The 144179-nt window shown below is 40.6% G+C and overlaps 3 protein-coding genes across 9 annotated transcripts in view; all 3 read right to left on the reverse strand.

Moving 5' to 3' along the window:
- Positions 1-11502: 11502 nt before the first annotated feature.
- Positions 11503-69580, reverse strand: Letm1 (Leucine zipper and EF-hand containing transmembrane protein 1). Of its 3 annotated transcripts, none has more exons than XM_080270922.1 (12): positions 69515-69580; positions 67134-67825; positions 33594-33737; positions 31957-32094; positions 27366-27569; positions 25687-25935; positions 24279-24458; positions 20988-21164; positions 18931-19044; positions 18013-18159; positions 15325-15503; positions 11503-13105 (listed from the first exon to the last, which is right to left on the reverse strand). In XM_080270922.1, the coding sequence occupies exons 1-12, from the start codon at positions 69573-69575 to the stop codon at positions 12637-12639; spliced, it is 2754 nt and encodes a 917-aa protein (XP_080127048.1). In that variant the 5' UTR covers positions 69576-69580; the 3' UTR covers positions 11503-12636. The 3 variants fall into 3 exon arrangements, with proteins under 3 accessions (XP_080127048.1, XP_080127040.1, XP_080127051.1); XM_080270914.1 differs by having other exon boundaries at positions 18931-19047; XM_080270925.1 differs by lacking the exons at positions 27366-27569; positions 31957-32094; positions 33594-33737 and having other exon boundaries at positions 18931-19047.
- A 4153-nt stretch (positions 69581-73733) lies between these two features.
- Positions 73734-94881, reverse strand: Caper (RNA-binding protein 39-like protein Caper). Of its 5 annotated transcripts, none has more exons than XM_080270372.1 (11): positions 94802-94881; positions 92710-92771; positions 90398-90442; positions 89727-89797; positions 86260-86703; positions 83308-83506; positions 82880-83146; positions 82414-82525; positions 77783-77951; positions 76979-77163; positions 73734-75011 (listed from the first exon to the last, which is right to left on the reverse strand). In XM_080270372.1, the coding sequence occupies exons 1-11, from the start codon at positions 94803-94805 to the stop codon at positions 74917-74919; spliced, it is 1653 nt and encodes a 550-aa protein (XP_080126498.1). In that variant the 5' UTR covers positions 94806-94881; the 3' UTR covers positions 73734-74916. The 5 variants fall into 5 exon arrangements, with proteins under 5 accessions (XP_080126498.1, XP_080126485.1, XP_080126492.1 ...); XM_080270359.1 differs by having other exon boundaries at positions 82363-82525; XM_080270366.1 differs by lacking the exon at positions 90398-90442 and having other exon boundaries at positions 82363-82525.
- Positions 94882-104703: 9822 nt separating this feature from the next.
- Tip60 (Histone acetyltransferase Tip60) overlaps positions 104704-144179 on the reverse strand; it is a 49445-nt gene continuing 9969 nt past the window's right edge. Inside the window, exons 3-11 of the mRNA XM_080270926.1 lie at positions 142421-142489; positions 141215-141381; positions 138648-138731; positions 122436-122699; positions 120800-120883; positions 117650-117880; positions 114226-114319; positions 105372-105534; positions 104704-104920 (exon numbers count right to left, since the gene is read on the reverse strand). Coding sequence (XP_080127052.1) covers positions 104704-104920; positions 105372-105534; positions 114226-114319; positions 117650-117880; positions 120800-120883; positions 122436-122699; positions 138648-138731; positions 141215-141381; positions 142421-142489 — 1373 coding nt within the window. The remainder of the gene's footprint in view (positions 104921-105371; positions 105535-114225; positions 114320-117649; positions 117881-120799; positions 120884-122435; positions 122700-138647; positions 138732-141214; positions 141382-142420; positions 142490-144179) is intronic.

The raw sequence follows: 144179 nt of genomic DNA on the forward strand, positions 1-144179 counted from the left end.
AAGAAATTAACAAAAGGATTGAAGAGAACGGATTGAGCAGATGGAAAGCGGGATTAACAGGAAAGACAACTTTGAAATGGTATAAAAGAAAGCAAAAACCAGAAGGACTAAACTGGCATGTAGGAGACTGGGGAAGAAAGCTGTTACTTAAAGCAAGGACAGGTTCTCTGGAAGTGAATGGCAGAAACAGAGAGGAACAGGACAAGAACTGCAAATTTTGAGGGGATAAAAGAAACAACAGAGCACCCAATTATTGAATGCAACAACTATGAAGAGCAAAGGTAGAAGTTAATAGCATCGGTAGTAGCAGGAATGGAGTAATGGCAGAGAAGACTTGTGGAAGAAGATGGGGGATTAGTACAGTACTGGGACTATTATGGGGATAAGGAATAAACACGGCGAATAATGAAGTTTACAAAAATATTCTTAACACAATGTTGGAAGAAAAGACAACACCAAGGCAGTATATAAACATATAAAAAAGGCAAAGTAAGAGAGTAAGAAAAGAGAAGAGGATAAGGAGCAAGAGGAGGAGGACCTACGAAGCGATACAGAGACAGAGGTCACGAGAAGCGAATGGGTTACGGAACTTTGAGTGCAGATCGACAATAAATCGCAGAGGTGTAAACTGTACAACGATGGTTTACTTCTTCAAACACACATCAGATATCACACGTCTTATGTACTACATGTCCATTTTTTTTTATTTTTTTAAGGTATCGTAATTGATGTACCGGTACGGTAAATAAAGTCAAATGAAGGATATTATTGGATGCTGAGTATGAAATCAATTAAATGCAGAAAGACAATGATAATGCCAAAATAATAAGTAAAATGTCAGAAGCAAGGCTAAATCGCTTACCGAGCTGACAATCTAGTAAACTGATAGGTGGCATCAATAGCATTCGGGAGTACAATCTCATACCCATGACCTTACCTCACTGCTGTAGGACGGGGGAAGTGTGAGCCGTTTCTGTTCATCTGGGCAGTTACTGGGCATCCTGGTACCGTAGCGTTGTCTGATAACCACATGAGCACTAACTATTCCAAGCAAACTTTGGTAAAACTTCAAGACTTAGGGGCATCTGATGGCACAAGTTTATGTTTATCAACCGTCTTTCACACTTAACCACAAGTACCTATTGTTTTCAGTATCAGGAACAAAAATCAGTTTCACATCGACAGGATTTCCTTGCTGCTGCTAACTAGCCGTACGCAAATGGCATGAAGCAACAAAGTTGTTAGTCTACTGTACGGTAGGGCTGGTGGAGGTAATCGGCAGTCTGTGCATTCCTCACTTTTCGGCCGCAAACCATCACTTCACTAATGCAGCCTATATTCTCTATGTCCTCTTCTCCAACTCAGGCTACTGCTGCTGTTCTTAAAACTGCACATTTGCAATATGAAATGGTTACAAGGTTGAAAATTTAAGGACCCCGCGACCCCACGTGTACACAGTACAAAGTAACTTGGAGTCGGTTCGCTGGGTCCAATCTTGGTCAGGTGCAGCTATCATGCCGAATGTTAAAAATCAAATGAAGACATCATTTACTTTAAATATATCTTTTTCTTATTTCCCTAAATATCCCTAATAGCATTTGTCTGTCGAATACAGTTAGTAAGCAAATATATGCAAGTTGATGAGGCTAAAGAATTGTCAGATGATCGAGTTTGTGAGAGTTGTTTAGACTGACTGGTTGGTTCTTACCTGACATTTATATTTTTACAGAACTGAGGCTAATAATATCCTTTCTCCTGATACAAATTTTTCACATTTCCTCAAAATTTAGTTGATGATTTTGGGATCTTTGGCACACCTTCATCTGGTAACTGGTTCCTCACTGGAAACTATACTTCCTTAAACCTTTTATTCTTATGTTTTCGGATTGTGTCCTCTTGCCCCGTTTGCATGCCATGGTATGTAATTCCTCTTATCAGTTTTGTCCCTGTTACACATATTATGACATTTCAATATTATGCACAGTTTTCCCATATCATTATATATATATATATCCATCATCTAATCCTATGTTGCCCCATGAGGAGCGTAGGAGCCCGGGGCTAGGCAGTTGGTCCTGGCATTTAAGATGAGAGTGACCAGCATCACTCATCCCAGAGTGGCATTACGTGAGCAATAAACCCCAACCATCACTTGGATATAAACCTTCACCGGCTCAATCCGATTGGAGCACCGATATTACCCACTAAACCACCAGGCGCCAAAATTTGGTTATATCGTTATCACCCAGCGTAGTAAATGGTTTCCTGGTGTACACGAAACCATTTGGCTTGTCACTCAGTGCAGAGTCACTCACAGGCAGAAGGAAGAGGAAAGAATGAAGGAAAGAAAGACAAGAGGGAGTGCAAAGTCACCCGCAAGCAAAAGGAGGAAAGAATGAAGGAAAGAAAGACAGAAGAGGATGGATGGAAAGAAGGATGGAGGAGAGGAAAGGGCAGACACCCGAGAGCAGCACTACATCGAGTGGATGGTGAGCGCCCTCCATCCATCCACCATCCACTGCCAGACGCCATGTATCCCAAATGGGGTGGCCAAGGGCTTAGAGTTAATTGTTTTACAGGGAGGGGCACTAATCCTCCACCAACCCCACTTGACACCTACCACAATTTATTATATACCGTATATATAGATAGATAGATAGATATAGATATATAGATAGATATATATATATAGATAGATAGATAGATATATGTATTTTTCCAACCCTCCCAGATGTGAAGTCATGGAAGTATTATTGTGAAGTGCATCTATGAAGAAAAATACTAAAAATAATAATACTGTATGTGCTGATGGTTAGACTCTTGAAGGAAACGCTGTTGATGGTTCTCCAGCTTGCACTTTCTCTTTCCTTGTTACTAAATCCTACCTCATCCCATATTTAAGTGGGAAAAAGGACTAGAATGATGATGAAGATGAAAATATAATCTAAAGGAAGATATTTAACTGAGCAGTAAAAATGAATGAATGATTGAGAATCCTACAGCCAAGCCACAAGGCTATTTGGCGACAAGGTAGAGGAAGAAAGGAGCGACATCAAAGGGCAACTTAAACAACTGCAAAAGAACAGACAGAAATAAACTACAAATTGGAGAGGATGTTAGTGTGACGAATAAAGGTCATAAGACGGGAAATAGAAAAGCAGGGAGATTCACATAAAACATCACTAACTGTAGGGGACCTATGATGACAAGCTAGGTGATGAAAGGTGTGGTGAACATCACCAAGTGAAAGGCAGTGTACAAAGATGTGGGAGACACTGAGACGTAACTGACAAAGTGAACAAATAGGAGGCTGATCGTTAGACTTGAGGTAACCATGGGTACGACAAGTACAGCCGCTCTGAAGACGAGCAAGCACAGTTTCTCACCATCTGCACATATGACCAGGTGAAGACCATGGAGAGGCAAATGGTTCCACAGGATAAAGTTTATTTCATGTGTCTTTGTGACCAGAGGGATTGTAAACTTGAAACGATACGGTTTTAACGCAGGCAAAAGATCCAGAGAGGAAGGCAGGTAAGAGACAGAAAAAGAAAGGGAAACAGCTGACTGGAGAATGTGATCCACTTCTCCATTACCTGGGATGCCCTATGACCACGAACCCAGCAAAACTACATATTTACGATGGACTGAGAGGCAAAACAGCCACTTTTGGATCTTAAGAACTAAAGGATGTGTGTAAGGGCAGTAAAAAAAAAAAAAAAAATCACTGCCCATAACATATACAGCACTACCCAGCTGCAGTATTACATACAGTACCATTATGTACAATACTTTATGGCCATAAATACTGTGTACTGTACTGGAATATACGCACATAACACCCATATATCACACGCTATTTCCCACTAAGCAAAAATGGTGGGAAGATTCAGAAACAGGAAAAGCATACTGAAATGTGCTGTTGTCAGCTGACACAAGTCCCACATCTATGCACTCTCATCAATCCGGTCTTCAAAATTCTCAGTTTCACCTTAATCAAAACCATTCACACATTTCAAAGATGTGCCTAACAATTACCTGTAGTATACTGCCACTTTGTCATATAATGAAAGTGCAATTTGTCATGTACATAACCATTTACTGTACTTTGTATTTCATCCATCCATTTCTATGGTTTGTCGGTTGATTCCTCAACTTCCATATCTCACCCTCTAACCCTCACATCTGTTCTTCAGCAAAACTTGAAGCACTATGGAGTAATTTGGCTCTCTTTTGTAGTTTTTGCTTTTTCTTGGAGGAAACGGTTTGCGGGCTCCTGGCCTTTGGTTCCTTCTTGCATTAAAAAATAATAAAAAATAAAAATAAGTACACTAGGGTACTGCAATATCATCAATACATTACAGACCACCTTTTGTAGAACTGATAACATAGATAGCTAAGATGCTGAAGTAGCAACAAAGACATTGAGTATGATCACAAGTTTGGTAGAACCAGGTGACGAGAGAAAAATCTAAACACTGTATTTGCTGGGGTGAAAATGCAAACTGTTGATAGATTAACCTCTTCACAGCAAAGCTCTAATTCTGATTTTACTCAGGTTACCACTAGTCTTTAAATGAAGTTAGAATGCACCTGTAATGGTTGTTCTTGCTGAGTAACCCCAGCCTGCCTGGCCAAGCAGATACAGTACATCAACCACAGACAAGCAACCAGTCCAGCAGGGTCGTCCCATGCAGTGAACTGATGTTCCCTTGCAGTTGACAGAACGCGGAAGTTTGGTTCCCGGAAGGACATCGCATTTGTATTTCTCCACCAAGTTAAGAGGGGCACCATAGTAGGTTGCACATCATCCAGTTTTTGGTTACATGGTTACCACTCAGCACTGTAAATGGTCTACTCGGCTACAGAAAACCATTAGGCTTGTCATTCAGTGTAGAGCCACCTGAAATGGAATGAATAGTAATAAAAAGTACAGGAAGGATAGGAGAAATAGGAAGTGAAGAGGGATGGCATAGAAAAAGAATGATAAAGGTAAAGGAAGTAGTAGGTGGCACTACATCAAATGAGTGGATGATGGCTGCCACCACCTACCACAACCTGTAATAGTGAATGAGTTAATGACAGCTGAAACTAACCCCTCCCATTCAAAATTATTCCCTAAACTGAATAAAAGTGTCTGATGATAGCAAGAATAAAACAAAATTGAAAATCACCAGTTGGAAGAAGTTAAAATGGAAACTGGGATGAGGCCTTTGTTTTCCAGTTGAATAGCACAGGCTGATGATGCAAGGTAATGAATACAACACACACTTCTTTTACTATATACTAAAAGCACAGCCATGTACAGTACTGCATATCTTTTGAGCATACTGGTCAAAAGACATCATCATCATCATCATCATCATCACCATCATTGAGATCTCCTTTCCCACCCCAAGATGGAATGAGGTAGGGTCCAGAGGGGGTGGGTGGGGAATATATATACTGTATACATATAGATAGATAGATAGGTAGATAGATATAATGTACATATATACAGAATGAGATACTAACTCAAATGAAAAGAAACACTTAAGAAAAGAACTGGATTCTTCAAACTGTATTTTCATAATGCCAAAGGACACATAAAATTAATAAATGTCTGTTACCTGAGGTTCAATTGCCATATCTTTAAAACTGAGTGGTTTTCATAGGTAAGCAAATACACATGCAGGGCACAGAAAGCTAATATTTTACTACAGTACTTCCTTCTGTAAAAATACAATTACTTAGCATATATCAAACAATAAACTGATTTCTCTTAAATTTTCTTTTTTATGCTGGTTGGGTAGGAGGCTATTCAAACTATGTCCCAACTGCACTGCACAAAATTCCTCAATCTGCTGGCCATCAGCATAACCAAGTTCATCCATTTTCATAAAACGATTCATACTACAGATCCTCACTCACACGAAAAAAATACGAACACAATTTTATCCAAACTTTAAATATCACACATACATGCTGGACCTCCGCTTAACTAAAGTTCATATAAATAAGTAGGAAAATACAGTAGGAAGAAATTTACAAACACTGTACATGATGCAGATACATATGGTTGTGTTCAACACCAGCTCCCACACCACTGTTAAAAACCTATAAACAAATAACAGACAATGTTTCCTACAGAAAAATGCTGAAATATTATAGATACCATTAAGATTGCTACCTGATGTGATAAATTCTAAATCTAGGCTGATCTCAGATGACAATGGTTGCACAGACCCATCATATGACCTTTGCTGTCTTAAGTCACAGGTCACTATCAGGAATTTCTGAAATGCTAACAATCTGTAGTATACTAATTAAATCTTTTGGGCTTCAGAAACAACAATAAAATACAGATTCCTCAGTTATTATTGGAAATACTTCATTGTTTAATGACTGATAGTGAGACCTGCAAAAAATGGATGTGTAATACAGTGCACTCGCTAGTTTTCCGAAATATACTTTCGTGAATAGCAGTTTCGCGAAACAAAGGAATGTTCCTCTGCAAGGAGTCTCGTGATTTTACTGAGAGTTTCGTGAGCCCCGGCAACGAGTGATCACACACATAAACATCTCCTCAGTCACTTGTTCACAACATTAGTGAGCTTGATGAGGTCCCATTGGATTTTGAAGGCTTTGATGATGACACATCAGGAAGTGGTGCTGTGGGGGGCTCAACAGTCGTGGTGGGGAACAGTGAGGGGGCAGATGGTAACTAACCACTGCTCCCAGCCTCAGAACTCATCTGCAGGTCTCATCAAGCAGTTCAGTCGATGTGTCAATGATAGTATTACAGTTCAGTAATATATCTGATTAACTGAATGTAATTTATAGTAGGGGTACTGTGTCAGTACTGGATCGCTAAGGGGAATGCGGTGGCTGATCCCAGAACATGTAAAGTATACGCATAAGTTTCGCGAGTTTTAGTTTTGCGACACGATTGTGGTACCAATTATGCAAGAATCTAGTGAGTCCACTGTATTTGTCTGTTACTGCGTTATCACTGACATACATGTATTTCCATGCTAATGTATGACTACAAAATGTTGTATTATATATATATATATATATACACTGTGGCAAGTGGGAGCACTCACCATCCACTCACTCGATATAGTGCTGCTTTGGGTGTCTGCCCTTTCCTTGCTTCCTTCTTTCCTCCTCCTGTCTTTCTTTTCATTCTTTCCTCTTCCTTCTGCCTATAGGTGACTTTACTTTCCCTCTTCTGTCTTTCTTTCCTTTATTCTTTCCTCTTCCTTCTGCCTATGGGTGACCTCACTGAGTGACATGCCAAATGGTTTCCTGTACACCAGGAAACCATTTACCATGATGGGTGGTAACCATATAAGCAAATTATGGCAACCGGTGGCTTAGTGTGAACTTAAGGTGCTCCAACTGGATTGAGCCAGTGTAGGTTTAGAGCCAAGAGGCAATTGGGGTTTATTGCTCATACAATGTCACTTAGGGATGAGTGAGGCTGGTCACTCAAATGTCAGGACCAACTATCCTAGCCCAGGGCTCCTATGCTCCTCATGGGGCAACACAGGACTGGAAGATGGATGGATATATATATATATGTAACACTGTGGTAGTCATCCAGTCACTTTATGCAGTGCTACCTACTTTTTCCTTCTGTTTCTCATTCTACTTCCGCGTCCATCCCCATCTCTTCCTACTTCTCCCTTTCCTTCCTGTCACTTTTTACTCTTCTTCTTTCCACTTCAGGTTGCTCTACACTAACTGATAAGCTTAACCCGTGGATTGCGAGCCACAGCTCAGGCTGGGTGGCATCGCACTGCGAGCCACAGCTCAGGCTGTGCTGGCTGTGCATCACCGCAAACAACTCAACCCCTATGAAAACTTACGCATGGTGCTATGCAAAGATGGAGAGAGAGAGAGACCCTTTTTTCTTTTCACCAGATGATGCCCTGGATGTTTATCTTCAAGTTTATAGCAAACAAAAACAATTTTTTTTTTTTTTTTTTTTTTTCACTAGTCCCGTACCTAAACTTATGCATGGCCCTACGCAAAGACTGAGAGAGATTTTTTTTCTTTTCACCAGATGATGCCCTGGATGTTTATCTTCAAGTTTATAATAAATAAAAACTAAGAAAAAAAAAAAAAAACTTTTATAGGGTGAAGTGGAGTCTGCTATGGTGCCCCTGTTAACTGGGTTGAGAAGGACAAATGCAGCATCTATTCACGAGCTAAACCCCAACACTTTTCCCCGTGCCTTGCTGTGGCCAGGCACTGTCAGCTGCACGAGAACACTGGCTCACTACACGGGATGGCCCTGCAGGGGGAGTTGCTTGCCTGTGGATGATGGGTATTCTTGGCCAATCAGACTTGGGTTGATCAACAACAACAATAACATCAGTAATGTTTCTATTTTTCTGTTGCTGTTACTGCCAGATATTATTTAGTTCAAGTGAGGCTTTTTGAATTGGAGGGGTAACATGCATCCATCATTACACAAAGTCTCCCCAATATTTGATAAAGCTGGCAGTGGCAAGACTATAATAAAAAAAACATCACAGTAATGGGACTGATTCACCTGGCACTGAAAAATACAATGACAAATGATACCAACTTGTAGTTTGAATAGCCTCTCTTACACAACATTCTCAGGCCTACACTACTTAACACTGCAAAACTAATACAGAATCCAAAAATACCCTGTACAGTATATCATAATCCAGCAAACTTTTTACTGAATGTACTTACAAAGTGGGACTCCAAACCTGTCCAACAAAATGGGGAAACTTTTCAATCATTTTACATCACAAAAATAATAAATGCATTGTGACATCTCTCTCCTTGCATGCATATTAGCCCTGTATACGTATTTCTTTACAGGTATTTATTTAAGCACCAATATGGCCAGTCATCTATTGTGTAATAATCCATACTACAGTAGCCTAGCCTCCGGTCCCTACATCTCACAAGAGGTAATGTGGGACTGACTGTTATCATTACCACTTTACCAATATGGTTTACCATTCAAGACACATCATCAAATAACAATGGTCTTCTCTTTCTTCTTTTCCACCACTGCAACTCCATCAGTATAAATATGATACCACAGTAAAGGATGTGATTTATCTCATATGATTTTTGTTGACTCTAAGTACAGGAACCAAGTGAATGGGAAGATCTGAGGGGTGGGGAATCTCCAAGAACTCAATGAAATCTATTAGTCTGTAATTATTAATAGCAGTGCTTGATATTTACTAATAGTTACACTACTACGCCTTTTCTCAATTATAGTGTTAATGGCTGTGCAGTCATGTTAAGAACCATTTGTATATTACCTGTAATGTTCTACTGTATTTACTAATACTGTACTACTGAAAATGTACAGAGGGGCAATAATGTCAGCATTAACCAAGTCTAATGGGAAATTGAATAAAATATGGAAAAGTCTACAAATGTTTTAAGCAACCATTACTTCAGTGAGCCAAAATTTATAAAATAACAAACACTTTCAGCGTTCCGAATACACTTATGCACAGAATTTTTGTCTGCCATAAGAGCAAAATTCACAGTGCTTGCAGCATTGCAACTCCGAATTTTCAGCTGTTTCCAAGGTCTGTCCATGATGATAACACTGTGTAGGCTATGCTAGTATGAAACCTGTAAAGTATGCTTTGAGTGTAGGATGTAAGTCCCTTCACCTCCCTGGTACAGTTTGTCGTGGAATTTGTGTCCTCGTGGGAATCTGCGAGATTTGACTGGCTGAGTATGAAAAGGCCAACTGTACCCAATACTAAGAGTATTTTTCCAGATAAAAATGTATTGGGGGTTTCTATTCCACAGTAACTTGCAGATATATTCAATGAGGTCATGGCAAGCAGCACTCAAACTATAATGATTATGACAGAATATTTGACTGTGTATGCTTATTCAGTATTCCAAAGCAGCAACAGTCATAAATGATAACACATCTACACAATATTTAATACTGGACAATATCAGCAATGTGAAGATATAAATTCAGAGGGCTGCTGCTGTTGTTCATTCATTCGTTCATTTTTTAAGGCTTCAACATGCTTGTATGCATCAGCCTTGGTCACCTAACAGCAGCTCTCCATGCTGCTTGATCTCAGGCAGCTTCCCTATTCAGTCCCTTATCCCTCAGGTCACATTCAGTGATCTTGTCCAAGGTCTTTTTCGGGTTACCTCTCACAACCCTACCCCGAACATTAACATTTCTCACTTTCTGCACCCAATTATCATCCCCCTGCCTCTCCATATGCCCAAACCATCTCAATCTACCTCTCCTTATCAAAACACCAATACACTCCAGTCCCATCCTACCCCTCAACTCTTCCAACAAAAGCTTGAACCGGATGAAATGCAGAAATACAGCCACTTCAGTCACATGTTCCTCGAGATGTTGAGGTTATGTGAAAGGACTCTAGTGTTGTTGAAATAACGTTTATGAGGTGAGGAAATGTATTGTGTGTCTTACTTCCACAGTGTCTTGTACAACTGATAAAAGTAAATTATACTTATGTACTAAAATTGTGTTTATTGTGAAGATGCAACAGTTCTGGCCTACCCTGAACCCTCTCAACTCTCTTCAGGTAAAAAGGTCCAAGCCAGGTGAAAACTACTATATACTCACAAAAAACATTATTTCAGTATATGAGTATATTACATCATCTATATGTGCTGTGTGAGAGTACATGGGAAGTGGTGATGTGTTGTGGTAAGCAGTGCCATTAGTGAGCAGGGACAGAAATGCATGGAGATTTGCCTGACACATCCACCCCTCACAAGATGTGGTGAGAGCCTGAGAGGCAATAAAAAAGCAAACAAGGTCAGCTGGCCACACCCAAGTTACTTCACCTCCCATGTCTATTAATCTATTTAATGCCATCTGCCTGAACCCACACTCCATTCAAGGAGTCTAAGTCCTTCTACCATCACTTCTCTTCACTCCATTCAGCAAACTGGAGTTACCCTTCCTTTAGTAACAGTCCATTTATGGTCCATTGTAGGACTGGATCTTCCCTCTAAATAAAGACTGATGGGCAGAATCAGCTCTTGCTCATGATGGCAAAGTATAAATAGGATATGGGTGTCTGTAGTTAAGGTGAAGTATGCACAAGCAAAAATTGTATAATGACTAGACTGTATGTGTCAGAGTCAGTTTTGAAGTATGAACTCACAAAGTGTGAACTTACAGTACACAAACATATGAAAAAGTGTATACACTATGATTAATCCAACATGCACATTTAATGCACACCATGGCTTAAGTTCTTAACACTAAACCTAAGGACATACCTAGTCTGAAAGAAATGCACTACTAACAAAGGCATTATGGCTACTTTGTCAAAAAGTTACCCATTTCATCTTATTTTTAGTCATCTTATATTCCCATTATACTTTTCAAAGTATAGTACAAAAAGTTGTTCTTTGTCCACCTCATGAACCACTCTGCTTTCACTTGGCATCAACATGAAACTACCTGATAAAACTTAGTGCTCTTACAATTAGTTTCCCTAACAAAATTTTGATCTTGTATTGTATCTCTAATGAATGAGGTTAATGCAGACACAAATTATTATTACCAGTGCATAAATGTACAAGCATTGGAGAAAAGGCAATGAATGTGTCTGTGTGGATTTACCACTTAGGCAAAGTCCTTTGAATATTACGTATTTTATAGAAAGACTAATACCAATACAGTATACAGTATATATTATATTATATATAACTTTCTCCTTTCTACAAACATCACAGCACATATATACAGCTAAAAACAGTATTTTTAATAATAAATATTTGCTAAGATAGAAAAAAGTAAATTGCAATATATATATATTTATATATAACATAGCATGTACACTTAAAAACAGAAGAAAACAAAGAAGGAATTTTATGTTCATTGTTCCCTATATACACCAACCTTACTTTAACTCACATACATAATCAAGGAAATGGTAAGACAAAATTTCATACATCCATATACACTTTTTCCTAGTTCCTGAACTGTACAAAGACTAAAATGTACAATAACATTACAATAAAAATGCATTTACTTCCTCATAAAGCATAGTATATAAAAACTCACTCCTTTTGTCTACCTACTGCATAGAAAAATGCAATACTCACACAAATGCTGGCATCTACAGTACACAGCCATGGTTCTTTCCAAGGCTGTATGGGCCTCTGAAGAAACCATAAGCAATAAATGTTACTATGTTAAATCAGCAACAAAAGGTCTGTCATCTGTTGCTTTTCTCTCCACTGTCTATAGATATATTACTCTGCTGAATTCGCAGCTAATGACACAGATGACGATGATCTGTGATCTGCACCGGTACTCTGATAAGGTCATCAGTGTTAGCTGCTGTGAATTCATGAGGATGGTTACCAAAATCTATGGAGAAAGATGCAGGCAAGGTGACAAGACTTTTGTTGCCAACAGTACATATGAAGGCCAATAATTTTTTATTTAAAAAAAAAAAAAAAAAAAAAATCACCTACACTAATAATAACCTATGCTCTTAGTACATATCATACATCATCAATATGTCACTGCAGTCCCATATTAAATCTGAAGGGCCTTAGGGAAATATCTATACCTGTAACATGATCAGTTTGAATTATCTATATCTAGTCTTGGTGTGAAGAATGTCATTGGCTGTGTTTGGCTTGTTTCTCCCCCTCTGAACTAACTGCCTCCCTTCTGGCCCCTTCCCCTCCTTCCTCTGCTTGATCACTTATATCTGAACCTTTTGCTCCCTGCACAATTTTTGCTGAAGAATTCCCTTCTGCTAAGTTATCCTTAGATATATCACCTGATTTTGAAGCCCACTCTGGCAATGTTGTCTTTAAAGCTCGCTGGATAAGCTGTGCAGACTCAAGCTTTTCCTCCTTGGCCATCATTTGTACAACCTCCTCAAAGAGCTTCGGTGAGACTCCCCCTGGTTCATGAAGGAGCAGGTTGAGAACATGCAGAACATGGTCCACCTCCACAGCACCATCATGATCAAAGTCTATCTTGGCCAGCACGTCAGCAATCATGGTCACCTTTGATGTGTCTGGTGCATGGCAGATCAGGCTTAAGTGACGTGACAGTTCCTCCAGTGACACCAGCTCAGCTCTGCGGGGCGTAATTAAATTTTACTGTCAAAATAAAAACTGAATTGAAAGATGGGGTGATGGCAGATAAGACAAAGACATGACAACTCCTCAAGTGACATATGCTCAGCTCTGAGGAGGTTATTTAAGCTGTATCCGTTCACAGTATGATCACCCACCACCCAATCCTTTTCTGCCTCAACAGAAGCATAAAAGACCCAGGACAGGCTAACTGTTCCAACATTTAAGGTGAGAGTGACCAGATTTACACACTCCTGAGTGGCACTATGTGAGCACTTTACCCCAACCACCCCTCAGATATAAATGATTGCCAGCCCCATCCAGCTGGACTGAGTTAACCCACAAGACCACCAGGCATCATATGGCTATATGGTTACCACCCAGCACAGTACTCTGTAAATGGTTTCATGGGTCAGGGTAAACCATTTGGATTGACACTAAGTGTAGTCGCCTGAAGGCAGCACCATATCTAGTGAATTGATGGAGAGTGCCCTCACCTGCAACATCTCATTGAGTAAATGGATGGTGAGTGTTACCACCTACCACAAGCTGTACCATCATAATAAACATCATACTGTTCAATGGAATGACTTCAAACAAATTAAGAGAACTAACAGTTCACAAACCAATACAGCATGGAAAGCGCTGAGTACAACTGGTACTTAACCCTTCAAGTATGTAATTTATGTCATTGGGTGTATTTGCCTAGTTTACTTAGCTGTTATAGTATGCAGTGTGTGTGTGTGTGCATATGTGTTCATGTGTGTATGCAGGCATTTGCACACATGCGATGGTGGTATGTATGACCATGGGTGTTACACATGAAGACGGGTGGCTTATCAATCAAATGACATCATGCTTCCTCTTAATGGAATCCCCACATGAGGCTGGCCATGGTATAGGTAATTATTTCTCTGGACTGGAACCTATGTTAAAATCAGCTTATTACTTCCTAACATTTGCTTGAAGTTGCTGGGAAAAAAGGAATCTGGAATGTGTAATCAAGATGTGCAACACTGTTAGAGTCCTCAACGTACTTCTGGTTGAATGCTTCCTGCCAGAGACTGACAACTGCAAAGGTTCTTTCCAGGCTTGTTGCTACATCTCATTAGAAGTACAGGTACCTTGTTGGGTTGATGGTACCCACCCACCTACTATTAACTCCTTCATTATCATTACCAGATCATATCTGAGTATGACATATGATAATGCTTGTGGGACACCAAAATCAGGACCGTCACACAGGAGTATAACACGAACATAATGGAGCAAAGAAGAATCAAAGACACTCGGTTTGCTTTTCTGGCTGTCACACATGGTAGCTTATTAGCCTTTGTTGTGGCAGCAATGCCTTGTGATGACATAATTCATGATGATGATGTAATGAAATGTCAAGGAAACATCATATAATGTGACAAATGGCTTGCTCCAATCCTTATGAAAATTTCCCATTCACCATTCATTATTTTTTACCTCACTGATTTATGACTACTCTTACAACTGCCAGTCATAAGAATGATAATCAGTTGGTCATCTGTGCATTTAGAGGGACAGTGCAGGGCCTTTAGCTATCTCTCATGAAATGATATCATATACCCCATCAGCCAGTGATAAGTATTATTTCCCTCATACAGATGATATAGATACAGCAAATCATTGTTTTACAAAGAACCGGCATGCGATGAATCACTGATGTGATGGCTAAAAAGGTAAGACATTTTTTGAGTACATAATCACATATTCACTTACAGGAGCATTACGTCCCCTATGAAGCTTCACTGGTTGATCTAAGATCACTGTTCTCATTTATATAATCACCAACATGCAAGCTTTTTTTATGGTAAGCAGCATGTGAAGTGCAGTGAAGTGAAGTAACTACCAGTCTAAGTGAATGGGAAATTTGCTTTTTTACTCTGTAGGGTGGGTGAACCTAAACAAAAAATATATCCCCACCGCGCCCATGTTATAACTGACGATGTATGGTAAATCATCATGCTATGGATTTATTCAAATACTTCCTCACTGTAAGACATAAACAAGTTAATACAGTGTGGTGAATGTTGACTTAGCAATAATTATAATCACCCTGCTAAGAAAGGGAGATCAATTTGGTATGGCTTCAAAATGGTATGTTTACATTCAGTGGGCAACTCAGTAAAGAAGGGGTTAATAACCAGGGCTTATGGATTATATTTCAAAAGTACAATAATAAATCCTTACTCATCCTTGGCTTGAGCCTTGCCAGCATCCACTAGTTTCTGCCGATGGTCTTTCTCTTGACTTAGACGAGTGAGAACTGGCTCCATGCGGTTCACCATCTTGTTGACACGGGAGAAGAGGCGACGTGCAGCCTTGCTTTCATGCAGTTCCTTCTGGTTGATGCCAGCCTCAGCCAGTGCCTTCATGAAGAAAATGGTTATACAATTAAAAATAATAAGATGGTGCACTCAGACAATGCAACACCTGCAACCACCAACTGATCTACAGGAAGAGTATTTAAATATGCCCTGTGACCTGGCTTTTAACAGATTACAGTACTCTATATCAAAATGCTTCATTCTTGCCTAACTCTTAACCCATCCACCATCTTTGGTTCAAAACTGATCAAAGCTGTTTGAGATAACCTTGCCCACTGACACTGACCTTTGACTTCTCCATGACCTTGATCTTTGGCTGATTGTTTTCAAAATTAAAACTCTGGTTTTAACCTGAACCCTTCTGCAATATTATGTTGACATTAGATAAAAACTGTTTAAGATGACACTGCCAAGTGAACTCTGACACTCTGAATCACTTCAAAAAGAAAAATAATCCAACCTTTTGGGTAATCCTCAACTCACCCAGTAAGTCAGACCCAAATTAGATCAAAACTGTTTTAGTTATTTTCTTAAAACAGTCCAACAGGTAAAACTCTGATCTTGCCTTATGACCTAGACCTTTGATGGACTGTTCTCAAAACTGAATCCCTCCACTTTTGTCTGTACCTTAATCCTTCCACCAAGTTTGGTTCAAATCAGACTTTAACTGACTTTAACTCTGTGACCCTGTCACACTGTAATTTCACTTTTCCCTGTGGCCTTGATCTTAACTGATTAATATCCAAGTCAAATCTCTTTATGCGGTCTAAAATGGATAAAAACTTAAGCTGACCCTGCCCTGTGACCTACTGCTCTTTAAAAAGTTTCCTCCTTGGCTAACCTTAAAGCCTTCCACCAAGTTGGCTAAAATCAGATCATTACTGTTTTTGAGTTTTGTACTCACACACACACTCTGGTCAAACTTTGACTTTGCCCTTTGACCCTGACCTTTGATTGTTCTCAAAATATAATCACTTCATTCTTGCCTTGCTGTCAACCTCTCCTCCAAATTGGGTGAAAGCTGGGTAAAAATATTTTTGCTACATTAAACTTTGACCTAGCTCTCAACCTGGTGTTTTCAAAAACATTAGGTTTACTCATTGGCTAATTCTTAAGCCTAACAAGTTTGCCTAAAATCACGTAAAAACTTAGTTACCAAAATTCTCTCATACACACATGCCTTCCCTGTCCCTCGACCCCCACTCACAAATTACTGGTACCCTGGTAATCAAAACATAAACACCCTGCTCTTGCTTTGTGAGTCTCTGGTGTAATAATGATAATGAAAATCCATTCATACTCGTTCGAAGTGTACAGGGACCTGAGGGTATGCTACACAGTCCAGACCATTTCAGCCACAGGGAGTCACCCTACGTCCCAGACAGCAACTGTCTTAAGTGCATTTCACTAATGGCAATTCTGTTATCTGGTGTTTCTGTTTGAAGACAACTTATAATACTCTTAATCAGCATCATCATCAGCATCCGGACCTCCTTTCCCACCTTAGGGCTGGGTGAGGAGTAGCAATGTCCAGACAGCCCAAATTTGCCCAATCCAACGGGCAACGTTTCCATTCGCTCACCATTCAAGCCCCCGGACTCATGGCTCTATCTGATACACCAGAAACATTCACCACGTTCTGTAGCTTCACATAAATGTACCCGATAGAGTCAATCCGGATGCTGTCACATTAAAAAGGGGTGCCATATCCCTAATCATGCTCACAATATTCATCCAGCCAGCACAATCTCTTGTCAGTCCCCTAGCCTCACTGACTTCCAAACCTCCTTTCCCCACGCACCCATTCACCATATCCCTCCACTTTCATGGCCTACCTCACCTCCTCCCTCCTTCAAATTCACGCAAATATACCTTTTTCAACACTCTGTTGTTATCCACTCTCTCCACACGACAATACCATCTCAGTACACTCTCTTCGATTCTGGTGTCCACTGACTTCCTCACTCCACATCTTTCATGAATCACATTATTTCATATCCTATCCACTCTCTGTACTTCACATACACTCCTCAGCAGTCCCGTCTCCACTGCTCTCACTCCTGACTTTTCATTTTCATGCCACACCATAGTCTCACATCCACATGTTAAAGCTGGCACTAACACTCCTTCATATAAGCCTCGGGCAGCTGCAACACTCAAGCCTCTGTTTCATATCAAGGTCCTCATTGCACCAGCTACTTTCCTTCCTAGTGTTACTCTACTTTCCACTTCTTTTGCACATTTTCCTCTGTTTTCTATCACTGCACCCAGGTATTTGAACTCTCTCACCAATTCCAGTCTCTCTCCATGGAACTGGTGAGAGAGTTCAAATACCTGGGTAGTGATAGAAAAGAGAGGAAAATGTGCAAAAGAAGTGGAAAGTAGAGTGACACTAAGAAGGAAAGTAGCTGGTGCAATGAAGGCCTAATGTTCTTTAATACTCTTAAAAGTTACAATTACAGGTATACACCTTTACAAACAACTGCATCACAAACTCTCATATGAAATATATGAACTCACCAACAGCTATCTTCAAAACACCACAACAAACCTTTCTGAAGTCTTCAATGTCTTGCTGGTAGTCAGCCATCTCACTCTTGAGCAAGGAAAGTTCCTTCTCCTCAATTATCAACTTGCGCTTTTCCACACCAATATTCTCCAAAGCCTCCTCCACATCTCGCAGGTCAGCACTCGTCAACTATGGAGGTAAGAGATCGTAAGGAACAGATGCAAAGGCAAGGACACTTGCAATGATGAAACAAACAGTTGCAGTGGTAGAATGAGTCATGTTGGTGAAAATAATAAACAGCATGTAGCAGCAGTGGCAGAGTTACCCTCATCAACCACATGCAAGCAACTGCACCTGAGGGGCTGTCCCGTACAGTGAACTGATGTTCACTTGTGTGGACAGTGACTTGCCACAGCATGGTGATGGGAATCGTGTAGAGGTTTGGTTCCTGGATGGATGCTGCATATGCATTTCTCATCGAGTTAATGGACACCATAGTAGTTTCTGCACCACTGTTACTTGGCTATTTGCCTCGTCATCTAATGTAAAACCACCTGTTAGGTAACACTAAACTGAGTGAGTGGATGATGGCCAAACCCTCCATACATGATGGAAGCACAACTAAAATGAAAAACAAGATGTTTCTGCAGAGAAAATATTGAGGAAGATCCATCATAATGACTGTGTTAACCTTCTGAATCTGGTGATGAATTTTACTGATAAAATTTTGCAACCTAACATAATTATAAACAAATTGGAGGAGGCCTCTCGCTGTGAAGGGGTAAAGGAAGACTATATCTAACCCCTCAAATTTAACGGTCCCACCTAAGCTGAATATAATCTGGTGTGGGTTGCAAGAGTATATTACAAAATAGGGGGATGAAGTTTAATATAGCACTGTACAGGTAGAATAAAATTATATAACAGACAATGAAAATTCAATCTACAGTATGTACTTACCACAGCCAGCTCTCGGACAGGGTCTGGTAGTGGGCGTGGCATTTCCTCAGATAGCACCTCTGCCTTGTCCTGCAGGGTTGGGGTGCGGTCCACAAGCTCATCAACCTCTGCTTTCTGCTTTGGGGAAGGGAAAAACATGTCCACAGATAAAACTGTGAGTAGAAATAATGCCCATCCATCCAGTGTCCTAATTCTTTTTCCCATTCATAAAACTAAGATACTGTAGTGATAAGTGCAATTACTTTCCAAAAGCAGTTTTAGGATGATGCTTTAGTGTTAATACTGTTAATTAAAACACAAAAGCACACTTGGCAAAAAATCTTTTGGGAAAAAAAAATCAGAACCAAAGCACAACATACAAAAAATACTATCATTGAATCAAGGAAAAACTTATATTTTGAGATGATGTTTAATAAGGAAAGGGCAGACACCTGAGAAGAGCACTAGATCATCATCATCATCTAGTCCTGAATTGCCCCACGAGGAGCGTAGGAGCCTGGGGCTAGGCAAGTCGGTCCTGACATTTAAGGTGAAAGTGACCAATCTCACTCACCCCTGAGTGGCATTGCGTGAGCAATAAACCCCAACCACCCCTTGGATATAAACCTGCACAGGCTCAATCCGATTGGAGCGTCTTAATTACCCACTAAACCACCAGATGCCATAATTTGGTTATATGGTTACCACCCAGAGTAGTAAATGGTTTCCTGGTGTACAGGAAACCATTTGACTTGTCACTCAGTGTAGAATAACCCATAGGCAGAAGAAAGAGGAAAGAATGAAGGAAACACAAACAGAAGAGGGAGTGTAGAGTCACTTGCTGGCATAAAGAGGAAAGAATGAAGGAAAAAAGACAGAAGAGGATGGAGGGAAAGAATGAAGGAAGAGAGGAAAGGGCATTCACTCAAGAGCAGTGCTAATCCGTGTGAGTGGATGATGAGCACCCCCACCTACCACTTTTCTTTTTAAAATAATGAAAAACTGGGTAAGGATGATGATGCCCATACTGAAGAAATTTTTATTCTTCATCAGTGTATAAATGTATTTTACCTATTCTCAAAATTTCCCTATAATGTGCCTGACATCATTTCCTAGTCTCTCATTAAGGATGGCTACAGAAAGTCTGCACATTCTTAACATCATCCATCCATTCATCAAATCATTTACTGCTCCATCAAATATGTAAAGGTCCAGAGTTAGACTATTCAGTTTGGCCATTTAAGGTTAGAATGACCAATTTCTCCCACCTGAATAGCATTATGTGTGCAATTCACTGCAACCAAACCTAGGAATTAAACCCCTATGGGTCACATTTGATCAGAGTGCCTTAACCCACTCAAACAGGTTGCATATATTCAAATATAATCCTTCATTTTATCCTACTGGACCATCCTGAATTCATCAAATAATTTTATCTTTCAAATGAACGTAGCTGCCTCTCTTCTTCACATTTACATGACTGCTATAATCTCATTCAGTAATTATCCAGTTTTCCTTGGATGCCACAGAACCAAACCACTGCAATAGTCTTCCTTCAACACATCCCACAGGATTCATTTCATATTGCATATCCTCCCCCCCCCACACACACACACAGAATTTACTTATTAAGGTTTCTTTGTTACTTATAAAGCTGATAGGCTAGCACCACAATTCATTATACCAACTGTATGGAAAAAGTTGTGATAATTTGGGGCACATCCCTTACTAGAAATGAAGAGGACTGTCAGTACCTACATTATTACCAATCATCCAGGCCTTCGTAGCCACAAAAGGAACAAAGACATCCAAGACTAGGCTACTTGATCCTGACATTGACACTAAACCCAACCAACTACTTTATCCACAGTGGTATTATATGAGCAATAAACTCCAACCATCCCTTCGTGCAAACCCTTACAGGCATATCCAGCTGGACTACCTTCACCAGCTAGATCATAAGTATCCACTAAAAAAAATGGTTTCCCAGGCTATAAAAATCCATCTGGCTTGTCACTCAGTGCAAAGTAATCACACGAGCAAAATATCCCCAGTTGGCATCCATGAGTGCAGCTTACCTGTATTTCCCCTGACGGAGAGACAGTGGCCTTGGTAACCTGGACCCCTTCAGAGACGATCTGATTGGCTGACGGCAGCACCTGGGCCAACTCTGGATCTCTCTTAGTTCCCAGTATCTCTGCCTGTGTCTCCTCCACTGCACGCTTCATGGCCTCCTGCTCCTGACGCAGAGACTCCTATGGATGATTAATATGAGAGTTGAAGAGGGTGGCATTCATTACCATCATCCTGATCTTTTTCTCCACCTAAGGATAGGGTAAGGTAGGAGACATCCATCCATCCATCCATCATCTAATCCTACGTTGCCCCATGAGGAGCGTAGGAGCCCAGGGCTAGGCAAGTTGGTCCTGGCATTTAAGATGAAAGTGACCAGCATCACTCATTCCTGAGTGGCATTAAGTGAGCAATAAACCCCAACCACCCCTTGGATATAAATTTTCACCAGCTCAATCCGATTGGAGCACCGTTACTACCCACAAAACCACCAGGCACCAAAATCTGGTTATATGGTTACCACCCAGTGTAGTAAATGGTTTCCTGGTGTACAGGAAACCATTTGGCTTGTCACTCAGTGTTGAGTCACCCACATGCAGAAGGAAGAGGAAAGAATGAAGGAAAGCAAGAAAAATAAAAAATAATGAATGAACTCTTAACAGCATATCCAGTGAAATGGGCCATACAATAATGCATAAATCATTCAAACCCCTAAAATCCTTCTTGGTTCTTTCAGTTTGAAAGTTTTTTTTTTTCTAGCTATTATACATATCATCTGGTGGTATCACAACTACATAATAAGTGATGTGCTGATAAATGGAGAAATGAATAAATGAAGGAGTTTAATTACCTTCATCCAGTAATAAAAAGAAGGGGTATATGTGCAATGTAGAAAGTACAGTGAAGTGAGAGAGAGAGAGAGAGAGAGAGAGAGAGAGAGAGAGAGAGAGAGAGAGAGAGAGAGAGAGAGAGAGGCTGATACTATGAGGGCCCTGATATCAAGAGAGATCTGAATGTGGAAGCTACTGAAAAAATTGCATGATGTTGTGTAAGTGCCCACATTAATAGATGGGTGTGGAACCTTGGTGTGGTACATAAACGAAAAGTCATAAGACCAGTGTCAGCAAGATTATTTAGGACTAAGTGTGGAGTGCAGAGTGGACATGATAAGAAATATTATGGTTTGTTAAGATGTGCAGTAAAGAAGTCTGATGACATGGCTGAGAAGGGTGTGCACAGATGGCATGGTGATACAGACATAATAAACGTAAACAGGGTACCATATTGCAAAGGGAATACATGAATATGAAAAGGGTATATGTGACTGGAGGTGATGGGAAGTACAGTCACAAAAAATATAAAAGGTAAAAATGTTTGTAACAAAGCAAGATAAAGAAGTTAAGGAGGATAAGGAACTGACAGGTGATCAAATTATGTTCCATTTAATATCATTTTTTTCAAATATCAGAATGTTTTCAAATTACACAAGAAAACACAGCTTAAAGTGTGCTGCCTTAACTAAACAGTTCTCAGGCATCTAAAGAACCATGTATTAGGCCAAACTGAGGCCAATATTCATTGTTCTGTTCGGGATGTGCTAAAAAAAATATTGCCACTCTCCCTTACAACCAGTGCTGAAATTTGCGGGAAACTAGCTAATCAAATTTATAAGTAGTACTGGAATTTTAAGACATTTGTTTTGAATACTACTGTTGACTTAACGGCAGAGAGAGAGAGAGAGAGAGAGAGAGAGAGGAAATCTACAAGCAATGGAACTTTAACAGGAAATCTTTTTGTAACTGTTGATTTAACAGCAAAAAGTAGATAAAATGGGTATTGCACAACAAAACCTTGCTATACAGGCTCCAACAACTCCAAACTAAAAGGATGGTCTCCTACAATGAACAGTGGTGGACAGCGCAAACGAAAAAGGACCTTGCACAAGCACAATGCGCAATCCACAGTTCACTACTTAGCGCAAGCGCAAGTGCACAATCTGACTAATATTTAGCTTGCGCAATGTCGCAAAGCACAAGCGCAAACCATTTGCATATATTTGTGGGAATTACTGTAAAATATTGAGATATTTAAATATATTAGCATAATTACTTACTTTTATTTGTTATTATTATTTTCTATTATTTGTAATTTGCACAAGTGCGCAATCTAATATTTAGCTAGCGCAATGTTGCAAAGCGCTAGCGCAAACCATTTGCATAAATTTGTGGGAATTACTGTAAAATATTGAGATATTTAAATAAATCAGCATAGTTACTTTATTTATTATTATTCTATCTATCTATTGCCAGATATCTTAATCCCATAAGGGGGGGCCACTGGCCACAAACAACAAATTGCCTCCATGGGCAATTAAATTGGAATTATTTACTGTGAAATAACATGATTCACTTGACACAATAAGTGACTAAGACGGTAGGACTGGAGCAAGACGTTGTTAACTCGTGGAAGTTCAAACAGAGGAGTGAGAGGAGCGGAGAGACAGGGAAACAAAGGCTGTGATGTTGCCAGTTTTACTTTCATCTGCATTTTCACAAGACGTTTTATTTAATAACTCAATATAGATATACAACAGCATATGCAATTCCTTACAAAAATCATCAAAACATATTATTTAAATTAAATATCGACAGCCTAATAAATTATTAGGCTGTGGATACTTGATTTAAATAATATGTTTTAATGATTTTTGTAAGGAACTGCATATGCTACTCTTAATAAATAATGTATTTTTCATTTATTATTATTTACTAATAATAATAATATTAAAAATATTAAAATACATTATCACTGTTGTAGCATTTTAAGGAATGCTACTACCCTCCTGCCTCCCCCCAACAATCCAGAACCCTCATGACCCGCCCAAGCTTCCCCCATCCCTTGTCCAGCAATACGGGCAGCTCCCAAGACCACGTGTCCCGTGTGCGCAGTGCGCAATCCACAGGACAGGTGCACAAGGCAGGTGTGCATGTGCAAATTTAGTTGTGCAAGCACAACTAAATTTGCACTTGTGCACCTGCCTTTTCATGTGCAAAAGCACAATATTGCGCAAGGTCTCATGAAGTGCGCAATGCGCAAATGATATTCACCAGAGCGCAACGATGCACAATTGCACATTGCGCAAGTCTTTGCGCACCTGCCCAGCACTGACAATGAATCATATCATATATGATGGCAGCAAGGATGAATATAATTACTGTAATAAAAATGAAGTCTTACGGATGCAAGGTGGATGACCAACCCCTATTAGAAATCTGTTTTTGACTCTTGCACTTTACCTCCTCTGCTGCCTTCTTCTTGGCCCTTTCTTCCTTAGCTTTCCTCTCCTCCTCCACCTTCTGCAGCTCCTCCTTATCTTCTGCGATCTTCTTCTCTTCTGCTCGGATCACCTCCAGGCGGGTCAGGTTGTCAATCTTGCCCTCACGCTTCCCAATGGCAGCTTTGGTGCGTGTGGCAACCTGGCAGCAGAAAATGAAGTTGGTTAGTTATAACCAAGTTATGGGATGATACATGAATATATAATTTCAACCTGAATCTGATTAACCTGTGCACTACAAGATGTTTCCTGTTATTAAAAAAAAAAGGAGGGGGGTGGACAGGCTTAATCTCCTTATGCTGCAGTTTATATGACAATGTTTCGGATGGAACAAGGAATGCACAGTGGTGATAGATTAGATATGCCTGAGATGGAGGTCAAGAAAATGCACACACAACTAACTATAAAAGCTGTAACATCCAAATTTCTGAACTTCAATTAACACTGAATCTGCAGATGTATTTTTCCTAAATTATTCTTCTTAAGACAAGTTTGTTCACATTGGTAGAATTATCCATAGTGATGGCAGTATATTCCAGTGATCCCTTCACTCCTTTCCATCCTAAGATAAATAAAACTGTTTTAGAAAAAAAAAAAAAAAAAAAAAAAAAAAGGTCACTGTACTGATGGAGTTAAGAACTGCATTACATGGACCCAGCGATTTAACAGGAACTAGTAACTTGGGGCACACTGATATAAAGTACCATGTTTAAAACTTCCTGTAAATCTGCAATGGAGTTCAGCCAAAATATCTCATATGCCAGTCATATTTTACATTTTATCCATACATCAGTACTGACTGGAATCTATTAGGGATGAAGCAAATTTCATCACTTAACTAATGCCAATATTTGTCAGCTTTCACATACTTTGATTTGCCAGTATACTAATCACACTATCTTTCTGTTCTCTCCAAGCAACCAACTGACAAGGTACTGCCATGAAATATGGATTTCCATGCTGTATTATCCTAATAAACCTTTCTTACTTTCTCAAGCACTTCTCTCTCTCTTTATTCTGTCTCACCAATGTACTATTCCACTCACCTTCTTCACACAACACAAGGCCTTTCTCTTTAACTGCTACTTTCAAAAGCATTCTTAGGCACCAACAATGTGTATTCCTATATCAATAATGCCCCATAGCTTTTCCTTCTTTTTTCCCATTATATCACATTTCACTTTGACAGATATTTTGTCAATACAAATCAGTTGCTAACATCAGCTATTGTGCTCATTCACTATGATCAGAAATCACTCACACTCCAAATACTAATAAACTCAACTTTATACAGATGATTAGGGAAAAAAAAACAGTTTCACTTACCAATGAGACCAAACCTTTCTTACTTCTTTCCAATCTCCACATACCTCCTCAGAAAGTGATGAGATGGTGGCAGCCAGTGTGTCTGTTGGTTTGACAGTCTCTGGGAGATACAGGGTACGTGAAAGCAGGAGCAATGAGGGTGGAACCTTTTCCTTGAGACTCAGCTCTAGCCACTGTGTCAGTTGGAGTTGCAGGCGTTCTTCAGAAAGACCATAGGCTCGCATACCTCTTGCACGACAAGCTTGCTGCAACTCCCACACAGCTAAAGAGTCCACACCCTCACCCTGAATGATCTGACAGAGAGAAGGTAGAACTGTAAGTAAAAATAAATTGAATATGAACCTATTAACAATAATGATAAAATGGTACTAGTAGTAGTAGTAATAGTAGTAGTACAGTAGTAGCTGTTACCTAGGCAGTCTGGCCAAACAGCCCCGAGTCCCTAAGGAAGGCCATGGTCGAGACCAGGCTTTCCCACAGTGCTCTGAACAGTACAGTAGCTGTTGTAACACATTAATAATGATAATAATAATAATAATAATAATAATAATCATCATCATCATCATCATAAAAATAATAATAATAATAATTCATCCATCCACCCATCATCCAATCCTACGTTGCCCCATGAGATGCGTAGAAGCCCGGGGCTAGGCAAGTTGGTCCTGACATTTAAGATGAGGGTGATCAGGCTCAATCATCCCTGAGTGGCATTACGTGAGCAATAAATCCCAACCAACCCTTGGATATAAACCTTCACTGGCTCAATCCAATTGGAGCACTGTAATTACCCACTAAATCACCAGGCAGCAAAATTTGGTTATATGGTTATCACCCAGCATAGTAAATGGTTTCCTGGTGTACAGGAAACCATTTGGCTTGTCGCTCAGAGTAGAGTCACCCACAGGCAGAAGGAAGAGGAAAGAATGAAGGAACGAAAGACACAAGAGGGAGTGTAATGTCACCCGTAAGCAGAAGGACGAGGAAAGAATGAAGGAAATAATAATAATAATAACAATAATAATAATAATAATTCATCATGGGGGAGGCGGTGGCTCAATCGGTGGAGAGGTGGCCTGCAGTCCTGCTGGACCCAGGTTCAAATCCTCGCTGGGGCAGGGAACAGTTTAAGGATTTGAATTTCATTAATCAGACTTTCCTGATCTACCAGAAGACCCGCCAACATGTCATAAAAATACCCCTGCTAATACCAATACACCAGTCCTGTATGAGACAGCCCTAGCATGTATTCAGTATGGATGGTGGGTGTTAACGCCAAAGTGGTGACATGTAGAGGTGTATGGTACGTAGGAGGACTACTGGGCCTTGGTAGCAAGCTGTGAAGCCTATGCCCAGAGTTGGACACACACACACACACACACACACACACACACACACACATACAAATCATCATCATTTGGACCTCCTTTCCCACCCAAGGGCAGGATGAGGAGCAGTAATGTCCAGACAGTCCAAATTTGCCCAATCCAATGGGCCACACTTCCATTCATTCATCATTCAAGACCCCGGAATCCTGGATCTATCGGATACGCCAAAAACATTCAACACATTCTGTAGCTTTACATATTCGCATACGATAGTCAATAATAATAATAATAATAATACTGTAATAATAGCAAAGATTCTCTTATTTTAGTGGATTTAAGGAATACACATGACATGAGGTTCCATTAAAGAAGTGAAAACAAATCAATTGGTTCACCTTATCATCAGCAGCCAGTGACCGCAGCTTCATGCGGAGTTGGAAGCGAAGGAAGTTGTTGGTTCCAAAGGGTTGCATCTCCAAAAGGCGGCAAAGTGCAGTTAATTGTGGTCGTGACATGGAGTCCAAAGTTATTTCATCCTCGAACAGTTTGCTGAACTTTAGAATTTCCTCATTGCTCACCTCACCTCCGGTTTTTGTAATCTGAGGAGTGGAGATGTAGTAGTTAGACCCTTAAGGGATAAAAGGAAGAAACTTATACTAACTTATTAATCTATCCATCTACTGCCAGACACTGTTATCCTGGAAGAGAGGGACATAAAAAAACTGCCTCATTCTCACCCTGTCCCTGGCAATCAGGCTGCCCTTCCTTCAACTCACTGTATCCTCATTCACCTATAAACCCCACCCCATCCTTCCATCTCACCCTCAGACTCCTCCTCCATCCTATTGATATACTCTTAAGGTCAATTTCTCACTCTCTATTCTCTGCACATAGTCAAACCATAACAGACTGCTTCTCCTAACAAATCCTTATGAACACCATAACATTTCCAAACTTTCTCAATGTTCTGTCTGCCTCTTCATGAAACTCCATACAAATGGGGTTTTGTATGAACTAGGAGCTTAACCCAGTGCCAAATTAGTTAATTACTTCCCAATAATTTCTACAATCTGTTGGCAAGGAATAAATCTCTACTGTGTTGGAAGACTTGCAACAGTTTAACAATCTCAGCTTGAACTTTGCCTCATTTGTTATTATTGTAGCTGAGTTTCCTCCCCAAGAGTGAAAACTGCATGGCTACTTACCAAGTCTGTTGCCTCACTTGATACTAAAGATAAAACCTCCCACAGATGATGGTCTCAAACCTCCCACTACCTACCTACCTACCAACTCTCATATGTTTTGGACAATGGTAGCCTAGCTTCAGGCCCCTTAAAATAAAGAAATGGGACTGGCTGCTACTTTATTATTATTATTATTTTTTTTTTTCTGATTTGGAACATTATCCTTAAGGAGAGGGGAAATTAAGACACAACCCAAACATTCCATGTGTCATAAAAGGTTACTAAGATTTACCCTTCCCTCTAACTCCACATTCTTTCTGTTTTTTCACCATTCCTTACATGCCTGCTTCTTCACCTCCACTGATAATCACATTCCCTAACTTCACCAATTGTCCCTTTAGCTTCCCAAACTCTTCGCTACACACTATATACAATTCCTAGCATAATGCTGATATTAATTCCTTTTATATTCTCCAAATATCCTCTACTTCATCATCTTTATTTCCATCATACTTCCCTTACTTCTCGGTAATTATTTTACTAAACATCATCCATTCACTCCTTTTACCTGGTGGTTCTGTCTAATTTGCCATCTATCCTTACCCCTCTTCACTCTGATAACAATTTTTAGTTTGTCCTTGCTATCTCCAGTTACTTTACTCAACTCAGGAGAGACTTTCTGAACTGGAAGGGTTTGATGCAGCCTCTGGTAACCCCTTTACTCTAACAATGTCCTCCTAGGCTAAATCAAATCATTTGGTATGGTACTGCTGCGGTAAGAATGAAAATATGGTAAATGATGTACTTGAGAGTGCTTTTTAGAAACGTAAGGCCATATCACTGTTACCACTATCAACTCTAATCTCATTTGAAACTTAATAATCTGGTGCAGTACTGCTGCAGCACGAATGGAAATACAGTACATGATGTACTTGGAGTGCTTTTTAGAAACTTAAGACCAAATCACTATTATCACTGTTAACTCCAATTTCATATGAATCTTAACAAGAGGTCTGATTGTCCTTTCCCCATTCCTCTAACAGACTGACTATAAACACATCTACTGTAAAACCTCTCTTCCATCACTCCACACAGTTTGTTATCACTACCATCTGCTCTACCACTCTGTTTTGCAATCTCTCACTGTCCACATATACTGTACATTAGCTGTTGTGCTACCCGTCTGATCATGCAAAGCCATCAACAGCAGATATGCAACTGCCCCTGCAGGACTGTCCGATGCAGTGAACTATGTTCCCAGGCGGCTGACAGTGCCTTGCCACAGCAAGAAGTGGGGATTAGGGTGGAGTTTGGTTCCTGAGTGGATGCCACCTTTGCATCTCTCTACCCAGTTAACAGGGGCACCACATAACCCCATTACAATATTTGGTTATAAGGTTACCACCCTGCACTGGAAATCGTTTCCTTAGTTACAGGAAACCATTTTGCTTGTCACTCAGCACAGCCACCTGAAGTGGAAAGAGGAGTAATAAATACAGTACAGCACAGTAATCCCTCATTTATCCAGGCGTGCAGCATCCGGACCTGTTCATTATCCAGATACTGGACCTTGGCTCTATTAAACTATTATCCAAATTTACTTACAATTACCCAGACGTAAAAGTCCCCAAGAACGTTGGCCAACCTGCCGACATGTTCAAACAATCAGTATCATGGCCCCTGAGCTCTAGCCCTGTGTGGGAAATAGGCCGCAACCCACAACCTGAGCTAAAATGTTCTTCCACCCCTGTACTGAATGGTCACATTTGCAAGCTGGCCTGTTCACTCTCTACGAACCTCCAGCATCCGAGTAATACTTACTGTAACCCACGAGCGGTGTCAAAACGCCTGTACGCATCCCCATCGAATGACCAAAGTCACACGGCCACCGGGGGTTAGTCTTTCCCAACTGCTACCGCATGTTTAACATAGACAGCAGGACACAAGTCAGGTGAACGCGCCCGTCTGCCTCTACACTGAACATCCAAAGTTGCCCGGCCACCAGGAGTTGCATTTCCCAAGGACCAACGATTGTGTAAGACAGACCACAAGCCACAAGTCAGGTGAAAGCACCCATCCGCCTTGTGACAGAAGGGTGAAAATCCTTGTCCACAGCCTTGTTTCTCCCTCACTCCTCCATACCCTCCCAAGCTCTCCGACTTGCTTGCCCTGCCTCTCGGCTTCCTCCTCATCCCGTAAGTCCCTCTCCTCCTTCGTGCCGAAAGCACTGACCCATGAGATTTTAAAGTTTTTGGTGATGTATTGAATACTACTGGTCGTGTCAAAATTCTGCGAAATCCACAAGAAAGCTTGTGAAATTTTGCATCTTGACATGCTTAACTCTTGCAAGGCGTGGCCAAAATTTTGCACCAAGATGGTGGGATGTTATATGAAGGTAGGTTTTACTCCTGAACACCATTTATTCTCAATGCAGTTTTGTCATTTTACTCATCAGTCTTGTGTGTTTTTATAGTTTATCTTAGAGAATAAACACCAGTTAAGATGATGGTATACCACTTATACCAATATAGCCAAATTCCGGTGGCATATTTGGCAGTGGAATTTTATTGTGTGTGCCCTGGGAGCAGTTATCACTCGTGTCACAGAAAGATAACTGATTTTCCAACCATCTTCAGGTTTTTTGTGGATTTTTGTTGTTTATGCATTGTTTTCTTGATGTTTTGCAGTAATATGGATATTCCTATGTGTTTTCATGTCTCAATAAGGGAGAATTACCGGAAAACACTGCCAATATTTACAGGGGTACGGTATATATAGGTAGGGTTTTTTTTAGGGGGGTTTCTTAAGTTTTTTTACATGGTTTTCTTGGTGTTCAGCATTACTTTGGATATTCCTATGTGTGTTTTGATCTCTAAATATGGCAGACTGACCTGAAAAAAGTGCCAAAATTAGGAAGGGTACTGTACATACAATAGTGTATAGGTCGGGTGTTTTTTGGTTTTCAATGTTTTTTTTTTTCTGCATGTTTTTTTTGTTGTTTAAAATTATTTTGGACATTCCTATGTGTGTTCTGATATCTAAATATGCTTGAATGACCGGAAAACACTGCCAAAATAAGCAGAGGTACTGTACAAGAAGGTTAGGTATAGTTTGGAGGTTGGGTATTGGTAGGGGCTGGGAATAGTAGGGAGAATATTGTTTGTTATCCAGTTATTGCCAATACCCGGACATGCTTTTGGCTCTATATCGTCAAATAATTGAGGGAGAACTGTAGTGACAGGAAGGATGGGAGAAACAGGATGAGAGGAAGACTGACAGAAAATGAATGATAAACATGAAGGAAGAAATAGTCAGCACTACATCAAGTGAGTAGATGATGGGCGCCCCCATCTACCACCCACTGTACAGTTGTATACTGTACTTGCATATTAGCTTAGGCAGAATTTTTTCTTATAATACAGCCCCTTGCAATGCTCATGTCCATCAAAGTATTCCCCTTTCTATTCACTCTTGAACCTTCTAAGTCACTTAACATCCCTTCAAATTTCTCATTACCTACTTTTGAATTCAAATCACCAACCACAATCAACATTTCACTTACGCTAAAATTACGAACACGCACATTCAACACCTGGTCAAAACTTCAAAATTCATCCAGCCAGGGGCCATAAGCTTCAAGAAACCCCTCCAATTCAAGAGGCCTCACCTAGACTGATTTAAATCAAATGTTAGTAGCACAAATAAATGGAACTATAAAGGAGGTCATCTGGATTTAAGAGGTTTATGATGAAGGGCTTAGTATCTAAATCTGATTTATTCTCTCCTTCTCCAAGCCCCATACCTTATCATAGAACATAACGAAGGCTTTGGCACTGTCTGAATGTCGTCCCTTTGCTTCGACAGCCATGTTGTCCAGAGTTTGTTGCAGAAACTTGGCCATCTCCAGCTTCACCTTCAATTTCTTCTTCATCTTGGCTTCCTGGTGGTGGGAAGATATGCAGGTCTAGTAGGTCATTATCATTATCATAAACATCATCACTCTCATGACTCATTATCCCATTCACCATCATTACCAATCACTATCATCATCATAACACAAGCAAACAGCATGAAGGCTCACCCTTGATTTCCTACTGATGCATGAAGGGATATCAAAGGTGATCTTTGTGCTGGGTACTGGTGCAGTGCACTACCCTGTTGCCCTCATACAATTTTTAGGTACAGTACCTGGTGGTTTAATGAGTTCAGGTGCCCCAACTGGATATGGCCCATAAAGGTATATTTCCATGGGGTGGTTAGGGTTTCTGACTTCCATGATGTTGCTCTGGGGATAAGCAACTTGTCCCTCTAACTTTAAATAACTACCAACAACCTTGTGACTAGGGAGCATGGCTATTGATAGACAGATATAGATAGACTGAGTAGCTTAGCTCCAGGCCACTATGCTCCTCTTGGGGCAATAATGTATTGAATACCAGAGGGATTATCATCAGTCTGAATTCATTATCATCATCCTCATCATCACCGTTGTTGTTATTGTTCCTTAACTCAAGTCGGTCTTGCTGGGAAGATCTGTCAACTACAGATAAGCTACTGATTCAGTGTTGTCGTTCTACAGGTAGGCTACAGTATGGTGCATACTGTTTACGGAGCTAATACTCCCTTATGGTAGACAGCACCTCACAGGGTCAGACCAGCATGCATGGAAATGTGAAATGGTTTGGCTCCTGGGTGGATGCCACAGCAGTTTCACCCCACCCAAGGTACACAGTGCCACTGTATGTAGGCTCCTTGCTAGTGCCACATTATTATAGTTACCATCACCAACATCACTGTCCAAACTTACTACCATATTACAGTATTATAATACAATGGAATGGATTCTTTAGATTCTGGACAGGAATATTTATCATCATCATCATCATCCCTCATTATACTTTTACTACAACAGGGCTGGGAAAACTCAGGATCATGAAAAGAAAAATCCAAATAGTCACTGTTGTTATCATCATCCTCAATAGTTTTCCCATCAAAAAGCAAGTTTAATTAATATCAGTACATTATTGTCAATATTATCATCATCATTATTATTATTATTATTATTATTATTACAATTATTGTTATTATTACTATCCTATTTTAAGATTCCTTGATTTGTTTTGAGTCTTACCCAACCAGTTGTACTAATGGATGAGTTGGGATGCTGATAATAATCCTGAAGGAAAAAAAATATATAATACAGAGAAAGGTGCCAGACTCTGGTTTTTATTTTTTTACTAAATACTTTCCCATCAAATTTTAGTCTATTGTCCCTTCTGCAAGGATGATGTCCTTAGGTGAGATGGCTTCCCAGTGGCACTGAATTCTGGCTAATGTAAAATTATTTTATTCTGCTGAGGGCAACTCCTGAAGTCTAATATGCTGACTTCCATTTTATGTCAAAATTAAAGTAATCTATTTTGTGCTTTCTTCTCTCACCTTTTCATTGGCAGTTTCGAAGGTTGATGGCAGCATGCCTGGGAAGAGCTTGAGTGCAACTGGCAGCAGAAGCTCCATGAAGGGAATAATGATGAACACGGAGAAGGGTAATAATCGAAAGAGATCACTTGTTGTCCGCACCAGCTGTTAAGAGAAAAAGATGGAATATGCAATCTTTGCATATTAAACAGTAAGCATCTATAATACATCTTCACTTTTATTCTCACTCTGACCCTGTCTCACATTAATAAATGGGGTGAATATACAATTTCCTGATTAAAAATAAACATATAAAGATAAGGAAAGAAATGAAACTGCCATAGGCAGAGCACTTGCTGGATGGATCCGATTGTGTCTGACATTAGACATTGCCATGCTCTATGTGTCTATAAAATTTCATAAAGATTCAATGAGCACTGATGGATATAAATTTGTGAAAACTAGCCCACATCAAAGATAAGAATTCATACCCCCTCCCAGCCCAGGGCCTTTGACCCATTCTGATGGAAGCACTAGGTTTCCATGCTTTATGGATACTGTACAGTATTTACTTTCTGAATTTTTTTCAGAGCGATTGGTGCAAAATTGTGACCTGACGAACGCAGACAAACAGACAGACAAACATACCGAACTGACCAACATGCTTGCCGAATCGAAAGATTCTGGCAAGCAACACCAATTATACTGTACTGTACACTAATAATAAAAAGCTGGATGAATTAGATCCGGCATGCTGAGAAAGTTGTTGCTGCTTAACCTTGATCTGTCTGATCAAGCAGACCCGTCAACCAAAGGCAAGCAATTGGATTCTGCATCTACTTCAGGGAACATTGGCTCACTGCATAGGGTGGCCCTGCAGGAGCAGTTGCTTGCTTGCAGGAGATGGGTCTGCTAGGCTAAACAGATCAGTGCTGCTCAAAAACAACTATAACCCAAATAACAGCTCTCTTATAGCATGGGTATTATTGTGCCATCATATTTCCTGTACCTGAATTCAACCTATCTAATCTATTGTGAAGCCAGCATGCCATACCCAAACAGGGATACATTACAAACTTACCTATGAATGGTAAAAATCTGCAAATAATTAGCAGACCCCTCAAACTATTACATGGTCCTTTCAGTCATAATTCAACAATTGCCTAAAAAAACTTTCAGTGCCCCCCAAAATCCTTAGACAATAGAATTTACTTGTTTAAAGTGTTTTAAAATGGTTTACTATGTTAGTCTACAAATAACCAAACCAACATACCTAGCCCAGGAATAAAGTTTTATGAGTACCGGTAGTTAATTAAAATGACAATGGCAATGACAACAATGAGTATGATGATATATTTCAAATGGAGAAAACCACATATCAGGATCTAGGCAACAGTATATTTCACTGACCAATAAAGAGGTGGAGGTGTGGGGTTTGGAGAAACACTTCTCACCCTCCCACCCTTTCTTTCTTCTTTTAGGTCAAGTTACTGACCCTCCACAAACCCACTTTGTCACTTACATGACACACAGGGAACATGTGAGGTTGATTATATGGTTGCCACCCAGCATAGGAAATGGTTTCCTGGTTTACATGAAAACATCTGGGTTGTCACTCAGTTTAGTCATCAGAGGCGACCTGATGATGATAGAGTGGAGTGTATGGGAGGTGAAGGGGGTGAGGAGGGGGAGAATGAGGATGATATGGAAGGCTGGGGTATACAGACACTAACTAGTATACGAGTGAGCATGGTGGGATATGGAGGGAAGCCTGATGGCAGAGATGAGTGATATGGAGAGAGTTATCTGAGGCCACCTTTTCTGGAAATGGCTAAAGCATCAGGATACAGACAGACAAATCTCTCTCTCTCTCTCTCTATTCAAGGTGAGTAACCAGTTGTTTTCTCTTAAGTGGTGTTATCAAACGTGAGCAACAAATCTCAACCAAACTACAAAGGTAATCTTTACAGACTACATCCTGGTTGAAACATCTTATCTCACTAGACCACCAGGCATCAATCTAGGCATATGGCTTCCTCAGCTACAAGGAACTGTTGGTTTGTCATTCAATGTAGGATCACATGAAGACTGCACCATGATCAAGCTGAGTGGATGGTGGGAAAAGTAAATTACATATATACTGATTTGTAAATATGCAAGTATGCTGGTACCTATATATAAATAGGCCTATATTTATAAATACATATATGTAAGTTGTAATTCATTCACACTTTCCAATGCTATATATTGAGTGAGTTTTTACCTTCACTCCATGTTACCACGAGGATACACTCTCACTAGTTACAAGTTCAACTCTCATACACACACAATACTGTACATACATACATAATACAAACATGAGGTACATCATACACACCGATAATCATGCTACACAGACTACATGCTGTGAATACACATCAACCAAAAAATGAACACATTTAGTGAAACACAAAATGAAAGCTATGTACCCCCTGCAAAGAAGGAAAAAGAAATCTTGAAATGAATTTATTAGCGTGTGTTAAGCGCTGACCTGGATCTCTGCTTTTTACAACTCTCTCTCTCTCTCTCTCTCTCTCACACACACACACACACACACACACTTATCCGCAATCAGAAACACACACACACTTATCCGCAATCAGAAACCTCCCCCACCCCCACCTCTGTCTCTCTCTCTCTCTCTCTCTCTCTCTCTCTCTCTCTCTCTCTCTCTCTCTCTCTCTCTCTCTCTCGAGGGGGACGTCTGTTAATAACTAAGCAATGAAACATCCCAGTTATATCGGTGCCACCAAATAAAGGCGTCAGTCTCCATCACCTTTCCTACGGGTGCTGAAAAGGGACGCCTTCATGTGGTGGCACCGATACAACCAGGCGGCTCCTTACTGGTTAAATAAATGTCCCTCGACTCCCCTCCCTATCCCGTTGAAAGGCTGGTAAAATGCACGAGGGGGAAACTTTAGCCTGCAGTCCACCGGGTTCACGTTTCAGATGAACCTAGGGCAACAACAATGAAACTACTACTACCATTATTATTGGTACTACTACTACTACTATTACTACGATTTCTGGTACTACTATATTACTATTTCTACTACTACTATCACCACTAGACAATTTTACTAAGCCTTGTGGAAACCTCTGACAGAGGAGGGGTGAATCAAGACCCAGCGTGTTGCAAGGTCACTGAACTTTTTGAAATTTTTCATACCACGCCACACAGCATCGATCGCACAAAGGGTACAACGAAAACGGGCCAGGATAACACCACTGGAGGGGGGCCTCGGATAAAACGCAAAAGTATTTTCTTCCTCTCTCTCTCTCTCTCTCTCGCAAAATTACAACGTCCGTAACAATGTTCAGTCCTACAACATGATAGACGAATTTCGGATATATCACCGTTAAATGAACCTTTATAAATACCGACAAAATATTACAGCTTATGTTTCTGATTTAGGCTACCTTTACAACACTATATCTCATCTCTGCCCCCGCAAACTAGATCATCATCATCACCATCCAAACCTTTCTTCTTAGGTTCACAAAGGGGTGGGGAGAACCAACGCAGAGGCTCTTTGATCTCACTGGAAATACGTAACAAAAGAAATTCTCTCTCTCTCTCTCTCTCTCTCTCTCTCTCTCCATGACGCAATGCTACCTCTAAAACACGTGCTGCGAAATATTCATACCAAAGCAAAAGGAGGGCGTTGCGGCACCAGTGCGATGGGAATACACGGGGTCATTTTATCTCCTAGCCTCAAGAATATAACATAAAAAGTAAATAAGTTAATAAATAAATGAATAAAGACATAAGCAGACATGAATGGACGAATAAATAGATTTAGTGAAGGACTGGCGGTGTAACTAGGGCGCGTAGCTACAGAACATCACAACAGCTGTATGCAGTCACCATTCTCTCGCTCTCTCTCTCTCTCTCTCTCTCTCTCTCTTGGCTAGGGTGCAAGGTCATGAAGCAAAAACTAACAGAAACCTTTCATACGTTCCACTTTTCAGCATTTACTGATTTATTTCACACTTTTGTACTGAAGGCCATTATGAAAGTACTTTGTTTCTAGGAATGTACTAGCGCTCAAAAAAAAAAAAAAAAAAAAAAATCAAGATATATTACAAGCCTTCCATACTGCCTCATAACTAGATTTACCACTACGTATTTCACTTTATTATTCATTTCAAGTAACGGACAAGATGTTAATTTACTAACAAAAACCGTAGTAGTGTTGAGGAAAAATTAACAGCGACATCTTGCAGCTACAACTAGGTTACCAAGAAATGTTACAACCGGTTTCTAGTTCCTCTTATCTTGATTTTCTAAGAATTATTTCCCCTTCACAACGACTGAAGTGTTAATCTGAATACTGAAAATGTGTCAGTGTCGAAAAACAAACAGCTACATCTTGCAACTCTGTCACCTTTTAACCCCCCCTCCCTCCTCGTCCAAGCATCCCACGCCAACACTCCCTCTCTCCGCCATCCCTCCCTCCACTCCTCCAGCCACCCCTCCGCCCTTCCCTCCCTCCCGCCAACCCTTCGTCCCCTCTCTCTTCCGCCATCCGTCCCCCTCCCCCTTTCTTCCTCCCTCCCTCTCACAGCCATGCACCGAGTCACTTTCTCTTCCAGATCTCACCTCCAACCCTTCAATACACGTGGTCTGACACACGGACACATCCACAAAACACAAGGGGAAGCAACGAGGGCTTTTCTTGTTCTCTCCCATCTCCTCCTCTGCTGTTTTATCTCAACTCCTTTACTAAGTTCTCTCTCCTACGATAAACATAAAGAATTCGGCGGAAACCACACACACACACACACAGGAAGGGTTACCTCCTGGAAGCACGCTGTCTCCCTCACGTACACATCGACCACAATGCACACGAAGCAAGAAAAACAAACAAGCGGTCTTTCACCGTACCTTGGCCCAGATTTTCGTCCTTCTGTAGCTTATTTCACGTGGCTCAGCTGTAGAAAAGGGACAATACTACGGCACTACAGTCTTTCTGTTGCGCTTCTTCGTGTCTAGGATCATAATCTAATGTAAGTTTATTGTTATAACTGAGCACTCAAGGTGGAGGGATGGCAGTTTTAGGCCAAGTTAGAGTAAAATGCGTATGGTGATCTTTTTTTATACTTGTTGCATCCCTTGACTGCCCCTTCAGTACGATGGATTTCTCACAAGCTCAGTAAAATCGTCTGGGGATTGCAAAGATAGCGGTACAGAAGACATCCTAGCGCTGATGCGTCTAATGAACTGTTCCTAAAGCTCTACTGTTTTAAATTAAAAAAAATAATCAAGCAAGAGTGCAATTTGAAAGCAGCTGTTCAGAAATCCAAGAAACTAACATCCACCACAATAAATATACAAAAACAACAAAAACAGCAATAATAATAATGAAGATAATACGGTAATGATGATGATGATAATGATGATGATAATAATAATAATAATAATAATGTTAATATAATAAATACACAAAAAAGAAAACAAGCAATCTTTTCTCTCCTGCTCATAGGTGTGTCTCTAAGTCCTTCAGTACGATGAGGTCTGTACTTCATTATCGTTATCAAGACTATTTTATTCCGCTCTGGTCAGGTTAGAAATATATCTTTTAAATTTAGTTTCTTTTAATTATTCCACTATAATGGAGATCAATCTAGCCTATAGTACTTTGGGAAATAAATCTGGAAATAAATAAAACCAATAAAGGACGTCACCGTAGTTAAAGACAAAAAAAATGGACTACCGATATTGTAAAACACTCTGAACCTCTTCAATCATGGGACTTTATTTACTGTATTACTTTATTTTACTTCTCACTATTTTATTTAAATTCACTTTCGTTATTTTATTCTTGTTATTTCCAGACGATGTTATTAAGAGTAGAAGAGCATCCTAGTACTGAAGAGGCTAACGAAGGCGTTAACTAACCCTTCCAGGATTAAAACTCTCCTAAGCTCAACATCTCTTAGAAGTATTAAGAATACGGTAAAACAGTATTTACGTTATAGTACTAGCAGAGCAGTTAATTCATGCTCATTGCTTGGTAGTTTTTTCTTTTCTTTCTTTTTACATCCCCAAGAAGCTTTCACCCCGAACGTGTTCAAGCACATGTAAGTCATAGTCCATAATAACACCTTCAATCTGGGGAAGTTATTTTTTTCCTAGCTTAATCGGGTTATCACCAATCAATTTCTTTAAACTTACGAGAAGACCTGCAGTAGTAAATGGGTTATACAGAGGTAACATAACTTTTACTGTTCAAAAATCTCTCACGTCGAATAAAATCGCCGGTAAAAACAAAATAAATAAATAAAATGATAAACAGTCTTCTAAATGAAAGGGGGATAAAATCTAACAGAGACAGGGTGTAGTGGGGATACTGGGAAAGGTTAAAACACACCTAAGCTATCAGAATTACGTAACATTTACATAAATATTCAATCACCACCCTTATCACCGTCTCTCCCGCCAGTCAGGGGGAGATAAGCTGTTAATACTCCGATAACAAAGTCAGAACGATATCACGTGGATTTCACGACTGCAATACTGTAATGGTATACTCATGACAGAGAAAGAGAGAGAGAGAGAGAGAGAGAGAGAGAGAGATTCGCAAGTCACCTCCCTTTACTGGTTAATATTACTAATTTGACAGAGGCTTGGCAGGTTTTTCTGCACACAGGCAATTCTCTTCGACATGATGCGTCAGGGAAAAAAAAAAAAAAAAAAAAAAAAGGGACGGGGCCTAAGACAGTGTCGTAGTAAAACCTTTGTCCCTGATTGTGGCTACTTGGTACTATGGATCAAAATGATGGATGAATATACTCGTTCACTGCAATGGTATATTCCTTATTTCATTCTTGCTGCCTACCCACGATTTTTTTTTTTCAGTTTATTAGAGATACTGGACTTTGAACTAGGGAGTAAGACGTAGCTTTCAATGATCCCCTTCACTAAAAATGGCCCTTCCTAAGATCGATAACACTACATAACACTAAAAATGGCCTCTCCTAAGATGAATAATATAAATTACACTAAAAATGGCCTCTCCTAAGATGAATAATACTAAATTACACTAAAAATGGCCTCTCCTATGATGAATAACACTAAATTACACAAAAATGGCCTCTCCTAAGACGAATAATACTACACAAAAAATGGCCTCTCCTAAGATGAGTAACAATAAATTACACTAAAAATGGCCTTTCCTAAGATGAGTAACAATAAATTACACTAAAAATGGCCTCTCCTAAGATGAGTAACACTAAATTACACTAAAAATGGCCACCCCTAAGATGAATAACACTAAATTGCACAAAAAATGGCCTCTCCTAAGATGAATAACACTAAACTGTGTGGAGGTGGCAGAAATATAATACCGGTACATTACTTGACTCAATGACTTAAATCAACGTCTCCCTCATCGTGTCTCCTCCTAGCTATTCATAATGAGATGTAAACATCAAAGCTTGGAAGGACATGAAAGGGGTGGGGAGCCGGCGTGAAGAGGTTAACAGGCCACCGATCTTGTCTTGCACTGTATACCGTACATTGCACTTTTAGCCTACTTCCTCTTAGTGGTCAGTACCAGGAATGACTTAACTTCCCTGTAATGCACGTTCAAACAGAGAGGCATATTTGTCTACCTAATAATAATAATAATAATAATAATAATAATAATAATAATACCGGTATGCGTCGGTCTCGTGTCCCTTGCGTCAACCCAACATACCCAACACTGGACAATATATATCTGAGAGTCCTCAATTTTTCCTGACTAATAATATAATCTAGCACTGTCAAACTGCGTAATCATAACATGGGACAGATATACTCTAGTGGAACAGGGGTGCAAAGAAAAGGAAACAAGCAGATATGGGATGAGGAGAATGGTAGAAATGGAGAAGGAGAGGTAGGGATGGGAAGGAAGAGTCTGAGAGCGAAGAATGAGATGTAGAGAGAACAGGAGTGGGTTGGTGTGGGCCAGTTAGAAGAGAAGGAGACTGCAGGCAACAGAACTTTAAATAGCAAGCAGTCGAGCTCGCTAGTGGTATCTGGTAATGCAAACTCATGTACCTCGGTGACTGAACTTCCTGCACCACTGCACTTGTACACCCACCACCACCACCACTGCCATCACTTCACCCATATTGACATGCATTTAAGCCGCTAATAGGTAATGGTGTTAATTTGTGTCACTTGTGAGTGTGGCCTAAGTGCGTGTGGGGTTGGCAGCCCTGCTTCAAACATGCGTACCCTACTCTGTGCTACTTTTGCTTTGGTTACGGTAGGTCCAATACGCCTACTACCAGTCTGCACTCTACCGTTACAAAGGACACGACGTATTATGAACTATGAACCATAGTCATCACCATCATCATCACCATTATCAGCAGCAGCAGCAGCAGCAGCAGCAGAAGCAACAACAACAACAACAACAAGAGCAGCAACTACATCTCAGCCTCATCAGCCAGGGGACTTTTGAGTTATATGGGCTAAATATAAGCTATTCTGGGCACAAATTTATTCAGCTTAGGTTACATCTCTGAATGAACAAGTTAATAAAAGTAAACTGGCTAAGGAAAAGGGATGACGCCTAGGCAAGTGTTTTGTAAATTTTCTAAGACCGCGATGATGGGCATAAGGAATGGGGTTACGGGTGACCACTGGTAATGAGGGCCGATGTGGTGAAATGCATGGGTTAACATCAATGACGAGCAGATGTTTTATCATATCATGATTAGTCACACGATTTTAATCAGCTTCGAAGACTTTTACCTCTCTAGATTAAAGAGACGGGCACTGTTATACTCGGGATGTGAACCGGACATTTCTGTAATACACCCTTGCGTGCACAAATAATCGCCCTTAAACAATTGCAACGAAAGAATGAGATGGTAGGGGAAAAAGGAAAGGTGATGGAGTAAATGAGGCTTGGTGACAGCAGAGGACCTCTGACGACCCCCCTAAATAGCTGGAAGTTGACAAGCTTGTACTGATTATATTGCGTGGTATTAAGCTTGTACGACTGCTGAAAAAGGCAACTCCCCCATCCCAACCACCCCCAAACCACTGTACGTGACCAGAGTGATAATGACGCTCTTGAGACACACTGGCCCACCTCCTACCAATAGGAAATGTGTTGGGATCAACTCGCTTTGCTTAGTTGGCGGCTATGACTGTTGCAAAAACAAAACATTCTCAACACCATCACTTGACTATCACATACATACATAAACAGTATACATGTATGCATTTTGTAAGACTGTACTCTGCTGACACTCTGCTGGCATGTGTCCGCCATAATCCTCACCCATCCTAACTGCTTTCCAGGCTGCAATATATTCTGCAGTATTTCGATCAAGTCCTCACCAGGATCTCACCCCACCTATTTCTTGGACTGCTCGCAGGTGCCGTTCTTCTTACCCAGCTAGGTTTATTCTCGCATACTGCTTCTATACTGTACATCCAACCCACTTCAGACTACCCGTGCACAACATCTCATCATCGCCCTCGTTGCCCAAGCGTGCTCTAAATCTACACACTCTGTTGTCCCTTGCTGTGCAATGAATATCCACTTCACCTTTTTAAGTTCATGATTTGCACGTCTGTAAATATCATTTTTTCCTGCCTGTACTTCGCTTCCATTCAGCATCAAGCTTTGCACACACGAAACTAGCTCCCTTTCACAAGCGAAGAGTCATTTTTGTCAGAAAGGAGTTGTCAACAGCTCTCTCCATTATTTTTAACCCACTTATTTCTTTCGGCTAAGCTATGTAGGCCAGGAAATAACTGAAACCCACACATTAGCACGCAATATACAATATCTACATATAGTACACATAAATAAAATTATCAAGGACAAGCTGGAGAGTGAGGCCGAAAAAAAAAAAAAAAATGCAGACGCCTAAGCATTTGCAGACATAAGTACCGATTCATTTCCTCAAGCAAAATGTGGAAAAGATGTGCACTAACTGTCCTCGGGGCCCAACAATAACACAGAATATCTCGTAAGAGTATCGTAGTTCCAATAAAAAGTGGATCGATATTACTGTCCGGAACTGTACCTGTGAGAAAAACGGAGTGACATAAAACTGAGGACCTGTTAAAATTTATGCTTGCTACCATCAAATCAATCTATTAAGAGTAGAAGAGACCTCTCGTTGTGGAGGCCAAAAATGATTAGTTAACTCCTTCAGTACGATATGCCTATATAATTTATTCCTCCAACAGCAGGATGATATTTTGCTGAGTTAACATCATGTGAGGCACAAAATTACCAACATTAAATCATAAAGCTCATTTATTACATGGGTCCATTCTTAACCTGTATAAAACCGTCTGGTGGTAGCAAGACATCGTACTGAAGAAGTATATGGAGAATTTCTAGCCCCATCACCACAAGAGGCATTAGGTACACTAAACACAAATATCTGCTGGAAACGGGAACAATAAAATCCATCACAGTGAATAAGCAAAATGCCTTCCTTACCCCTTAACAAGAGTAGGTCTGCCTTATACATAAGGAGTTTCTCTCTCTCTCTCTCAACCCTTTCCTATGAACGATCTGCCCACACGGATCCTTGCTAACCCTTTTCCTATGAGACGTCTGCCACATACATGTCTTTCTAACCTTTTTATTACAAGATGCCTACCGTACACGAGCTCCTATAATCATTCACTGCCAAGGTCTACCATAAGCTGCATTACAAAAGGAGTCTCGGTACTGAAAAGACTAGCTATTGGAATATGCGTCTCAATACCTGACGGAACAATGGCAGCATATCTGTAGCAATATATCGGTACATTTTAAACTAGAATGAGATGGTCTGGACTTAACGATAATAGTTTTACTGCATTTACAAACGTACCAGAAAAAGAACTGAATAGAAAAGGGAAGAGAGAGAGAGAGAGAGAGAGAGAGAGAGAGAGAGAGAGAGAGAGAGAGAGGGGGGGGGAATTTAGCTCACAGATCCTTTCCCGTGTCAGATAAAACAGATGACCAACAGATAAGCGTGTACAGTGATTAGGCAGCAAATTTTTACCCCTTCAGTACGATGACATCCGTTTTACAGTTTATTCCTGTCAGCTCCATATAATGTTACTCAACTTAGGAACCATGTCCAGTGAAAAAATAAACATCTCATATGACTTCATAATGTCAAATATAGTAAATGCGTTACATGAGTTTTTACTTGGAAAACATGTCCAGCTGAATAATAAAGTACACGGTTTATATGACTATTATCTGTACTAAATAAATAAAGTAAATGATTCATAAGATTATTAACTGTAGAAAAGAAATAAACTGATGCCTCATGACTTTATTATCCTGTGCATAAAGAGAGTAAAGGCTTTGTGTTTTTAACTTAGAAAACATTTACAATACATAAATGCAGTAAATGCCGCGACTTTATAATCTCCTGTAAATAAAGTAAATACCTCAAGACTTTAAGAAACATGTCGAGTAAACAAATGAAGTGAGCACCTCTTTATCACCCTACCCTGAGGTACACCCAGGAGGAACAGGTTTAAATGTGTAGCAGTTCATGTTACAACCCTGCCCATCGACATGTGTTGCTATGCTCCATCCTCGCACCCCTCACTCCATCCTCACACCCTCACTCCATCCTCACACCCTCCCCCCATCCTCACACCCTCACTCAATCCTCACACCCTCCCCCCATCCTCACACCCTCACTCCATCCTCACACCCTCCCCCCATCCTCACACCCTCACTCTATCCTCACACACTCACTCCCGACTCCTGACCTTCGTCCTCACACCATCACTTCCTGTCTCCTAACCTCCATCCTCACACCTTCACACCCTGTCTCCCTGCTACACTCTTGAGGTACAAACAGGGATTAATGTTCACCCACTATTCCACTGCATCTAGTGATTATATGTGGGAAAATCCGTCACTTTCTTCCCTGACGCATCATATCAAACAGAACCATCTATGGCAGGGAAAACAAACAAACAAACGAATAAACACACACACACACACACACACACACACACACACACACACACACACACACACACACACACACACAAAGGCCTCCATCAACTTTGAATGATTTGACAGGGGAGGAAAATAAGGAAAAAAAAAAAGTGGATCAGGCTCGTTAGGTGAACATTATGTCTCCCACTGTATCCGAAATATCCAGGTCAGGATGGAACTGTCGCGCCTTCATCTGACCACTAGTGAGTTAAGAGTTACAAGTGCAAGCGTCTTTGATAATTTCCACAGAATCAAACAGATCGCCTTTACAATAGATAAGTATCATGTGAAAATAGCTTCGATGTTTTCAAGCACTTGCCGAACTCTACGTCACTGATGGAAACTATGGACACCAAAACGATATAAACAACATCAAATCGGCAGGGAATGTATGTGTGGTGGTTGAACTAAATTTCTTCTCCAAGTACAACAATGTATGCACGCTCTGCGCTCATTTGCGCCAACCTTTCGCCTATAAATCTAAAAGTAGTAACAGTAGTACTAGTAGTGGTGGTAATAATAGTACCGTAGTAGTAGTAGCAGTAGTAATATAATAATAATAATAAATAATAATAATAATATTATTATTATTATTATTATAACGAATCAACAACAGCTATCTTGTCTCCCCACAGCTCCTTGCATTCATTGATCGCTCTCCAAGGCAACCGCACCTCCCTCCTCCTACTCATTTTTCACTTTTACTTATTCTCCCCTATTATTTTTATCTTTCCTTTTCTTCTTTTTTTTTTATTGTTACTGCTACTATTGCTAATATTAACTGTATTTCTCTTCTTAAAATCTTATCTTTCCTTTTCTTTCTTAATACTGCTGCTACTACTGCTAATATATCGGTACTTCTCCTCTTCTTCCATTCTCATCTTTCCTTTTCTTTATTAATAATACTGTTATTACTGCTTCTTTTTCCATTCTCAACTTTCCTTTCGTTTCTTAACAACACTGCTGCTACTGCTTCTTCTATTACCGCTGTTTCTACTCATTTACTATTACGGTCAATCATATTACCGATACTACTCTTCCATTCCATTTCTACTTTCTCCCATTTCCTCCTCCTCTTCCTATTACTACTACTACATTTTTCTCCATTTCCCAACTTCATCCTTCTATTTTCCTCCTCTCAGAGCCAACCCGACACGATCATACAACCAACATGTGTGACTACTTAATCGTAAGATTTATATTTATCTCTGTTTTAACACGTTCATTCATAGTCGTTTACTACTACTACTACTACTAATACCTAATCATCATCATAATCAAAATCCTGCTTTATTCTTCCTCCACCCTTTCCTTTCATCTCATTTTTTCATCTCCCTCCTCCTCCTCCTCACCCTCTCCTCCAAAAACTCTCCTCCTCCAACTTTACTACAACCAAACTAATCCTCCTTCACTACTCTCATTTCAGTTTCTCCCATTCAGTTTCTCATAATCCTCTTCCTCCTTCTTTCTCTCCTTTCCTTCTATTTTTTTCCTTTCCTCCTCTTCTTAACAGACCTAGCTCGCTACATTAAAATAAAACATGTGACACTTCAACGCAAAACTATTTTACCTCTGTTACAAGTGCTGTGTGTGTGTGTGTGTGTGTGTGTGTGTGTGTGTGTGTGTGTGTGTGTGTGTGTGTAAAAATCTTTAAAAATTTGGAGGGCAAGAATTAACACAAACCAGGATTATTAACTTCTCTACCACTCCTCCTTAATAATGACATCTCCAGCCTGGCCATCACCACCTCTTCTTTAAGGCAATGCAACTCAACCAGCCCGGTGCGGGTCGATACTACTGACCTTGCCCCGCGACACACACACACACACACACACACACCATAACCCTCTGCCACGAAGAAAACACGTGTCAAGATAAAAACCGCACACCTACTTACACACCAATATAAACCCTCTGCCACGATGCAAACACGTATCAAGATAAAACCGCACCCCTACTCACACACCAATATAAACCCTCTGCCACGAAGGAAACACGTTTCAAGATAAAAACCGCACACCTACTCACACACCAATATAAACCCTTTCAATCTTGCCCCACGATGCACCATAATCCTTTGCCGGGAGTAAGACACGAGTTAAAGATCATACATCAATTTCATACATCATTATACCCCTCCTTCAATCGTGCCCCACAACCAACACAATAACCCTTTGCTGGGAATAAGACACGTGTTAAAATAAAAACCTTACATCTAACCATAAACCATTAAAAATCCCTTTAATCCGGTGGGCATTACTTACTACCTCATTAATCCGGTAATGCATTACTATACCTCAATTTTATTCAGTTTACGTCATTGGCTATTTTTCGAACCGGGGGATGGACAAAGCTCTCACTAACCCTTTCAATACCAGGCCTTTCTTAAGCTTAATAAAATAGTCTGAGAGTGCACAAAATTAACGATTCCAAGCTAGAATGCACTGGTATGACTGAAGGATGACGTCACCGCTCAGGCCACAATCACGTGACCACGAGACGTCATCGATCCCGCGCGCAGTATTACCAGACCCACATGATTTTCCCACTATAAGCCGCACAAGCATACGTTTCCAGTCCTCAGCTAACTACAAACCACTAATTATGCAACTCTAAAGAATTTTCTCGTGAATTTATACTTAAAACATATATCAACACCTGTCTAACAAATTAATATAGGAATGGAAGGTGACGATGCGCGTGGGACGGGGTGGGGTTGGCAATACTGATGGCCTACTGAGAGGAGACTGGATGTTCAGAAGGTGGGATGAATCAGCATGTTCACCAGCCCCACCCGTTCGTAAAACAGTGCTTATTTTTACCCATTACCATTAAACTTGGCTAGTATGGTCTGGCGTCTAAGTTTCCCGCCAAAAATATGAATTAGCTGTAATTTTTGTATGTATACCTATACTAGAATCTTGCAATTGCTCAGGGTAAACCTTCTGTTGCAAGATTAATTTGAGTCATATTCACGCTGACCTAAGACACAACGTTGCACACCCATCTTGGCGATTTATGTAGCTAATGTTTTCCGTGTTATATACTGTATATGTTCATAATATCAAGTTTAAATGCAACGGTAATATAAACGTGAATATTGAAATGCAACGTGGAAAACTAATCACTGAGAAGTGTTAATACCTAAAGCCAACACGAATACTGTTACACCTCTTTATGTTGATTAAATAACTTGTAGGCAGGCTATAAAATATATTTAATCCATTTAATACGACGGCGCCTTTTTTTTTTTCTTTCACCACCTTTCGTTGTATTAGCACTGTACCTTTTACAACAATAAATATTTTAATTCAATTTTTTCTAACTTCGAGCGATTTTGTGTACGTAGGAGAAACATCCCTCAGTGCTGGAGTTAGAGAAATCCCATTACATTTCGCATTACAAGAACGAAGAGTGTGGTTATTCTGTTCAGCATAGGAAAGACACTACGATTCACTGAAGAGGTGTATCCAGTAAGGTATATCTATTACATTTACCATCTTAATTATGGCAATAACTTACATTCTTGGTGAAAAGAGAAAGAAAATGAAAAAAATATACGACTGACTACCTACCAGACGATTTTTTTTTTAAAGCGGCAATTATTTCTTGTCTATTCACACTGTTTACTGAAATCTGAGAGAGAGAGAGAGAGAGAGACTGTATAGGGGTATATAAAGGATATCCAAACCTTCCTGTCGGAAAAGTTCATTCCAAGCTAGGCTATATAAAATCAAGCAACAAAGGAAAAATAACGAAAAATAAAGGAAAAAGCAAATGAAATTATGTACCGGTACTCGAGATGAAGAGGTTAGTCATTTCCTCTTAAGATAATATTCCCGAAAACTCTTAGGCGATTTTTTTTTTTTTTTTTTTGTACCCTACATTTCGTTTTCTAGGCCATGACTGATTGCGATGGGAACAATAACCCTCCCTATTCTCTCTCTCTCTCTCTCCACGACATAGGCATACATAATGAAGGGGGACTGTGACGTGCTGGTCTTAATGATCAAATCTTCCTAAATTTAGTAAGCTCCGTAACACTTCCTCACAAGCGATTTATATTCCATATCGAACATCATGTTCTCTCAAATAACTAGCTTTTAAATCCTTTGTTATCATGACGCCTTTCAAATCTTACCCCTGCTATCTCTTCACAATTTTATTTAGCTTTTTCTACAGTTATGAGTCTGATTTTTCCATTTCACATAACACTTACTGGATTAAGGCGTCTGGCATGACAGATAGATGATAGACATAACACTATATTAAGCTTAAGTGATATTGTTCGAATCAGAGAGGTTAAATATAGCCTTCAATAACTCATCACTACTACACTGTCTTTAACGCGGTCTAATACTGCCATCTCTCCATCTGAGTTATAACAACAGATTAACACTACAATGATAACTCGTCACGAAGAAGTACTAGGGAAAGGATGTGGAGTCGTAGCACTGTCTTGGCCTGCCAATGAGCCACGTGAAATAAACTGCAAAAGGACGAAAATCATGGTCAAGAAAAGGTGAAAAGAGTATAGACATTTCTCTCAACCTGAACAAAATTAGCCTATTTGGTAACAGGAGGAGCCATCACAAGACGTCATCGTACTCAAATGGTTAAACAGAGATCCCTCGCCTCACCCAGCACCTTAATCTTATAATCTACTCGTATCTTTCAAATCTGTTCCTTCACAATGTTCTTTGCTTTCCCCCCTCCCCCCCCTTTTTTTCCTTCTAACAAGCCTACTTTCATATCCTTCCATCTCATCCCGTCATCCTATCCTTTCTTCCCTCATCTACTTCCATTTTATCCCCCCATCTCACTCTCGGTCATCCTATTCGCTTTCTTCCATTTTATTTCTCCATCTCATTCTCGGTCATCCTATCCTCATTCTTCCCTCATCTACTCTCCCATTTTATTCCCCCCCCCCATCTTGTTCTCGGTCATTCTATCCTTAATCGTACCTCATCTACACTTCCATTTTATACCCAATCTCGTCCTCGGTCATTCTATCCCCATTCATCCCTCCTCTACTTTCATTTTATCCACGTTCTCGCTCTCAGTCATCCTCACCTTCTTCCATCAGCTCCTGGCACTACTCATCCGACACACACACACACACACACACACACACACACACACACACACACACACACACACACATGCATATAAAAACAGTGAGGATGTGTGTGTGGGATGCCAAACACTGCCTCAGCCGTCAACAAGCACTGGGCCAAGCAATTAGAAAACTGGTACTGGTAAATACTGGTGTCGCAAACTATCCAAACCGGTATTTTCTTTTTTCGCAACATCTGACGAAAACTGGTATAAGGGTATGTAATAGCATTCATACCGGCACTTCAATATAATTCTGCTAAAGATGATGATGATGATACTACTACTACTACTACTACTATTATTATTATTATTATTATTAGTAGTAGTAGTAGTAGTAGTAGTAGCTGCACCACCGATGATAATAATACTACTCTATTTACAGCCAGACGCCTTAACCACGTAAGGGGTGCCTACAAACAAATCGCCTCCATGTCGCCTTGTCCCCTGGCATTTCGATGTCCTCAGGGCATAATAATAATAATAATAATAATAATAATAATAATAATAATAATAATAACTAGTTACTGCTATATCAAAACAGCCATACCAGCATCTCAATATTATTTTTCACAAGAACTTAAATCACTCGAAAACAAAACCGGTACAAGGTCTGACTTTAATTTCTTAATATTTTTTACATTCTTAGGCTGCTTTAGATGGCGTATTTCTCATTCTATTACTATCATTTCTAGGCTATTCTATGTCTTGCTGTGAAGGAGCTATTGAAGGCTGTATCTACACCCTTCATTTCGAAAAGACATCATGCGGAGATAGCAAGAACAGACAGGGGTAAAGGAGAAACTAACAAACAGGCAGAGAGTGATGACGTACCTTACTAACAGAGACAGTGATAAAACACTCTATCAGACAGACAGGGTTAACAAACTAACACACAAGGTAAAAATAGGGGTAGCGAACACAAATACCAAGCAGTTAAACACAGCCTATGTAAAATTTAGCCAAGTAGCTTCACAAATCGAAGTTATTTCCAAAAAACACATTACTTATAATACTCAACAAACCCATTCCGACAATCCTCCCCCCTCTCCCACATACACCATTAATAACAGACAGACAGACAGAAGCAGTTCGACAAACAAATCTACTTCATATAGGCTACCGTACACCTGTCACACTCACACACCTGCCTCTTTCTTTGACAGCTTCTATAAGGGTGACACGTTGGTGGGTATTTATAGCGGTGAAAAGACTGACTGGTTGACTCCTTGGCTGGGATGTGCTCGCTCTTGGCACCGGTACTAGGGAAAACCAGGAAACGTGGGGGAAGGAGGGAAGTGTGGATGGTGTTGGGAAAGGCTGGGAACGTGAGTCGTATTGAGGAATGGCTGGGATTGTGGATAAGGGGGAAGTGTGGGGTGGTTCAAAACATTCAGATTCACACACCTGCCTCTAATAACCGCAAAACATCTACCTCTCCCCCTCCCCTTCCCAAAACCATATACAAACGTTAAATGAGACAGGAAAAAGGGAAAAGAAAAAAAGGATAAACAGCAACAGTCCACAGGGGTCTCTCATATGCTTAATAAAACACACACACACACACACACACACACACACACACACACACACACACACACACACAGGTAAAAAAAATAAAAGATGGTACTGAAGGCACTGTTCAAGCAAGGCTACACAAGTCTATAAATTCTTCCCGGTTGTATCTCTGACAAAATTATGTCCTCGAACGTTTTTAGTCTAGAAATAGAAGAAATTGGAACGTTGCAGATTTTCTCCAATAATGTGTCAGTGTGTTCTATCATAGCTTTGTACACTAACATAATACCGGTACCGTAATCTAACACGTTCAAGGCTTTTTTATTTTTTTTTTTAATGCGAAGTAGAAAGACTCAAATGCCAGAAGCCCGTGGAGTTGTTCATTAAAAAATAATCAAAACACCATCATTTCGATATGTTTGACCTCAGTACTTTTAAAAGACTGAGGGTCATAGGCAAAGAAAATACAGGCTAAAGAAGATAGCTACCAGTAGGCCTAATTTCAAAACTGGTCAGCATACATGAATGGCTTATGGTGTCATTTAATTCTTGCATCAGAAAGTTGAACAGAAATGGGAGAGTACGCTGCCAGACAAGTGCTACGAGTCCGCAACCATACAGCGGTGCAAGCAGCCAGTTCAGTAGAGCAGTGGCCTCTTAAGTACCGATAAAAAAGATAAAGATGGAACAATGCGGGTTCTTACGTGTTTATGAATGCTGGTATGATACATCAATCAATGTCCTGACTTTCTCGCGGTTCAAATGTGCGAGCGTATTCGTCTTTATTGAAGTGTTTTCATATAATCTTGTGAGGGGAGAAAGGAAGAGGAGGGGGAGGGAGAAGGACAAAGTCTGGCACGAACATGTGACTCCCCCCCCCCCTCACGACACACCTTTCCCACGTGCACAGGTAACCTAGGAGAGGGGGATGGAGGGGCTGGGGAATTACACCCTGTTTACTGTAATTTGGCCTACATTCGCCATCTCTCCATCTTGAATGCTGAATTGTTAAAACAGATTTACACTAGAATAGGATGCTAGTCACGATGTAGTGCTATGATAAAGCTGTAGAGTCGTAGTCCTGTCTTACTCTGCCACTTGCCTACCGTACATGAAATATGCTGCAAATAGACGAAACTAGAGCAAAGTACCTGGTAATAAGTAGGAAAAAATGCGTTATTCAAATATGTACACTATCGTACTACTACTACCGGTAAGTCGATATTAGCCTCTTTGCCGCCCAAGCTGAATAAAATTGTCCAAGGATAACAGGAACAATATTGTCACCGTACTTTAATGGGTTCCGGAAAATGTTTTAAAAGACATCTACAGCAAACACTTCTCCTAACCTCACAATGAGTCAGACGTCTCCATCACCTACTAATAATCTAGCTAAAAAAAAAAAAAAACTCAACGGTACCAAGAATATTACAATTATACACGTAGACTTCACCGTATTGAAAGGCTTTATGAATGAGGCAGGAATAAGGGTAAAGAACTGGAACTGTATGCAATGAATAAAAATGGCAGAGTAAGGGGAGGTGTTACATGGCGCCAAATAGTCTAGCTTCACTCTCATCCCTATCCCCTGGCACTCACCCATACATCACCCCTTACTCCCATTAAGTGTTCCCCCCTTCCCCCCTCTTCTCTATAAATATATCCCCCCTTCTCCTCTTCCCTTTAAGCGTTTCCCCGTTCCCCCTACCCACTCTTCCCGTAAGTGTCTTCTCCTCTTCTCCCCTCCTCCCTTTTAATATCTCTCCTTCCCTAAGTGTCTCCCCTTTCCCTCTCTCTCTTCCCTTCAAGTGCCTCCCCTTGCCCTCTCCTCCCTATAAGTATCTCCCCTTCCCCTCTCTTCCCTTTAAGTGTCTCCCCCTTCCCCTTTAAGTATCTCCTCATTCCCCTCTCTCAACCCTTTAGTGTCTCCCCTCTCATTCTTCTTTTAAGTGCCTCCCCTTTCCTCCTCTTCCCTTTACGTGACTCCTCCTCCCTCCCTCTTCCCTTTACATGTCTCTCCCTCTCCCTCCCCCTTGCCTCAACACCTGCCACCCATTTGGAGTACGATATGCTCATACAGCCTACCCCACCTGTCCTGGGTACAGTACTGTAAGTCCAAGTGGGTAGATTTATTAACATGAACCTCTCTCTTTGTCTCTGTCTCTCTCTCTCTTTGTCTCTGTCTCTCTCCAGAGTGTCTTTCTCGGATTAAGAAAGTCCGCTTGAAATCTAAAAGTCTCTCCTAAAGTGTATAAAATTACCCAGAGGAATCAATAACAAACTACAACGGACGTCATGATGTTTGAAGCGGTTAACCACTCCCATATCCCCATAACTTCTAATTTCATCTAACTCTTCTTAGCTGACATTCTCTATAGCTACGAATGCCTTTATTTTGGTTTGCATCAGACGATTTTCTTCACGTGGGAAGAGATCACCCTCAATGAAAGGTATTAGTTCTTACCGTAGCTTCTTCCATTAATCACCTTAGAAGAGATCTTTCAACTTGCCTACCCCAAGATATTAAGGTTTGAGGAGACACTGTTGTAAAGCAGTTAAGTTACTACCATTCACTACCACTAAGCAAAACAATTACGACACACCTAAGTATCGTAGTTAACTCTCACTTTAAGAAAATACAAGGCTATAATTATACGAACTGATAATTTTTCCAACAAATTACCATACTCATCTAGGTGGCCTAATGAAAAAAAAAGTATTAAACTGATGTTTCTCCAAGACCAATTAAGCCATTAGGCAATTTATACCAAATAAAATGATTACAAAAAAATGCATTACTGTAATGAAACCGAATAATAAATATACGATTTTCATTCTCTCGTGAGCAATATAACCTAAATATGTAAACATTCATATCAACAACAATCTCTATCCGCTGATAAAAACCAATGCGGACCGAGCGCGCGTGCGTGTGTGCGTGCGTGTGTGCGTGCGTGCGTGCGTGCGTGTGTGTGTGTGTGTGTGTGTGTGTGTGTGTGTGTGTGTGTGTGTGTGTGTGTGTGTGTGTGTGTGTGTGTGTGTCTTTATTTACACTCCATCATCAAATCATCCACACACAAACACACTGTGCTTATCTCGATCGGAACTGGCGTGATGGTTTAACGAAGGTGTTTCTATAACAGGTCGAAAGGTAATGCTAAAGATTAGCATTTACATCCTCTAGCTGGAAATCGAACTCTGGTCTTTTGAAACAGCGGCTCCTTGTGTGTTATGTGCGCCCTATGTGCCGTGTACGTACTGGATAAGGTACACATAGCACGTAGGGTGTGGTGCTGATTAGGATATGTGTTATTTACAGTGCGGGCTTCCTGCCTGACAACAAAGTGACGAATATAACACTGCTTGGCAACCTCACTACACACCCCAAGCAAGAGATATAGCCTACCTACGCACACTCATAACCCATCCACACACACACACACACACACACACACACACACACACACACACCGATATATCATTTATTCTTCACTTACTACCGTACTAAACTGCAAAGTAGGCCAAATATACCTAAGTCAACACCTCCAATACAACACAAGAATCTAGATTCCAAATACGATGTTGTGACACGATTGAAAAAAAAAAAAAAAAAAAAAAAAAAAAAAAAAAGCCAACACGGGTACAGCGAGTGAGATAACTAATCGTATGTTGCACTGATAAGGTGATAAAAGGAGGTCGAGTATTTCACCACTTTTTCTTTCACCTAGAAAAAAAAGGTTCAAAACTAGAGTGGACGTTGACAACAGATGAAAATTAAGGTAAAAGATAACTTCCTTTGTAAATATGACGAGTTAGGTCCGTATTCTCGTCGGTTAAGGAAGTTCCCTAACATCTTTTCCTCAGGGATTTATTTTTGGATCCGGCTGTTAATTAATTCTGTCCCTTACTTAAGCAGAGGATGGTGTTATTAATTTCAACTCTCCCAGGCTGGTATGACTCACGCACAGCTGAATAAAACGGTCTATCGTTATCGAGAGAGAGAGAGAGAGAGAGAGAGAGAGAGAGCATTCGTCAGTGTCCTCTCGGCCTATACGGTATATCATTCTGGCAACGGTAGGACAAGTGAGACCTTTCTAGGTGAAGGAAAAAAAAAAAAAAAAACCCAAGTCAGACATAAGGATGACAAATTCAGTAATATGCTCCAGTACTGCTCTACTGATAAAAATAAACCAGTACAAAAATAATGTATAGTCCATCACTGCCCATGGCTACACGTACAGGATAGGCTATATAACGTTTCCTTCCTTCTTTGAAACTCTCATAAATGCAGTTTTGTATGGGTCTTGTTCGCTGTGGTACAGAGAGGATAGATAGACAGTGACAGGCAGAGAGACAGGCTTGACAGAATGAGTTTACTTCGCTACAGTATAGATTCCTGTAGGTAGATAGATACAAAGACAGGCAGAGAGATACAGTTTTGTTCGCTACGGTACAGATTCGAGTACGGTTGGCAGACAGATGCAGAGACAGCAGGGGGACAGGCTGGATAGATAGAGTTATGATACCATGCGTTATGACCACAAGCTAGCAGGGTGATAAGGAGGGTATGATACCCGATAAGAATGTGTGTCAGCTGGATGTTGTCGTCACCATTCTTATCAGGACCTAGCCAATGCATCCGTAGCAACCAAATCTCCTTCAGCTGCAACCAAACACCCTTCACTTGGAACAACAGAACAACACTACACGTAACTGTATTCTTTTAACGGTATTATCTTTGTGCAATCGTTTAATTTATTCACTGATGCAAGGTGTTTATATTTCAGATCACGAACATTATTTATATCTGTACTCGCACCGTAATGCTTACGTGATTCTCTCTCTCTCTCTCTCTCTCTCTCACACACACACACACACACACACACACACACACACACACACACACACACACACACACACACACACACACACACACACACACACACGCACAAACACTCTCTCTCTCTTCCTTAATGTAATCAGTCTTCTAATCATTACTGCAGGTCAAACAAATTAATGAAGTGAATACTAGCTATCAAATATACTCTCTTTCCTATTACTTACATCTATCTTGTAAAACTGTGGTGGGGGGGGGGCTATTAAAAAATTTGGAAGTGTGGGGGTCATCATGAACAAAATATTGGAAAACTACCGGTACCTGTATACCTCCATGCAAATGTACTCGTTCCCCCTGTCTCCTCTCCTCTCTCCTGACCTACATCACTATATCCATTAACTCTTGCAACAGCACCACCCTTTTTTATTACCCTCCCCCTCCCCCCCTCTCAATATTGCCATTCCTCTTACGTCGTGGTTGTAACAAATTTATTTTTCTTGCTCCACAAAATAATTTGTTATAAACCTAATTATACTGCAGACATCTGGTCCATCTATTTATCCATCAAGTCCTTTTTCTGCCCTAGCAAAAGAGAAAAGGTCCGGATCTTGACTACTCAGTCCCTTCCTTTACAGTGAGTGACCAGCTTCACCCTCCCTTGAGTGGCATGCTGTGGAGAATAAACTCCTGCCGCCCCTCAGATAGTTAAACCGTTAAGAGCCTCATCTGGCTCTTAACTACCTAGATCACCAGATTTCATTTGCTTGTATGGTTACCAACCAGCGTAGTAAATGGTTTCCTGGTCTACAGTAAACCATATGGCTTCTCGCTCAGTACAGAGTCACCTGAAGGCACCAATACACCGAGCGAGGGGATACAGGGCGCACCCATCTACAATTCACAATAGCAGTGTTAAGTGACGCTGATCTGGATCCTCCGATGCTACGGTTCCTCACGCGTGCCTCAAGGGAGGGGTTAAGGCAGGCGTCTGGAGTGGCCTACATATGATGGCAATCATGTAATATCCGGAGATGGACATGAATGATGTACATGTACAAAACTTCCATTACGCAGTGGAATCCTTGTGTAATACCTAGACTGGACCCCAGATGATAAATGCTGTCATTCACCACCACTACTATCATCATCACTATTATTATTATTATTATTATTATTACCGTACTACTGTATAACATCATCTTGAACCAGTACCTTGTTAGCTAACTTGGTACCAGAGGTGAGATCCTAGGCAATGCTGATTTGATCTCTTGCAAAACAAGGATTAGTGGAGAAAGGAGATCCCCCCGCCCCTCTCCTCCCCATGTCATGGGAGCAAATGGACTGCTTGCAACACAAATGGTGGGCAGAGAAGTATACACATCCATACTTTCATCCTCCCATCCTACCCCTTTATTCTTAATGGCTAGGACGCCGGAATTTTATTGCGGATACCACAAGATGCGTTTATTTCGATGTGATCCTAACTTCAGACGGCACAGTAAGTTGCTTCTTCTAACATGTCAGTTATATCTCATATTTTTCTTTTCTGTTCCCAAGAAATGTCATCACTACTGGTAACACGGTTAATCAATAGTTTTATCTACACTCAGTACCATTCTTATCTCCGATAACTAACACAGGCAGGAGAGATTGCCTAGGTTATATAGTCACCTTCACTATCATGAAATATTACAGGTTTTATTAGTTTAACATATCGCAATATATAGAGAATCTCCGTAAGACGTCCTCTGATTGATGGGACAGGAAGATACTGTGTCTGACTCCCTTCAATCAGAATGGTCTTCTGAGCAGAATATTACCGTCTTATGGAAGCCTTAAAAAAAAAAAAAAAAAAAAGCTTGCTAGGTTTGCTGGTACGCTGGATGGTAACCAAATACTCCAACAAATGGAAGCCTGGTAGTCTTGCGGGTTAAAGTGATGCAACCATATTCGGTTGACTTTAGATCCAAGGTATGGTAGGGGTTTAAGGTTCACAAAATGCCGCTCAGAGACGAGTAATTGATCATTTGTCTTACACGTGTGGAATGACTAGCTTTGAACCGGCTCCAAGGCTCGGATAACGGACAGATGGATGGATGGTTGTGACTGAAGAGGAATGTCAACAGGCAAAGTATATACCGTACTTGGGGCACCAATACCTTCCACCCCAACCTAACCTAACCACCACAACAAATCAAGCCCACCACCACCACGGATACCTAACCTAATTACCACCAAAAACCTCACACCACCATCACCCAACACCACCACCACCACCAATCCCAAATCAAGCCAAACCTATCACCATCACCACCAATCCCAAATCAAGCCAAACATAATCTATCACCACCGCCACCAATCCCAAATCAGGCCAAATTTTATCTCTCACCACCACCACACCCCCAAATCAAGCCAAATCTTATCTCTAACCACCACCACCAATCCCAAATGAAGCCAAATCTAATCCATCACCACCACCACCACCACCATCCCAGATCAAGCCAAACCTAATCTACCACCACCACCAATACCCAACTTAACCGGACCTAAATTCACACCACAGCCATCTGGCCTATACCGGAACAACATATGCATTAGTACGAAGCCTCTTGTAACTCAGCGGATATGACGTCACTTGGTAACGGGCCAATGATGACGTTAGGCCACATGTCATCGCTAATCTGGTCCTGGCCACCCACCTGCACAGGATACCGGTAACACCTGACATGTACACTGGGGAGAAGTATGCCATTCGGGACGTGGAGGACCATAAACAAATAAATGACGCGAGTAAATAAATAAATAAATGATGCAAGAGTAAAAAAATAAATACATGAAACAAGAGTAAATAAATGACACGAGTAAATAAATAAATGATGCATAGTAAATAAACAAATGATGCAGAGTAAATAAATAAATGACGCAAAAAGTAAATATATAAATGATGCAAGACTAAATAAATAAATAAATAAATGATGCAAGAGTAAATAAACAAATGAATGACGTAAGAGTAAATAAATAAATGAATGATGTAAGAGTAAACAAATAAATAAAGGACATATGAGGGAAGACAGTTTAGCTAAGGTTACTACCGGTGGAACAAGAACTGGGGTACGGGGATGTCATTTGAGTCGACACAGTAAAATACAAATAATAAATACAGATGAAGAGAGTACTGTAGACGAAATGAGAACCAGGCTTGGAATATCAGCTTTGACGAGAGAGAGAGAGAGAGAGAGAGAGAGAGAGAGAGAGTGTGTGTGTGTGTAAAGACAGACAGACAGATAAACAGACTAATAGAGGTAAATAAATTGATACAGACTGACAGAAATGAGTCAAATGAATGGCTAGAAAACAAGATAGAAGGTGCATTTTTTTATGCAAAGAAGGAACCAAAGGCCATGAACCCGCAAACTGTTCCCTCCAAGAAAAGCAAACACAAGATACGAGTAACAGAGCCAAATTCAAGATCCGTTCCATTCGAGATGCCTGGACACACTGAGTTTGAAAGACTGGAGATCACAGGCGGTAGGAAATACAGACACAAGGAGACCACCAGAGCTGCCCCGATGCATACAAGAAGGACAGGAGAGTAACGGTTAACTCTTGCATTCGAGAGCTGGACAGAAAAGAGATGAGTTAGTTGCTAGAAGGGCGCTACGCGCCTTAGTGGTGAAGGAATGCAAGCCGACTGTTCAGAGTAGTAGTTAATTCCTTTAATACACGAGTTTTGTTTTTCCTGCCGAAGGTGAGAAAAAAATGGTATATACTGGAAATAAAGGACGGGATAAAGACGAGCAATGACAACAAATGAGACAATCGACAGGTGGGAGTAGGCTACATAACGCAGGAAAAGAACAAAAATGCGAATGAAAAACGAAATACATGAAAACAATGAAAAAAGGAGGGAATGACACTAAAAGGGAAGAAAAACAAAGACAAAAAGAGAAAAAAAAAAAAAAAAAAAAGCAAGCAGTAGTGCAGCTAACTCAGTTCTGATGGGTGGGTTGGGTACAAAGGAAAAAAAAAAAATATCTGGCGAGGTCGTACTGTACCCACGTGCCCTCCGGTTAACCTCTTGGTACAACGAAGCAACATTTCATTCCCGCAACCTCCAGACGATTTTTACCTAATTCTACGGGACATTATTCGAAGTATGGGGTTAGATATATTTTCACTGGCCCTTTGACTATAAAAATTCTCTCAAATAAAATCGTATGGAGGTAATAAGAATAAACGAACAGAATACGTCACCTAACCTATGGGATTTATCTTCAAACTGATTGGACTTTGCTCAGTGAACGAAATCGTTCAGAACCGATATCTCGCATATTCGTAAAGCCTCTCTCTCTCTCTCTCTCTCTCGGGACGCCTTCACTCAGTGGCACTGATATACCAGGCGGGTCCGCATCCCTAGTCATACAACCGTCCCTCAACTCCCTATCCCCCCAAAATGTAGACGGTGGAATGCAGAAGGGAACTTTAGCCAGTAGTCCACTGGGTTCATGTTCAAATGATCCAGACAATAACAACAAGCAGCTGACTGTGAGCCTGTAGTTTCCTCAGCTGAATAAAGGCAACTAAAATAAGCTAAGGCAGAATGAAATAGTCTAGACGGTTTCCTTCATCTTAGGACAGATATCTTGAAGTGAAGGAGTTATTGTACGCTATACCGTATCTACTGTATGTCTCCAGTTCGAAGTCTCTCCTCAACTCAACAAAATCCTCTAAAAGTTGCAAAAATAAATAAAATAATAAATATCAACCAAATTATCGAGTTGAAGGGATTATGAAAGCAATGTTCCATACTTAGAAACGTATTTGGATTTATGAGGCTGTGTGTGTGTGTATATATATATATATATATATATATATATATATATATATATATATATATACATACAGTATATATATATATATATATATATATATATATATATATATATATATATATATATATATATACACACACACAGCCTCATACACCTAACAAACATTTCACGTCCAAACTGGAGCGATTATTAAAGTGAATAATAAGACAAACAAGTGAAAAATACATGTTAAAAAAATACAAATAAAAATACGAGTGAAAAATACAAGTGAAAAAATACAAGTACCTAACGATACGCGTGAGAAATAAAACGAATGCTATGGCAAACTGTGTATTACGGTAACTTTAAATCCTTTCTAGGTACGAATCCATATCTTAACCCTATGCTGTGTGTGTGTGTGTGTGTGTGTGTGTGTGTGTGTGTGTGTGTGTGTGTGTGTAAAAAAGTACCTAGGCCTATATGAATTACGCACCAATAAACATTTACAGGCTAGGTACAATCTAAGGCAAAAATTCGTTTACTATTTCACTGCATCTACTTCACATGTCCGGAATTTTCCTCCATAACGCATCATAATAACAGAGTAATCTATAAGCGGAAAAACATATCGGTAGGTTATCAAATGAGAACGTACACCAGCAGTGGGCAGTAGTATCTGGCGAACTATTATCCTTCACTATTTATGGAACGCTGCTAGATCTTCAAAATGCAGTTAAACCCCGTAGCCCCCCTTTTTGTCTCACTGGCGCCAAGCTGTCTGTGAGGACGCGGGTACACAACTTTCACTAGACTGTCGGGTCAAGTGGGTGCCGACATTTCCACGCATTTAAATATACACTACTACTACTATTACTACTACTACTATTTTCTTTTTCCAATGGATGATGAAAATGAAACTTCATCCAGGCCAGCCATGTACCCCCAAGCAACAAACCAATGTTCATATATATATATATATATATATATATATATATATATATATATATATATATATATATATATATATATATATATATACACACACACACGGTATGTATATACTGTACAGTATAAAGGAATCTCAAAATCTCCGGCTTCCCAACTGCATAGCCTACCAGCAAGGGAATACTTTGGGTATCATCGGCTTAGGTTACATGTGGTGAATGTCAAGACCAGCATTACCACAGGAAGCCAATGAAATGCTAAACCTATCCCAGCCCAACCCCGAAAAAAGGCATTATTATGCAGTCTGCTGGTCAGTGCGCTAATGTTCTATATATACTGTACAGTACATAAAAAATCCAGTTAAGGGGGCTCGTTATTTTTCGCATGTAATCTAATCTGCTTACACAAATCAAAGCATACTTATTTACACACAAATACAGTCCACTATATACATTAATTTTGACAAAAGTAAACAAACTAGCAGTCATGACCATGCCACCGAACCCATCCGACCCACTCTTATCCACCCACCTCTACCAGTCCTTGAATGAATATCTCACCCACTGCACAAATACGACCGATTTTGGGCACACATCACTGACATGAGTTGAAACGATACAAACTGACCTGATTATGATCCCAGTCCTTCCCCGCCACTTCTTTCCAAACACCCCATCAATATCCATTCTGTGGCGGTCAATATTAAATTACTAGTGTACAACAAATGACAGTCCCAAACACCAGTCGACTTACAAGACCCAGGTTTGCAAGATACATTTCCCCCAGCATGATTCACCACCATCCCAGACAATCCTGCCAACTCCACATCACTCTACTAATGTTTACCCCGATAAGATGAATGACATACCATAAACTGTACCCTACTGTCTCAACTACCAGTCTACTTACAAAGCCCATATTCACAAGGTATACTTCCCCTATCATTGTCTGCTACCCACCACCATCCCAGTTCACCTTGCCCACTCATCTCTTCATACCCCTGCCACTCTTAAAGGATCTGAAGTGACATGTAAAAAACACAACACAAACACCGCCCATTTTTTATATGACCTGAAAATATCTGTGCTGACTTTAATTAATCAGATTGACCAAAGGTTACTTGAAAGGACCTGAAAGAACTGAAATGTAACAGCTCAAAAACCATTATTCTGACATGACTGATTTTGGTATGCACTTTCACAGCCATGACAGATCTATCTATCTCTATCTATTGCCAGACGCCATACTCCTGTAAGGGGTGGCCATTCGACTCTGAGTTATTTGTTTTACAGGGAGGGGCACTAACCCTCCACCAACCCACTTGTTGACATGTAGGGAGCACGTATGGTTTGGTTATAAGGTTACCACCCACCATGTAAATGGTTTCTTGGCTTACAGGAAACCATTTGGCTTGTCACTCAATGTAAAGCCACCTGTAATGGAAAGAAAAGCAACAAGAAGTGACAGGAGAGATGGGAGAAATAGGAAGAGAGGAGGGCAGGTACAGAAAAAGAATGATAAAGGCTAAGGAAGAAGTAGGCAGCACTACATCAAGTGAGTGGATGATGGTCGCCACCACCTACCACTAATGACAGAACTGATCTACAGTATATAAATATCAATTGTCCACACGAACCTCAGTGAACCTAAAGTGACCAGAACTGACTTCTCTGAGTTATGACAGAATTAACCTAAACTGTCCCGAACGGATGAGTGGCCCTAATTGGTTGGTCAAACCTTGAACAGATCTACCAGTCAAAATTGCTCTGACTAAGCCTGAATGGATGCGAAAGGTCTAAATGAACCTAAATTATATACTGTACAGGGATCTGCTGAACTTCAAATTCCCTGACTAGGCAAAACTCAATGTAATGGGCTTGACCATACTCCATGCCAGCCAACCCATGGGTAGATTCACGCCTCCTCCTAACAGCTGTCAATAATTTGCTAAGGTAATTTTCTTCCTTTTGATAAAGTGGTGATCTGTGTCAAATGTTACGTTCACATTTATTCATAAATTTCAAACACTTTTCACGAGTCTCGGATGGTGGCTGTGAGGATGCAGCTCTATGGACACGTTGACTAGCGTGGAATATAACTGATCCAGACTGAACCTGAGCTGACTGAGTCAATTTGGAATATAACTGATCCAGACTGAACCTGAACTGATTTCAGTCAATTCTGATATCAAGCACTTAATGAACACTAAATAAGCTGTCAACATAACTGGACCTGAAAGGTCCGAAAATGATCTTAACATTTTCCCTTTCTCTGGACACCCCAGGCAATCAAAGTTTTAAATGCATAACTGTTCTTTGGTTGCCCTTGGATGTGCTCGACTCCCAGGTATGTTATGCTCACAAAAGAAATCAATACCGGTACCTCTGGAACAATGGACGATACCCTGAATCCATAAAGCTCTTGAAAATCTGCGCTAAGTGCTCTGACAGCTAGACAAGAATGGGACGAGGTTGTGAGTTCGAGAGAGGGTGGAATGGGAGTGTTAATGGTTCAGAATTAACCTGGCTAGACTGTAACTGACAAATACTGACCTTCCAAAGCTCAAACTGGTTCTAAACATCACTGTTTATGACCTCAAAGAAGGGATGTCCCAGTACCAGAAATGGGTTATACTGACACTGGATTACTTTTTCCTTAATTTACCCCTTAAGCCAAATAATATGGTCTGCCTGCAGCTAGAACATAATACAAAAACTGTCCTGGTACAAAGAGTTCACAGGCTGTTTTTATCTCCTCTATGAGGAATATTCTCATTTCAATAAATCATCTGGGAGTAGCAAAAAATAGATAAAATAATCCACTCACTTGATATTGTGCTGCTTTCGGGCATCTACCCTTTCCTCTCTTCCATCCTTCTTTCCTTCCATCCTCTTCTGTCTTTCTTTCCTTGTCCTTCTGCCTGTTGGTGACTCTACACTAAGTGACAAGCCAAATGGTTTCCTGTACACCAGGAAACCATTTACTAAGCTGAGTGGTAACCATATAACCAAATTTTGGCACATGGTGGTTTAGTGGGTAATTATTGCACTCCAGTCGGATTGAGCCGGTGAAGGTTTATATCCAAGGGATGGTTGGGGTTGATTGCTCATGTAGTGCCACTCAGGGATGAGTGAGGCTGGTCACTCTCATCTTAAATGTCGAGACCAACTGCCTAGTCCTGGGCTCCTACGTTCCTTGTGGGGCAATGTAGGATTGGATGATGGAGGGATGGATGGATAATACTAATAAGAAGAAGATGAAGAAGAAGAAGTTGTCCACGAATTAAAGGAGTTAGGTGTGCAGGGACATAAACGTATTCACCAATATAGAAAACAGTGAGATCATGGTAACTCCTGTGCCAAGTAAGATCCTGTCACTTGACGTAGTGCTGTCTGTTCTTCCTTCCCCTCTCTACCTTTTTTTCTGCCCTCCTCTTTTCCTACTTCTCCCTTTCCTTCCTGTCAGATGTAGTGCTGCTCTCAGGCGAGTGTACTTTCCTCTCTTCCTTCCTCTTGTCTGTGGGCAACTCTACACTGAGTGACAAGCTAAATGGTTTCCTGTACACCAGGAAACCATTTGCTATGCTGGGTGGTAACCATATAACCAAACTATGGCGCCTGGTGGTTTAGTGGGTAATTAAGGCACTCCAGCTGGACTGAGCCTGTGTAGGTTTATATCCAAAGGATGGTTAGGGTTTATTGCTCACATACTGCCACTCAGGGATAAGTGAGGCTGGCCACTCACATTTTAAATGTCAGAACCAACCTGCCTAGCCCCGGACTCCTACACTCCTAATGGGGCAACACAGGATTAGATGATGATGATGATGATAACTTTCCACTTCAGGTGGGTCAGCACTGTGTGACAAGCCTAATGGTTGCCTGTAACCTAGGAACTCATTTGCAATACTCGGTGGCAACTATACTGTACAACCAAATTACGGGGTGAAGTGGAGTATACTATGATGTCCCTGTTAACTGGGTGGAGACACAAATGCTTCCCACACTATTCCCCGCACCTCACTGTGGCGAGGCGCTGTTACCTACAAGGGAATATTTCTGCACTGTACAGGACAACCCTGCAGAGGTAGTTGCTTTCCTGCAGCTGATGGTCTCCTCAGTCAGACAGATTGGGGTGGATCAACAACAAATCAAGTGTTATCTGTTTCAGTTAGTCATTCACAGTAATTAGTCAATTCTAAAGAATGCTGTTAATCTGTATGATATCATACATATATGGTGATAAAGGAATAACTTCTGGTAGCTAATGAATGACACAGCAATTGTAAAAGAGTAAACTAAATGAGTGTTTACTGTACCTGTCTGTGTTCCCTCCTGGAGAGTGTTTCACCATTGGCCAGACGCCATATATATTTGCAAGCAATCTTGGTATCAATAAGGAGGAGACGGAATCCATGGTAATAGTGTAGCACCTCATCTTTTATCCGTACCCATAAAGTCTTTCGTTCACTCACTATCACCCCTCTCTCCTGGGATACTGGGGAGCCTGCGGCCTTGGCCTTCTCCTTCAAGTCCTTCACTGTGACTTCTACCTGAGATGAAGGCTTTGAGGATTCTTTTTCTTGCTTCCTTCGTGAGGTGTGTAGAAACCTGTGAAGAGTACTATGATGGCTCTGACTGGAGTGTTGGTGAAATGTCTTGAAAGAAGTTGGTAAGGTCCTATGAGGAGATCGCAGGGCAGTGTAGGGTACACGGGGGCCCCTTTGAGATGCATGTGAGGTTTTGTATGGCACATTGTGGTTGTGACGCTGGAGGGTTCGTGTGGGGGGTACATAGACTGTGGTGTAAGAAACGTGGAAAGCAGGTGATGCCAGGACAGCCACTGCTGATGAAACCTGGCAGTGGGCTCTGTACTGGCCTGGCCCACCTGCCACCCACTGCCCCACCAAACTACTGGTACTGCAGGGTGCCATCATTAGCAACCCACTGTTATGGCATGGCTGACGTACTGACACGAAGTGCCCACTCTGTCTTCCACTGCAACACAATCCTGTCGGCAGACAAAATATGAACAAAGTAAATCCTCTGTACCCTACACTGCAAATTACCAGTTTACAGACATGACTAAGTTCTAGATGCTTTCAAATACAGCACATGTATTCCCAAATACAGAGATGTAATAGAAATCACACATTACTGAATTATCCAACCATATCTGACCTATCTTTAATTCACTATACTTAAACCTTCTGGCTGTTAAATGAAGAGGAAATCAGACCACCTAAAAAAATAAAAAATAAAATAAAATACTGTACAGGATGCTGTATACCAGTATGACAAATACATGTGCTGAACAGCAACAGTAAAGATCTGATAAATTAATAGTAGTGTACTCACTCTTAAATGACTACTGCTGAAAAAATTTATCTTCATTTTTTATATACGGTATACTATACAATACTGTATACAAAACTCACTTGCAATCATGTTAGTCCTACACTATGAAGCACAAAAATTACCGCATCCTAATCATGAAGACAAGCATGATTCCACAGTTCTTAAACAAATCTTAAGGAGACATAGGACCACCTTTTTTTTTTGCTTTACCTTAGCTCTTCATGAGATTCTTCAAGTATTTTCTGATTGTGTTTTCCAGTTTCAATGTTTATTTGCTTTAAGAGTGATGTTAAGCATTTTAAAAAACAGTGTCTGTTTACAGACAGATCTTGTGGTGCATGAAGATGGACAGAAACCACCTTAGAATGCCAATTTTGAACAAAATTACCCTTATCAGTGCCTACTTACCCAAACCTAACCAAAATTTTTCATTTATGTACCCAACATTAATCTTAACCTAACCTAACCTATTTTATGCTAACCTAACCAAACTTATCCTAACCTATCCCTTATGTAATCACATTTTCATTGTTTGTTGGTGGATTCTCTTCATACTCAAAAGCGTATTTCTGTACACCTTTACGAGGTCACTGAATCAGTTCAAAAGTTGGTAATATATATATATATATATATATATATATATATATATATGGAAAATTTTGCGGTCCTATGTCTGCCTAAGGATTACTGAAGCTTACTTCGTAAGCCATACCAGTAATATATGACAACAATAAAGTACAGTTAATCTAAAAGAGTCCTCTCCTTTAACCATTTGTAACACATGAAAAATATACTGTACTTTAAAAAGGAAGTATGTACAATTTCTTCTGAAATTTTGTGAACTAATTTCCTTTGTTTACTAGCATTATTAACTGGTTTGTGTAGGTGAATTGATCAGGTTAGCCTATTTACCATGTCATTTAACAACCTTATGCAACATATTACAATTCCGGTAGTTTTTAAGACTGCACCTACGTCTACATTACTGTGCCATACCAATTTAAAATCAGACAAGCTAACCTTTCTAAATTTAAGATAAATATTATGACACCTGCCACTCCTCCCTTCTCTCACCAGCCACACCATGAAGATACAAACACTCCATGGACACTTCTCCAGCACACTTTCTGGCTTTACGAATCGGTATCAGGCCTTCAAACGTAACTGTGAATCAATCCAATAATACTCTTGCGGTGTCAACACATGAATGCACCAACCAACCTACCTTGCAGTCATATTGTATAATGCACCTATTTTGACTCAATATGTTTTGCTCCAGAAAATTAACCATACAGCTGCTATTCTGAAGAACCTAGTATACAACATGAAGTATCTTACGTACCATTTCGAGCACTTCTTGTAGCACCAAGAAGTGCAACCGATAGACCAGTAGCGGCACTCATACTACCTTCACGACAACCAATACATAACTGGCTCGGTTTCGTCATTCCCGAATCTCAATTGGTGAGTTCGTCATTACGTCATGTCGGTTCTTTCTTACTCAGATCTATCGTAACTTGTAAAAAATTGTAGAATTAAGCACATACCTGAGCACATACCAATTTTTTTTTTTATAAAAGTAAAATCTAATACCATGCTACAATATGTACACACCTACCTAACATTTAAAAACATGTCTGAAAAATTCTGCTTTCCGAAATCTCTTGAAATCGACATCTCCACGGCACACAGGATGTACTTATGGAAGATTACGTCATTGAATTGATTATTTATTGTTGTAAAAGGTATTTCGTAATTTAATCAATCTTACGGATATGAGGCATGAAAGGTCACGCATTTATTTGAATCTCCGTATTATTCTAATCATGCAAAATGCACGTGGGGATGCGGGATACATTTACCACGAATTCCCTGTAAGCGAAATTCTTTTGGGTGGTGTTCAGTTTTAATAAACTCGTGTTGTTGGTGCTTGAACAGCTATGTGTGTCAAATTAATGCATTCAAACAGTACACTAATGGTGAAATCGCACATAGGCTCCCTTGCATGTAGTCCGAGAGAGAGAGACTGCCTATAAGCCACTCCTAAAGAAACACCATGCCTAGCAACATATTAAAAACATACATCGTAAAAGTGCAATGGACTGCCGGCTGAACTGAGCTAGGTTGCTCCTGTCTAAACCTCTCACTTTTTCCCTTCCCAATCCCTCTCGGTTCTTTCTTACTTCCAACGTTCCTTCCCAACTTCCCTTTCATCTTTACCTCTTTCTTCCCTTCTTTCACCTCCCACACATCTATATCCACTCCCTCTTTTGCCTTTCCATCCCATAACACTGTCTTCTGCTCCCATCTTAACAACTCTCCTTTCCTCTCCCACACATATACATCCATTTCCTCCTTTGCCTTTCCATCCCACAACATGTCTTTTCTACGCCCAACTTATCATCTCTCCTTTCCTCCCCATACATTTCTCGTCCTGTGTTTTTCTTACACCATATGTTCTTGTCTAACTTGTACTCCATCTCATCATCTGAACTCTACTTGAGGTGTCACCCTCTGCTTTTCCCTCTTTTCCTTCAGTTTTCTCTCCTACCTTTTCTCTAGTTTCTCGCTCCACTGTAGGTGCCCTTACCCTCCTTATTCCTACCTTCTATTAAATACAGCTACCAGTCTTTCTCGATCTCCTTTCATCTCATAGATATGATCTGAAATTGAACAAACATTTATAATAATACATATGTCTTTAAACCCTGCATATGTATCTAAACAGAGTATGTAATTATGAAAATTTCAGTCACAACCACAGAGGACATGAGTTATGTGGTTAAAATGAGTGGAGAATACTGTAGTTCAAATGGGGGCGGACTGGATCTCATCTGTGGTACGACAGTCTTAGAACTGAACATTAAAAGTTTTCACTTTTCTTGATGCCAACCATCATTAAAAAGTGCCCCTCTGAGACTTACACCAACCCTGAATGGCAGCCCATGTATATTGCAGTATGGATACTCTAGTTTTGGAGATGATGAGACTTGAAGCTATTTGGCACCATCTCTTTGTGCATGAGAGTACTACTGTACAGGTACTGTACTGTACTTCCCAGTGTATGCCCTGACTTGGCGCACATCTCATGCATTTTGCTCTGGCTAACGACAGGCTGTTCTGCTCACACAAGGAAACCTCCCATCTCCACCATTCAATAGTTATTACGCTATGCTCTTCGTCAGTGCTGATAATATGCATTATTCACAGTTAATAGCAAGTCACACATCAACCTTTTAATTGGGATGCTGGAACTTGAGACCAAGCAGATCCTCCAGGATATTTAACTCCTTAACTAGAGGAAGTAATTTCTCATGTTTTCTTGTCACTTCCTGACAATTATACTCAGCTGACAATAATTCAAATTGGTGAGATGAAATTTTCATTCATTGACTAGGACTCTTTCTAAGGTGACAAAAAGTAAAGTCTTTGGGCTGAAGGATTATTAAAGGCAAATAACTATTTTTTAATAGCCTATGCCCATCCATGTTGGCATTACATGATCAAAAACTTGTTGCATCTTGAAAACTCTCACCTATTCACACTAGGCACAGGACTGGCTCTCAAACGGATGCTTTTAACTGGAAAACCACCATACATCTCCTATATTTTTAAGAAAGAATAAGCATCTGTATGACAGCACTGCATATGCATGTGCAGAGTATCTGTCATTATTTGTCTAATAATATGCATCTGTGTGGTAGCAGTGTATGCATGTTAAGAAGTACAGTAAACCCTTGCCTTTGCACTCCACTAGCCTTGTTACCAGATTTAGTGAACACCTTGAGGAACCCAACAAACAGTCACATGTACTGCATACCATCCAGCAAATGGAAAAACCCATGCGGAGAACTCCAGGCCCACCGAATATTCTTTTGCACATTATCCGTTACCTGGGACGTATGATGCTGGCCTACATCTATAGATTGCTTCTCGTGCATGGGGGGACTCAGAAGCTACCAGTATTTTTTTTTTTTCCACCCAGTTGGGCTAGTCATAAAGTGCTATGACAGGGGTGTGACACTATGGGCCAAGTTGGCATAAAATGGGTACAGTTTTCATTTTTATTACTACAATATGATATTTTACTCTATTTCCCATTATGTGTTTGAATTCTTAATTCAGGGGGAGGGAATATTAGACTTCCCAGATCATCGGCTTTATTGGATCAGTCTTCCCTCCAGTTGATCTGATAGAAAGGATCTACTGTGCCTCTGTCCCTAGCTGTAAAAAAACATGTTTGTATAATAACTGTATATTGTGTGTACACGCAGCAAGTCCAGTGCAATAAGTCTGGAAATACTGTATGGTATCTGTGCAGAGTTTTTGTCATACTACCTATGAGCAACTACTTATCGGACAGTGCTTATCCTATTGGAAGTGCTAGAAACTATTCCAATGAACCTTTCTTTTAGTAATTGTATTCTTTTATATTCTTGTTAACTTCAGACAACACTATTAAGGTTACAAAGACCTCATATTGGAAGGATTCAAAATCTTTTGTACACTGCACTTTCCAACACAGCCATCCATAAAATTTACACGTTTTTCCACCAACATTTGGCACTTTCTTGTGATTGTGGCTTTCATACATTTAGTTTGTCCACTATCATCCTTCATCCAGTTCCACTCTCCTGCGATTAGTGTATCTGTATATTCAACCCCTCTTTCTCAACCATCATCATCCTTCATCCAGTTCCACTCTCCTGCAATCAGTGTATCTGTATATTCAACCCTTCTTTCTCAACCACTGCCAACCTTTTTTCATTTCATTTCGTCTGTCATAAACCCATACACTAATTACCAAGCAGTGAAAGAGGAGGAATAGTAAACCCGTACAACAAAGTATACATGCTAAGGTACTGAGTTGTCACAGTCATCCTGTTAGGGGATTCATCCTCTCAACACATACAACCACCCAGACCACCTTTTCCACAAGGTGAGGTGTGTGTGCTCGGTATTGGATAATGTATATACATACTGTCTATATATATATATATATATATATATATATATATATATCTACACTGAGTGACAAGCCAAATGGTTTCCTGTACACCAGGAAACACTTTACTATGCTGGGTGGTAACCATATAACCAAACTTTGGCGCCTGGTGGTTTAGTGAGTAATTATTATGCTCCAACCAGATTGAACCAGTGAAGGTTTATATCCAAGGGGTGGGTGGGGTTTATTGCTCACGTAATGCCACTCAGGGATGAGTGAGGTTGGTCACTCTCATCTTAAATGTCAGGACCAACTGCCTAGCCCTGGGCTCCTACACTCCTCATGGGGCAATGTAGGATTGGATGATGGATGGATGGATATATAATAAATTTACCTAACCATCACATACACATACACACACAAACCAAAGCCTTAACAACTGAATGGGCCACACTCCTATTCACTTACCATTCAAGCTCCCTGAATCTTGGTTCTTCCTGATAGGTGCAATCTTCCATACGGAGCTTCACATTCATGTATCTGACAGTCAATCCCACAACTGTCGAGTTAAAATGGGGTGCTACACTCTCATTAAGGATATAAAAAAAATCCAAGGTGGTCAAGAATATGCATTTATAAACACATGACTAAAGAGTGAAGGATTTGCAAATATATACCCCTGTACATATATACATACCTGACTCAACTTTGAACTAACTTCCCACCTTATCTTTCAACTAAGCTACAAGCCACTATATCACTCAAAAATTTGTTTGAATGAGAACCAAGGTGGAGGACTAAATGGGAATGGAAAAAGAACCAAGGTGGGGACTAAATGGGAATGGAAAAATGAAAATGAAATGAGAGGAACTAACATCAAATGACCCCAAGTAATCCCAGATGAACTGCAAATCTGTGTATCACTCTTTCCAAACCAAAGTTCCAAAATCTCATAAAACCATTCCTGCATGACATACTTATATCCTTCAGGATGTTAAAATTTAAATCACTATGATACACATCATCCAAACTTAAAATTACATAGATCTACTGGAAAAATGATGATGTCACTTTGTACACATCAAATACATCTGTCACATTTCACCTTCATTCATACGAACCACTTAGTCAAATCCTCATCACTCATTATAAACTAATATCAAACTAACAAACCAACAACTCTAGTTAACTATCAATGACAAAATGAGTCCTTAGTGATCCAAACTATCTATGCAAGACCAGCACAAAAATATACTTTACAATTTGTGGGTTACAAACATCACATGAAAACATAAATGACCAGAAATTACCTCAGTATGAAAACTAAGTAATATGAAGAACACCTCTCTGATAATAATAATGACCTGAAACATCATAGGACGTGAATATAAATGATACTCGTTTTAAACAGGTACAAATACGATGAACAAAACGGCGTCTTCATGATGCAGTGAGTGTGATGACATCACATTACGGTGAGGGGCAAACTACTATAACTGAGAAAGTAGTCAGCTCGTGTTGAATGATTAAAATGAAATGAGACTTCTTGCTGTGAGATGTTAGGGTCACTATTATTATTATTATTATTTATTATTTAAAAAAAAAATAAAAAAATAGTGGGGTGGGATATAATGTACTGCTGTGTAATGAAAATTTCTTACTTTAGAGAGGTAGTTCAGAAATTCATTGCGAAGAAGAGTTGAAAGGATACACTAGGAGACAGTGATGGAAGGTCTCAGCAAGGATTGGGGATGGAAGTGGGTGTTAGGGAGACTGTCACTGGTAATAAGGAATTTGTTTCATCGTGGGAAGATGAGCTGTGTGGCAGTCATAGCCTCAGGAAAGAGGGAGTGGTAGCTCATGACTGGAACATAAGCTGCTGTGATCATCTTGCCTGAAAATGGAGAGAGAAACCTTAGTTATCTTCAACAGGATACTAATTTTCTGATTCTCACTTAAGTTCTGGGGGGGAAAAAAAAAAAAAAAAAAAAAAAAAAAAAAAAAAAAAAAAAGTTATTGGGTACCAAGACTATCAGATAAGGAAAGAACTACAGCCATAAATTCTCAAATGCTTGAATGATTTAATGCACACAGTGTAACTCATTTTCCTAGGCACTGCAATCATGCTCTAAATCTGATCTTTCCTTTTCCAATTTTAGACTCCAATCCACCACAATAATCCGTGGTAAACAAATCTAAAATGATGTGTAGTTTGACAATACCAGCGAACTAAGTTGCAAGGATTAGCGAGTAACAGAAGTCTCATTTCTTGTCATCCTTGTCTCCTTGGAGTAATCATAAACAAAGGAAGATACAGTATTCTGAAGTGGGAAACTGCACCCTCTAGCAATGCAAATATCTGGGGCCCAACACCTAGGAAACTAAATACTGCATCTGTCCTACAACCCTAATGCTATCCATACAGATCTCCTTAACCCCTATCCACTGAGTAACATGTCACAAACTAGCTTTCACGAGGCTGCCGGGTAGTGGCTATACACGCAAGTGTCTTCCCGCCACCATTTCATCTCAGCACCAAAAGGCAGGAGGGAGTCCCTCCATGGCACACAGGAGAGAGTCTGTCTGTTCCATGCATCTGCCAGATGTACAACGATGTCTTCAGGTTCCTATTTGTCTGATTCCGTCCACATTGCCTGTAGCCAACTGCATCATCCACCCCTGCCAAGCCTCTTTTCACGGATACTACAATAAGACTAAGTGACAGTGCCATAAGGCATGCCTTGGATGCAACAATGTCTAGTTTATCTAGAAGTGAAGTGATCACGTTGAGAGATAGGCCATAGGCGGCGCTACAGGCAGACGCATGAACATGTCCTATTCTCGCAACGAAAATTAGCTCTTCCTCACGCCATTACTCATCAACGCAACAATCTACAGACATGGGGATCTTTCATTCACAAGAGGAAGAGCTGGTGAGTAATATGGTCTTAAATTTGTTTCCTTAAGTGCTATCCTTTCTGGGATATTAAGATTTGAAAACAAGTAATAGTAAAGTGACGACTGCGGTAAAAATAGCCCAGTGTTTGGGGGAGCTACTGCAAGCAACCACAAATAATACATGTACTGTAACCCCTAACTGCCAGCAGACGGTTATATACGATGGGAAACTGGCTGGCAGGGGACGCCAAGTGTCGGATATAACCGCAAGTGTTTTCTTACCACAGTTTGAAGTGGCTGCCACTTGACCTCGTCACCAAAGATATACTCCCGCCGCCAGAAGCAAGCATATCTCAGTTGTCTCTCTGTGACTTCCAGGTGTAGGACGATGTGTTTCTTAAACCCCTTGTCCGATTCCATTCCCATCTCATGTGGACCCCTTGCCTCATCCACCCTCCCCTCTCCCTCCAAGCCTCTTTCCAAAGTTACTAGGAAAAGGCTCAGTGATAGTGCCATTGGGCATGCAACTGTGTCTAGTTTATCTAGTGATGGAAAAATTATCACGTTAAGAGCGAATCCAAAGTCACGCATGAATACATCCAGCCTCGCATGCCAAAAGTAAATTATAATCTTCACGTCCTTGCTCCTGGGGATGCTTTTATTTGCAAAAGTTGGTGAGTAGTATGGTCTTTAATTTGTTTCCCTAACCACTATACTTTCCGACATATTAAGGTATGAAAACAGGCTATTTTCAGAAAAATGTCTACCACACAAAGAGGACGACCGCAGTATAAATATCTCAATGTCTAGGGGTTAAGTGACTGACCTGCAAGCCTAATACTATTTATATGTCTCCTTAAAGGAGCTACAGCAAGCAAACCAAACAACCAACCAAAAAATAAAAAAATAAAAAAAAATAAATAAAAAAATAAAAATAAATAAAAGAATACATAAATGACTGACCTGCAAACCACCTGCCATGTAGTGCATTGACTGAGGCAGCAGCGGTGGCAATGGTAGGACACTTGACATACACATTGCCCTGTGCACTCTGACGGTCAACAAATATGTGTAAAACACCACCATGCTTGTTACACTCCTCCAGCACATCATCTCTGATCTCATCAGCCCAGTTAGGATTCGTCTCTCTGTAAAGATTAAAAGGACTCGATATACACATTTCAGGTGAAAAAGCAGTCTATCAACAGTGAAATAACAGAATAAGGAATACAGCAATGTGTTTCATTAAAGATGTGGAGTAAGTCTGTACACCAAAGCGTGTGTGCTTACTCAGTACAGCCATGTGGAGATAATAGGTGTGAACAATGTGGTGGCTGTCCAGATCCATTTCATTCAAATTCAATGATTCTAACATCTCCCCTACTTTGGCACTGAATTCATCTGTCATTTCTTTAATCCTCAGCTTCTCGACTCTCAGTCTCTTACCCTGACTGCTCCTCTCTCTCTCTTGGTCTACCTCACTCCTCTCAGCTTTATCTTGCATACCAAAATCATATGATATGACAAACCTCATCATCCTCTCACTACCCTCGTATCAGCAACACTTCTCAGCATCACTCTCTCTATAAGTGCGTAATCAATCAAGCTCCTTTCAACACGATCTCCATTCCCTCTATACCAAGTGTATTTATGTGCATTTTTGTATTTGAAATAAGACTTACAAATGCACAACCTCCTTCCCTGACATGTACATATGCACGCATGAGCACACACATAGGCTACTGACTGGAATGACAGAAAACTTACGCAGTTGGGTCAAACATATTTGAGAGGAGGAAACACTGCGTGGCAATGGGAGGGGCTGGCTGCTGCTGGGGCTGGGCAGGCATGTGGAGAGCATTGGCAGCTGCTGCAGGAAGCTGTAGACCCGTGCCTTCTGCTAGTTTGGCCATCAGCTGCAATCTACCTGTTGCACCTGAATGAAATAAAGCAAAAATTAGTCATGGACACAACCAATAAAACTTTAAAGATTTAGTCAAATAGCCAGTAATGTGGCCTGCTATAACGTGGCATGATGGATGACAGTGCAGTAATTCCCCATTAATCCATCTGAATTAACCGTCGATAGGTAATGTGGGGTATCAGAAACCCGTCCCCGAAATTTAACTGTTAAAAATATGAGAATAAGGTCTACAGATCTGTCCGTCTCATTACCTTCCTGCCTAGTGATGCTCTTCATGGGGATGATGAGGTCATAGCTGTACCTGGCTCTGATTTTGCTCTATAGAGCCATTGGGGTATGTCATACCCCAGTTTACCTATAATGTAACCTCAGTTTAGCCCTCATGTGATTTTTTATTTTAATTTGCTGTCTCACTCCTTTTGTATACAGAAGGTCCCAACATTAGTCTACCGCAAACCACCCAAGGAATCACGATATTACTTTTCTGTTTTGCAAAAATTTAATTTTAAAATGTGTACCTAAAATTTCACCTTTTTCTGAAAACTTACAACAAAAACTTTTACCTATCCAGGGTTAACCAGCATACATCAATATCCATCAGAGCAAAAAATCTAGCTGAATTAAACCAATATCCACCTTCACCAGCATTAGAGCAAAAAAAATCTAGCTAAATTAAAGCAATATCCACCTTTGTATTATCTGTTAGCTGTGCATTAAGCCCAATTTCCCAAACTACCTGTTGCTCCTGAAGGTCCCTGCAATAACCCCAACCACCCATGATTCCCACCAAAACAAACCTCAGTCACAGAGAGTAAGCTGTCTGGTGTTGGCAAGAGTCAAGCTCATCACCGTGTTTGTGGCCTTTGTTGCCTTACTTCTTTTTTAGAGGCTCAATGTGTTCAGTTTGGGGCCTATAAGTCAATCCTCACTTTTTTGCCTAATACAGTAAAAGCTCGATTAACTGGCATCCGATGCATTGGCAAATCCACATAACCAGAATGCAAATTCAATCCGGCATATGGTCGAAAATATTCCGGATACCGGTCACTGCCGGTATCTCCTGATCTCGTTCCTTCTACTTCTTCAGCTCCTGACTCAATACCTTCCACTTCTTCAGCTCCTGACCTTGTTCCTTCCACTTCTTCTCCACTGTCTGAATCCTCATCTCATGATCCTGATGATCCCCCTATAATTCTTGATTAGTTTTGTACACTACAGGATAAAGTAGTGTATGCAGCTAAGTTTTCAAAATTATTTTGGCCTGTAACATATGCTAAATTTTTCTTTATAATAATTTTGGTAATGTTTGGTGGTTTGTGTTCAGTCCTGTACAATTTCTCTTGCTGTCTTCTTTTGTGCATTGTAGTGTACCTGTACTGTATTTTACCTGTACTGTATCTAATACTGAATAATGTACTTTATGTAATAAATTCCCAAGTTTGATCCTATTTCATTTGTTTGACCTCCCAGAAAATTTCTAAGAGTAAAATTCAGTTACCTGGAAAATTCCATATCCAGAATGGAAGAATTCCCATGCATTCTGGTAAATTGAGCTTTTACTGTACCTAATTGTTGCTGCAATGACTGAAGGGATTGGGGGATCAATGTTTACCCCAATTCTTATAAATTTCATCATGAACCAGATGATTCTATTTTCTCCTGTTTCTTGTAATTAGTAAGCTCACATTCTTAACAATCAATTTGCTCTGGTGCAAATATGAAATTCTCATACACAACCAATCCTAACGATCAACATTTTACCTTGTGAATACGACTTTTCTCATCTCATAATTCAAGCAACATTTCTTGTTACTTCACATAATTAACCCTCATGCAATCCTATCAAAATTTTATTAAGATGTATTATGACAGATGAATCAAAAGCCTATTTCCATTACTGGTATCTACTAAGGCACTGTGAGTTTGGTGTACGTTAGACAATTGTTCTGGGGTATTGGTGGAACTGGAGGCCAATCACTGGGCTCATCATCACCAAAGTAACACTACATACTCAGTGAACCTACTGCACTGCCAGACCATACCTTCAGATATTTTCACTCACCTGTCAGGTTACACTGATCCATGAACAGCTATGTGGGGGATTTAATGCAGTAAAAAGTTGTACTGTTATGTTGAAAACAAATATAATAATGCACTTTAGTTTTAAAGAGGTTATACCCCCTGCATGGAGGTGGAAGCTCAGTACAGAATTATCCATCAGAGTGCATTATCTGGTAGGGCCTAGGCTGAATTAAGATGGCTAATCGGGGGATTACTGTATCCACACTGTTCTGTCAATCTGGCATATTTCCACTATATTACAAGAGATGCTGATGATAAAGTCAGTAAAATTAGTATTACACAAGTAGAACCTAAATAACATGGGCTCAAAATGGAATTTTCAACAATTGCATAACCCCATTAGCAAATACAATGATCCCTAGGTTATCACTCATAACTGGTACCACACCTAGTGCATGCTAAAGAAACTGCATGATAATGAAAGCACAGAACCTACAAGATTTATCCTAGTACTGTATAGTGGTAGGTAGGGGCGCTCACCATCCACTCAATCGAGTGCTGCCCTCAAGTGACTGCCCTTTCCTATCTTCTTTCTTTCCTTCCTTCCACTTGTCTTGCTTTCCTTCATTCTTTCCTCTTCCTTCTGTCTATGGATGACTCTACACTGAGTGAGAAGCCAAATGATTTCCTGCACACCAGGAAACCATTTGGGTGGTAACCACATAAACCAAATTATGGCATCAGGTGGTTTAGTGGGTAATTAAGGCATTCCTACCAGACTGAGCCTGCGTAAGTTTATATCCAAGGGGTGGTTGGGGTTTGCAGCTCATGGAATGCCACTCAGGGAGATGTGAGGCTGGTCACTCTCATCTCATGTGTCAGGACCAACTAGCGTAGCCCTGGGCTCCTACACTCCTCATGGGGCAACACAGGATTAGATAATGACGATGGTGATGATGGTACTGGGCACCCCACTTGTAAATCCCGATTTTCCCTTTTACGACTATTCAGACCAATTAAATACATACTGTACATACACACTGTTAAGTATCAGAAACACACAAGGGTGTTGATACAGTAATAGAAAATTATGAAAAGGGCACAACAAGGAAGAAACATATACCACAAAAGGACCTGAGATGGGCTTGAGGTAAGGGGTGGAGAGCTAATGGTTTCCATCACCTGGGACTAACTCCTCAAGCAGGGCCTCACCTTTGAATCCCTGTCATTAAAAACCACAGATTTTGCACCACCATTGTTGGCAAAATCAACTCAGGTGCATGATAATGATGGGGGGGGGGGCCACAATAACAGTATGAATAGAATTTCATCTAGGTGTGATAATGAAAACCACTACAACCAAGGAATCAATGTAATAAGGCACCTGACAGCATAAAGAACTGATGTATACCTAACTTCAACAACATGTCGATCTACCATCAGGGATCACTGTCATACAGATGTTGTGCTTAACCCGTTTGACCATGCTGACCCAACCAACCACAGGTATATACACAGGCAGGGGTCCTGTGATACGAGTCGGATATGTTAACCCTCTGGTGTTAATGGTGCGGTGCAAATTTCAAGCGCTTGTTACCATTTGACGCAGGCTGCGTCTGCGCACATTTCAACCACTCGTTACAATTTAATGCCAGTTGCACTGAACAAAATGGCTCCTGTTTTTTTGGTTATGGAATGATTTCTGGGTGAGAACAAAGCACTACTTGCGTCCCAGTGTATCCCTCCACTGCGCTCAACCCACTCCGCACCCAGCGTCGCCCTAGTCAGTGTGCTATGAGCGTTGCTCGAGTGTATGATAATTTCCTTTCGCGTTCCGTAGAATCAGCCCTAATTGAACTACAGTAATTTTTTATAAACCAAACTGTAGTCAAATAAATTCCCTATAGCATTTTCTCAGTAACGTTTACCATAAAAATCATGAGTAAAAAAAAAAAAAAGTAAAAAAAATAACAACACTTAATTAAGGCATAATTTACATTCGGGTGATCTTTTCTTACACCATAAGCAAGTACATTTATTCAGGATTAAGGTGAAAAAAATTACGATTATCTAAGCATAAATAAGGGTGTGAGGATAAATTGTTTATGAACTATCGAAGGCATGGGAACAGCGCAGTAACAGGGGGGAAGGGGGGCTATCTCTCTCAGTGTGTGGCCTTGGGCACCCAGGCCCGCCTCCCCAGTATCGCTCGTGGTAGGACGCAGCCAGTGTTGAATGGTAACATAAGGGTTAATGGTAGACTGCTCACAAAGCAGAAGCTCATAACTATACACTAACTGCAATAAATCATATTCCTATTGAAGAATTGGTATCACTGTCCAAAATTGTACATCCCCAGAAACAAATGCCCAAAACTATAAAGACAAGAAGAGATTTTTACCTAAGTCAATGCCGGCCCTCTCCATCTCATCCGAGTCAAGAAGTGAAGAACCCTGTTGTGTCTCTGAGCGTTCAGTCACATGGTTCACCTTCATTGGTCGCCCTGCCAGCTCAAACCCATTCAGTTGTTCCAACGCCTTCTTGGCATCATCTGAGTTGTGGAACTGTGGGAGTAAAGCATTGGAGATGATGATCATGTAACAAAATTACTTAACTATATTACAACAATCACTTCTCTCCTATCACTAACAAACTTTTTCACTCAACATCTTTCACAAACTTTTTCACTCAACATCTTTCACAAACCACAATTTCTCATCTCATCCACTCTACACACACAACACAGCCTCATTTCCACAACTATCATGGGACAACAGAGCTGTGGTAGTCCACAGCACAGAAAGCATAAGAAAGTCACCTGGGGAATGATATGCAGCAAAGGAAATCTGTTAACCTTTAAATGCCTAAGAAAATTATGGAAGTTCAAAAAAAATTTAACAAATGCATTGTTTACTCACTGTAATAAAACCGTAACCCTTAGATCGCCCTGTCTCTGAGTCCATGATCAGCTGGATGTGGTCAATCTTTCCAAAAGGTTCAAAGATGCCACGAAGCATGTCCTCTGTGATATTGAAGTGTAAAGAACCCACATACAGCCTCATGGGTCCAGCTGCTGCCTTCTGGTCCTGTGCTGCTGTTGATGATGCTGCACGATTCTTCTCTGCTTGGGTCGGCTGGCATACTATGGGCACACCCAGGATCTTCTGCCCAGATAATCCTAAAGCCTACAATAACAAACATCATCAGCAATTTGTTTATAAGTATGAACTGAAATTTAGAAAACTAAGTGTTTACTCCTCAAATTATTCTCAATGCTGAAGACATTAATACACAAGCAATTATAATTATATAACAATGATCAGCAGGTTACAGATGTCCAACTCACCAAAGGAACACTCTCAACGTCATGGAACTCAACATAAGCGATGCCCTTGGAGCGTCTGGTCTTCGTGTCTGTGATGATACGAACATCATTGACTTTTCCTACCACAGAAAAGAAGTCCTCCAGGTCCCGAGAGCGGATACGAGATGACAGCTGCATGCAGAACACTGTTCTGGCATCACGTTCCTCCACAGAAAGTTCCCTGTATAAAACAAACAGGTGTTTAAACAAAATTAATTATAATGACCCCCACCCTTACATCCCCCCCCCCCAAGTCCCAAAAGAAAACCCTCCATTTACACACCATTTTAACTTAGTGCAAAATTTGAAAGAACTTTCATGGTTCCTATCTCACATTAAACCAATGTTCTACTGTACTGTATACCATCTCACTATTTTTGGGGGAATGAAGACAATGAAAAATCCTGAGTACACTCGACCCTCGATCTGCTGGACTAAAAGGGAGGTAGACCAGTCTGAATTCTCCAATACTCTCCGGCAATTATTCCGATAATCTAGAGCATTCTGGAATGTAGGCCACCTATACCAACATAACTAACATACATAGTACATAAAATAATAACACTGATACAATAACAATAATAGTAAATGACACAATAGCTGTATTCTGCTAGCTACGACCCTAAGAATGGTTGTTTAGACAGTTGTTGACGAGAATGTGGTGGGTATGATAGAAGATCAGAAACTAAGGAAAAAGAGGAAAATGAGCAAGGAATAGAGCACCACAAGGTCAGCCAACCATTAATCAACTGATCGAGATACAAACACGCAATCTTGGACCGAATCGGCAATTTTAATTGGAAAATATTTTAATCCTTATCACCATATAGGTTTGCACACCCAATTATTTGAAATTGTCAAAAATTTGTGCTTAATTTAATTATTAATCAAAAATCAGGATTCAGAGTGAAAATTTCTTAAAGTTAGCAGAAGTGTTTTGCCTCTAGGTTAACAACTCACCCTGATGGACTTATGTTTTGGATAAATATCGATTTACAATGCAGATACATTTTTTTTGGTACTCATAATAAATATTTATGCAAAACAGAAGTCTGTCAAGGTGTACTGACGATCTGAAGGGGAAATATCTGCTAACATTGGCCAACCACTCATCAGCTGACCGAGATGAAAACACTGACGATCTGAAGGGGAAAAATATCTGCTAACATTCATGCATTTTAGCTCTGATGTAATTTTTAAATTAAGTTACATCAAGTAAAATTTTTAAAGTAGATTTCAGATAATTGGGCATGTATGAGCCACTGTGGCGAAAAAAATTAAAATATTTTCCAGTGAAAAGTGCCAATTCGGTATTTAGTCACACTGAGAAGGGTGAGCTAAAAGAGTAGGAATGGATCCCATTGCCTTCATTTTTTTTTTTTTTTTTTTTTTTTTTTTTTTTTTTTTAAACCTATGAATTTATTGTGTCCAAGCCTCCCTTAAACTTTACTGTGTTATGCAATAAACTATTTATAGTGGCACTTGAGAAAGGCAAGAGGCAAATAGGATATCGCCACAAGTTAGGAGCTGGTGACGTGAAGCAGGTTGGTGGCCAAGATGCATTTCATGTATGAAAATAATTTCTTGTGTTACAAATGGCCTTTACTGAGTCAAAACCTTGCAAAAATTATACTGTGATGTGCTGCAGACTGCTTATAGTTTTATAAGAGAGAATAATGGCCGGACTTTTGTTGAGAATCCCGGACTTGTACAGGCATTTGTCTGGCATTTGATAATATTGTCTGGCCTCAGCCTGTGTCCGGGAAATCCGAAATCCAGGAAAAAGGGGTCCGCCAAATCGAGGGTCGAGTGTAGTAATAGCTATTACTCTTGCTCTGACCTTACAGGGTTGATCTGATATGAGATGTTTAGAAGCTAAATCTGTAATTTTAAAAAATTTCCTAATATTACTTCCATCACAAACTGCTAAGGGCAGGTCACATTTTGGCGTACAATACTATAAGTGCAAACTCATCCGTCAGTTCGGTGACATTTACCGGTACCTAGCAGAGGCTAGATTAACTTTGGTCAGGTCAGGTTTTCTTGTTCATTTTAGTGATAAATTTTGTTTAAAATTATTCATTTTTGATGGGGTGGGAAATCATTTCAAAAGATATGATAAGAAGAGCAACTCGCATTAAATTATAAATCTCTTCAAAATCCATATCCACTGGAGTTCTCCCCCCCCCCCTTTTTTTAAACAGCATCCATCCATCATCCAATCCTACATTGCCCCTTGAGGAGCGTAGGAGCCTGGGGCTAGGCAGTTGGTCCTGACATTTAAGATAAGAGTAACCAGCATCACTCATCCCTGAGTGGCATTAGGTGAGCAATAAACCCCAACCATCCCTTGGATATAAACCTTCACCGGTTCAATCCGATTGGAGCACAATAATTACCCATTAAACCACCAGGTGCCAAAATTTGGTTATATGGTTACCACCCAGCATAGTAAATGGTTTCCTGGTGTACAGGAAACCATTTGGCTTGTCACTCAGTGTAGAGTCACCCATAGGCAGAAGGAAGAGGAAAGAATGAAGGAATGAAAGACAGAGGAGGGGCTGTAAAGTCACACGAGGAAAGAATGAAGGAAAGAAAGATAGAAGAGTTAAATAACATATAAGACAGAGTCAAAGAAAGTACTGTTCAGTAGAGGGAAGTCTAGAATGGAATGGAAGGAAACTACATAGTTATTACATGAAGACAGGCTACTTTGTCAAGTATCAGATACAGACAATTAGTATGGTAATCATGAAGAGAAGCATTTCAAGGAGGGACAGGAACACCAGGTCAGAGACAACAGAAATGGAGTACTACTGTAGGCATACAATGTATCAGCAGGGGATACTAAATGAGTAGGATATGGAAAGGTTCAGTGACAAGAAAGAAAATCGCTGAGGAGCAGCAGTGGTAAAGCTTCCTGTTGTAACTCACTGTTTGGGGGTCTTGCTGCGAGATCTGGAGCGCCGGTGATCTCTGCTGCGACTCCTCCTACGATCCCTGCTCCTGCTTCTCCTCCGTCTATCCCTTGACTTTGACCTGCTCCTCTTCTTCTCCCGAGAACGAGATCTGCGTCGCCTGTCCCGAGACTTCGATCGTGACCTCCTCCTGCGATCACGGGATCTTGAGCGAGACCTCCTCCTGCGATCCCTGTCCCGAGAGCGAGAGCGGGATCTGCGTCTGCGATCTCGGGATCTTGAACGTGATCTCTTCTTTCGGTCTTTGTCCTTGTCTTTGTCACGGTCACGGTCTTTGTCTTTGTCCTTATCTTTGTCTTTACTTCTGTCTTTGTCCTTGTCCTTATCCTTGTCCTTGTCTTTGTCCTTCCTGTCACGGTCTTTCTCTTTTTCTCGGTCACGATCTTTGTCTCTGTCTTTCCTGTAAGTAAATAAATAAAACATCAGTCAACAATCCTTACGACTATAATGTAGGGTAAACCGGGGTAATTTCACCGTGAACGTTAGGTTTTCCTAAATACAAACTGTCACATATGGAATATTGAGTTTTATTGCTTTATCTACACATTCAGCCATTCTGTTAAAGATACCTCTAATTGTTTTCGTATAAAAAAGAAGAAGAAGAAGAAGTCCACATCACACATTTTATTTAGGGGGGAAGAAAGTCTTAAAGCGGAATTACCCCGTGCGACGGCGTAATTTCACCACAACTTAATTGTTCTTATTGTTATAATACCACACTACACATCATACACAACTGATTATAACTAGGGTTAGGTAGTCTAGTCTATTACTGTAGGGCCTACTCCATGTATTGGGCAAACATTGTCAACTGCATTCACAATTATTTAATTGTGTGTGTGCGTGTGCGTGTGTGTGAGAGAGAGAGAGAGAGAGAGAGAGAGAGAGAGAGAGAGAGAGAGAGAGAGAGAACAATGCTGAGTTCTGAACCACTTTTAACCTGAAACATGTAAATAATGGGTAAATAGAATGTCCCCCCTCCCCCCAATTTTACTGAGGTAATAAATGCTAAATTTTTTTGGCAAAATTTCATATCTCCAGCACCATATTTTTTGCACAATGGATCAAAACTTCACATGACCTTGTTAGGTCAGCATTCGTCTAAAACCTAAGGCCAACAAAAGCCGCATCCATTCAACAGCTTGGGAGTTATGGAGCCTTTGAACTGGAATTAGTGGTGTCGCGGCAAAATTACCCATCTTACCCTATGGTGAAAGCAGATCACTATGAAACAGATACAGCAGTTTTATCTTAATTACCATTCCAAATCAAATTATTTAAACATTAAGCATAACTAAATTTTTGCTTGTTTTACAGCAGTGTTCCATACAATGCAAACCTTGTTTCTTCTTCGAAGGAAGCATATCAGTAATTTTTCAATGTTAAGGTAATTATCTCAATTTTCTATCCTTTCCTTCCATCCTCTTTCTGTCTTCCTTTCCTTCATTCTTTCCTTGTCCTTCTGCCTACGGGTAACTTTACACTCCCTCTTCTGTCTTTCTTTCCTTCATTCTTCCCTCTTCCTTCTGGCTGTGGGTGACTCTACAAGAGTGACAAGCCAAATGGTTTCCTGTACACCAGGAAAACATTTACTACGCTGGGTGGTAACCATATACAGTAACAAAATTTTGGTGCCTGGTGGTTAGTGGGTAATTACTGCGCTCCAATCACTTAGCCGGTGAAGGTTTATATCCAAGGGATGGTTGGGGTTGATTGCTCATGTAATGCCACTCAAGGATAAGTGAGGGTGGTCAATCTCATCTTAAATGCTGGGACCAACTGCCTAGCCCCAGCTCCTACGCTCCTCATGGGGCAATATAGGATTGGATGATGGATGGATGGATCCACTTAAGTACCACATACAGTATTATAGGGAATTTGAACCACCTATGCAGTTGAGAATCGCAATGCTCCAGGCAGGTGGTGCTTCGTGCCTCCTGATTGGCTCGCAATGACAATCACAAACACTGCCAGACGATTGATAATATTTGTGTATAAAAATTTTACTCTCGCATTCCTGGGAAAATACTCAACTGTTTAACAAAAACATGAAGAATAACTTTAACCTATTCGTCTGATGCACATAATGACGTTGTGAATGTTTTATAACAGAAATAAGCAAGGAATACAGTACTTGCCCTGACAAACTGGCAACTCTCCAAAATAAGTTTGAAATACGTATTAAATTATGCTGTCCATTCTTTGACTATCACAAAAATTTGCTTTTATTCGTATGGTAATACAACTACGAACTGCAGGGATTAATATAACACTACGTCAAGCTAAGTGAGAAGTTATGCCTTGTCCAAAGCTGTGCGCACAACAATGGACGAAACTCAATATATAAGCTGGCATCATAAAAGCAAAGTTAGCTGGCAGGATCTTCTTATTAAGAGGAACAAACACAATCTACCTCCTTAATATATCTAATAAGAAGTAAAGCTATAGGAGACAGTACAGACTATAACAACTGGATGCCAGAAAGTCGAAATGAACAATGTTGACAGGAAACCTCATGCTCAGCCGTGCCTTCTGTGTGGCTCTCGGTGCTGCAAGTGAATACTCTTGCCATACCAACAAACTTTTCACAAATACAGTAGAGGTGAGGGCTGAAGGCATCAAAGGCTATGGGGGGGGGGAGAGAGAGAGAGAGAGAGAGAGAGAGAGAGAGAGAGAGAGAGAGAGATTGACTTTGGAGTAAAACAATCAAAGCTTACAAATATGTGAGACAGCTTTTGGAGTAAAACAATCAAAGCTTATAAATATGTGAGACAGCTTTTGGAGTAAAACAATCAAAGCTTTCAAATACTGTACGTGAAGCCACAATAAACATGAAGCAGCTTATGAACAGATGAAACAACAATAAACAAGAAACAGCACGAGAAAGAGAGGGTTTATGAGTCATGCATGCAAATTCTGTTTTCCTGCACTGGCCGTTTGAGTTGCCATTGACATTATTATGTCAGCAAATGTTGGGTCACAGTAAGTATGTTGTTTCCTTTTATTATAAAACATTCACAATGTTATTATGTGCATCAGACAGATAAAGATATTCTTCATGTTTTTGATAAACAGTTGAATATTTTTTCCCCAAGGAACACGAGTAAAATATTTATACACAAATATTATCGATCATCTAGCAGTGCTTTAGACTGTGTCATTGCTACCAATCAGGAGCCACGAAACTTCCCGCCTGGAGCATTGTGATTCTCAGCTGCATAGGCGGTTCAAATTCCCTACAGTATATTTATACTTCATGAGTTACCATCTCATGAGCTATGGCTCAGAGTACCTCAAAATTAACCACATAAATAGATTCCTCACTAAAAAAAATTATGCTACATGGAAGTCTAAGATAACACAAAACAATATATCCATATCAGAATACTAAAAAGAACATAACACCCCAGAATGTAACTTTACCTGTCTTTGGAGGACATGTGGCCGTTTTCCTTTATCTTCTGGTCCGGTGGTGCAGATGTGATGGTGTTGTCCTAAAGGGAGGCACAAGAGACGGTGTAACGGCGGCACCAGCCAGGGGGGGCGGTGGGAGAAGGGGCAAGGGTGGTGGTGGTGTTGTGGGGGAGGGGAGAGAAGAAAACAAAACAGCCACGCATTAGTCATCTATAACCAATATTACCAATAAGCTTTTAAGGTTCTCCCACCAAGTAGCAAGAAAAAAATATGTACTGGGCTACAATGATGGATAAGATTTCATCCACACAAGTAAGGGAATATCACCTAGTTGGAAGCTCTAGGACATAGATGATATGGTAGTCCAGGAGCCTCACAGGTGATAAAGTTTTCACACCCTAGCTTTTGCACTATGCATACACAAGACATACACACACACACATAAATACACAGTTGATTCAGCTGTCACTAATTTTCACAACTGCACACAACATAAGCACACTGCCAACACCGATTGTGAATTTGGGAGCCTACTGACGGCACAGGGTGCTCCCGACACCAAACTCACAAGCATACAAGATATCAAGTACACCCTAAGGAAGTGACATATTCTCTTCCCCAAAGTACACCTTTTAGGCCTGATAGTAAACAATATGTAGTAGCCTCCAGCCCGCTAGTACCTGGTGTCTCTCTCTAGCCGTAGGGTCCAACCAAGGCAACACCGCCTGCAAAACGCAAACTTTAGACGTGGAGTTCTTGTCGCAGCAGAGGAGGCTTTTATATTTGCAGCAATATACAACACATGCACCAGTCACAGCACAAAGATGGAGGGAAACAATGATATAAAAAAATCATTACAAAAATAAATAAATAAATAAAAAGACTGACCACAGAACTTAGCAACAAATTTCTTTCAAGAATTCTTCTGATCTTTTTATACCTGTTGCACTGACTGTCCTCATGATCATCATGTACATAAAGAATAAAGATATTTGTGGTCAATGTTAAGGTTGGTTGGGGTGTGGAGTGGAGTGAGATCCCCCGGTGGAGTGTGGGGCTTGCCGGGCGCCAGCATCTGAGTGGAGATACCAAGTTGTCAGTACCAAGCACCACCAGGGAGGAGGGGGTTTGTCACCACACACGTGCAGCTTCACATTACCACTCTTTCCCTGCACTTTATTTTTTTCCTCTCTATCCCCTTTTCTACATTCAAGGAGACCAGAGTTCACTACTATCTGTTCTTTTAATTTTTCCTCACAATCTTTTTTGGGGTCATGGCCTAACTCATTACAACTAATGATCTTACTGAATATCAGTTTAAAACAATGTCAAAAATCTTATACTGGTTTTTAAAAAGGAACTATCTGACACAAGCTGACAGTGAAATCTTTTTAAGTGAACTAAGCAAACCCTTAAAAATGTTTCACTTTCCATGTGGCATCTACTAAAAATAACTATACAACCAACATACCCAGACGTAAACTTTATGATATCAGCTACAGTATTTTCCTAACATCAAATGACAACCTACACAAGATGAATAAAGTACAATTAAATGAAATGACCCTAAGCTATCCTGATCCTTAAAACTAGGAACAAATTATGTAATGACTACTAATGATAAATGAAATGTGAAACAGTTAAACAATTCATAGGAAAAATAATATGCAGTACAATTATTTCACTTAATGACACTCTTGACTACAGGCTACTTTCTCAGAGCATGACAAGGTGAAGAATTAATGGTAATTCTAACAAAGGCTTACAGAGGGACAACAGTTCACAGCTGAGTATATGACACCAAGGGCCACTCCAGTCATATATGAGCTTTCAGGCCTTCTTGAGAAGAGATACCATTTCATCAGACCAGAAATGCCATACATGATGGAAATTATAGCTACCACTGCTGTCAAAGACCAAGGTGTGAACTGCTATTGTGCTGCTTTAAGCTTCCAACAACATTCCAGTTCCATCTGCCTTTTGGAGAAGTTCAACCACATACGAAACAATATCATGATTGAACTTTCCCTTACAGTACAATACAATAAATACTAATATTTAATGTCATATGTGACTAATTTTCCTATGGCATGTAAACAAACGAGTTCATGCCAAAAAAAAAATAATAATAATAATCAAAATATAAAGCTTGGTTTCCTGGAATGGCATTGCAAACTCTGGGCACCGCTTGCGTAACCTGTCCTCAACAAAGTTTTATACTGTATATAACTTATGGGCTAACAGTACCTGGCGCAGGACGGAGCACAGAATTCGAGCTCACGACCGTTTAATCATGGAGGGTGGGAGACAGTGACTGAATAGGTTATCTAAAACAACAGAGAACGGGGAGAGAAGATCAGCGGGGCACACGGCAGAGACACACTCACTCACACTTGCACTCAAGACTCTCAGCCTTGTCAAAGACTGGATTATAAAGTAACCAGCAACAAAACAGCAGTGATATACACTTTAGCTTACCATAATACACATATCTGCAACAGCTAATTCATTTGTCATTCTTCACAAGGCTGTAGTCAATATCTTCATGATACCATCACACTGCACTTGCATACAATGACTCTCTCACAAGTAACTAATCCTCGTTCAACACACCACTTTTTATGTTCTAAACTTATGAAACCTGAATAATCGCTAGGTCATACGTGCAGCCTCAAACTTCATACATGCCTGCAAAAATTGGTATGTAAGTAGAATACATTTAAATATCATCATGACTTACTAAACACACTACTTGACATTACCATATATACGGTAAATATAAACATCAACAACTACTGATATAATACACAGATAAAGAATTATTCAAAAATTATTTTCTCTGATTACACATGGATAATCACCTTTGAAAATATGAAACTATAAAATATTAAATCAAGTGGATCATAAACTAATACTTAAGTTTAAAGTCGTAGTTAACACTGGTATTACCTTGCACATCGAACTCAGTCATTCCGAACAAAACACCACTCACCTCCTTTTTAAACGGAGCCTCAAGCATTGCGTCTACATCAAGATCGTCTGTCATCTCCGACTCTGAAAGCAAAGCAGAAACATTATCACAATTGTACTTCTACCTACAAATATCTTGGTGGTGGTGGGGATCATCACTGGGAGAAAACCTGAAATTATTATCATGGAGTGTGGTAGCCACTCCATAAGTAGGAATGGCGGAGGTTCAAAATGGCGTCCTGTACATGAGGTATAGGAGCATTCGTTCAAAAATGGTCGCAAAGCCAAGTTCTAAGTTTATGAACTAAAAGACCTTTGCTATTCAAGTGCAAAACTACTCGCAAAGTCTTGCTAACCTCTGAAGGAGTCGCAAAATGAAACTGCCAAAACATCGATTTTGTTCTTTCTTTCTTCCGTCATAACTCCAAAACAAAAAGGCGTACTTGGTATGCAATCATATTATACATCAAAACATTGATTCTCAAGTGTAGATGTTTCTTTCCATATTTGGAAAAGCATTCAGGCTACAGTTAACGAGTTATGGCCATTTTGCACAATATTGGTTAGCTACTGCTCGCCTACAGTGAACATACCAAAACACTTGTTTCACGGGAAGGTACCCTCCTTTTAGCCTTTCAGTATGCTATGCATGTAGCAATCCAAACCTAACCCTTGCTTTAGGCATAATTATACTTCCACAAAATGAACATAATCTAGAATACAAAAATTTTCTTTTAAATTAACTTAGGTAGGAATGGCAAAAGTGTTCATATAAGGGGTGAAAAAAGCACAAACAAGAGAGTATTCATAATGGGAGGAGATTTGGAGACCCATAACTACATTCCACACTTTAGCCACAGACTAGTAGCAGGTGGAATGTAGTACTGGGCATGGGTCTCCAATCTCCTCCCATCCTAAATGCTCTCTTGTTTGTGTTTTTTTCACCTCTTATCCGAGGACTTTTGCCATTTGTACTTAACAATAATTATAAAAGAAAATTTTTGTTTTCTATCTATAATATATATGGTATGCCACAAAAAATTCTACCTCATTCTTATGGCAAGAAAGAAGCAGACCTTTTACAAGTCAGTGGTGGTATGCATCACTTCCCACAGAAAATAAAGGAATCAATAACTGCGGTGCTCAAAAACAAATTGCATCATAGAGATGGAGCAAAGACACTGCAGAAAGTTAAAGACTCTTCAAAACAACTGACATACATTCAACTTTCCTATAGCAACTACATATACAATAGAGTGGTAAGGTGCAGTAACAAGACGTACCATAATTGGAAAAAGCTACTAGCAAGGACCTGGGCTAGCAACTAAACTGTATAGAGATTGTAGAATATAGCAAAGAGGAGTTCAGCAAATTACTGAGACCAGAAAACTCTGTCTATTGGCTATTTTGCAACTTTCAGTATATGCAGCAAGTAGTACCAAGGATATAAAAATACATTACTACAAAGCCCTTACTATTCTAAAATGGAGAGAGTACTTGCTTGAGACATGTTTCCACAATCCGTGGCTTATGATAAAGGCAATAAAAAAAACTGTGAAATTTTTGTACTTTCTCAGTTTTGTTTGACGTTGTTCCCTTCTGTTACCATGGTCGACGGTTTACGAAAATATGGCATACCATCAACATCACCCTCAATCGTCACTAGATTTTCACAGTATCACAATTTACTGTAACAAAATCTAGAACAGCACTAACACGTTCGGTATTTTTTTTTAACCTATTCTGGTGTCTCACGCAGCCAGAATAATGAGGCGCAAGGTCGCCCATTAGGAAGCATACACTTCCCATCGATCAATAAAAATATAACTGACCTTTTCCGATATACCAAAGTCTTCAGATAGTACCACACAAGATCTTCCTGAGCATGCATTAATTCCCTTCTTGACAAGTGAGGAAACAAATCTGTAGAAACGAAAATTTATTTATGGCAGCAGCGTCTGGTGTTCAACCGCCATTACCATCGGCTGGTTCAATCTTGCTGCATTCCTTTCGCTTTTGCCCAACATCCTACCTTTATCACACCATCTGAACAATCCTTGAACTAGTTATTACATTAAATAATACTATGGCGAAAAATTATGAGCTTTACTCACTCATTTGTAGAAAGATGAGAGAATTCCTCCTATAGCCACAATACAACAAGACGGGGTTCACAGGATGACTACCACGGAGCCACTCTTGCAAACCATCTCAACGAATGGCCCCTCTTCTTTTATCCTATTTTACAGAAACCTGAAGTTAATATTGGCAAACGAAAAACTCTAAAAGTTATCTGTGATATTTGCACTTATAAGAATGTTTCACATAATTCTACTGTTGGCAAATAATAAAACAATACATACCGGAAGATTAGCTGGAAATGTTAAACACATGAAGTACGATGCCCGTATGACTAATCGCGCATTGCATCACAACTTATTACAATATTCTTCACGGCTTGCTTTTAAAGAGTCATGATGTTTTGTCACTGTCATTGAATATGAAAAATGAATTATTATTTTTATTATTTTTTTTTACCAGCAAGGGTCAACTTCCACTACCAAGGCCAAATGTCAATTAACTGTTGTATAACCGTCTGGTTTCATCCAGGCTACACACCTTCATCAAATAATCATATACAGTTAGTAGTTAAATTCATTGAAAAAAAAAAAAAAAACGCGGCAGGAGGAAAGTTCATTGATCTGTAGAACGTACACTACAATCCCACCCATCCCCTTCCCCCCAAACTGTAACCCTACAGTAAACAAGGCTGCTTGGCATCAGGCAGTGAGGATGGGGCAGAGCCGTATTATTTTGAGATGTTGCCCATTTAACCTTCCAATGTAATGCGCATTCAGCACTCTTTTCTCTCAACCCTGTCTATAGCCAGATGTCTTAATCTCCGACAGGGTGGACACGTAACAGTCTCCTTCATTGCACCCAGTCCTGCCATCAGGCTGCCCTCCTTCTAACTCGCACTTTCATTAACCCCATCTCTCTACCTTGTTGTTGGTCTCCCCTTCCACCTCCCTCACACACACACACACACACACACACACCTAGTCAGTCTCACTCTCCAAATGGCCACACTGTCTCAAGGTCCTTCTAACTCTTACCAGCACATCCACAATAGCACCAATGCTCCTGACTTCCTCACTTGCTTGTCTTTCTCAATACGACTCCGCATGCTTCTCTCAAATACCTGCAACTCAGTTCCACTCCTCTCACTCTTGATTAATGTCTTTCCAACAGCCCAAGTTTTATTTCCACTTGTTAATTTTGTATTGTAATACTGTACTATTGTGCAATGGCTTCTCCCATGCTAATTTCATAATCCCTTATCACTACCCTCAGTGTTCATGTTAAGTATCGTCTAATATTTTATTATTTTAAACAAATGAACTGATAATGAAAAGCTGTGAACACAGATATGAAACTTATGGTTTGTCAACCAAGGATGAGTTGTATCATATTTGTGTGGGGAAAAATAAAAATAACAGTGGAGGAAAAATGGAATTCAAATATGTAAATCAAACTACAGTATAGGGGTGTTGCCCATACACTCTGTGCAACACCTCTAGCTCTGCCTAAGTTGGAATACCACATATCGATATAAAGTACCATAAAGATATGCTTTACCTCACAGTTCTTGCCCATTTTTGTCATCTTAAAGTGTAGGGTATGTGCTGGTAGTTGCATAGTGGAATCCAGGAGTGAATGAAGCAAGCCAAGAAAGAACACAGATGAAAAGGATCTTACAATGCATGACCACGAATCAAGACACAGTCAAAGTGCAGGGCCAAGCAGTAGACAAATAATTAGCAAATGAAGGAAAACTGCATAATAAGTTAACGACAGGCCAAAAAGTTGAACTCTACCTATCTGTCTATAGCTGGATGCCTAATCCCAGAGGGTGTGTCTATGAACAAACTGCCTTCATATCCTGTCCTCTGCCATTACAGGCCCTCATTCTATTCCACCTCTCTCTAACTCATATACCTTTCCACCTTCTCCCCCCACATCATCCTAAGTCTCCCTCTAACCCTCCATCTCATCCACATATACTTGCCTTATCAATTTCTCACTTGATTCTCTCTACATGGCCAGCCCTTACACATCAAACTCTGGGTCATATTATAAGTTGCTTGGGATTTTTCATAACACCACTTCTTTAATTATCTAGTATGTACAATACACCTCAATATCCTCTTGCATGTCAATGCAAACTATATTCATACTAAAATGATATTAATAATATGCAAGAGAATTTTTGGATGTATCACAGAGATAAATCACTAACAGGTACAGCATTATGAAGTCTGATATGCCACCTTCAATCAGAGCAATGAAGTCCACATATCTGTCAATTTAGGCCCACTCTGCTCAGTTTTGGACCATTAAACCCTTCAATTTGCATTACCACATCTGAACATCCAAAAACACGGACACTCAACAAAGGAGTGGGAGGAAGTTGGAAAAAGGAGTAAAGTAGTAAATACAGTTTTAAATTATTTTGACTGTATTTTTGTTATGCAAGAAGGCATGAATGAGTGAAACTGTGCCAGCAGAGTGGAAAAAAGGGTGTGATTGTACCCTTTTACAAAAATTAAGGTGAGCAAAGTGAGTGCAAGAATTATCATGGTTAAGTTTGTTGAGTGTTGTAGGAAAGGTACAGGTATATGGAAGAATTAGTATAGAGAAAGTATGAGAGATATCAGAAGTCCTAGTGAATGATGAACAAGGTGGCTTTAGGAGTGGCAGAGGATGTGTGGATCAAATATATATTTGTAGAGAGACAGATAGTGGAGAAAGCTTGTGAGAAAGCCTATAAGGTATTTATGGCATTTATGGATAGGGAAAAAGCATACGACAAAGTTGATGGAAAAGGACTGTGGAAGGTTTTGTGCATGTGTAGTGTAGATGGTAAGCTGCTGGGTGTCATCAAGTTTTTATGATGGTAGTGAGGCATGTGTAAGGGTTAATGGGCATCTAAGTGAATGGTTCACGATCAATGTGGGTGTGTGACAAGGTTATGTGATGTCCCCATGGTTGTTCAATATATACATGGATGGGGTGATGAGAGTGGTAAACACACGAGTAATGGATAGAGGGATGGCGTTGGTAATGAACAGTGATGGACAGAATATCTCAAATTTATTGTATGCTGATGATGCAGTGTTACTTGCAAATACTGAACAAGAACTTGGCAGACTAGTGCAGAGTTTTGCTCGTGTCTGTGAGTGTCGTGCATTGAGAGTACATGTAGAAAAGAGAAAAGTGATGGTAACTGAGAGAGATGGTGACTCCCAGTGTGATGTTACAGTGAATGGACAGAGTCTGGAATTGGTCTGAGATTTCACACACCAGCGTACAGTGATAGAAAAGTGAGGAAAATGCGCAAAAGAATTGGAAAGTAGAGTGACACAAGGAAGGAAAGTAGCTGGTGTTATGAAAGCCTTGATAAGATACCGAAGTTTGAGTGCTGCAGCTGCGCGATGCTTACATGAAGGAGTATTAGTGCCAACTTTAGCATATACCGTACTGTAGATGTGAGACTATGGTGTGGCATGAAAAAGAAAGTCAAGAGTGAGAGCAGTGGAGATGGGACTGCTGAGGAATGTATTCGATGTAACAGAGAGTGGATAGGATACGAAATAATGTGATTCGTGAAAGATGCAGAGTGAGGAAGTCTGTGGACACCAGAATCGAAGAGAGGGTAATGAGATGGTATGGTCATGTCGAGAGAATGGAAAACAACAGAATGGTCAAAAAGGTATACCTAAGCGAATTTGAAGGAGGGAGGAGGTAAGGTAGGCCAAGGAGAAGGTAGAGGGATATGGTGGATGAGTGTGTGAGGAAGAGAGGTATGGAAGTCGGTGAGGCTAGGGGATTGGCTAGAGATCAAGCTGGGTGGATGAATGTTGTGAGAAGTGCACAATCAGGGGTTGGCACCCCATTTTAACGTGACAGCGTTCGGATGGGCTCTATCGGATACATTTATGTGAAGCTACAGAATGTGGTGAAAGTATTTGGTGTAGCGGATAGAGCCAGGATTCCAGAGGCTTGAATGATGAGTGAATGGAAACATGGCCATTGGATTAAGCAAACTTGGGCTGTCTGGACGTTGCTACTCCTCACCCTGTCCTAGGGTGGAAAGGAGGTCCAGATGATGATGATGATGATGATGATGATGATGATGATGATGTTATGTGCTGTGCAATTCATGCTGTTTTTGTTGAGTACCTGAAAATTTTATGGCAGCAATCACTGGCTTAAATCTTTAAATTTTACTCAAGCAGACCCAGGGATGGTGTTTGAGAGAGAAAAAAGTACAGTACCGGAAAAATATGTTTAAGTACAGGAATGTAAAGACGCGAGTGAGGAGTGGAGCAGGCATGACAGACAGTTTTGGAGTGGAGGTGGGGCTGCATCAGGGCTCTGCGCTGAGCCACTTCCTTTTCAACATCGTATTCGACCTGTTGAAAGAGGATGTAAAAATGGGGACACCGTGGGACATGATGTATGCCAATGATGTGGTTTTGGTGAATGAGTCAAAAAAAAAAAAGGGATAGAACGCAGACTGGATAAGTGGAGATTAGCACTGGAGAGTAGAGGAATGAAAATAAGAAGAACAAAGGCAGAATATACGATGAGTACAGAGCAGGTGCACGATAGACGTGAAAGTAGTAGGCTGGATGGTGAGGAGCTGAAGAGGGTGGATGCATTTAAATACCTGGGATCCACCCTATCAGCAGACGGTAGTGAAGATAAGGAAATAATCGGAAGAATCCAAGCAGGATGGAGAAGTTGGAGAGACGTATCAGGAGTATTGTGCGACAGGAGAATGCCAGTGAAATTAAAGGGGAAGGTGTACAAAACTACGGTAAGACCAGCAATGATGTACGGGGCGGAGGCACTACCTGTGAAGAAAGTAAACGAGAGGAGGATGGAAGTAGCGGAAATGAGGATGTTGCGATGGATGTGTGGCATGACAAGGGAGGTCAGAATCAGCAATGCAAGGATCAGAGGAACAGTGAAGGTGGTGGAGGTTTCGAAGAAGACACAAGAGGCAAGACTTATATGATATGGGCATGTCATGAGGATGATGGACAAAGTGATGAGAGGAGAGCTCTGGATATGGAAGTACAGGGAAGGAGGAGGAGAGGAAGACCCAAGATAAGGTGGAAAGATTGCATAGTGGCGGATATGAGAGAGAAGGGTCTGGATACCAACATAGCACGCGATAGAGGCAGGTGGAAGAGGCTCATCAAGAACAGTGACCCCATTCATAGATGGGTAAATAAAACTGACGAAGAAGAAGAAGAAGAGCCAGGGATGGTGGCTATGATACTGGTTCACAACAAAGTGAACCACACAGCAAGTTACGATAACCCAGGCCTGAACTAGTGTAGCTTACAAATCTCAATCATTCTTTCAAGATTAGGTATCATACTCCTAGTTCTACACTATAGCATTGTCATTTTCACATGGAAAATTCTCATGAAAAGTAAAACAGGCAAAATTTTAGATTTTTTACAAATATTTAGAAATTCCTCCCAGACAAAGATCAAACAACCAAAATGGAGGACACATCCACGAAAATGCAGACGTACAGTAGTCTTCCTTCAAATCCAATGAAGTTTTTATTATTTTTTCTTGTTGCCTCCAGCCAATTTTATGCAGCTACCAGAGGACCTAATGTTATGGGGTATATGAAAGCTTTAGAAGACTTACAGTGGCATCAGCAAAGTGTCTTTGTTATTTGACAGATGCCAAGCCACACATCAATGACGGAATATGGAAACATTTTTCTAACTTCAAGATAAACAAATTAACTTTTCACAATGCTATACTACTATTATATTGCAGGGTGCCCCAATAAGCAAGGAATAGATAAAGTGTCATTACATCAACTTCCAATAGACCAAGAAAAATGCAACAGCTGGGTAGCAAAGGTGAAAAGAGACATTTGTTGACACCCCCTGCCCTCCTACAACACAATGTTTATTTTATAAAATGCAAATCTATCTATCTATCTATTGCCAGACATCTTAACCTCGTAAAGGGTGGCCACAAACAAATCGCCTCCATGTTGCCTGGTCCCCCGCCATTTCACTGCCCATCTCCCAGCTCACACACTCTCTCTCTCTCATATACCTCTCCACTCCATCCCTCCATCTCATCCTTGGCCTCCCCCTCCCTCTCCTCCCCCCTCCACCTCCGTCACATACACTCTCCTCGTTAATCTCTCGCTCTCCATCCTCTCCACATGGCCAAACCACCTCAGTGTATTTCTCTTAACGCTATCTATCGCATCCACATCCACACCACAATGCTTCTTCACTTCCTCATTTGTCAGTCTCTCTTTCCATGTAACTCCACATGCTACTCTCAAATATACTTGTAATCACCTTACCCTGTATCAAGCTGATCCTATTGCCCTCAACCCTGTTTATACAAATGTATGGCAAATGCATTTAAAGTGATTGTCGGATCAGAGCTTAATGCTCTCTCAGAAATCCTGTGTCATCCATTCCTCATTCAATGTGTCAAAGCCCATCTGCTTTGAGATTTTCATTACTCTTATTATCATTTTAGCATCTAAACTACACAATGCTTCCCCAATAAAGTTGTACTGAAAACTTCTAACATTCAATCTGCTATGCACTCACAATAAGCAAAAAAAAAATTAAGTCTGTCCATCATTTGCCACAATCCATGGGTATAATAAAGGCTATGAGTTGTGACTTCTGTGAATGGTGCACTTAACAGTAAATCTTCATCATCATTATTGTCATCATCCGTGCCATAGTTAACCACTAAACCACCAGGCGCCATATTTGGTTATATGGTTACCACCCAGTGTAGTAAATGGTTTCCTGTTATACAGGAAACCATTTGGCTTGTCACTCAGTGTAGAGTCATCTGCAGACAGAAGAGGAAAGAAAGGAAAGAAAGACAGAAGAGGAAGGAAGGAAAGAAGGAAGGAAGAGAGGAAAGGACAGTCACCCAAGAGCAGCACTACATTGATGGATGGTGAGCACCCCCACCTACCACACTGCAAACCTTCATTATTACAATAAAAAGGGTAGCCTAATTTCATGACAGAACCATCACACAAATCACTAAGGTGATGATTATGATATAATTCTGATAATTCAGTTTTTATTTGTGAAGTTTTATTTCATGATGAACTATACAAGAAAGAATTCTGCAATGACCTTGCAACACATGCACATTACTTTTCTACACCAACTCTGCATATACCAGAACCAGCCGACTGGCATACAGTACACAATACAGTATATTCTGACTGACCATATGTGCTGTAAAGTTCAATTACTTAATACAGTACCTGTAAGTAACCAAGTTAAGATGACAATAATGATCTATGGTTGATCTGTGGGATTTAAAATACAAAAAATAATTACAAAACAGCATTATTAAGATGAAACTGCTTTGGAATTTTTTCCTATCAATCTCTACTGGCTAGCAATGCTCATTTTTTGCACTGTGATTAAGCCCTTCTGTATAATAAACCCTTTTATTTTTACTCTCACTACTGTTGGGTTATTTTACTTAGCTTATAAGCCATAACTCTCTTGGTGAGATCAGAACAATTTCCAGTGCCCTAATTCCTTCAATATGGCAACATCCTTCTTCCAATCTTGTTCTACCCAAACAAATTTGATTCAGCTTAAGGGAGATCCTGAAGTGAAGGGTTAAAATTTTCACCACTAGGAATACAGTAGAAAGGTAGGCATTTCAGTCATTGGGTTAAACACCAGATTGAAATGCCTTGACTCTTGACCTCCTTCAATCAGCATTGGAAATCCCACATTGTCATCAAACTCAGTTTGTGCACTCATGCCTGGGTACAATGGCAATCTACTGACAATATTTTAAGATGATCAAAGTATTTTTACACTTTTGGTGAGGCATTTGTTAATGGATGCACTTCAGAGGCCAATAGCTGGGAAGTGCTGAATTTTAAGACAGCTACAGCACTGACCCTGGATATTCATGCCAAACCTAATTAATGTATGTGTACATCAGTAAACTGAATAACCTTCCATAATGAATTATACCTGACAGCGCAGCCCATATAGCACTGATATGCAGGGAACTTGAATTGTTCTAAAGCCTTCATTTATAAGATGTAAAGAAGCTTATGGTACATGTGCAAGTATATATTATATGGGGGAATGATGAATTGCAGTTCTCCACAGCCATGATGGGTGAATGATTATGAATGAAATTATACAATGATAATGCCATTATATGGGTAACTAGTAGAAATTTATGATCTGCACTGCAGTAATTAGTTAGGCCTCCTACTTTGCAAGCTGAAGCCAACTGGCTCAACACTGAATATCAATATTCATAACTAGCCTACTTCCTGATTCTCTCCAGTCTTTGACTTCTTTCACTTATCTAAGCCTTTTCTCATATATACACAATCTAACCATTGTTTTATACTGTTGCATCTGCAGCTACTTTTGCTTACAATTCTGTCTTCAGTTGCATTTACCTCTTTTTATCAATACAGTACTTATCCAATTACTCAACGAGTTCTTCTGTCGCAGTTTAAAATGCTGGTGGACAGGCATCAAAGTTACCCAGGAGGAAAAAAAATAATAATAATTGCAAGATGTATAGTACATGTCTAATGCTTATTATTATTATTTTTTAAAAATCCTGACTATGATCCCTACCCTTTTTAGCTCAGAAGATGGTCAAGGTAGCCACTCTATAGACTCGTGTTGTGGGAGTGGCCCACTTCTATCATGTACTGACAAACTGACTATGGGCTACTTTACTCCATAACAGTTAAGGATAGGTAACTTGCCACTGGTCCCCAATCACCCTTTACCTCCTCAAGTCTTTTACACTTTCTATCTGATGATATTCTTCATTTATTCTTGTTACTACAGGTCAACTTTATTCAGCCATGGAAAGTCCCTATTGTTGAAAAGGTTAAAAAAGGCTATAGTTACCTGTCCAGTATGAAAAAATCTATCCCACGCTGAATAAAATATTCAGCAAATAGCAAAACTAAATACACATGATGTTCTAGAGCTGATGGGGTTAAATGCAATATGTCCAGGCATCCCAACATCAACATACTCTAATTTGTTTTTCTTTTTTGTTCATAGTTTTCTATTTTGTTCATTTTCTTTTTAAGGAACAAGTTTTGCAAGCTCTACTCTTGCTTTCTCTCCTACTACACAAACCAATTTAAAAAATAATAAATATAAAACTACTCTACCTGTACTCCAGTATCAACTCTAAACCCCTTCAGTACAATGAAGTTTCACTTACTGGCAATTCAGCAGAACTCCTAGTAATGACAGGACTAACGAACACTATACTATAAACCAGTAATCCCTCAATTTTGAGAAAGTCGTCCCATGCTAAATAAAGTGATGTGGAGAATTATATACCATTGTAGTAAAAGGTTTAAACATCCCAAGCAATGGCAGGCTAGCTTCAAGTCCCATCATCTCACAAGAGGTGATATGGGATTGGGTATTACTACAATATTAATTACTCTACCTGTATGGTGCTGGAGAGCGGCACCTTTACGTGGTGGCACCAATATAACCATGTGGATTCTCTGACCAGTTATTAAAACATCCCCCAACTTCCTCCACATCCCCTGAAAGCTGGATGGAGGACTGCAGAAAGGCAACTCCAGCTAGCAGTACACTAAGTTCAACAGAAGAAACTGAAGCTACAGCAACAACTCTACTGTACGAACATTATCCCATTCTGGCTCTGTCTGTCAAATTTTGGTATATTTAATGAACAACTGTTGATTAATACTCATTTCATAACTGTCCCTTGCTAAACACAAACCCTGTTTACCATTCTCCAATTACTAACTTAACCTCTTTCATTTGGCGTCATATAATTTAGTGTTTAAGAGATGTTTTAAGAGGACCTTAACTACTTATCATCAATGTCTGTTTATTACCCCCCACCTCCCATTACCCAATTCTAATACCAACTACTACTACCACTTCCCCCTCTTAGCCCAATCTTTTGGTGTCCAGTGGAGGTTTTTGGAATCTATCCGAATCTTCCGCTTCTCCATCATTCGCCGGTGCGACTCCACAAGATCCTTGTTGAGAGTGAGAATATATTGGCCACGGTAGTAGTTTATGAGTTCTAATGTTGTCAGGGTTGAGATAACATCCTCCTTCTTTATGCTTGTCTGCTCACATATCTCACTGGAAAGTGAAAAGAATTGGATAAGGATGGATGGCTGAAAGCATTCATTTGCTACATTAGAGAATGTGGTTCCTTAATGATAATGTGCACTTACTGAGTCTACAGAGCTCTGTGTCAAGATGTACAAGCAGTTACACTACTATTGTAAAAAATACTTTATTTGAAAATATAAGTTATCTGCAGTTCTTACATATCTACATAAATTGATGAAAATATATACACTACTGTATCTGGAATGCTAAGATTTTTATTTCTACATTTTACATACTTTACATCACTGGAAGTAATGGTAAGGGTGATGTCAAAAATGATGATGACAATGACGATGACGGTGACAACAACAATATGATGAATGAACGATGCTGCTGCTGCTGTCAACAACAATGATGATGATGATGATGATGATGACAGTTAAAATAACAATGATAATGGTAAATTTATTTCACTAACTTGATGGTGAGCTGTGGCTTCTCTTGACCCTCCTGAGGTTTAAGGCCGATGAGTATCTCAAGGATTGTCTGCTTCCAATATGAGCGATAAGAGAGGAGACCAAGGTCGCTGAGGGGCTTCTCTGGTGATCCTGTCTTACCCTCAAACTTAGACAATTCATAGCCTTGAATGGGGAGAGGGAATACAAGAGACAGGAGTGGCATTAACCCCTTGAATTAAAAGACACAGGTTCAGTTAAAGATTTCTCCAGAACTTCTTCCTTATCAGTTTATTTTGTATTATGCTGGTTTATATCCTTCTGTAGGTGATTTATGTAAAGTACATCAATTTTAAATTTTTCACACAAACACAAAAAATGAAATAGCAAGTTGGGTTACACAATATGAATAACTATGAATGAGGTGTTAGTGAGCTTTCTAAACCAATAACAATAAAATCCATAGTCTATCTATCTATCTATCTCTATCTATTGCCAGACACCTTAATCCTGTAAGGGGTGGCCACAAACAAATCACCTCCATGTCACCCTATCCCCCGCCATGTCACTGTACAGGGTGGTCACAAACAAATCACCTCCATGTCACCCTATCCCCCGCCATGTCACTGCCCTGCTCCCAGCTCACACCCCCCTCTCTCATATACCTCTCCACTCCATCCCTCCATCTCATCCTTGGCCTCCCCCTCCCTCTCCCCCTATCCACCTCACTCACATACACTCTCCTCATTAGTCTCTCACTCTCCATCCTCTCCACATGGCCAAACCTCCTCAATGTGTTTCTCCTAACGCTTCCTATCACATCCACATCCACACAATGCTTTTTCACATCCTCATTTGTTGGTCTGTCTCTCCATGAGACTCCACAGGCTCCTCTCAAATAATTCATTTCCACTGCTCTCACTCTTGATTTCTCTCCCTCCAACAATCCATAGTCTATTGGCTTTATAATTACTACCTACACCTGTTTTTACTGATCTAGGGAGGGATATTCTGCAGTAAAAGGATCAGTGAAAACTGTACCTAATCCTCCATTTGAAAAGTATATCATGAACTAAACATAACTGCCATGTCATAGCAAAGAATAAAGCATAAATAAATTATATCACCATAGTCAAGAAGTTATTACTAAGGGTACTGGACATGAAGAACGGTAGCGAACTGTATTGTATCAGAGCGTTAATAAAGGCTCCAACATGATTGCAAGCATTGGCCTGGGTCATGTACTGAATACTCTCCATGCTGCTCGATCTCTGGCAGCCTCCCTATTCAGTGATAAAATTACAAGTGTACTACACTATGTTAGTAAAGAATTCTTAGATCATCTGGTGCAAATGCACATTTTACCCCTTTTGGAAGCTCATTCTCATAAATAAATTAGAAATGCAGGATGCAATGAGGACTGTATGAATGATCTAGTTCTGCAATACAGGACTTCCTCACTGCATACTGCCTTCTTTAATGTACTCTTTTGTCGCCAAGCCCATAGTACCATAAGTTAAAGAACATCCATCCATCCATCATCCAATCCTTTGTTGCCTCATGAGGAGTTAAAGAACAACTGTCTACTAAGTTCTACTAATACTTATACGCGGCAGGGTGAGCTGGACACCACCACCCCAGGAGGAGAGTACAGGGGGGCGATACCCACCCCACCAGGAGATGACAGGGAGGCTGGCTCACCTGTCATATCATCCGGGCAAGAGCGTCTCATCTCCCTCGTGATCCGACGCCCCTCTTCCCCGCAGCCAGACCTCCCGGCAGTGTGCAGGAAAAGTACACTACACTCCGGAGGAGGGAACGCTCGCCAGAATCAGGGAGGGACTTGCAGTGGCAAGATTCCAAGCAAACCCTCGTACGCCGAGTCCCCTGGATCAGCCTCCTTTTAACAAAGGACTCAGGAGGAGCCTCAAGGGTTGCTATTCCCCCAAAGGAGCAGTGGCACAGTATCACCTGTCGGGTATACTGTGGGTGGAAGTACCATCGGTTCACCACCCTCTGCCAACCATCTTTGGGAGCCAACATGTCGGCACATCCACCAGACGACCCTTGCCGGCAGCCCCAAGGAGGAAGGCGGGCCCTGGGGTACTCTCTGCCAGAGGTACCACATGGGACGAAGCGTTGCCGTCCCCCAGTGCTGTCTCCAGGACAGGAGTCCCAGACCCTATGGCCGGAGTGCAGCCTCCGTTGAAGCTGTGGCAATAGCTAAGCGTATCCATCAGACGCCTTCTCCCCACCGCCAGGGCCTGTAGTGCCCAGAGGAGCCTCCCCTGACTCCTCTTGCCCTCCTGTCCCCCGTAGGAGCCCAGGCAGTGACCAACTGGGTTGCCTGACGGAGGGAAAGTCCCTTGGATCTCCCCTGTCTAGCCCGGACCAGAGTTCCGGCAGGGCCTCCTCGCCCCATCAAGTAGGAGAGCCGGCCCCTGGCTGCTCTCCCTCCGCCTGTCCCCAGGCTCCTGTAGAGGAAGGTACATCTTGTCCCGTCCAACATTCCGGTGGCAGAGTAAGATGCCCCTCTCCCAGCCCCTCTACACGAGAGGGTGGTTTCTGCTCCTTTTCAGGGACCCCACCAGAGACCAGAGCGGGTGTGACGTCCCCGAGGCCCGGTGTCCTGTCCCTGCAGCCCCAGGTGTTGTCAGACTCCTCCGGGACGAGAGGCCGCAGCTCACCCCTGCCAGCCCCCTCCCAACAGCGAGACCACAGACCCCGGAGTCAGCAGGCCTCCCCCGGCGCCCGCTGCAGCAGCCAAGACTCCCTCTGCAACGGCGGCCGCAGACCCTCCTTGACGGCTGCCTCTGCAGGACAAGGAGGTAGCACAACCCAGGCACCGCCCTCCCCATGCCCAACCCCAGCCCTGGGCCTCGCCAGTTCCTCTCCTAAGACCCCGACGACGACCAAGGGCCAGCACCAAGCAGTGTGCCTCCTGGCCCTCCTCAGCCCTAGCGCGGAGAGCCCAGCCTCCTGCTGGGCCATTGAGGCTAGGGAGCCACCCAACACATCACCCGCCCACTCCTCCAGGACATGTGGCGACCACATGGACCACTCTCCCCTGAACTACTCACCAGGCGGCCCACCTCCCATGCCCGGCGGACATCTGAAGCTCCCGGCGTAGGCCCTCCTGCCCCATGGTCTGCGCCCTCCACTCCACCAGAATCGTGAGTACTAGACCCTATGGTTGTGCGCACTCCCCAGTGTTGTTGAACCCCCCAGTGAACCAGCCTCTGTGACTCTCACTATACTGTGCCACCTCTCCCCTAGTGTTGATCAACCCTACCCCCATGCTCTATCCTCTCCCCCACCCCCCCCCGGCAGACTTGGTGTCCTTCTCCCTCAGTGTGCCATAGTGAACTCTACTACTTGTGATCTTGCGCGTGGAGTGTTCGATGCCCACACACAGGTTGGTTCCCCAACAGTGACAACTCTCCCCCCAGTGCTGCCCCACAGGACACTATACGTCACTGTAACCCTCTCCAGTGCACTCTCCCCACCCCCTAGGCCCCCAGTCCCTGTCCCCACGTGAACAAACCCATCCAAGACTCGTAATACCCCTCCCTCCTCCCCCCCCTTGACCAGTGCAGGACATTATATACTCTCGTCCTATGTAACGCGCACATAGTATAAGGTTAGCTAGAGTATCATCCATGTCACGTGGATGTATTGTACTAGCTAGGAATCCGTCTATGTCACACGAATACCTAGACTTAAGGGCTGGAATATATATTGTCGTCCATGTCACGCGCATGTCATATCGGGTATACTGTACTATATTGTCCATGTATGCTGAACATAATGTACCTGACATATTTGTGAAATATTGTCTGTGACACTGTATGGACATCACTCTATATTTGGAAGGTGTAACTCCGTGTACAGGTCAGACTTGCCGAACTAGGTGGAAAGTGATCATTGTAAACACTACTTTGAGTCACTGTAAGTTCCTCAGTTTTGCTCATAGAACTTGTGTGTATTTGTCTTTTGGTAATATATGAGTGTGCCTTTTGACCAGTGGTGTTTGTGTTTTCCTTCCTTGTCTGTACTGACCTGGTCGTGAACAAAGAACCCAGAACTGCACCGTACCTGAACCCGAGAAGCCGGGACTCAGAATATGCTGCATAACACTGGTGGCTAGCGGTGGTTCTTGATCCAGCGGAGGAGCAGCAAGGAACAGAAAATTCGCAAACATGGCAGCCAAACCACACATACAACTTCCTAAGTTCGACTCCAAACTTTACGACATACACACGTATGTCTATGATCAAAGCTATATTAGACATAAGTTTTGAGAATGACCAAGAAAAAATAGCAGTCACGCTCCCCCACCTCGGAAAGATTGTCTCAAGGATAGCCACTAAAATAGTCCCGGAGTTGAAATGGGACCAATTTCAACAAATCGTGACCCAAGCTGTCACACCCTCGTTAGGGAAGGTCGTTGCCTTCTCCCAGCTGGACGCACTCACATACGATGGGAATCTAGAGGACACCCCTATTCAAACACGACGTCTCATCGCCACCGCCTACCTGGAGGCGGGACCAACATGTGTTTAATACCCTGCTACGGATACTCCCCAGCGTTGTCAGGGAACACTTTACCATCTATGAACAGATGGGATATCGACAGGGATATCCAGTTGGTGAGGCGCCTGCTTGCTGCCTGCACCACTCCCCAACAAATAGGGGCAGTAAGCAGAATCCCCACCCACAAGCCGCCCCCCAACAAGCCTCGGACGCCCACCCCAAACCCGCCACCTCAGGAACCGCCAGCCCTTCCACGAGCCATCCCCACTAAAAAGCAACCCACTCCCAAGGAAATGTCCAATGCAATGACACAGTAGGCCTACGAGTCACAGACAGACATGGGGTAATAGTAATATTTAATAGTAATAGTAATAGACTATTACAAGGTTTTCAGAGTAATAGTAATAGTAACAGTAATGGATTAAAAATCAAGGGTATAATAGTAATACAAGGCAAAGTTATAGATAACAGTATGTTACTTTCCTATTACAGACACTTATTTAAATAATGCAGCATTACATATAAAAAAAAAAAATTACTAAGCAAAAGTTTAATTTGTTACATACGAGTTTGTTTCCAAAAACTTTAAAGTTAAATGAGGCAAATTATTCTTTAAATATAATGTAATACAGTACCTCACTGGCCAATGGCTATATACAGTCCTTGAAATTGTAGTGATCTACTTGAAATAAATATCAATACTGGTTACCCTTTGTCATTTAAAATATCCTTCTCACCTTAGACCTTAGTTATCTTTTGGCTGCTCTCCATGATGCAGGTACACAACAGGAGACCGTGCTGAATGTAGAGTGGCCTACTAGCCATCAAATGATCAAGACATACTTGTGCATTACGTGGGACAGCCTCCCAACAATAATGAAAATGACAACAATTTTCAATTTAAATAACTACCGTTACTGCAAATAATATATTAATAGTACATGTAATTGTAACAGATTGACTCAACCAGATATGTTTGTGTGAAGCTGCAGAATGTGGTGAATGTTTTTTGGCATATCCGGTAGAGCCAGGATTCTGGGGGCTTGAATGATGAGTGAATGGAAGTGTCACCTATTTGGATTGGGCAAGTTTGTGCCGTCTGAACATTGCTACTCCTCACCCTGCCCTTGGGTGGGAAAGGAGGTCCGGATGATGATGATGATGATAATGAGTAACAGATGACCAAGTATTAGTAATAGTAATATAATAGATAACCACTAGAGTAATAGTAACAGTAATATAATAGGGAATGATTGAAAGTAATAGTAATAGAAACCCAGTAATAGACCCCATGCCTGGTCACAGATAACACTTCCTGGACTTTCAAGATGATTCGGAGTATCTGCTGAACAATCAAAGACTCTCAGAAATGGGAATATTTCTCAAAACTGCCTAAAATCGGATCTTCTGAATAATTGGCTGCTGAGTAATTGGACTTTTACTGTATTACCAAATTATGCTTGCACCTAAAACTTGTAAAACACTGTAACACACCATCAAAGTATGTAAAACCATGGTGTTGTGGCTGTGCAAACTGTTTTCATTGACAAAAGAAAGTCTACTGTTCACAAATCACACTGTACAACAAGTACCGTGTATGCAAATAAAATGGTGATTATGAATATTCTTTCCAAAAATTTGTGAAAATTATTTTCATTGATCATAACTTTGCATAACATTTTGCAAACAGTATAGTGATGTTCAACTTCATTTTATAACATAAAGGAACCCTCTAGCTTTAGGTCTACACGACTAGTTTATGCGTTACTGCTGTGCAAAGATTGCACAATTGCGTGCAACATGAAACTGCAATGTCAAATATTTTTTTCAAATGAATCAGAAAAATATAAAAAATAACACTTTCTTTATCAAAAAGTTGATGGACAATGTGGAGGCATTCAGCTTTAAAATTCTGCAAACAGCATCATTCTAGCTTATAAAAACTTTGGCGTTATTGCTCGTCAAACTTTAAAAAACTTTGATCGCATTTTTTGGCGATTTTAGAAAATGAAACTTGTGCATCATACTCCATGCAGGGCCTCAAATACACCAGAAAAAGGGTTATATAAAGTGGTTTTGACTCAAACTGTGGAGGGCTTCTATTTGCTGTAATACAAGCATCAGGAGTCAAACAGAATATAATACCTAAATCTGATGCCTGCAGTGATAGGGTTAACAGTTCAAGGCCCCACCTTGGAACTAGCTGTTTTCAATGAAGGTCACTGGCTTTATTATTCAATGTTTTCAGTACACAACAAAACCGTTTCTAGCCAACATCATCATCATCATCATCATCCACACCTCCTTTCCCAGCTTGAGGCAGGGTGAAGAGTGGCAACATCCAGACAGCCTAAGTTTGCCCAAACCAATGGGCCACGCTTCCATTCACTCATCATTCAAGCCTCCAGAATCCTGGCTCTATTTGATACGCCAAAAAACTTTCACCACATTCTGTAGCTTCACATAAATGTATCCGATATTTCTAGTACGCCATTAAAATAAAGATGCTGATGCTGTTTCAACCTTACTGTCATATTATGTATAAAGGCTCTAACATTCTAGCATGCATTGACCTTGGTCACCTAATGGAGGCTCTCCACACTGCTCAATCTCTGGCAGCATCTCTATTCAGTCCCTTATCCCTGAGGTCACACTCTGTGGCCTCGTCCTAGGTCTTTTTCAGTCTGTCTTCTCACAACCTTACCCCTGACATTCACACTTCTCACTTTCCAAACCCAAATGTCATCCTCCATCCTCTCCGCATGCCCAGACCATCTCAATCTGCCCCTCCTCATCACAGAACCAATACATTCAAGTCCTTCCTCTCAACAGTACTATACAATACTGTATGGAAATTTTGTAGGGTATCACAGGGACCATACAGCATGAAATATGTGATGCATTAAATGCTAAATTATCTCATCATCAGCATCAGCATCCAATCCTGTGTTGCCCCATGAGGTGCATAGGAGCCCAGGGCTAGGCAATTTGGTCCTGACATTTACGATGAAAGTGACAAGCCTCACTCATCCATGAGTGGCATTACGTGATCAATAAACCTCAACCACCCCCTGGAAAGCTAAATTATCTTATTAGGGTGAAATGATAACATCTGTAACATTATGTGTGATATTCTGCAGATGGCAATACCATATCTGTCATCATCATCATCATCCGGACCTCCTTTCCCACCCAAGGGCAGGGTGAGTAGTAGCAATGTCCAGACAGGACAAACCTGCCCAATCCAATAGGCCATGCTTCCATTCACTCATTATTCAAGCCCCAGGAATCCTGGCTCTATCTGGAGAGAAAAAAAAAAAAAAAAATATTCTGCAGCTTCACACAAAAGTATCTGATTGAGTCAATCCGGACGCTGCCATGCTCACAAGGGATGCCAAAATCCCTGATCATGCACCTCTCCTCACAACATTCATCCAGTCAGCTCAATCTCGTCAGTTCCCTAGCCTCACCGACTTCCAAACCTCTCTTCCTCAAATATTCGTTCACCATATCTCTCCACCTTCTCCTTGGCCTACCTCGCCTCCCCCCTCCTTCAAATTCGCTCAGGTATACCTTTTTCACCACTCTATTGTTATCCATTCTTTCCACAGGACCATATAATCTCAGGACACTCTCTTCGATTCTGGTGTCCACCGACTTCCTCACTCCACACCATTCATGAATCTCATTAGCTCGTATCCTAACCACACTCTGTGCTCCACATACATTCCTCAGCAGTCCCATCTCCACTGCTCTTACTCTTGACTTTCCATGCCACACCACGTGGATGTAATCCACGTGCAGCTGCAACACTCACAAAATTACCCACTAAGCTTGAGGAGGTCTTTTAGATTTTACTCCAACTTTAAGAATGACTCACTGGACTGAAAGGTTTAGAAACTTTTCTTTTATCACTTGAGCATAACATCTTTATTTTTAAAACCTAACAAGAGAATTTACTTGACATCTCTTTATTTTTAAAACCTATCTATCTATCTATCTATCTATAGCCCGACGCCCTAATCCCGCAAAGGGTGGCCGCAGACAAAACGCCTCCAAGTCACTCTGTCACCCACCATTTGACTCCCCTCCCCCCAACTCACCCCCCCCTCCCTCATATACCTCTCAACTCCATCCCTCCACCTCATCCTCGGTCTACCCCTCCCTCTCCCTCCCTCCACCTCACCTACATACACCCTCTTAGTCAGTCTTTCATTCTCCATCCTAACAAGTCAATTTATTTAGTTTAGGGGAGATTCGCAGCTTCTATGAATTAGCCAGTACAGTTTCCTTCCCTAAAACATGCATACCAAAGTGCATTATATATAAGAATGCATAACTTACTAAATTCAATAAGCAGCTTTCCATAGCCTTTCCTCTGGTAAGGAGGCAGGGTGAGAATGCAGGCCACATTGTAATCTTCAGATGATTCTTTTTCCTGTTGATAAAGGAGACACAAATTAAAGGGATTCCTGCACTTCCAGTTCTCTCTCTCTCTCTCTACATATATAATATATATATATATATATATATATATATATATGTGGATATGGATAGGGTTATGACAAAGGTAAAATGCACAAGTAATGGAAAAGGGAATGGCATTGGTAATAAATGGTGAGAAGTGCAGTATCTAAAATCTGATGTAGGCAGATGATGCAGTGCTGCTAGCAAACAGTGGGCAAGAGCCTGGTAGATTGATGCAGAGTGTGGATGTAATGCAGATATGAGTAAAATGATGGTTGCTGAGGTGACTCCCAGTGTGGTTACAGTGTATGAAGAAAGACATGAAATGGTGAGAGAGTTTAAGTAGTGTGGTGACAGAAAAGTGTGATAACTGTGCAAAAGAAGTGGAAAGTACAGTGGCACAGGGAATGAAAGTGGCTGGTGTTACGGAGGCTTTGATAAGAAGCAAAGGTCTTGAGTGTAGTGGCTGCAAGAGACTTGCATGAAGGAGTTTTTGTGCCTTTTTCAACATGCAGGTGCGAGATTATGACGTGGCATGAAACTGAAAAGTCAAAAGCAACGGATATGGGGTTGAAAAGGAGTGCGTGTATGTGGAGTGAGAAGAAAGGACTGGATAAAGAATAATGTGAGTCATATCAGATATAGAGTAGGGAAGTGTGTGAACATCAGAGTTGAAGAGAGTAAGCTTAGAGGCATGGTTACACTGAGAGAATGGGTGTGAACAGACTAGTGAAAAGGGAATATCTGAGTCAGTCTCAAGATGGATGAGGCATGGCAGACCAAGAAGGTGGACAGATATGGAAAATGACTGTGTGAAGGCAAGGTAAGGAGTGTGATGAACCTTGGGAATTGACGGCAAAATGAGCTAGTTGGAAGAATTTTGTACGCGGGAGTGTGACAAGGGTTTGGAACCCCTGCTCCATCCTAGTGAAGTGATAGTCATTGGACTGACTCCAGCTGATGGGTGATATGAAATGTGTAAGTGAGGATGTTTTTGCTTGTGAAGTGGAGTCAGAATTCTGAAGGCCTGAAAGGTGAGTGAATGGGAGCATAGCCCATTCAATTAGGCAAACTTTATTAATTTATTATTTTTTCTTTTAACCCTATCTCACCCTTCCCTAGGATGAGAAAAGAGGTAAGAATGATGATGATGATGATGATGACGACTAATATTATTATTATTATTATTATTATTAAAACAGACCTGTGTGTGAAGTCCAAATAATACAAAGTACTATAAATTACAGCTCAATTATCCTGACATGCCCATGGCCCTGACGACAGAAGAAAAAGGAAACACAGAAAAAATTTAAGATAATGCTTAACCCCTAAATACCGAAGCACGTCAATGTACGTGTTGACCACTTTAGCCCTCTCAGCCAAATCACATCAATGTAGCGTGCCTTGTAAAAAACTGCATGCACATTGCTCCACCCCGATTGTGACGTATATCCCTTCAAGCCAATGAGAACTAACCCCTCAGGCCTCGGGTTGGGCGATCTGGCCACTCTGGGGGCAGGGGGGTCACCCCCCTCTTGGCCCACCCATTGACTGAATGTTTCTTCATCTGTCACGTAATAACCCTCTCTGAAGACCCTCCCACCCCTCTGTACGCCCCAATAGGACATTGTCAGTCGAAGTTTACCCCTCCCCCAACCACTGGGCCCATTCCATCCCTCTCTAGCCCCTTCACCTTCCCCCCCTACCTTGTATACCCCTATCTACACTACCCCCTCCCTCCCTTTCGGCCCCATACTACCCTCCTACTCCCAATAAACCATCGTGTGATAGCGAGCAAGCAGCTTGGCTTGCTCTCCCCCCTCACGCCTCCCCTCCCCCACTCCCCCCACCCCCAATACATGTACACGTGCTTTGTATATATTGCCTTGATGTTTTTTTTTTTTTTTTTTTCCTGTGCCTTTTTGTACCTGAACATAATAAATGCTGCTCTGTATACTATTCTATACATGCAAACGCATGCAATCATAGGCATCTGACCCCCAGCCAACCCCCCACCACCAAGCCCTCCACCTCGACACATTTTTTACACCCCATATGTGAATTATCTCCCCACACCTGCAGACACACCTCCTTGCATGGTTGATATGCTAAATCACATAGATTTTGTTTGTTTCAACTAGCCAAATTGGTTGCCACTGTAAATGATCTCCCAAGGTTCAATGTACTCGTTGTGGGCCTTCTTTCCAATCGAATTTAATCTCCCCACATGTACATACACATCTGTTTCATAGTACAGTAGTTGGTCAAGAACAAACTAAAATTCTCTACTTTGATGAGAAAAGATGGTTTTACCCAACCTCCATACTTACAAACCTTCTCCTCACAGGGTACTTTATCTCCCCAAAAGCAATTAATCTCCCCACATCCCAAAACACCTGTTCTCGGTCTTGGTGTGACATATGATATTGCAATGACCTATTTCAGTAATAGAAATTGTTAGTTATCAATACTATAGGGGCTTTCGAAAATTTTTTTGGGGTAACTATTTTATTTTTTTTCAACTTTGACCCTCGATTGTGCAGTAACCATTAGGCCTAGGGGGGTGCCGAGTGCGCTGTCAGGTGTGTAAATTCTTCCTCTTTAGCCAGAACATATAGATTTTTCCCCTTGGTGAAAGTCAAAAAAACACCCCCAAATTGCGGCTCCTTTGGCAGACAAGCCAGATTGAATTGCGATATTTAGGAGTAAAAAAAAAAAAAAAAAAAAAACATGAGGTTAGAGAATGTTCAAATATGTAACATTTTAATTTTTTTTCTTGCTTTTTTGCTTCTTGTTGGTATCAGACAATTTTATTCAATCTATGACAGACCTCTTGCATGGAAGAGGCTTATTACAGTTTTATTTAACCCTTCCATTTAAAAAAGTCTATCCTCAGCTGAATAATACTATCAAGAGATGGCAAGAGTAAAATGAAATGAGGTCCCAGTTAAATAAGTTAAGGGCTGGTATTCTACCTGGCTTAAGCCCCTGGTGGCATTACTGTACATGATCTGATACACTTTTGCTGCCTTTTGGAGATTTCAATTGATGAACAAAACACACTAGTTACTTCAGTGGCACTTTAAACCACTAAAACACCAGGGGTAATGACTACCAAGCGATCTTAGGGCCAACTTACCTTAATCCCTGAAAGGATGGTCTCTAAAAAATTGCCTCCATGTCACTCTGTCATCTGCCATCACGCTGCCCTCTAATTCACTCCCATTTCCCACATGTATTGTACTTCTCTATCCCAACCTTCCACCTCATCTTTCATCTCCCCCTTTCCTCCCACTCCTACCTTAGAAAAATAGCCGACTATGTGGTATCCTCTGGCATCATACTCCGTCATGACATAGAATAGAAATGGGTCCGTGTCGTAGTACAATGTCTTGTGGTCAAGGAACAACTTCGCTAGAAGACACAGATTCTGGGCATAAAGTTTGTTCTTGCGCCCATCCAACTCGAAGAAAGAAATGGAGCCTTTACGGTAGATCTCGTTGCCAGGAGGATGCTTGAATGGGCACTTTTGCTGGGTGGGGTTAGAGAGGATATGATTAGACTCCTTGCACTTGAGTACTAAAGCACACATTTTCCACCCATGCAATTCTTTACTGCCCCATCAGAAAAGCAGGGCCCTTGGGATGGGCTTATCAGCCCAGACATTGAAGTCAACCAACCAACAGCCTCCCCTGAGTTGCATTATACGAGCAATAAACTCTAATCATTCTTCAGATTTAAATCCTTTAACCCCTACAATCTGATGACATTTTGCACAATTTATTCTTGTTACCACCAGATGGTTTTATTCAACTTGCAAAAAATCCCTAAGGTTATGTCTAATCCCCAAGACAGTCTCATAAACTGAACAAAAAGTGTAATCTAGAAACTACAATAAATTGGAAAACAAAGTCATTGTTACCAGAAGAGGCTAGATGACTCCGTCACTGATGCCTGTCCAGGATGTAACACTGCACCCCATACTATTAAGCACATTATGGAAGACTATATTGCACACAATCACCTATGCCAACAACACAACATACACTCTTTGAGACCTTTGTGGGAAAGCCCGGTCTCGGCCATGGCCTTCCTAAGGGACTCGGGGCTGTTCGGCCAGACTGCCTAGGGAACAACTACTACTATTACTACTACTACAAAGTCATTGTCCTGATGGTGTGAAAGAGAATGAAATAAATGAGTAAAAAATTCTTAGAGTTCTGAACTGGTTTCTGCAACTACTTGGAATGACAACATGGGTAAAATGATAAAACACTAAAGGAAAGAAAATGTCTGGATGCTGATGAAGGTATTATTCTGGCTATTTATAGTAACAAAATACTGACATGTACAGTAACTGAGGATGACATTTCCTATCTATCATCCAATCCCCATCATAAGAACTGAGGTTCACAACTATGAGACTTAGCTAGTCCTGACATATAATTTAACACAAGAGTGACCTTCACTGAGTCCAGTAACATCTATTCACCCATCCATCATCCAATCGAGTAACATTATATGAGCAATAAACTCCAACCTCCAGACAAATGTAAGCTCTTCTGAGCCACCTCCCATTACAGCGCCTTAACCCAACAGGTCACCAAGTGTCTGTCAGTATTCACGCATTAGGGTGACCACCTGATACAGTAAACAATTTCCTGTTCTACAAGAATCCATAATAAAGTAATAAGTCCAAAATATCTTAATTTCAATGGTATATACAGCAGACCCTTGTTCTGCGTGGGTTCTGTTTGCATGAAGCATGCTTTACACAGCACTATGAACCTGTACCCCAACTTGTTATTCGTGACAACTAATATGTTTTGCATGGCAAAGCAGCAAAGCAGCTTTTTTTTTTTCCTCTAAGGCATAACTTCAGCCCTTGCAGGATTAAAGGGGAGTTAAAATTCCACCTACTGGAGAGTTTTAAAATTCTACTTATTAGTCACTTATTTCTATTACATTCTTAGTCATTCACAGTTTCTTATGCTTAATGTGATGTGTTTATATGGATGTGCCTGGTAGGGGATATAGTTACTATAATGGCCCAAAGGAAAGGAAAACTTTGGGAAAACTGAATTTTCTTAAACATACTGTACCAGCCAAAACATAATGGTTGTTATGGAAAGACTTGGCCATTCAATACAAAATAATTTCTCATGATACAATGACCATCTCAAATGAGAGTCTACTGTAATGAAGCGCAGGGCAGGGGGAATCCCCTGTATGAGAAACCGATGATATGAGAACGGGCAGTTTAGACCCCAATTCAGTGATGCAGGCAGGGTTAGTTAACCTGACCGTGTTTTTCCTGTAAGTTATATACTTGATTAAACAAGTTTTCATGACCCTTTTTTCAATCCATTATATGAATTTCTGCTATCCGAGCAGTCCTCTATTAACATATCCCACTCATATAACAGGACCTATCGACTGCATGTAAACAACATGAGGGGTAAAAAGAAAAAGGATAGCTGTGGAAATAAATGAGGTGATAATGACAGAAATAACGTGCCGTGGTACAGTATTGTGTGAAGGCATGAGGGAATGGTGGAGAAGGAAAAAACAAAAGTGTCCTGAATTAGAAATAGTGGCTGCAAGAATAAGGTCTTCTACAATCCAGACAATACAGTTCTATTAATAATTCTCATCAGCATTATGGCACATAACTGTAAAACAAGAAACATTAACACTATGTTTCGTCCAAAAAACTAGTAATACATTCTCACATCATAAATACCAAAGCTGTCAATAAAATTGCTTCAGCTATAACAGTATAAATTGTAATTAAAACAATTTCCTAAACACTCAGTTGGATTGTTTTCAGTTTTATAAAATCTACTTAACTACACATGCTCCTAACTGCAATGCCCAAATCCAGGCATTATGATAATGAGAACTGACAGTCAAAAAAAAAATTATTATTCCATCCTTCCATCATCCAATCCAATGTTGCCCCATGAGGAGCGGAAGAACCCAGGGTTAGGCAAGTTGGTCCTGACATTTACGATGAGAATGACCAGCCTCACTCATCCCTGAGTGGAATTATGTGAGCAATAAACCCCAACCACTCCTTGGATATAAACCTACACAAGCTCAATCTGATTGGAGTGCCTTAATCACCCACTAAACCACCAGGCGCCATAATTTGCTTATATGGTTACCACCCACCGTAATAAATGGTTTCCTGGTGTACAGGAAACCATTTGGCTTGTCACTCGGTGTAGAGCCACCCACAGGCAAAAGGTAGGGGAAAGAATGAAGGAACGAAAAATAGAAGAGGGAGCGTAAAGTGATCTGTAGGCAGAAGGAAGTGGAAAGAATGAAGGAAAGAAAGACAGAAGAGGAAGGAAGGATGAGAGGAAAGGGCAGACACCCAAAGCAGCATTACATCGAGTGAGTGGATGGTAAGCACCCCCACCTACCCACAAATATTATTATTACTCACCAAATGCCTTTCTAAACACTTTCTACTCTTGCGGTATTTGAGGCAGAATTCACAGATGTATATACAGTCGAGGTTGGTTATTTCCTGTGGATGATAACACAATTAAACACATACATCTCTAGTACAGGTATGCATAATACTATACAGTATATTTATATACTTCAGTTAAGTGGACAATGTATAAAGAATACTTATCAATAACAGTGTAAGAATAAATGCAGCAACACACATTTGATACCATCTACTTTTAACCATGCTTCACCATCATCATACAATCTCAATACAGCATTCAACAATTTTCTTATCGTGCCAAACATTATTCAACACCTTCTGCAATCCCTTCCCGTGCTTCTCACAGCTCTATAAATGATATAAATATCTTACTGTTCCATTCACAATCTTTCACTCCTGCATGTCTTAACTGCAAATACCAATCCTGTATTCAGTTCCAGTCTGAAAAGCTGATTCCTGTGGATTTTGTTCTGATAATCTGCTCAACTCCCAGCTCTACCTCTCATAAGTTTGAGGCTCTGAAAACAGTCACAGACACAACAGCTGGATGACAAGAAGCCAACTCAAACACTTTAAAATGCATCTACATACCATTATATAATTGAAGTTCATTTTACCATACCATCCACAAGTATGGAAGGCTTCAAAAAGCACACGAGAGTCTTAAAAACAATATTTGAATGTGAAAAGACCACAAACATATCATTTTTACCAAAATACACAAATGCCCCAATCAATGACCACATGAAGTAGAAAGGAACAAGGTTCTTCATTTCAGCACATGATCCATTCCATCCTTGTAATTATCAGTACATGTTACACCATCCTCCATAACAAAGAAACAAGATACTTTCCTACATCACATAAAATGTCTTGACAACATCATTCTTTCACTACCCAATACTGCACTAAACAAACACAGCAGCTATAAACACAACTAAATGGTCAACAGTCATGCAAAACCTTCAGCTAAAAATTCTCCATGAACCCCAACTAGAAATACATCAAATAGATATTGTCCTTCCCACTGAGACATAAAACCACCAAGCCACACTACAATGTGGCCAACACTGTTCTCTACTTCAGTACCTGCACAAAATATAACTCATGAAAAATCTACTATGCCCCCTCTGTAGGGCAGCCCTTCATATCACAACACACATGTGCCCTGCAGACAACCTTCAGTATAACCTCAGAAAAAGATCCCTTGCAATGTCTGAAAGAGGCTGGATTTCTAGCAGTTACTGGGTCCACATTCATAGGAGCCTGGAACCACACCTACTATTCTGCCAATCATACGGTAATTCTCCTTCATTCCCTCTTATCAATGTACTTTTCCATTGCATGATGAAGTGAGGAAGTCTGAAAAGCGGTCAGTATGTAGAAAAAATTACAAAAGGTATGCTTAAATAGTAGAAGGAGTGAGGGAATTAAGTGCTTAGCTAAATATGCTATCTTCTGGGCCTTATGATATTCTACATTTACATTCCACTACTGATGGCTTGAGAGTCAATATTAAATGATGAAAGCCCGGATGGATAACTATCATCTGGCAATATTTCTGAACACTGACACAATATTAATACTGTTCTGAAAATACAGTTACACCTGAGAATGGACATACCTGTGGATACGGTGAGAAGTACCATGGTTTGATGCGGAACTTGCCCAACTCAATCATCTTCATGTTTTTGATGCGAGTGATGGCATGATCATCAGAGTGTGTGGCCAGGGAGCCAGTCTGCCGAGGAACTGATGATGCTGGGGGCTGCTGGGGCGTTGAAGGTGGTTGGGGTGTCAGGGGGGTCAGGCTGGGTATATCGATGTCCGCAAGGCCTCCAATGGAACCACTCAAAGACCCAATTGAGGAACGTCGCCCATCATCTTCCTGTGTAGTGTGTTGGCAGAAATGATTAAAAAAAAAAAAAAAAAAAAAGTCCTGAGTCAGTAAATACAGTACTTTGACGAGATTTCAGTTAATCTAGAGATAGAAAGATATATGCATCACTGAAGATCCCACTCAGCAAAAAAGTACTGTAACAGAACTTGTAAGATATAAGCTGAATGAGTGTGGAGAACAAGAGGAAGATGCGAGTGTAGGAAAGTTGCTCAAGAAAAAATAATAACCCCAAGAGGAATGGGGGTAACGAGAAATGATGAAAGGGAATGGTGTGAGGAGATAATATGTCCATACCATGGTGTCTGGAAATATTCAAATATGGTAGGAGCCAGCAGATCCAGTGTCTGGCCCTTGGCCTTTGATTGATGCTGCTACTGTGAGTAGGGCAATAGGCAGGATGTAGGTGGGGAAGGCAGCAGGTGTGTCTGGGTTGACTGCTAAAATGTTGAAGGCATTACACTTCGTCTTAGCTCAGAGACAGGTGCTGCATCAACTAACCTGTTCACAGCGTCACAGCGGTTTTACGAACAAACCAATAAACTAGTCACAATACTCAAAGAATCTTTAATGTTTCATTATCTAACACAATGAATATGGTGAAGTTTAACCTCCTCATAAGGGAGAAAAAAGTCCACAGTTGGAGCACTTGTAGCATGGAGCTGAAGTGGTCACGATCTTCTTTGTTTACAAATAGGGGAGCACGTTGCCAGGGGAATCTGCCTGCACGTTTCAAATCTTGCCGCGCTTGCGCCATAGGTAGTTTATGCGCGTGGTTCTTTTTTTGCTGGTCTCGCTACCTTGCCGTGTCACAGAACACTGTGGCAGAGAAGTCCACGTCATAGGCGACGACTGTAAATATGTGTAATGACTGATGGAAATGTAAAAAGGAGATGGAAAGTACAGCAGTTCACAGGAGAAAAGCAGCTGGTGTTATGAAAGGCCTGTACCAAGATTACTGTGTGGGTTTCAGACGATGGTGTGATATGGGTGTGAACAATAAAGAATAAGAGCATGGAAAAGAAGACGGTAGCTAGTGGAATATGTGTGAGCCAAAGAGACTGGACAGGATAATAAATAGCTGGATGCTATGTATGAAGGATATGGAGAGAGGATGGCTAAAATATCAGTGAGCTAAGTAAGGCACAGTCAATCAAAAAAATATCGGTGCACATTTGGCAAGAAAAAGTTTGGTAACAAAGATGATGACTTGGGGAAAATGCCTGAGTATTTTCCCTCTATAGGTAAGCCTGTCTACATAAGAATGTCATATATCACTTGTCAGTCACACTGTCTAATCAGTACTGTTATTGGGTACACATCCAAATGGTAACAGATTAATCTCTGTAGAACTACACTAGCTATACTGATCATTCTGGACATTGTTGTACCCCTTCTGTGTGATTATTTTTGGATTGACTGTACACTTAAATGAGATGGTCACAGGCTGGACATGACTATAGTTCATCCACCTTAAGTTGGCAGAATTTCCATAATTTTGGAGCTTATTTTATAGACTTCAGTGGTAGAATAAAACATTACAGTACTAGAGACCTACATTCTTTCCATGGCACTTCTTTAGTGACTAGTACTATGCTCATATTAATCTCTTGTCACACCTTACAGTTCAGGATGAAGGAATGGCAATTTCATACCAAGTTAAAAGACAAGGTATACAATGGTGAATAAAGTACTGTGCATGTGAGAAGCTACAAATCAAAGGTTATGACTCACTCTCTGGAGAAAAATCTAGTAGTAAATGGAATAATGGTAAAATATTACAATGGAATAATGGTAAAATATTACAGTTAGTTCTACAATCAGAGGGTTAATGGTGACAGTATTAACATTCTCAGACTTCTATATGCAACCTGGCAAAAAATTATATGGCTTCAGCTGGAACATAATCAAACTTATACTGACTATGAGACAGTTAAGGCAGGAGGAGGCAAAGAAGGATCAGAACACAGAGTACAGTACAATGTGCTGATAAACTGGGTGGGAGGGTTATGCAAGACAAGGATCAAGTTCTTTATTTTGGTAATTGTTTATGTGGTCTGAAATATTGGAGAAATAAGAAGTTTTCAGATCTTTCCTCCATTTCTATGCCACCCAAATTTTCCACTTTTCATTACACGAGGCCTGTTCAGAAAGTATAGTATATGACCGTAGGCTCTAAGAAAAATAAATCGCTAACCTGTTGAGCTAGGACTCTAATCCCCTTCTAAGTAGACCCTTTCTGACTTGACATATGTAGCCCAACGTTCTTTCCACAACCTGAAACATTTTTCAAAGTCAGTTTTCGGTACCTCCTACAGGTGCTTTGTCACATCGTCATGATCTCTGCTCTCGGATGAACGTTACTCAAGTCACATTGGAGTGTACAATTCGCAATCCAGACTTTCTGAAGACTGCTATAACTGGAGACAAAACTTGGGTGTACAGGTACAACCCAGAAACCAAAGCACAACCTTCCCAGTGGAAGCATGCAGGGTCCATCTATCTATTTCTATCTATAGCCCAATGCCCTAATCCCGCAAAAGGGTGGCCGCAGACAAAACGCCTCCAAGTCGCTCTGTCACCCACCATTTGACAACCCTCCCCCCAACTCACCCCCTCCTCCCTCATATACCTCTCAACTCCATCCCTCCACCTCATCCTCGGTCTACTTCTCCCTCTCCCTCCCTCCACCTCACCTACATACACCCTCTTAGTCAGTCTTTCATTCTCCATTCTCTTCACATGTCCAAACCACCTCAGTGCATTTCTCCTAATCTTCTCACCTCGGCCAAAAAAAGCACAACAGGTCCGCAGCCAGATGAAATGTACTTGCACGTTGACTTTTTCTTTTGTATTATTCATTTTTATTTTTTTACTACTGTGGTGTTGTGCATCACAAATTCGCACCTGAAGGTCAGACTGTCAACAACCATTACTACCTTGACGTCATCCGTCATCTTCATGACGTAGTTCAGCAGAGGAGACCAGATCTTTGGAAAGTGACAAGTTGGAAGCTGCACAATGACAACACTCCTGCCCATTCTTTTCAACTGATTTAGGAATTTTTGGCCAAGAACAACATCCCACAGATCTGGCAGGCTCCCTACACACCAGACATGGCTTCGTGCGACTTTTGGTTACTCCCTAAGCTCAAAATTCCACCAAAGGGTTCCTGATTTGAGATGAGAGAAGAGATCATGACGAATGAAACAAAGCACCCGCAGGAGATACCGGAAACCAACTTTGAAAAATGTTTCAGGCAGTGAAATGAATGTTGGGCTACGTGTGTCAAGTCAGAATGGCCCTACTTTGATGGGGCTCAGTGTCCTAGCTAAACAGGTTAGCTGTTTATTTTTTTAGAGCCTACGGTAGGATACTTTCTGAACAGACCTCGTACCTCAGTATGGCAACTGAATGTCTAGGAAGTGTGGGACAGATATTAAGGAAGCAAACAAACTGACACAGGACAGAGTTGAAGGTGGAGAAGCACATGACAAGAGAAGTATCCCATTTTTACTCATATACATTAACATACAGTATTATAGTAATATATTATTCTTATAACACTACATCAATATCTAAAAATACCCACAAATAAATCTGAAAAGAAAATTTGAGTTAGGGAATTATACAAGTGGTGAAATAATGTTCTTAAACCATAAACCCCTTCAATATGATGATGCCTCTAACTTATTTTATTCTTCCATGAAACAGTTTTACACAGCTTTGCCAAGTCCATTAATTTCTATGACATCTTTTATAATTCTATACCTGGTACCACGAGTCTATTTTCTTCATGCCTGGAGAACTCACAATGGAGTTATTCAAGATCAGGACCCTACAAGTGTGACCCTTCATACAGTCAATCTTTCCCATATTACTATAAGTGTGACCCTTCATACAGTCAATCTTTCCCATATTACTGTTACTTTTTATTATGATATATATTTCAAAGTACTCTTTCTGACACCAGATAACTTGATGCAACTTGGAAAAGATCATATCTAAAGCTTTAAAGAAGACTAAGCTTCTCCTCGGATTAATCAAATCCCTCCCCACGCAAAAAAAATATATATATCATCATCATTTGGAAGGGGGTTAACTATCTTCAGATCACACAATGCTTGGAAAGGAAAGACATATCAAAATGGAGTGATAATAAATAAATTAAAGGAGCAACAGCAAAATTTTTGTTCCTTGAAGCAAACTAACAAACAACACAAAATCATCCCCCTAAAACACAGGCAGCCACATACACAATAAAACAAGCAGTAAATTTTCAGACACGTGAAATAACACAATTCCTTACAAGCAAACACAAGCAATACATCATTCCTTCTTTTATAACAACAAATACTCAGTTGGAGCTTCAGTTTGTTAATTAGCCCACAGAGCCTATCTTTTACATTTCATTCTTGTTACTTATGGACGACTTTATTCAGCTTAGGATAAACTTTTCAAACTGGAGGATCAGATGCAGCACTAAAAGATCCCTTCAGTATGGGAGGTCATTCCTTAACTGAATAAAAGTCTGATAACGGTAAGAACAAACTAAAAGGACAACACACCAATACAAGGAGTTAAATTAAATGACACACACCGAATACATAAACATATTACCAGACATCCACTCATCCCCTATGGTACAAGGAGTCTCACCTAAGCTATGTGAAACCTTGTAGTGGAAGCAAGATAAAAACACCATAAACCATATCATAGTACCAAAACGGGTACTGTTTCCCACCCCTTCAGTACAAGGGGCATTTTCAAAGATGAACTGTAGTGTCTGTTAGTGGCAAGATAAGTATATATGAGAAAAAAAAAAAGTCACTGCACTGAAGAGGTTCAATCACAAATCAGACATGCAAGCAATCATCAACCTTCTGAGTTCCAGACAAACATAACTGAACACTTATGTCACACTGCCTAAATAGGACCTTCCTATACTGCCCATGACTTCACATGGTAGTCATAAACCACAGTTCTGCCCAGCCTTTTCCCTAGCCCTGGCTGAAAGAAAGTTGTAAACACAAGTTTCATATCAAACAATTAATTGTTGTTCAATGTCTGGGAAATCATTTTGTTTTATTTTGTTTATAAAGGCTCCATCATTTTGTTTCATTTATACGGCTTCCAACATGCTTGAAAGTGTAGGCCTTTGTCACCTAATGGTGGCTCTCCACACTACCCAATCTTTAACAGCCCTATTCAGTCTCTTATCCCTGAGGGTCACACCGGTTGATCTTGACCCACATTGTTTTGGTCCGCTCCTACTTTAAAGCTTTGCTAGACTGATAAGAAACAGTTGGTGATGACACTGTTACTTGTCCATCTATCCATCCATCATTTAATCCTATGTCGCCCCATGAAGAGCATAGGAACCCGGGGTTAGGCAAGTTGGTCCTGACATTTAAGATGGGTGTGACCAGCCTCACTCATCCCTGAATGGCAATACGTGAGCAATAAACTCTAACCATCCCTTGGATATAAACCTACACATGCTCAGTCAGACTGGAGCACCTTAATTACCCACTAAACCACAAGGCTTATATGGTTACCACCCAGCATAGTTACATGGTTTCCTGGTGTACAGGAAATCATTTGGCTTGTCATTCAGTGTAGGGATACCCAAAGACAGAAGGAAGAGGAAAGAATTTAGGAAAGAAAGACAGAAGAGGGATTGTAAAGTCACCTATAGGCAGAAGAAAGAGGAAAGAGTGAAGGAAAGAACAACAGGAGAGGAAGGATGGAAGACAGAACAGGGCAAACACCCAATGCAGCAGTACATCGAGATAGTAGATGGTGAGAGCCTCCGCCTACCACTGTAGTCCAAAAAAGCTTCAGAACCACAAACAACAGGTCACTGTTTAGTGTAAAACCCTGGTTACCTTTCAGTCAGGGATGGGTAGGTGAACATAACCTATGGTTAAAGTCTGCAGTCAGCATAAAAAATCTGATGGCCCTCTTGTTTTTCTCATCATGAACTTTGAAAATCTGTGTGGTAAATCCAAAGCAGTCAACCCTGATGACTTCAACTGGCCCAAAATGAATGTCATAAGTGTTGTTTGTTCTGATTTTTCAAAGTCCACAGAGAAAGGGGCACCAGAGGAAACAGGACTTTTGATGCTAACTGTACAGTACAAAGTTTACTGGATCTACTTATTACGATTAAGGTCAAACATCCTCCCTTACCTTACATTCATCATTTCCAATCTATACACTGTCCAAATCAAGTGTGTGTGTGTGTGTGTGTGTGTGTGTGTGTTTACCTATTTATATTTACTTATTTGTAATATATAGGAATGCAGCTAAGCTCATACTGTCCTGTCTCCATATCCACTTTTATCCAGTCTATTTTAAACACAAGAATGCTTTTGCTTTCACCACCTCCATGTCAAAGTCGTTCCAAGTACTTATATTTCTGTTAGGGAAACTGAACCTTTTGAGAACATTACGGCATCTGCTCTTCTTCAATTTAAATTCATGATCCCTTACTCTTCCATCATCCAATACAAAAAGATTCTCTCTATCCACCTCTTCCAGACCTCTTATACTGTATTTTTAAACATCGTAATCAAATCTCCTCTTTCCCTTTTCTCACACAATGTTGGTAACTTCAGTTTTTCCAGTCTCTCCCATAGGTCAGTTCCCTTAAGCATGGCATCATCCTTGTAGCCATCCGTTGTGCCTTCTCTGGTTAATCAATATGCCTTTTCAGATGAGGGGATCATACTACAGCTGTATACTCTAGTCGTGTGTGTGTGTGTGTGTGTGTGTGTGTGTGTGTGTGTGTGTGTGTACTGTATTTACCTAACTACAGTATATTATACATGATTTCAACGAAGCTCGTGTTGTCTCATCTCTTTTCTACAAATATTTATCATCCAATATACATTTAAACATATGGATGCTCTGCTCGCACCATCTCTCCCTTTAAATTATTCCAATTGTCTATAGTTCTATTTGGAAAACTAAATTTTTTTACATCACTTCAGGCATCAACTCTTCTTCAGCATGAATTCATGTCCTCTTGTTCTTCCATCATCTTTCACAAAGAGGTCCTCTCTGGCCACATGTTCTATTCCTCTTACTTTTCTAAATACTGCAATCAAATCTCCCCTCTCTCTTCTCACTCTCAGGGTTGGCAATTTCAGTTTTTCTAATCTCTCCTCATAAGACAATTCCCTCAAGCCTGGGGTTAATTTGTGGCAATCCTTTGTATTATTTCTAGTTTCCTGGTATGCTTTTTCAAGTGCGGTGACCACATCATTGCTGCATATTCCAGTCTTGGTTATATCATGGTCACTATTAACTCTCTCATGAACTTTTCATCCATACAATTAAATGCAATTCTCATATTGGTCAGTAGCCTGTAAGTTCCTCCAGTATTTCTGTTTATATGTTTCTCTGGCGATAGGTTATCCTGTATAGTCACACCAAGGTCCTTTTCTTCTTTTGCTTTCCTTATCATTTAATCTCCCATCTCATTCATATACCTTGGTCTCTTATCACTGACCCCCATTTCAAATATATGACATTTATTAGTGTTGAATTCCATTCTCCACATTGGACTCCACTTGTAGAGTTTATCTAGATCTTTTTGCAATTCCCTACAACAATTTACTCCTTTAGTATGTTTCATAATTTTTGCATCATCAGCAAATAAACTCATATAAGTAATCAACCTTTCAGGCATATCAATGACAGTCAAGTAATCTAATCCGCAGCAATGTGGTTTTGGGCCACTGCCATGCTTTACAAGTTCTGGGGTTTATAAATAACATAACTTATGGGAAAAATTACTTATGGTTCTGGCCTCTTGGCCAAGTTGCCACATATCAGCCCACCTACACCCAACTAGTCACCAGTGAACACTAGCACACACTCAAAAAATTACTGTATGCAATGCATGTATTACTGGGAATAAAGAACATTAAACAGTAATTAAACAATATTAAAGGGTCTTACCTGACTCCAACCAACAACAATGCTTAAGTGGAAGGGGTGGGGGTAGGGGTTCTGAGGCTAGAGGCAAACTAGGGCCTCTCAGCATGAGGCGAGTCTGGTGGTGCCTCACACTGCAGCTGCCGCAGACCCGCTTCTTCTTCAATTCATTGGCACCATAATCAGCAGCTATTCTTGCCTTTTTCTCCCCATTTCCGATGCGATGAACAACATCCACTGTCTGATCATATTTAAGTGGTGTATTTTTTTTTTGTCCTTCCCTTTTGCGACAAAGTCTTAGACTGATTGTGGTCTGGCATCATATCATGCTGGAAGGGCAAGTAAGAGAACAAAAAAAGGGGCCAGGTAGTCCTCAGAAACTGCGCTCATGGCCACTTTCGTTGCAGGTGGTGCAGGAATAAACAATGGAGGGAAGTAGTGCGCACACTTGCCGACGGGGAAGGATTATGATTGGCCACTCATTGCTCGTCATGTTTGCCTGTGAATGGCTGATGGCCATGGTTTGTGGCACAGACATGTGCCATGGATATCTCAATGGAAATGCGTCACTTCTACATCAAAAGTCCACACTTTATGCATATAACCGTGGTCTCTGCTACTTTCAGTTCTGAGCGGGAACCATGCCGTGGATTAGAAAACCGTGGCTTGCAAACAGGTGTTTTATGTGATTTGACTGTATATTTGTATCACGAACATGATTGGGGCCAACACCCAACCTTGGGGCACTCCACTAGTTACCTTTTTCCACTGGGAAAACTTGTCGCTTATTACAGTTCTCATCTGTCTTCCTGTCAAATAATTTTCCATCCTTTTCAATAATTTTCCATGTGCACCTCCAAAGGCTTTCAATTTGCACAACACTGGTATACATTGATATATGATAACCCTAAATGCGATACCCCGACTTAGCGATGGGGGTACAAATACCACCACACCCCGCCTAACAATGGCCAATCCCTGGTTTGATGATGGGTTTTTATTTTTTATTTTTTTAACTGATTTTGATGATATTTTCTACTAAAATTGTGTTTAGGTTGATTTATAAACTGTTTTTAGACTCAGATTAATGTGTTTTAGCCATAGGTGTGGTGAACATTGTCATTCTGGTGTACAGTTTACTAAGCTTGATTTTTTCCAGACTTATATTTGACAATTTTCAGATTTTATTTGTTGGTATTGAGTTATTTACAACCATTAGGCTTAGGTTAGCTTCTTTTACAGCTATCAGGCCATTTCGATTGGCTTTTAACCTGTTTTTGGACTCATTTGAGTGGGTTTAGAACTTGGTTGGGGGGGGGGAACCAAAGGCTCAGAAACACATTCCTATACTGTACCCTGAGATGCGATACACCGCCTAACAATGGGTTTTTACTTAACTAATTGCATCGTTAAACTGCGGTGTACCTGTAATCTTCTGTGTGCCACTCTATCAAAAGCCTTCTTTAAATCCAGGTCAATACAGTCTACCCATCCTTCCCATTCTTGAACAATGTCTGTCACTCTACTATTGAAGCTCAACAAGTTCGTAACACAAGACGACCCTTCTCTAACCCAAATTGCTTGGACGTTATTACCATATGCCCTTCAAGGAATTTTATCCATCTTTTTCTGATGACATTTTCACATGGTTTGCAGACTACAGTAGTGAGGGAGACTTGTCTACAGTTAAGTAGGTCCTCCCTGTCACCACTTTTATAAACTGGAACTGTATTTGTTCTTTCCCATTCAGTAGATAGCTCCTCACTTTCTATGGAAAACCTTATATCATAGGCCTTGCTAACTTGTCTGCACATTCTTTCAAGATCCAACCAGCTACTTCATCTGGTCTCATTGCCTTTCTCACATCTGTATCCTTCATCAGCTGAAGTATCTCATTTCTCTGAACTACTATTGTTTCCAATTTCAGGGGCTACATCTCTGTTACAGGTACATTTATTAGGAATTCCTCTTCTCTTACAAATACCAACTGCAATTTATCACTCATTATGCTACACATTTCCTTTTTCATGTATTACATCACCATCTCTCAATCTCACTATGCTGTTCTTTGTTCTCAACTTACTATTAAAAAACCTGTAGAACAGCTTGGGTTCCTTCTTGCTTTTATGAACAATATCCTTCTCGTATTTTTGTTCCTCCTCCCTTCTTACTTTAACATATTCGTTTCTTACTTCTTTGTACTCTTTCCAAGCCTTTTCAGCATACCTTTTTCTTACACTATCCCATGCTCTAATCCTAATTTCAAGTGCCTCCCTACATCTTTTATTAAACCAATCTTCTGTCTTCCTTTTTTGCAGCAAATTTAGGAACATGGTTTCTGACTCCCTCCTCATATATTATCATGAAGACATTATATTTCTCTTGCATATTTCTCCCCCTCTCCATTTCACTCCAGTCCATATTTCTGAAATACTGTCATGCATCATGATGAATGCGACGAAGCACCTGCAGGGGATCCCGAAAACCATCTTTGAAAAATGTTTCAGGCAGTGGTAAGATTGCTGTGCTACATGTGTCACGTCAAAAGGGGCCTACTTTGAGGGGGATTAGTGTCTTAGCTCAACAGATTAGCCATTAACTTTTTTAGAGCCATGGCTCGAATACTTTCTAAACAGACCTCGTACCGTATAGGACTACATATGTGGGTAACCAAGTTACCCACATAAAAAAAGGACCCACTGTATACAAAATTCCAGCTTTGCATTATCACTGGAAAGTTTATTCTACACTGCTTTTAGATACACCCTTAAATCAAAATGGCCACAAAGAAACTTTCAAGCAATAATGATAATTCACTACCATTTTCTTGAGTTAGAGTGCATGAATGATATCAATGTCCCATCTTTTACAGGTAATTTTCTGTACAAATAATGGAGACCAAATATACAGGATACATGTGATGTATAAGGAAAAAAAAAAAGGTAGGGGATTTTGGTCAAGAATCATAATATTAAATATCTCAAGTTACTCAATGCCAGCCAGCCAGCCACGAAAATGAAAACTAATCAACTTAACACCTTGGTTGATTGATGACATTGTTTATGTCATCCAAAAAACTCCCATAAGCTGGCCGATGACATTATTTCCGTCATCAAAGCAAAATACTTACGGTGTTAGTGATGTTGGTTGTTTGCTCAATACTTTGTACATACATTATTGTAGGGGAAGGCAGTGGCTGAATTGGTAGAGAGGTGGCCTGCAGTCCTAATGGACCCAGGTTCAAATCCTTGCTGGGGCAGGGAACAGTTTAAGGATTTGAATTTCAAAAAAGCAGACTTTACTGATCTACCAAAAGACCCACTGACATGTTGTAAAAGTACCACCGCTAATACCAATACACCAGTCCTGTATGAGACAGCCACAGCATGTACAGTCATAAGAAAAACTATCATTACCCTTCAGAGCTATGCACTATGATACAACGACGATGTGTTGTGGAATGACGGACAGGAAAGTTTGTATTGCAAACCCGTCAATGTCAGTTACGTGAGACAGATATTAGAATTTGTGCTGCAGGTAATAACAGCTAATTAGATCGTTTGGCCTCTGTGCATGGAGACAATATGTTTTATTATCTGGCACCGAATTCATTAAATAAAAATACAATAGAATGGTGTAGAGTCAGCAACACACATGCAGACGGGCAATGAGTATGTGCACCCATGCCAGACGTATGATAGTAATTCAGCCGATACAAGCCAAGTTAGTAAATTTCAGTGTAATAATAGTATGCATTGCTTTCTACATATAATAAATGGCGAGTAGAAGGAAAATAATAATACGTGTTCAGTCTCATTGATTTAAGATTTTGTATACCCAACCCCTGCTTCCGAAACAGACTCTAGACGTCGACGCATGGATGCCACTAACTGAAGCATCCATCTGAAGCAATTAACCACCCATCTGAAGCAAACAAATGAACTCGTGCACCCCTGCTACACTATCATAAAAAAAGCAGTCGATGCCTATAGTTTTATTACACTTCAAAATAATTTATTTGTTGTATTCTACAGATAATAAGTGCTGAATAGTAGGAAAATAATAAACGTGCCGTTTCATTATTAATCCCCAGTGGGGCGCTCAGGGTAACGCAAACACGTACTCTATATTTCCACGCCATATGGCTCATTCTTGCTCATTATTCCAACTCTTGTAATGGGACTGATATGCCAACACTAGATAGGGGAGGGGAGAACAGCAAGGACCCACCCACATAACCCAGCTAACGTTCGTTTCGTATAGAACATTCCTTGGGGTAACAATAGTTTTTTTTTATGACTGTGCAGTATTCAATATGGACGGTGGGTGTTAGCGCTGAAGTGGTGACATGTGGAGGAGTATGGTATGCAGGAGGACTACTGGGCCTTGGGAGCAGGCTGTGAAGTCTACTGTATGTCCAGAGTTGGACACATTATATGTATACAGGGTGATTCATAAGTCCATGAAACATTTTAGAAATTCACCGCATATAAACTAAGCAACAGATATTGTTAATTCATACATCGATTGAATGAGAAACATGGAGTTTTTTTTTTTTAAACCTGCCCATGCGCTTAGTTACCGTGGTTGCCGCTAGGAGGCAGTAGTAGCAAATATGGCACTAAGTAAACGTGAGAGATCATTTTGTGTGTTGGAATACGCAAGGACCTCGGCCATTGTGATTGTGCAGTGACGATTTTACGCAAGGACCTCGGCCATTGTGATTGTGCAGTGACGATTTTGAGCAGAGTTTCAGAAGTAGCCACCTGTGTACAACAGTATCAAGAAGTAGTTTGAGAAATTCCGGAATGAAGGCTATCGGTGCAGCGCTCCACGGCCGGGACGTCCAGGGCCAAATGAAGTAACTGTGGATTGTGTTAGGCAAGCCTAAGAGCGCAGATCCCGCAAGTCCACTAAATGTGCGAGTGCAGAAGTTGGCGTCTCACAATCAACAGTGTGGCGAATTCTCCATAAGCAACTGAAGGTTAAACCGTACAAGCTTCAGCTACATCAGGCTCTCAATATTAATGACAAAGAAATACATCTTAATTTCTGCATCGAAATGCAGGAGTGATTTGAAGTTGATGGTTTCACAGAGTCGCTCATCTTTAGTGACGAAGCAACTTTTCATTTGTGTGGGAAGGTGAATCGGCACAATGTGAGAATCTGGGGGACCGAAAATCCCCACGAAATCATTCAGCATGTGCGAGACTCACCTAAGGTGAAAGTCTTTTGTGCAATTTTGAAGGTGAAGGCGTATGGACCATTTTTTTTCACGGAGCCCACCGTCACCGGTACAACGTACCTGGACATGTTGGAAAACCGGCTGATGCCACAGCTTAGTGATGACAGTAATGATTACATCTTTCAGCAAGATGGCTGTCTGGGTCATTATCACAATCAAGTGCGAAAGTACCTCAGTGAAAACTTGCCACAACATTGGATAGGACACGCAGCTCAGGTAGATGACGCATTAATGCGGTGGCCACCCTGATCCCCAGATTTGACTCCATGCAACTTTTTCCTCTGGGGATTCGTGAAGGATACTGCTTTTGTGCCCCCACTCCCCACTGATCTCCAGGAACTTCGCAACCGTATCACTGTAGCCGTGGCACTGGTCGACCGTGATATGCTGACAGGTGTGTGGAACGAAATGGATTATCGGCTAGATATCTGCCGCATCAGCAAAGGTGGACACATTGAGCATTTGTAAGGTATGTAAAAAAAAACTTGGAGAGTTTACCTATACAGTGCTCGTCAGAAGTATTCAGCGTTGTCCGCTGGGCGCGCAATACTTATGGCCCAAAAAGAATCACCCATTTTTGGGGGTAAGAATTGAGCCACAAGTTTGAGCTCCGAGCATGACGTCACGGTAGCCTGAGGCCTTCTGACGCGCTGGTTGGTTCCCGCCTCAGTCGCCCACGGGCTGCCTGAGAGAGAGGAACTCCGCCGAGTGTCCCTCTCAAATTGCGCCATTTTTTACTGAGTGTCCCACAGTGTTTTGGCCTTCAAAACTTTGTTATGGCACCTACCCGTGAACTATCGAGTGAAATCATATCCCAGATCATTGCTCTAAAGGAGGCAGGCCACCAGACAAAGGAAATTAGTGAATTGGTTGGTGTGGCACGATCGACAGTGCGTCGTTGGTGTGCGCGGTTTCGGGAGGAAAACAGTGGTGACGTTCCCACAAAGAAACCGAGGTCTAGTAGGCCTAGGAAAACTTCCCCGAGGTCTGTTAATGTTTTAAAACGTGCAGTGGAGTTTAATCCTTGTGTGAGTGCAAGGAAAATTAAGGAGAGCAACCCGGAAGTGTTTGGTGAGGTGTCAGTGAGAACAGTGTCTCGTAGAGTGCATGAGCTTGGTTACACAAGTCACAGGCCTGTGAAAAAGCCTCTTCTCTCTAGCAGCCAGAGAATTCGTAGGCTTGCCTTTGCTAATAAATATCTAAATTGGGGTGAGGAGCAATGGTTGTCAGTGTTGTGGTCTGATGAGGCAACGTTTAGTGTTACCTGTAACAGAGGAGCATGCAAAGGTAGTGACCCACTTGACCCACGGTATGTAGAAAGCACAGTTAAACATCCTGATTCACTCATGGTATGGGGTTGTTTTTCAGGGAAGGGTTTGGGGAAGCTTGTTGTACTTCCCAAGAACCTCAGAGTGAATCAGGATGTTTACCTGGAGCTTCTGTGTGATCATTTACCAGACTCCTTCGAGCTAACAGGTGCACGAGTGTTTCAGCAGGACGGTGCACCTGCTCACAAGGCCAAATCGGTCACCAATTGGCTTCGTGACTGCGAGGTATCATTCATGACAGACTGGCCAGGAAATAGCCCAGACCTCAACCCGATTGAAAACCTCTGGTACCTCGTAAAGAAGAGTCTCCAAGGGAAGGACGTGAGCTCTCTGCCTAAGCTGGAAGCTGCCATTCGTGACTCCTGGGACAAAATACCCCTCCAGCACCTCAGGAGCCTTGCCCTTTCACTTCCAAGATGTCTCAGGTCCGTGAAGAAACATAAAGGCTACCCTACGAAGCACTAAAGGTAAATAAAATGCATTATTTATGTTTTTTCAATGTTGAAAGGTTTGTTTCTCAGGAGGGACGCAGGGAGCCCCATACTTCTGACGAGCACTGTATATCCGTGTAAAAAATGTGCTATCTGTTGCATCGTTTATTAGTGGTGAATTATTAAATTGTGTTGCAGACTTATGAATCACCCTGTATGTGTGTGTGTGTGTGTATATATATATATATATATATATATATATATATATATAGGTGAACAAAGAGAGACTAAAATGAATAAAACAGCACAAAAAATAATGCAGAAAATAATAAACAAGTATAAACATTTATGCTAACTGCCTACGTTTTTTCACGTCATTGTACATTTGGTTATAGTATTGGTACTGATGGTATTCTATTCAATGTTATATTTATATATCCTTATAGAAAAATCAATTGCAAACAACTTGATACTAAAATGAATAATGTAGCACAAAAAATAAGGTCAGAAATATGAAAAGAATATAAACATTTGCGAGTAACTATGCGCTGCCTGGCAACCCTTGGGGTGTAGCAGGGCACACGCACGGGGCTTGCCAAAGTGTTAAGCCACGCAAAAGAGGGTTAAATTTACCCACCAATCCATCATCCACGCCTGTACTGCCCCATCAGGAGTAATGATACTTGTAGTTTTAAGAGGAAAAATGAAATTAACAATGGTAATAATCCGGTAATACAGTGCCAGTTTATGTAGTAGCCGTAGATATAGCACCAAGTTCATTTGAACATGAACCTAATGGACTTCAGGCTGATCTCTCCTCCTGCATGTCCACCATCCTCCTTTCAGAAGAAAGGGAGGGAGCTAAGGGATGTTTGTAAAACTGGGCAACAGGGTTGCCTGATTATATCTGCACCATCATGAGATGCCCACCTCCAGCACCAATTAATTATATATAATCATAAATAAAATAACAACAAAAACAATACCTCACCTCTCCATGGTCAAGCTTCCTCCTTTTGAGCTTCTGTTGTTTCTGCTGGAGTGCAGCGAGGACTGAGGGTCCCGTGATGGGGTCCTGCCGCCACGTGGGAGTCAACAGAAGAGTTACTCACACACAAAACACCATCACTGCCACTCCACACAAATACATAAATGTGCACTCACTAACAGTACAGGATTATACAGCAAGCCATATTTCTTCAAATCCTTAAGATAATTCCATTTAGGAGACTTTATTCTGACTGCTGTCTGAGGATTTTATTCAGCTGAAACAAGTCCCTTGCACATGATACCGGTAGTTCATAACTTCATTCTGGTTAGTGTCATTAGATTTATCTATTACAAGACAGCCACCTGGTGGCAAATGTATGTGAAACCTCATTCTGCATGCCTACTATTTCCCCCAAATTTACTGTGTCAACAGAATCAGCACAAAAAAAAAGAGAGCCAAGATTTTTTAAATTTAGCTAACGGGGAGAAGAATATCAAAAATTTTCCCCAAAGTCCCGATTTTGGCACTTTAGAAATTTTTTCCCCTCAAGTACATGAATGACATAAAAGCAAAGCATGATTACAAATTGACTACAGTAAACATCATCAGACATACTGGTACACATTTTTTCTGTGCCACATAAACTGAACTTCCATGCAAATGACTTTCTGGATACGGTAGGTATTTTCTTATGCCGCACAAACTGAATTCATGCAAATAAGACTCACGCAAAATGAGGTCATAATGTATCATATTTTACTTTCTGGTTCTGAACAGCTCATCCTCTTTACAAAGACCATAATGAGAGAAACTTGCTGTACACACCTAAACAATAATATTGTACACAGATGCTGGCACTCACAGAATTAAAATATAGAAATATTCACACTCAAGTTTGGGGCATTCATAAAGATCTTTTATAAACCCTGTACTAAGATAAGTGGTTCAAAATCCTTTCACTCAAGCCTTCCTAATCATAAGTAGCCTTAAGAACAAGACTTTTCAAGAGTCATTAAAACATATACCTTTAACTGTACTGGAACTACAGGTATTATGAATAAAGGACATCTTTTACTAAGGCGTATCATTATTGAGGTTAGGGAAACAAATGGTTCCATATAAGGCTGGAAAAGAGGACTAAGCCTATGAAGGCTACTTGGATACAATTACAAATTTAGCATTCATACTACATCGTAATGTTTTGGCAAATGTTCCCGGCTTCTGCTTAGCAATATACCGTTGTTTTCAGTTACACAGTGCTGTGCTCTTGACTATCAAATACTATTAGTTACTCTTACACAAACTAAAAATACACAAACTTTTACTCCAAAGACATGTAGCCTATGACATTTACATTACAACCAATCATGCTAAACATTCACAGATACCAAAACTCCACAACATGAGCCTTTTATACCTGATACGTATGAGTAGGAAAAGCCAGGAGCAAGAGTTGTGACCTGTGTCTCATGTAAGTACTGTATCAACATCATGCTAAACAGAAAAACCAATTGTTACGACATCTGAGGACAAAATGGAAATAGTAGGAGCTATGAAGTCCCACAGTTACAGGCATAACAAGGTGAAATATATAACAAATTACCAATTTCATGTTACTAGAATAACACAGTAAGCTCATCACAAGCATGATATACAAGCAGCTTTCCCAACATATCTTTTAATATATATATATATATATATATTTTTTTTACTTTTAAATCTGAGATAGCTACCAGTACCAATTCCAAGCACTCACACTGGTTCACAGTTTCATAATAGAAAAACTAACCAACCAACATCAAATTTACAACATTAATGCAGTCAACAGACATGCACACTTTTCTTAAGCAGAAATTAGGCAATAAACTCAGAAGACATACCTTAAAATACAATACTTACAAACATTCCAAGTCAAGGGTGACAGTGTTCATAAATTAAAAACTAAACAAAGAAACAATACTCTACCTAAATTATGGGATCTACTGGATGTTGTGGGGCTTACACAAGGGAGTGTGCAAGATGGTACAATAAATGTCAACAGCACAATAGGATACCTCCTGACAGGAGTTGCTGAGTGTGTGATTGGGACAGGATTAGCATGTACAGTATATACTGCTGAAAGACCTGATGGTCAGGGTGTGTGTTAGCACAGATTTAGTTATGGAAATGTACCAGCGATCTTAAGCAAGTATTGGTATATGCAGGGGCATATCTGAGTATATATAGGTAAACTGGAATAACAAGTCTTTGGATTAGTAAATTTGGAAAGCTAAGGGTACAATACGATAAGTGAGAACAACATAACCCATAATTCAGTCCTGCAGTCAACACAACATATTCAAATTTTACTAAATATGCCTACAAGAGTTTCTATAAATGTATCATAATGTTTAGATTCAGTTTTCATGTCTAAATAATAAGCACAGTACATATTTAAGACTACACTATCAAACAAAAATGTCTGTGCATGTGGCAATGACAGCGTTTAAACCTGAGAGATTTAGGTGTGATGCATGAGGAGCAAGTATAACTATACGAGGGTTGGAGTGCGTGCACCTGAAACTGACCGGTGTGAGTCCTGGGGATGAGGGACGAGAGTTGGTTGCTCCAGTGAGAGTCTTCTTGGGAGTATTGAGGCCAGTGGTGGTGGAGGAGGCAAGGTCACGCCGAGGGTACTGGATCTTACGGAGGTCCAGACGATCTTCCTCGACCCACTCATCAAGCCGCTTGTTGTCTGCAGAGATAAATATACATAAAATGAATATTTCACAACCACATAAGAAATCGGAGAACCGAAACATCATCATCAATTTCAGCTTTTCGTCTGTTCACCTGACAGCACTCCTGCACCCTGCTCTGTTTGGCACCAGCTCACTAATAACACTTCTACAGTAGATAGGAGGATACCATACACTACATTGTCCCACATCTTTCTAGGTCCATCTGTCCTTCGACAATCTGGCACAGCACCTCAGTAATTCTACTATTCCTCACCCAATTCCCCCTGGTCCATCTTCAGGACATGTTCATTCTTAATCTCAATCTTATTTCCTCTTTTATGATTTCCACTCCCAGCTGTCTTCTTAGTTCTTCTGATGTTATCCTGCCATCCAGTTTTACTCCACATATACATCAAATCATTCTTGTGTCACTTTATTTCAGTTTCATCATACTGTATCCCCTCTTACAACCCATCTTTCACTGCCATACACTGGGACACTCTTAATACAAGTGATATAACACTTCCCCTTTTCTGGGCAATGAGAACACTAGATATGTCAGGATGGGCAGCAATTTCTCTGAACCTTTTCCATCCATCTTGCACACAAGCAATGGCTCTCTGCTCAGCACCACCCCCTAAAATGAGGACATCACCAAGGTAGCAGAATTTGTCCACAACCACCAATGACACATTTAACACTACTAATCCATTGGTCTACCAAAGAAAGGCCTGGAGTCTAAATGGTGAGTGAATGAATATCTTGCCCACAGTTTTTATTTTTCCCTTATTATGTTTTCTGTTGTAATGCTTTCAGGACCCTACTTCATGAGGATGATGATGGTGATGATGATGATGATGATGATGATGATGATGATGATGATGATGATGAAGATGAAGATGATGATATGTTGGAGTCAAAGACAGTTTCTGTAAACCATAACTTTTCAGAGCAGGTAATCAACCTATGTAAATGGTGGCTTTACATGATAGAAAAATAGGTGATTGAGTGTAACATACATAACAACACAAAAATAAAAATAGGCCAACTTACAGTCAATATAGTGGACATAGAAGACCTTGCCGGCATCTGTATCCTTGATGCTGATGATCTCTGCTAACGCTGAAAAAAAAATCAATTGTTACTCTAGAATTTGCTTTCAGTTACGACATAAATACAATTAAGCAAAAGTTATGAAATCTCAGGTAAGAATCATTGAAGATAACTTTCTACACAAGACAAACTTTAACCTCTCTTGCTTAGCATATCTATTTTATTCTTGAAAACTCCTAACTACTGTACTACATTCAGCACTGGAGACATTTTTGCACTAAAGGGGTTAGAAACAGTTTCCATTAAGCCTTCACAATCAGTTGTTCCCCCCTAAGCTGAAAAATATTGTCTGTCTGTTAAAAGATCACTCATAAAAATGCCATAAAAAAGAAGGAAAGGAAAACATTTTACTTTAATTTCTGTTAAACCATCCACTCACTCAATGTAGTGCTGCTCTTGGGTGTCCACCCTTTCCTCTCCTCCATCCTTCTTTCTTTCCATCCTCTTCTGTCTTCCCTTCTTCATTCTTTCCTCATCCTCCTGCCTATGGGTGACTTTACACTCCCTCTTATGTCTTTCTTTCCTTCATTCTTTCCTCTTCCTTCTGCCTGTGGGTGACTCTACACTGAGTGACATGCCACATGGTTTCCTATGCACCAAGAAACCATTTACTATGCTAGATGGTAACCACATAACCAAATATTGATGCCTGGTGGCTAAGTGGGTAATTACGGTGCTCCAATCGGATTGAGCTGGTGAAGGTTTATATCCAAGGGATGGTTGGGGTTTACTGCTCATGTAATGCCACTCAGGGATGAGTGAGGATGGTCCCTCTCATCTCAAATGTCAGGACTTGCCGAGCCCCAGGCTCCAATGTTCCTCATGGGGCAATATAGGATTGGATGATGAATGAATGATGATGATAAATAAGTTTCATTTTTAATGTAAATACAGTGAATTACTGGACAGCTGAAGTGGTCATTGATGCTCAATGAGCCTTTTTCTATGAGATATATTACGTACTGTACAGCCATTTCACTTCTAACTAACCCCTAATTAATCCTACCTCAGTAACACTGCTCAAATGTCACCATTCTTTACTCCATGTGAAATATGAACACCCTACTATATACTGGTAATTCATTTCATACTAGCTGCCTGAAAGTAAATACAGCTGTCAAAACGTTAGTAAAACTGTCTGGCACAATACAGTACATTCATTATCATACTAGCTGCCTGAAAGTAATTACGGCTGTCAAAACATTAGTAAAACTGTCTGGCGCAATACATACTGTTATCATCAACTAACTTCTGTGAGTTAATATAATACTGTACTACTATTATAATGGTTAACTATCTATCTATCTATAGCCAGATGCCATACTCCCATAAGGAGCGGTCATTTGTCTTTGAGTTACAGTGGTTGTTTTATGGGAAGCGGCACTGCCTAAAACTCAGTGAGCAATCATTAATGTAGGGAAAATACAAGACCATCCACTCACTCGATGTAGCTGTGCTTTGGGTGTCTGCCCTTTCCTCTCGTCCTTCCTGCCTTTTCTGTCTTTCATTCCTTCATTCTTTCCACTTCCTTCTGCCTATGGATGACTATGAACTCTCTCTTCTGCCTTTCTTTCCTTCATTCTTTCCCCTTCCTTCTGCCTATGAGTGACTCTACACTGAGTGACAAGCCAAATGGTTTCCTGTACACAAAGAAACCACTTACCACACTGGGTGGTTCCGTAACCATATACTGTAATCA

The sequence above is a fragment of the Coenobita brevimanus genome, chromosome 5 (assembly GCF_032717465.1).
Source record: "Coenobita brevimanus isolate Jiangsu-jjx chromosome 5, ASM3271746v2, whole genome shotgun sequence".
NCBI lineage: Eukaryota > Metazoa > Arthropoda > Malacostraca > Decapoda > Coenobitidae > Coenobita > Coenobita brevimanus.

Bases quoted from the DNA above. Each gene is read 5' to 3' on its own strand.
- Letm1 (XM_080270914.1), bottom strand. From the start codon at position 69,575: ATGAGTGCCGCTACTGGTCTATCGGTTGCACTTCTTGGTGCTACAAGA. The intron at 67,826-69,514 runs GTACGTAAGATA...GTCTGCCGACAG, and splicing joins TACAAGAAGTGCTCGAAATG to GATTGTGTTGCAGTGGAAGA. The intron at 32,095-33,593 runs GTGAGAGAAGAA...TCCCACCACCAG, and splicing joins TCGAAACTGCCAATGAAAAG to GAAGCCAAGATGAAGAAGAA.
- Caper (XM_080270359.1), bottom strand. The intron at 90,443-92,709 runs GTGAGTGGTGTT...TGCGTTTTGCAG, and splicing joins AGGCTCCGTTTAAAAAGGAG to GCGGTGTTGCCTTGGTTGGA. The intron at 86,704-89,726 runs GTAAAGTTACAT...ATTTACTTACAG, and splicing joins CACATGTCCTCCAAAGACAG to GAAAGACAGAGACAAAGATC.